The following is a 114,383-nucleotide window of genomic DNA, read 5'->3' as shown; positions in this document are numbered from 1 at the left end:
ACTAACTGACAGTCTTCTCTCTCATTCATCATATCGCATCCAATTCCTATTCCATGGTGAATTGAGTGTGGATTTAATTCTTCAATATATTTCATAGAGATTTATACTACGATTTAAATAATGTAAAAACAAAATTTGTTTCAAAATATCTATTTTTAAAACTATTCTCTTAATAAAATCTTACCTTCCTTTACAAAATCTTACTTAAAATAGCAAACAAACTGGCATAACTTTTAAAATTTTCACGTAAATATTAAGAAACATGATTGTTTGTTTAAATAGTATTTAAAAAAAATTTGCGTATCGTTTAATATATGCATTCCGCAAGAATACAAAACACGACAATTTTTGTTTCCATAAAAATACACGATAGTTGCAAGCATTTAACTTTGTTATCCTTGGTACTTTTGAGTTCTATCACGATAAATTTAAAAGATACAGTAATGAACTCGGAGAGAACTCGCTACTACAATTTATTCTAAGACTCCAAATGTTGCCTTGGAAATTGGAAAAATATGACAATCTGTAACGATGGAAAGATGTATTTCCCCCTTTAATTTGATGTGCCGTAAGATTTTCCCAATAATTGTACTTACCGTTTTAAAAGACCAATAAAAATATTACAACCCTAAAATAATTTAAATAAAAAAAGTTCAAAATACTAAAACCCCGACGACTACAAAATCAGCCTCTTAAAAGTATGAAAACAATAACAATTTTTAACCAAGGAAAAGGTGTCCTTTTTTTTATTTTTGCAGAATGTATTTTAACAAAAAGAGTTATCTAAATATTATTTATATATGCCGATTAATTTTTAGCAAATTAAGAAAAAAAATTAATCAAATTAGATTATTAATTAATTGACTGTAATAAAAAGAAAAAAATACAATAATATTATATGTATAAGTGGAACAAAGCTAATTTTAATAAAAATGTCTACAATCAAGCGAACGGGAGTTTTTTGTTATATTTTCAAATCATTTTTGAGGAAAACAACTTTTGCAAATAGAGTCACAGCTTTCGGTTGCACAGATTTGTTGACTTGAAAATGTTTTTAATTATTTTCTATTTTTATGATACGTTGTTTTTTTTTATGTGTACTATCCTAGTTAAAAATTCCGACTCAATAGGCTTTTGTCCTAAATTTGAAAAATTCGTTTTTACGTTACTTGAGTGGATATTTGATTAGTATGATCATTTTCTCAATTGCATTTACAACAAAATCCAGGTATTGAGACAACAGGCAATTGTTTGAAGCGGGATAGATATCAACAATAATTTCAAAAAATTACCACCAGAGTCGAAACTACAATAGGGGCCCCCTGACAGGGGAGTGAAATTAAACAACAAATTTAATTTGCCCCGAATTTGCCAATACATCTGATATGCGAATCTTGGATATTGATGTTGACTTACAAGTCATTAAAAAATGCTAGTCAAATATCCTATTTTTATTTTTCATTAATTTCTTGGATAATTATTATCGTAACTTTTGTAACCAAACAATGTAAAGCTTAAAAATAAGAAACAAATAAAATTTAAAATAAAACTAAAACTAATCTTGTATCAAAATTTTTGTTATAAAAGCTTTTAATTTAGATTATAACAACAATGTAATAATTTAATATTTTTGTGCTGTTTTTCATTACAGGGAATCCTTTTTATGTTGTTGTTGTCACATAATGTGTGCTTAATTTTATCAATTTGATTCAAAATAAATGTCTTTAATATTTAGTTTTGCAACAATTAGAACTTTATTTAAAATGAAAACCTTTTCCCATTAATTTATTTCTTGCAGGATACCTATTTACCAAAATAAAAGATTACTAAGTATTGGTTGAAGTGATTTAAAATAAATAAAAGGCTTTGGAAAAGGAGGTAATTAAATGAACCTAAGAAATCGACAAATTGTACATATGCAAAAGTTTTTCTAACACATTTGTATTTTATCAAATAAATAATTCATAAAATTATTTTAAAATTGGCCTTTTTCCTCTGAAGATTAAAAAAAGATTCGCTAGATGGCAACACTAGGGAGGGGGGGGGTACAAATATATCCTACCATCTAGAAGATCTTTTTTTAATCTTCAGAGAAAAAAAGGCTAATTGAAGAATTATTATTAAAATTGAAAAATATTTATATTAGTCGATTGATTAGTGAATTATATCCAGTACTTCTAATTTCAGAAAATTGAAAATTTGTTTCTCTTGAAAGACCAAACGATTCAACGATAAAACAATTCATTAATTCGTTGAGGCTCGATCCGACCTTCTAGTGAAGAATTTCGCCTTCAATAGTTAAATTTGCTAATTAAGGAAAATAAACAACAAGTTTTGGTATACCTTTATAAAAATTTATTATGTCCAAATAATTTAATTTAAAAAGAAAAAATCTAAACCATCTTTTAAACTATTTTATTTTCGATGATTAAATCTACAATAATATCCGCTTGTTACAATATTTTTGATTACTATTTGTTTTGATTTACCTCGAGAACAAAATTTAAAGAATGCATATTTTTCGTTTTTATTTTTTCAACTTGAGCTCCAAATTTTGAACTAATTCAAACGATGTCGAGCTGAATCATTTACGTCCATGTAAATGATCTTTACTTTGGTATTAAATGCCTTTTGGTTCAGAACTTTGTTATTTTGAGCTTCAAGGTATTTAAATGGGATTGAAGTATTCGTTTACGTTTACGTAAATGCATTACGTAGTAAGAATTCTAGCGTAGGTTGAAAAAAAAAAACGACATCTGGTAGATAGGATCGATGAACATTTGAAGAAATTTTCCCAAAATTCCAACATTAGTACAAAGGCAATAGCTCCATTTCCTTCGGCAATTCGCTAATAATATTAATACACAAGAGAGATACCGCAAATGAATCCCTAGAACAGGGGGCGCTCCAGTCAAGCGAAAGCGAGACGTCTCCTGGTAAGAGATGCTATTTTAAGTATGTATCTATACGTTAATGTGTCTGTAAACTCCCTAGTGGTCGCAATTTGAGTCCGATTTGAATAAAATTTGGTATCAAGAAGGGTTTTGGTATTTGAAAGGTCAAGTTTGTTAATGAAACAAAACGACCGATAAACAAGGGCATAGTTCTATTTATAGAGCAAATTGAGAAATGGGCAGCTTAATATCCAGTCTAAAGATTAGTTCAAATTAGATCAGGCAATCCATTTAAGTTTTATTTAAACTAGTTTGATGATGAATACAAAAATTTGTTTAGAAGCATCTCTTTAAATTTGGTCCCAAAAGAAAATCATGCCTGTGTTTTCTTTATATATAAAAAATGTATTATTACATGATTACATGACTATTTTTTCTCGAACAAAATATTTTTCTTTGATTTAATTGATAAAATTTAAATACTAATAAACTAACTAAAGTGAATTTTTTATAGCCTCATTTACATAATCTCTCTAAATTCATAATTTTGTTTTCTTTAAATTAGGTTCAACCTGAAACAGTTTTTTTGTCGTATAATATGGTCACATTTATTTTTAAACAATATAATATTATTGGAAGTAAAAATATATATTTTTATATTTTGAATCACATATTTTAATTTGGCCAATAATTTTTTTTTTTTTTAATATTAGAATTCATGTTTATAGTTTTATTGTAACCCCACTATATTATATTAATAACAACACAGATGTCTATATTAAATCTAGATAGCTAAATCATGTCGCAACATCAAAGAATATGAACGAACATACCGTTTATAACAATAGCGGGTAAATGTTTGATGAGCGATCTTTTATTTTTCTTCGGAGAAGAATAGTTCTTGGTAAAACAGTCACCAAATAAACTTCTTGTGACTTTCTTTCAGAAAATAAGTATTCCTGATAGATAAAATTCACATATGAAAAAAAGACTTAATAGAGACCATAATTATACCCCTTCAGTTTTTTTTCTAACCGGTTTTAACTGTACTTAAAAAGACATTTTGAAAATAGATCTCATAGCGAAACGGGAAAGGTTGATCAAACAATAAATATTTTTCCGATTTTGTTTATTTTAGAAAGTGTACGATCTGGAATGAATTAAACGTTTTAAGTGACACCATTACTTGCATTGCTTAAAGTGGTGTTCTAATGACTTAGATCTAGATTAAGTATAGACATCTATGAATAACAAGAACTAAATAAAGTAATTTACAAATAACTGCTTGTTTTTTTTAGATTATATTTGTATATATACATTGTCTATATTAAAATATACAAGTTACATTTATATATACTTTATTTTTAAATTAAACCTCATTTTTCCATACGAAATAGGCTCATTCTTTTTAAATTTAAAATATTAAATATTTATATATATTTACAGGTGATTTATTTAAAGCTACTTACACACTTTTAATCTGCCGTTAAATTGATGAAGATTTATGTTTTACAAGTGTGTAAGTGGCTTTAGGAATGGAACATTACATTACTTCTTACTTTACAGAAATTAATAAATCTAATTGCTAGTACTGTAACATCACGGCGTTTTAACATCTCGGTTTCAGAACTTTTTATTCTAGTTCAATCGACAGATAGTTTCAGATAGAAAAAGGTCGGAAGTAAATGAAACTTTGGGATGTTGTGGTACAGGTAAATTTATTTCCGGAAAAGTTCGATCGTACTAACCTGTTCAGTTTCTGTCAATAGAAACATCGAGCGTTCCCGAATCTTCACGATAATATTAATCATCGATATGCGTTCGAAAAAATATAGTGAATATTCAAGAAGGCATGGTGTTGCCAATGGTAAGCGTCTAGCAGGACCCGAATTCGAATACAAAAGAATATTCGAAGTCAGTACCTACAGAGAGATATAAATACGAAAATTTTTAACTAGATACAGTTAAAATAAATGCATTACTTAGGTTAAATTAAAAAATTTATAAATTTAGATGTTTAACGTTAGACTTTCTAATTATTTAGGCTTTTGCACTTGTTACGACTTCCAACGTATTCCACGCATTCTTGCCACTTTTTTATTTTTCCAGTATGTAGCAATAAATTACCCAAAAAAAACATTACAGCACTGTCTCTACAAAAGACTTCTGAACACAAAACACGGTCTTAACTTATTTCTGCTTTCTCTATCACGCAAAAGAAGATTTATAACATCAATACATTTGATATCGTTGCGATAAGCGATACAGTTCTGTTAAATTAAAAATTTACGCGTGATTATTTTAATAACAATGTGTGGAAAAGCTAAAAGAACTAACCCAACGGTAAACTGATCACTTATCAAAACACATCGAGTGTTGTATAGCATAGCCTTCATGTTCCGTGTGTAGAAGCCTTTAATATTCAATTAAAAAAAAAAGGCTTTCCTTCTTCGTATTATAATAATTATCCTTGTGAAATTTGTTTACTCTTACAAACTTATATTTCTATAAAAGTTTCTAATTTAAATTTTTAAGTAATATGCCTGAAGTCATTAAATTAAAGCTTAAGAACAATGCTTTGAATACGCCAATTGATTGTGAGTTTGCATTGTTAATAATTACACACTCCTCACTTCAAATAATTAATAAAATCGATATTAGCTACTCCATAGTAGTAGTTATTATCGATATTATCTTGATTGATTGATTACCAGGCTTCTGACTTCAATTAAATCGTTTGTAGCCTTTTACAACTAACTTAGATTTTCTGTTGTAACTGTATTCATATCCGTGAGTATATCCTCAGTCTGTGATAAGAGCGAACATGATTTAGTAGTGGATGCCATATTACTGAAAATCTTAGCATTTTGTTAGTAAAAGGCTCCATCGCTTGAGGTAGTGTAGCAAAACGAACACCTCAATATTTACGTTAGTTAAATAATAAGGAAATTCATATAATTTTACATTAAAAATAAAATTTATTTTAGAAAAAAAAAACAATAAAACAGAAAAAAATACATTTATATGAGTATATTCACATTTACATTTAAGATTTATTATTATTTTAAAACTGGAATTCTCAAAACACAACCTCATTTTAAATAAACCTAGCCTATATTACGTATTCCTAACCTCTCTCACTAAGTCCTCTAATTAAAGCTCCATACGTGTGAGTAATATCGTTCAGCATTTTGATGCCAATATCAAACAGATAAATGTTCGCAAATACTGTTCAGTAAAGTCTTTTTAATCGCAGTAAGCTCATGTTTTCAACTTTGTCTGATAACTTTTCGAAAAATGAAGAATTGAGTTGAAATTCTGGAAAAAGATTGTAACGACCTGGTGATTCTTATTTCTTAATGATCGTAAGCAAGATCAATGAGATCTATGGTTACCATCTCGTTTATATTTTACTTTAGTTACACAAACATTTTTTCTATTTCATAATCTAAACGGCGAACGATTTTATTCACATATATAGAATTCTACCTTCAATTTACGTTTATCACAAGGATAATTACCCGCGGATAAGAAAGAAATTTTGATATTCCACAACAAATTACAAATTTTCATTCCGTAATATTTTGATTTGAACATTCACAGAGAGTAATTACAATTTTCCATTCTTTCAAAAATTATAAATAATATAATTATGATTAGTACAAAATACCTAAAAGTTAATAAATAAAATTAAAAATTGTGTATTTTAACAAGGTTTTTCGCGGAATATTAAAAAAAAAAACTGTCCCACATTTATACCGGATGTTCAATCCTTGGTTATATTACATAATCAAATGGAGTTTGATGATTGAACTCCGTTGATAATTGAATGAAGGAAAAAACTACTATCGTGTAATGGCTCCTTTGAAGAGCGAAAATACGGCAGCAGTAATTAGACTCACCATAACGGAGTCACGAAAGTGTTCCTCTGTTAGTAATCATTTGAGAAAAATAGCCTGGGACTGTAAATTAATTCCATATTTCGATTTCTAGATTATTATAAGTTATTTAAAATTACTGATACTATTTGAACACCCGGTATATTATAAACTATATGAAGTAGATGTTCTTTTTGTTTTTTCTAACTAATGGATATTTTTTTACACACTACAACTAAATTTTTAAACTTGGCGATTTACTTACAATTACATTGATGGTGTTTCTGATTTTTTATGAATTACATTTTTTTTGTTAATATCTAATATATTATTATCCCCTCCCCCTATAATTTTCATCGCATGTAGATTTAATTTCAAATCTATGTATATAAAATACAAAAATATTTTATTCTTTTAAAAACAAAAAATGATTTTTGTTGGTGTAATTATTTAACTGCACTTTCTTTGGATTGCTTGAAAAAAAAAGAAGCATAAAAGAAAAGCCCTGGTTTAAGGTACTTGATTTCCTTTGAGATTATGTAACACTAACTGGATTTTCTGATTTGGGATTAGGAATGTTGGCAAAGAACCTGCCCGCCAATTACATCGTATACAAATCCCAGAACTATATTCTATTATTCAAATATTTTAATCTATACTGTGTGTTCGGTGATTATTATCAGATTCTCGTATCAAATACCTCTAAAAAAGAACCTATTTTCTGCATTCTAAACAATCTACTTTTAATAATTTATTTTTTTAAATTAATTAAATTTATTGAGCCTTCTATAAATTTTCTTATAGTCTGAGAAACGATATAAGGTCAACCTTCACCTTTATTTGATAAATGAGTGAAGGTCGACCTTATTCCGTCTACTGTACTATTATTAAATAGTAAAATACAATAAAGTCACTTTTTTTAATATTTTCAAAATGACGGTGTGTAACAAGTGAAAATCTTAAAATTATAATTTCTATATGATTGTGTTGTGTAAATTAAAAATGATACGCGACAAATTTCCGAAACAGATCTTTGGAGGAGTCTTTTAGCACACGTGTTTACATTTAAATCTCTTATCAATTTGTCATTTATCACTTTTATTAAGGACGTTTTCAAGAAGGACGAGCCTTGAAATTTGAGGGGATCAGTCTAGTAGTAAATCAGTCTATATTTTTTTTAAAATAGGTAAGATGAGGAAAATCATGTGTTCAATCACTGCGACATTGGTCATTTTCTTGTGAAGAGAGGTATTTCACTTCTGTATTACCGTCGTGAAACGACTCTTATTTCATTCGTAAAAATCAAAAATACATAATTTTTCGATCCCTCACTTAGTTTTCGAAATATTGTTGTTATCTAAATTTCCAATAACTTGTTAATAAATTCAGTGTCCCCTGTTATGAATCATATATTATATCCTCCTTAATTATCCATAATTATCAAAATTCAATTTCGAGTATTGATTGAACTTGAAAACTAAATGAAATATCGAAAAATTGTATTCCTTATTTCATGAGTTTAATCACGTTATCACGAACAATCGATTCCATCTTGATATTTGTAGAAAAGAAAAGAATAAATTAAAGGGATTTAATAAATATTACTTTCTCCTATAAATTTTTTTTGCTTCTTTAAAAGGGAATTACACGAATAAATAAAGCTCATCCTTAAATGAAAAGGTCCAATTGTGAATTTCTTTTCTAAACAACGAAAGAAAGAAAAGAGGAAAAAAAAAACATTAAATAGAATTATTATAAATAAAAAAAATAATAAAAACATTTTGTTAAAATTCAAATATCAACTCTAAAATTATTTATAACAAATATATAATTTTTTTTATTATTAATTATTAACTATACAGACTATTTTTATGTATTTTTAAATCGTGATTTTTTTTATATCCTTAGTACGTAATACATTTTCTTTATGATGATTGGAAAAATAAAATGCTTTTAACTACATTTTTTTTGTGTAATCTTTAATATATACACACAGCGAAAATAAACGGAAAACAAATGCAAGTCTCGTAAAAAATTGTTTTTTTTTTGTTTGTTTGTTTGTGAAGACAAAAAGTAAAGAAAATAAAAGAAGTGAAAAATTAACTGCAGTTTTTTTTTTTAATGAATGTTTCTTGTAAAATTATTATTTATATTTATATATAATTATTATGTGGATAATAGCAGCGCAAACATAAATTAACAATAATTTCTACACAACTTCAACATAATTTGCTGGATATAGGCCAACACGTCCATCTTTTCGTCCTTTACACCAGCCTTGTTCATCTTCGTCTTCTAATTTTTCAAATACGTCACCTACGAGAAATATTTTTTTAAACACTACTATTAGTACAATAAAGTTATTTTAAAAAATCATGATATTAAAGAAAGTTGTTGCATCTTTTTATAATTTGTAAAAAAAGGATTTTTTTACTCCCAAAAAAGGAGGATGTAATAGGGAATATTCATGAAATTTAAATTTGGTTCAAATATTTATTTATCTTCCGTAACTTTAATGACTGGACATTTCCAGTTTATTTGCTACAACCAAATAAACAACTTGTGCCAAATATCAAAGATGCAATACTTTTTTCCTCTCAGATATTTAATTTTATTGTACTATATATATTACTTTCTAGAGATTTACATTATTTGCTAGTAATTTTACTATAACTAAGAATAAGGAAGTTAAATAATAAATTAACATTCTTACCTTGTTTAAATGTAAGTTCATCACTTTCAGCACCTTCATAATCGTATAAAGCTTTAACAGGAACACCAGGTTCACCTGTATCGACCAGCGCATCAGATGCATCACCTTCATCCCATTCTTCTTCATCGAATGGATTCTGTTCTTTACCAGAAGCAGCTGTACCATTTCTGTTGAAAATAATTTGATTTTTAGATCTTTGAACCTATCATCTGCAGAAAGGAATGTTTTCTGATATCAAATTCTGTTAGAGTAACTGAAACTTCCAGATTTTTGACTCCCAAGATGAGCCAGAGTAAATATTCCGACTCAAACATCCCCTGTAGCCTTTCATTTTCAAGAGAAATCAAATAATAAAAAATACATACGTGATTGTTGAAGCTCGATTAGTTGGTGATTCTATTTTTTCTGAACTTGGTTTAGAATTCGAATTTGAATTCACTGATTCTGATTTATTATTTGAATTTGTTTCTGTGTTTACTCGTGCTACAGTCGTTGGTTTTGGTTTAGCTGTTTTATTATTTAGAGTTGAATAATCCTAAAAAAATTAATAATAAATTACAATCTTTAAAAAAACATTCTATAAGACTTGATTATTTTTGATAATATTTTGACTTTTTTCTCAACGTGAGGGGATATAAAATACGAGGGTCAACGTAAGCATAGATTAAATTCCTTTATAGCCTGGTAAAAATACAATATCTTGAATGAAAATTGGGATCAAGTTTATAAGAATGGCAAACTTTTTAGCAATGCCAAAATTATTGGCCATAATATACATACAAAACGGACATAAAATGGATCCTTCAAATTGTAAAAAAACGATTATATAAGAATTTTTTAAATCTCTACTGGTTGATATTGTTGAGTAAAATTAAGTATTAAATTTTGTCAAAGTTTATTTGATTTATACTAAGCTCTAAGCTAGAACGCTGAATTTGATATCTAAGAATGTGTGATTAAAATGGAACTAGGTCACATTCTAAACACGAAATTATTTGATAAACATGCATTTTCAAAATAAAATCAACAGGGCCACTTTAATACGGTTTATTCAGTCGAAATTTACGTGATAAAATAGGTCAAGTCCTAATATAAAAGGAACGTTCAATTAAAATGACCCCATGATTGATGATATAAAAAAAAAACAACAATTGTATGAATAATATTAAATTGAGATGCATACATGCAATTCCTCGCCGACTGGTCGTTGATTGATTAATGTGATACTGCCAGCTGGTAGTGATTCCTTTGATTTGCCTTTTGATATGTCTCTAAATTCTTCTGTGTAATCCTGTTTAACACACACATCATACAAGGGACATGCAACAACAACAAAAAAAAATACAATAAAACTAAGCTAAACACTTAAAATGGTACAAATTATTAATATTTAAAAAAAAAAAATTGTTTTTAAATGGAGAAATTTAAAAAATCCATGCTTGGGTTTAAATAAAAAATAAAATGTCTAAAAATAATTAATTTTTTGTATTTGAAAATGAACTTTTTTAATTGTTTCGTACCTCAAATTGTGGCCAATTCATTGCCATATTTACTCCGTGATTATTCGACCACCATTTTAAATCTTTTTCATGATCTGCGTTGTTGATTGTGTGATAAAATTCTTCGTAAATTTGAGGTAATCTAAAAAAAAAAGACTTTATTAAAAATAGTCGACACCTTTAACAGTGCTAGAGTTCTTAAAGATATTTTTTGACAGAGAGATACAAAAACCTATTTCTTGAGCGGGACAAAAATATTAAGTGTGACGTGAATTTAGAGATAATTAATAAACACTTACACTGGATCTTGGCTAATATTTAGGCACTTATGAACGCCAAAAAGTATTTCTTTAAAAAATTGTAGTCTGTGAGCTTCCATATCTTGACATTTATCAAATACATCCGTCATATCTTCCATATATTTTGGATTGTAACCATTTATTTCCTGTAAAGCCGCTTCATATTTTTCTTTACTGCGTTGCACTTCCTCTTTACTTTTTTGTACACGTTCTGCCATTTTCTTTACCTATAATAATAAAATTTATCAAATTATTTTAAAAGTTTATACAATTTTTTGTTTATTAAAGATTTAGTTAAAAAAAGAACGCTAGATGATATTACTAAATTGAACTGAAAGTAACACTAAAACCTCTCGTACACTGAAAATCACGACGCTATATGTTAACGATGATGATTATTGATTAGTTATATTATTTAGAGTCATTACGGATGAAGATATCGAATTTCAGGGTAAAACTCCTACAGAGAAATTATGAGCATATTCTTTATCATTGGAAAACTCTTGAAGCTTTTACTAAATTCTAGGATAGTTTATGAATGCTTCGAGGAATTTAATCGCTTAGCACTGAATAGCAAAGACTGATCTGGACACCAGGCCACTCTGTCGTTAAAACGAATGAAGCAGCGGACTTGTTGGCACGAGAGGGGTCGCCTTAAACGACCCTTTCATCTGAGCCTGTCATTCCTATAGCAAGATGTTTCGTAATTTACCGAATCAAGGAAATTATTATAGCCTGTTGGCAAGTTGCAGTTCCCAGTTATCAATAATATAGATATTTCTGATGATCTCATTTTTAGGGCCTGTATGGGAGGCCGATGAAATCCCCAAACATGTTATTTGCACTTGCAGGCCGTCAGGTTTAGAATGTTTGAATCCAATACATTGGATCCATCAATCTTGAGAGAAATCCCGGCAAATAAGCTGTGTGCTTTCTACATGACGTCTAGCCAGAATTCTATAGCTTCATCTGCACAAAATAGCATCTCTTACCCGTTTTGTAACTTTCAGTGAATGAGAGATACGAATGGGTTCAATCATCTTTGATTCTCATTTGATACCTTGATTGAATTTTTCAAACTACTTTAGTACAATCAATAATTTAAATTTATCAAAGATGATAAAACCAGACATAAACTGATGAAAATGCTTTAGATACTTGTGAATGAAATGAATTGTTAACAAATTAGGAAAACAAAATTATTGGCATCCCTTATTGGCTTTAAATATGAGCTAATATAAAATACGATAAACTTTGGAAACTAAACCTGTTTCGAATCAAATCTTTTTGTTAAATGTAATTACAGTGAACAGAAACTTGAATTATGTGCACAAACGATATTTTATCATGTTAAACCCGTTGCCTTTGAAATTACGGTCTTGAAAGCCCGGAATTATCTTATAAATTTATTTTTCTTAAAGTATATAAGAGCTTAATACAAAAATTTGTCGCTTTATTTCAACAAATCACAATCTTTTCATTGAGCAAAATAATGTTTCTCTATTCTATAACGGAGACTGATTTTTGGTACATACAGTAGCAGGCGCGGATTTGGCTATGAAAATAAGGTTTCTTATTTTATGGTTAAAAGTTATGATAACCGGGTGTTTATCAATGATTATGGATTATTCCAAATAAAATTTCAAACATGCTTAATGTTAAATGCGTCTTTAGACAAAATTAATAAGTACACTAGCGTTATAAAAAAGCCCATTCACACAGATTTTTAAAAAAATCAAACTTCTTACCGCTGTAATCCTCTATTCCAAAAATAAATAAAAAACATAAATCAAAATAAATTTTGTATACATATTTTTTTAATAAAAAATAATCTCTGTATAAGCAGCACCTTACTCAGTTATAAAAACACAAACTTTTAAATAGGAATTTAATTTTGAAAACGATTTGAATTTGATTGAATAGAAAGAAAGAAGCGCTGATTATACAGAATTTTTTTTTAAATTAGAATTAAATGTTTACCTGATCTGGTGAAAGTGAACTATCTCCAGATGCGTTACGTTCTTGATTAGATGCCGATCGTTCAGTTTTACATGAATTATGATAATCTGTTTTACATTTTTCTACTTTTTGTAATAATTTTGACCATGGTTTTTGAACTTTTTTGAAATGATCTTCCATTTCTTTTCGTTCTTTTATGTGAATCATTGACTGTAAATAAAAAAAAAACATTCAAATTAGAAATAAAAACGACCATTAACCAGTAGCCGAACGTTTTAAAGACGATTGTGCTTTAACCTGCACGACCACTGAGCTGTTTATATTATGATTCGGTGATATAATAATGACGACTTTCGGGAATTATTAGTTGGCAATAATTACCTTGTGATACGTTTCTTTTTGCCATGTTTTTACTTGTTGTATAACGTCGTTACATAAATTGTCGCGTACTCGTAGGTGTAAATCACATAACCGGTCTGATTCTACTAAAACTCCTTTCCAAGCAGCTTCAGTTGTTCCATATTCAGGACCTAGAAGAACAAAATATTTTAATGAGAACAAAATATTTTAAAATAGAAGAACAAACTATTAAAATTAAAATTATAAAAGAACTACAAAAATTTTCATCTCGATTTTATACTTTTTCTGAAGTAATTAGGATCGAAAAAAAGTCTGGAAAATCTAGTCCATTGATTACCAGACGAATATTTTCAAAGAAATTTCCTACAATCGATCCGAGAAATCATTCTTCGAGTTTGGGTTTTGGACAGTATTTTGAGAAATATGTATCCTAAATGACCACGGTTTTAAAATTAAAAGGGGCACCCTATATAATATAAGATTATTTATTTACCTTTTTCAATTAAGTCATTCCACTTTTTTGACCATGCTCGTAAACTTTTCGCATACGCTTTTTCAATATCAGCACGTTCTTGAACAAGTGTCATTAACTCACTACACAATCGGTAACCATCTTCAATACGTTTTGTTGTACGCTTATAATTCCCTGGCTCCCAAAATGAATCACTTGTCGCAACCAGCATATTATCATCGCTGTGATGCGACATCCTGCTACAATCTGTGTCACACCACCGACCAGCAGCGTCGATTACACCTAGAAATATATCGAAAAGAAATAAATTAAATTGTGACATTCAGATTTATGCAATTTTCATAACATTACTTTAAATTTATCATTTCTATATTTAAAAATAAAACAATCTTCATTTATTAATAAATGTGAGGTTATTTTAAAAGCCTACCGGATTTCCTAAACTGGAAACCGGTTTTTAGGTTATCTATCTGATGCTTAAAATTTTTACTAGAATTCGGTTGCATTGTATATTTGTTTCTATAGAAATCTATTCTTAAAATATTTCTAAGGAAATAAAATTACATTTTCGTTTGCGAACTTGAAAAAAACATAAAATGACAGCTTCAAATAATCTCCGGATTTGAACCGTAGTCTACAACAGTGTTGCCAACCGAACATCTGTCTAAATGACAGATATGATTTAAAAACTTGATAGTTTTCCGTAAATCTTGCTTAATAAGTTGGTAGATCTAGCTATGTCCATCGAAACATGGGACACTCTGTAGTAAGAGAACATTTGAACCGGCATGTTTTTAAAGATTTTGATGAAAGATTTTTAAACATAATGAAATTATCCCCTAATAAAAAGTATTCGGTTAGTACTCATAAACAAGAATATGCTTTATTCAAAAGAAATTATTTTCAGGGGTTGTTCCATTAATAAACGGGGAGCTACTTGTTATTGAGTTTATAGAAATGGAGAGCGGTACAATTAAAATCAAATTCAAGTTTTGTTGTGATAACTAAGATCATATATTAAAATATATTTGTGGCACATTTTAGATATTTTGAGACATAATACTTCGACATGAAAATAATTACTTCTTAGCGTCTTACAAGATTAAATAGAGATAGTATTTTCTTAACTTCAAAGATTTAAAAGTAAAATGTACCCTTTAATTTTTGCATACTCAATGCAGGTTCGTTCCAATAAAATATTTTCAATAAACTCATCAATCATGAAGTTTGTTAATTAAAAACTGATATACTGAATTCAATATTTAATGGAAATATTTTAAAATAACTACATTAAATTTTCAAATATAATTGTTTTATGGTCTCCATAGAGTAAAGTATTTTTATTATGTTCTCATAAAAACTTTGAGTCATATACATTTTAAAAAAAAAATTATTCTATTCAAACAATGTATTTTAAAAAAATTATATTTGAATTTCGAATGAATATTGAATTATTAGCTTTTAGAAAAAAGTTCAATTTATGGCGCTTTCGAACTAAGAGATACTCTAGCGGTTAAATTAAGAACTAATATTATTAATTTTTTGACATTTTCTTGACAAGAAGCACAATTTAAAAATAATATAATTTGACAGTAACAGCTTGGGTTGAGTTCAACCCAAATGTTACTTCCTTGAGAGGTAGCACACTCTAAGAGTATTAGAATATCGCAACAATTTGATAAAAATGAGAATATTTATTCTATCAAAGTTTTTTCGCACACTCGATAGATTTGCCCCAATTTAAGTCCTGTTTAAAAAAAGCTCCTGAACGTAATACTACAGGTTGCCGGTGGGTAACTCGGTAGGATATTATTATATTGACCGAGTCGTTATTTATTGGTGGATTTCCGCGCTACATGCTCTCTTAACAAAAATCAAGCACTTAAAATGCAATTAAAGCAAAAATTTTTGCGATTCTGCAAAAATTATTCATGCTTAATGATAGACTTTACCGGGTCTAATTATAGTATTTAAATAGCTCATTCAATTTCCATTTCTGTTTGAATATTCTATCTTCTGGTATCGTGACTTCTTCTAGGAATAGTCAATTAGTTATCGATTTGAACTATATTTCTAAATCAATAATGTTGAAAAAGTTAATTAAAGATAAAACAATTCCACAACCAGAATTTTTAACACACGCTTTATTTTTGAAACAATATTTTTTCAAATAAGTTTCATATCAAAAGTTGATAATGTTCAATTTTAAAAAAAAAGGTTACCACATTGCATTTTGACACGTTCAAAATTTTATAAAACCACAAGTTTTGATACGATAATCAGAAATATATTTTTGATATACGAAAAATTGTGTATATAAATAACATTAAGGTAGTTCCTCCGCGACCGTCCAGTCAAAAAGTTTTGGACTAATACTATCATTCAGTGCATTGACTGTGCTATGACTATTATACATATACCATATATTATTTTCAAAAGACTGTAGTTACTCACTATTATAAATTCTATACGTATACACACACATACTTTGACATATACCTTTACCATTAGTTTTTATATGCTTTCCACAAAAATCATCGCTAAAACGAGTTATTTATTTAAGTTTTTTATCGAAACTATATGGTAAATAATTTTTATTTTTATTTATATATTTTCTAAATATAGTATTCTACATTATATTAGTTTTTCATAGAGATGGTGGACGTCATTCATTGGTAAATAAATATAATATTTGTAAATTTGTGTATTTTTATACACTTCTCCCATGTACACGTACAAATTGCGTCACTTTTAATTGCTAATATCTCATGTATGGCATGGTAAATCATCTTCTAATTTTAACAGCAAGTGTATTATGAATTAAATATTTTATATTCTGAGTTTTGAGAAATTCTTGGAATATCACTTTCGTGTAGGTACTACCTTAAGTCATTTTATGAAAAATATTTCACGATAGACCTAACATTTGAATTAGTAAATTAGTAGCTTAAACTCAAATTTTGCTTGTTACTAGAATTGTAAGTATGTATATTCTTCCAAAAATTTGTGAGTTTTCAAAATATTTAGTTTTTCTGAAATTAAGGTTCTTTCAATTTTATGCAAACAATGGCGGGGTTGTAAAGATTTGTATTAAGGTGGTTGTCTTTGTACAATATTGTAAAAATAGTGTACTACATCATACAGCAGTGGTATGTACGTATAGATATGCTTAGCACACTCTAATAAGTATTATTTTAACATGCTTTTAACTCGACTGTCCATTTATCACGTATTCTGTATGATGATAGCATGATAATAAACATCTGTAATTCTGTATAAAATAGACATCTCTCTTACACTACTTATACTCTAAATATAATTGTTTCTGTTATACAAAAAAATTAAATAACTTTGAGTGACTATATCTCAAGAATGAAGGGGTCAATAGTTTTTGTTTTTTTTTAAACTAACATGCACAAATTCATGAATGTTCAGTTAGTTTTTTGAAAATATCTTAAATCTAGTTTTTTTTCTAGAATTAAAAAACTTGTTAAAAACACAACAAAACGAAACCTTTCCTTTGCTCTCCATGTTAATTATCTGAACTTTAATTGTATTTAACTCGAGTTAGAGATGGTCAATCGACTTCAAATTTTTTTGGTTAATGTATTATTATATTCCTAATAAGTTTACACAAATTTAGAATTTTCTGTCGATATGCCCATAGCAAGACTTAAAGAAATGCATAATTTATATAATAAAGAATATTTTTATGCAGTATAATTATTATAATAGTTTTTAGTATGGCTTCTTTTAAAATAGACCAACTTCAAGGTATTGTGTTTGCAAATTTAACATTTTGACACAAATCTATTTTAGTTGAAGTAATTTAGAACAAACTCAAAAGTGAAATGAACCTAATATCTAAAAAAAACTACCAAGTGGGTTTGCATCTCTTAATTGGGCGTAAATTATTAAACTCTGAACTTGATTAAAGCATTATTCTTTTAGGATTCCGTAACCTCAAATTTTAAATGTATATCGTTTTCTTAAAAATTACTAAACGTAGAAATTTGGCTGATACTACAGGTTATTTAGAAGCTAGTTACTAGTACTGCGTTTTGGACCTTATTCCTTACTCTTGATAACTTACGGACGGTTTAATTGTGAAGCAACTTTACATTAAGGATGTATGAGCATGACAACAATGTTTGATTTAAAGGCTCAAAATTTGTTTGTAGGTAGTCTTTTACTCAAAGAATATGTGGTTAAAATTTCAGCTTAGGTGTCCGTGCAAATTTTTAAGAAAAAAGTCATTAAAAATCGATATAAAATACATTGGCTCTTATGGAGGAATCTCAAAAAACGACATATTTTGGAAGTTTTTGATAATTTTCATTTGGAATGAATGAAAACAAATTTAAAAAAAACTTTTTAATAGAAAGTAAACATATTAGCAATGAATTAGAAAAGAAAAAAACTAAGTGTCACCGTCAATATAAGGGATGTAAGAGCAGGGTAGATTAAGGGTTGAAATTATTTTTATCTTATTTTCAATTTTGATGATGAATTTTGTTATAACTTCATGAATGTAGACGAAAAATAAGAATAAAATTTTTCGATATGTGTCTTTGTTTTCGAAATATCGAAAGCTAAATAATTAAACAAAATTTTCAATTTTCGATATTTTGAAAATTAAGCCAGATATCGAAAAATTTTATTCTTACTTTTCGTCTTATATCGTCAAGTAATAATATAAATTTATCATCAAAATTGAAAATATCTATTTTTAAATTTGTGCCCCCACTACCATGCTCATACATCCTTAACAAAAATTTATAGTCATAATAAGGTCATAACTTTTTTTCCCATCTTATAAAAATGACTGAATTTACAAAAACACAAACAATACCAGACAAAAATTGCGCACATGTCGGTTTGCTTGAATGAAAATGAATCAACTCATAACTTCACTTGTCAAATTATAAAAAGATTTTTATTTTAACCTTCAAGCACTAGCAAGCTTCAACAAAATTTGCATAATAGTACTAAAAGAGTAGTTAGTTGTAGTAGATCCCTTACTTGTAGCATGTTGCAAAGGTTTAATAACATTCATGACAGCATTTAAATCCATTGTTGTGAATGCTGACATTGCACAAAAAAGAAAATATAAATAAAATTAAATATAACAAACACACTCAAGAGAAACAATAGTAAAAAGTAAGTAAATAAATAAATAAATATAATAAACACTACAAATTAATACAGTCAAAATCAATTATAACGACATCGAAGACACCATGCAATTACGATCATTATATCCGATAGTAATCTCAGTGTCACAAAAAATGCACAGATTACATACAATACTACTAGCAAACCCGGCCACGCGTTGCTGTGGCTAAGATTCTTGTTATATTATTTTAAGGTTCTTGTTTGTATTTTTAAAATAGCGCCATCTATTTTAATACTTATTCAATCCAGTCAACAGATATCGCCATCTGTCAGAATCATTTGGAGCTAACAGATAATTGTGACTGTCAAATAATAGACAAATAATTTGACTATAAATTGAGATGTAAGTTATCCTATCTTTCAAGTTCGATCGAATTGCACACGACGTGCAAATCAAATTTAAAATCGGTTCAGCAGTTTAGGAGTCCATCATGTCAATGTCAAACAACGTGACATTATAAATTTAAATAACGATATGTAGGTACTTTTAGTTTCTATCATGATTTCATCGAGTAGAAATGACATCAAGTCGCTAAATGAGCTTTTTAATGTTCACCATAACCGATATGTCGCTTTCTTCAGTCGGTACCGTGTCGTTATAACAGAATTTGACTATAAACATATTACAAATTAAAGTTAAGTTATAAATAATAACAATTGTAGATACATTTTTACGGAATACAAATACAAAAACTCATCAAATCTAATTATGAAAAGTTTTACAAATAATAAATACAACTAAAACTATAAAACTGTATTCACCCTTATTTGCACATGTTATCATCGGAGATCGAATACAAGACAATGCTTAATATTACTGTACAATATTGTAAATTAAAGTTCAGTTATCGATTTCAATTTATGGTTTAAAATGATGATCATAGATGGGGGAGTAAAATGTCAGAATAAATTAAAATTTAAAAAAAATATATATCTTTATAAATTGTAGTTCATGTGTTATTCTGATGTATGAGCTATTTTATTGATGAGGTTGACACAACCTCATATCGACTGTATACGTAATTCAATTATTCACAATTGCGACACAAAACTGAATTGATATTAGTAGACTTTAAGATGAATTTAGTATGAAAAACTGATATAAGTTTTGAGAATTTAAACATTAAAATTGCAATTAAACAGAAAATAAAGAATATTTCGAAAATCGTGAATTTTTAGTGAGATAAAATAAAAAAGTAAGAATTCGCCTTTAAGATTTAACTGGTAATATTACGTCAATGTGACCAAGTGTGTTGCATTTTGTTTCTGATTTCAAACTTTGAAGGTAATATCACATATACACTTAATTGCATTAAATAGAATTAAACTTTGTACATGAACGATGCATATCTTTATTACATTAATATTAAACGCTTTGTCTGTTCGTTTAAAACTTTAAAACGATATGACCGATTTTAGATGCATTTCGTGAATAATTCATTAGCCTTTACATATACAGAAAATAATTAATTACGAACAGAAATTTAAAATCCTTAGGATAAAACTGGAGTGACACTTTTAATTATTTTACCCTCATTTTACGAACCTTAGTTTCTGCACTTCTATGCCGTATTCATCGCAGATATCGCTCATGGTATCGAAAATTTTCCTGAACTTTTCTCCAGCGTTTTTAATTCTTTCAATCAAGATATTTTTCGCAGTATTAGCTAGTTCAATAGCCCTGCCATGATCCAAGTTTTCTGTTGGAAGTATTCGATTCAAAGACGAAAGTCAAATAATATACCGAGCTCGAACTATGCATGGATATCTGATTCGTCGGTGGAAATGCGCCTTATAAATGAGTGCATTTACAAGACTATATTGTGGAAACATTCTTTATGGAAGGGGTTTTGACCGCCAAAATCCTTCTCTTGCACACGGACATGCTTGGAGGGCTTGTATGAAATCTCTATGAATGTTATATACAACGTTAGAAGCCTGAAGAGAAATTGTAGACTTTTTGTGCTGTCTCTGGTCTCGATAGTATATTACATTTCCATCAATACATAGTATAAAACAAAGTCGCTTTCTCTGTTCCTATGTCCCTTTGTATGCTTAAATCTTTGAAACTACGCAACGGATTTTGATGGGGGTTTTTTAATAGATAGAGTGATTCAAGAGGAAGGTTTTTATGTATAATACATCCATATTATAGTAGAGTAAGGGGTTGAAATAGTGGTTGAAAGGGATATGCTTCAAAAAATAAAAAAGTTGTGCATCGATTAAGCTCAAATATTGACACGATATACAACCAGCTTCAAAGATCTATTGTTTTTATCTACTTTTAACATTCGGAGGGTAGAAAAGTGTAGCGAGAAAGTGGGAAGGAATTATCGAATATTTACAAATATACCTAAGTGGGGTATCAAATAAAAGAGCATGACGTGTACATTACAAAACTGTTATCCCACGCAAAGAAATGTAGAGGGAGGGGTGCAAGTGGGGATGTTGCCCAGCAAAGCGGGTAGTTCACAGCTAGTTTTTTAATAAACAAAACCTTTCTTTCAGTTTTGAGAACCGTGTAAAAAAAATGTTGGGTACCTATATGCAAATTTTTACTCTTTATAAATAATAATTTCTTGTAAACTTTCATGTACTAATAAATAGTCTTCCCCCATTTTAAATTGTTTATATTAAAGTTAACAAAATAATAATAAACAAATATTAAATTTCCTTGCACGATAAGAATTTTCTATCGTTCTATGTAACCCAGATGGTAAGACCTAGTGTTCCCATAAATTCTATAGAATGTTGCTATAATGTTATTGTGTTGTATTAACAAGATCAAGTGATGATAAGCATGAAAGTAAACATGAGAACATGACAGAATATTAAAGGTAGTATGAATGAGACTATGAGCCATACATACCATACAGTCGTATTATCTCAAGAGACACTCATTCACTACACTCGATCTACTGCTCTAGTGTAGAAATGAATTCAACATCTTCAAGGAATACCTACATAATTTGAATATATAAAATAATATATAACTTTTGATTATTGATTTTTTTCTTTTAAATTACCTTCGAAAAGAAAGTGAATTCTTAGTTGTGTGCTAAGTGAAAATTTCTCATTTTTTCCACTGACTAGCATATACATAAATTAACGAAAAACATTGCTCTACAAAAAGAAGAAGAAAAACAAAAAGGAGGAGAGAAAGATGAAGAAAATGCTTTTTAGGGTCGGGTGGAATTTTGTAATTGATTTTAAACTAACTTCCCGATAAGCTAGAGATTTTAAATTTGAACAATGCATAGCTCAGAAATGGATAGACAATACACTCACATAGCCCTAAGAAGCAGAAAAAAATATAAAAAAAATTTAATATACCATGTTTTATAACGAACTAAAAAGTATAAAATAGTAAATAGTTATTAAAATAATTGTAAATTTGGAAACGAAACACATGGGGCGCATGTAGCAGACCCCATGTTTTTCGTTTCCAATCTTACTAGTATTTAAATAGCTATTTATCATTTCAAATACTTTTAAGTCCGTTATAAAAACATGATACATACTAAAATTTTTTATTTCATACTAATAAAATTAGGGCATGTATTGGAAGTTTACAGGACACCCGTTATAATTTTATATTTAGATAAATCAATATTTATTATTAATAAAGCACTTATGTTAAATAATAAAATAGTCTAAATCAGCTATCAAATAGAATCCTTTATGCATACACATATGTAAGGCCTAATTATGTAATATATGTCATGTAAATTCGATGGAGAACATCGAACTTTATATTCTTGGATCAGGAAAATTATCGCATTTAATATTACAGACTTATTCACTGACAATGAAAGTAGATATGTATTTAACATAAATAACTTGTGAAAAGAAATTCAAAGAAAGAGTTTTTTAATAAAACATGATAAACGGAACTAAAATAAAACTGTTACTGTATAACAACGATTTGCTTCCGTAAAAGATACTTTTAAAAAATAGAGCATTTTTCATTTTATATACAGTCGAATCCTTTTTTATGACGATCCTCATGCTTCCCTCATTCAATTTAATAATTAATAATAGAGAAGTTTCATGTAGTCGCATCAATGAATGTTTTTACAAGTGACATTTTGGTACGGAATCCTAACTTTTTTGAAAATAAAATCCTAAGTAAGTTTTGGTCCCTGGCTTGCTCCACGTATTCATATCTCTTGGTAGACGAATTTTACTGTTCTAAGTTGATTATCTATAATTTTATCTAGGATAAAATTAAACTTGGGTATGAATCATTCGTGTTTGATAATTTAAAACATAAGTATTTTTAATAATCAAATCGGTTTAAGTATTTTGTCACGCTTGCTTGTGTAAAGAATAAAAAATGCAAGTCGAATAGTTTATAATCGGCCATAAAATTAAATAGAAAATAAACTATATTTGAATAAATTTTGAACTAATTCTTTTTTTTAAACACAAAAGCAACAAGTTTCATAAAAATCGGTCAAGTACACAATAGACGTACATTATATTATGATCTAAATAAACAGGGAATACTAAAAATACACAGAAATACGTAAATAAATTTTATAATTTCATGTTTTTGCCTGTTTTAACTATCTTGCCTATTTTAACGATCAAAATCAGTCGATACTATTATAAAATTTGCTCGATCAGGTACGTCTTTAATAAATTGGGGGCCTTGGGTACTTTGGGGGAGTCTATGATATAGAATAACCGCGATGACTTGGTTTCAGAGCATTATAATTTTTAATTGGCGGGGACGATAAAAAAAATCGACATGAGTAATCAGACAAAAAAATTTAATTCATTTGACTATTTAATAAATATTTTTTGAAATCGATCCGAGATATCACTCTTTGGGGTTTTTGATGATATTTCAGAAACTATGCTTCCAATCATCAAATGAGTTTTATCGAAATTGCAGACAAACAATTTGTGGAACTAATGTATGACTAGCAGCGTGAACTTAATTGATATTTGTGGCATTAATGCATTCGTGTATCATACTAGTAATTAATTATATAATCAAGTCCGAGTACAATTTTATAAAATTAATCCAATAGTAGAATGGTGAATAGTTGAATGTTGAAGTGTACCCCCCAAGTCAATACACATAATTAATTATATTATTTTAATGATATATCAAGTACATTCTGTTATCAGTTTCTGAAAGCATTGAAAAATTTTTTAGTTACCTCTATCTTTTAAAGTTATTTTTGTTATATGAAAATGCCACGTTATGACGTACCCCAAAGTAAGTAATTTGGGTCTTATTTCTACGATCCTGCAAAATGCGAGAGATTTATCTATTCGCACCGAGCGCGAGTTTCGTTTCCATGACAACGATACACTACTTTAATTATAGAATTGTATGGATGCATATATAATTGTATGGATTGTATTTATGACTTACATTTCAAATTTAATATTATTGTCTCACAAATTTAAATAAATAATTATGATAATTTACATTTGAAAAATAATATTTGTGCAATTTGATTTCTTATTTCCACAATTTTTAATGCATTAAGTTTAATTAATTAGTATTTTTCAATAATTTTCACTTGAAATTTTCTATAACATTAACATGTAAAGAATTGCAAGTTAGTCATAACAGCCTTCTTAATCGTCAAAACTTTTCACTGGAAGCGCTGGCATCGATTTTATGGTGCCTACCATGACTACGCACACAACGAATATCGTACTAGGGATTTATCTATATTGTATTTTTCAATATAATAATCAGTATATAGATGTCATGAGCTCACCACACCAAATTAATATAAAACAATATTTTGAATAGTTGCTATGACCATGAAGAAAAATAACAAAAATTTTTTGAAATCATTATTCCAAATAACCAAATTATTTACATTAACTAATTTTTTTCAAAATTTTATGCTGTATTAAGTTATCGAGATAATAATGGGTATATTAACTTGTGGGACTGGGTCCATCATGGATCAGCAAAAACGTGCTATTGAAATAAAAACATTTCGTTTGATGAAAGGAATACGTGATTCAACATTACATCGATTATTACCGTTTATTAATGCCGAATATTCGACCATACCTTCGAGACAAATACGATGGTTTGTACATAAGGTCTTACGACGTGGTGTTAAATTAGGTGTGGTTCATGAAAAACGTGGTTTATATCGGCTTGCTGCATTTTCATAAACGGTTTATGTGAACAAAATAAATTTTACCAAGTTTTCCTCTTTGTTTCGAAGTATGTGTAAATTTAATTGAGTTGTTGGGGCCGAGTTGTTTTTTTATTGTGATAAAAAAAAAAATATTAAAAAAAATTTTTGATTCTTTGTATCTTTCGAAGGAAGTTTATCTTTTGTATTCCTGTTTATTTTTTCGTGTGTTTGTAAACTTAATTTTGTAATAATTAAAAACTTATTTTTTTAAATTAATTAATTGAAATTTGATTAAAGATTTATTAAAAAACATTTTTACTTGGTAATTAGATATCAGTTTTGTTTTTCGTGAATAATTTTACGGACACAATCACATGAGCAGGTTTATTGGATGCTTGAACTCACGAGATATGTTATATATTATAAAAATGATCAATAAGTTTCAAACTCTCTGTAAATTAGTAACAACAATCATCATGTAGTTAACACAACCACACATTGGCTAGACAGGAAAGGTATGTGTTCGTAGTAACCAAATCCTATATTTAAGGCAAACGAAAAGAAATTTTTTTTTTTCAGTGCAGAGATATTCAAGAAAACGTCACCAAAGAAAACAATGTTGAGATACCGCCCGCGTGAAGGTTCGCGCGGATCGTTCCAGAATCGGAAAACTCTTTTTATGTATTTTTTATTACAAAAAAAGCATATTTAACAAAAAATTATTGAATTCTTTATGAAAATCTGGTAGATTTATTCAACAATTGTCGTTATTTTTAAAAACTAAAGATAACTCATTAAACAAAATTGATGTTTTTCGACAAACCTCGTAAAGGGTATGAATACAAAATTGCGTTCTAGGCCAGGCATGGGCAAATGTGACTCAGAGAAGTCTCTCACACTTCTGTAACTAAATAACAAGCAAGAGCGCGACAACCTAACCAGTGTCAACCAATAATACGAGTAAGACAGAGAGACAACATTTTTTTTCTACCTATCTCATTACTATTAGAGAAACTGAGATAGGTAGAAGAGCCGTATACCCGTCTCGCTTCCTCCTCTATGAGCAATGCGGACTTAGATAAAGAGACACACAATAAAGTTTATGACACACAATAAAGTTATAACAATGGTGGCGTTTACTTAAAATAACTCGCCCATGCCTGTTCTAGGCTATGTTTTTTTATCAAGAATAACTTTTTTCATAAAAAAAATAATAAAAAGTTTCCATATGGTGGTGATATTAAAAGTTAAAATAATTAGTATACAGTAAATAAAGCGTTTAAAAATTATTATGTATGTTTGTATGATTGTGATGCGGTAGTAATTGAATTCTGTTTTCAATTCCAACAAATAATAATAAATGATTAAATACCTTAGCTTATTCAATGAAGCAATAAATAAATTTAAATGAATATTATAAATCTATTTTTAAAATATATACGAGTATAATACACAGGGCCGGATTAACCCTCAACGGGGCCCTAGGCAACCATCAATTTGGGGGCCCTTTTTTTTCACGTCCGTTCCCTTCTTTTTTCGATTAAAAAATACAAACTTTTATCTTTCATAAAAATTTTATTGTCCCAATGTAATAATATCAATAAAATTACTATCTACATTTTAAACATGTCGTTTTCTACATTTGTTTTCGGCAAATTCATCAATTATATCATCAGTATCGATTTTGTTCAATAAATCTGACTCAATGCAAAGTATACCTAACATCTCGAGTCGCTCTTGTCGCGTTGTAGCTCTTTCAGCAGCTTTGATTCTTTTTAATTGCGAGAAGGATCGTTCGGCAGAACAATTTGTGATCATTAATGTTAAAAAAATCCGAAGAGCTATTTCTGTGTTAGGAAATACATCGGCTAATTGATCTTCCATTAGAATCTTATACAAATGACTATGAGTTTTTTGTGCGTCAGTGTTTGGGCGAAAAGCAGCGTATTTAAACTGAAGTGTGTTTGGCGTATAACAGCGTATTTAAACTGTATTGTGTTTGGCGTATAGCAGCGTATTTAAACTGTATTGTGTTTGCTGTATAGCAGCGTATCTAAACTGTATTGAGGTTGTTGTATAGCAGCGTATCTAAACTGTATTACATGCGTTAATTTAGTATGAACACTGATGTGATTTTATTTCATGAATATTGATGAACTTTAATACGAACATTTTTCTATGTATATTAATTCTTAATTAAATTTCTAAATTATCCTGTACGTTGTTTAGTTGTGTCCTATTTGTCCCTGCGCAACCCCAAATATTACAAGTTCTGATTATATTTTTCTTTCACTCTCTAGAATTTTATGTTTGTAAGAAAATTTTAGAAGTCTTTTTCATTTTTCGGGGGCCCCCTAAAACCGGGGGCCCCAGGCAACTGCCTATTCTGCCTACTTGTTAATCCGGCCCTGATAATACACGAGTTAAGTGTTATTGTTTTGTTTTGCATACAAATATCACTAACTAGTAACTACCTACCACTGACTGCTAGAGTTAGTAATACTCCGATATCTGGTCATCACATAATTCGCAATGTGCGAGATAAATTTCAAGTATCCTTTTTTGGGTCGCTGGATCGATATTTCAAGGTTACGAACTCGAAATCTACAGAAGTATAGTTTTTTTGCTAAAGCCATTTTTATGTGCCAAATTTTGTTTTTCGCTTACACCTGGACAAATATTCATCTGGGGATAAAAGTTACTAAAATGATTTTATTTTGTTTTTAAATATCTTTCCAACATTGTGTATGGTTTCCGATTTACTTTTTCCTCATATGAATATTTTGCCAGGCGCAAAAAATCTGAATCTTGACACATAAAATAGATCAACATTGTTCTACATCATTATTTATATTTGTTCTTGTTTGTGGCCAGGTTTCTTGTCTAACATATGTATAAACCCTTAACTTAATAATGCGTTAGACAAGGACAAACATATGATATGCTTGGCCGGTCAAAAGAACTTTAAACTGAAAAAAGCAGGCAAAAGTACTTTTGACTACACAGGTTGGTCCATAGTAGTTTAGCCTGAAAATCATTGGTTAATAGTGCTTTTAGTAAATTTGCGGTCAAAAGTGATTTTGCCTTACGCTTTTAGTCAAAATATCTCGGTCATTTCAACTCCATTAAAAAAAAACCCGGTGTCAAAATAACTTTATCGACGGGTTTGCCATGCCTTCAATGGGATTGGGTTAGCACGGTTTTTTTGCTTTTTATTTAACTAAACTTCAATTGAAAGTAATTAAAGGTAAGGAAAAATCAGTTAGTCAAAACTACTTTTGACCAACTGCATTGGGCAATAATATTTTTGACTGTTATTTCAGTCAAAAGTACTATTGTCGAAAGCCTACGGTCAAAATTACTTTTGACTGATTTTGCCAGTTGAAAGTACTTTTGGTTGGTTAAGAGATTTTACCGTAACATATACAACCCACTTCGTGTTACCTTTGATTGGGGTACAAAAAACAGTTTTTTTGTAAAGTCGAGCAAGGCGAAGCGAAGACAGACACAGACATCACAAGTATTACGTCCATGTTCTCTTTCCTCTCTCGAATTCGCGATATTGTGGGGCAAGTTATAAAATTTCGATTCAGTTACCCACAAAAATACATAATGACTCAAAATAATTGTTGAGGGCCACGAACTGTACACTCTCTTATGTCACCAGATACCGGAGTGTTTAGTAAGTACTTACTTGTAATTGAACTATCGCATCGTACAAATATTATTTCACTTGCAAATAGAAACAACACAAATAAAATTAATTTCCTTCACGCCCATTTAATGATTTTAATTAATTATAATTGACATAGCACAAAATATTTGCAATTATAAAATAGTGAGAGTGACAGAAGAGAATAACGTATTTTTAGGGCAGATAAAATTACTGAAAAACAAGTGAAAACAAACAATTGACAGAGTTAATTGTTGAAATACCATGTATAAACAGAGTTGAGTACGCCTAAGTTTGTTTTTTACGTCATGTAAGTAAAGCAACATAAGCAAACAAACACATACATAATGTATGTAACGTATAAATTAAAACTCATATTTTCTGATTTTCATAATAATTCTCAATCGATTATATTCTCTTATTTTTGTAGATTTTCGCGCTTTGCGACTATTCTATTTAAAAGTATTTCCAAAAACTATGACAGCCTTTCTTGTGACACTGTGTACAAAATAAAAATTTTAGACTAGATAAATTTGTGGTAGAAAAGAAGATGATTCTTGATGACTGTTTTAAAAAAAATGATTTCTAATCGTACCATATCAGGAATGAATAAATAATACCTACACGGAATTTAGAGATAACTTGTAATAAGAAGTGGCTCACTGCACTGCACAATGAATACACACAACACATATCAATAATATAAATATGATAATTATATTAAATATAAAAATATCAAATTAAATTATAACTTTGCTATTAATCAAATTGTACTTCCTCTGCAGTCGTTTGTAAATGCAGTATTACTTCTAATTTGTATAGTTCTAAAAATTATTTAAACAAGTGAAAACAAAGAATTGACTGAGTTAATTGTTAAAATACCATGCATAGACTGTGTTGATTACACTGTCACATAACACACACATACATGTCACACATACATCCCGGGTAAACAGTGATGTTTACGAAAAAATGTTTCAAACAAAAGTTGTTTATTTTGTTATAAGGAACATTTTTTACATTTAAACTTTTTTTCTATTTCTAACGATTTACAAAATGGGTCCTACGAATCCAAGACCCACCTATGTTGCCCGTTTACGAACTCGACCTCCCTTTTTTTGTCCTGAGCACGCTGTAAAAATTTCTATTTGATATCATTTTTCGTTTTTGAGTTATCGAGTTGACGAGCGGACGGACGGACGGACAACCGGAAATTGACTAATTAGATGATTCTATGAACACCTATACCAAAATTTTTTTCGTAGCATCGATATTTTTAAGCGTAATTACATTCGTAGAATTTGAAAACACGAAATTATTGAAGATTTCTATCCCGCTGGGTCTAGAAGCATGAAATTTTACACAAACAGAAGCATAAAATTTTACACTAAGAAGGAATTTTTTAAAATTCATCCTCTAATGAAGTTTACCAGCGAAACGGGTGGGTAACTGTTAGTGGTACGTACGATAATTATATTTGTCAATAATTTTAGTTGTTTGAAAAAAAAACTAGGAGTTCCTATTTACACAGTGACAAATACATTCTTTCTTGTTTAAATAAAAAATAATAATAATAACAATTGCTTTCTTTTAATTTTGCAAATATCCGTTCATATTTCTAACATCTGTCTGCTTTTTTTGTATCGTAATATTATGTCAACGAAAAACAGTATTGGAAAATATTTTATCAAATTTGCTGCAAGAATTATGTATAAATTCCTATATTAAAACTTTAGATATGAAACCTAATATTATTTTTTCATTCATAAATTATATGATTGAGTTATGCAATATTAAAAGTGCAATATCCAACTTCCAAATTCATTTATATTTATGAATAATCCAATTATTAATAATTATTACCTAAGTAACTTTAATAATTATTCTAATTTTTGTCTGAATATTTTTAGGGTTCTGTACCTCAAAAAAAACAAACAAACGGAACCCTTATATGATTTGACAAATTACAATCTATAAAATCACTATTACAATCGGTTGGCGGCTGTACATTAGGTGCACTCGTGCAGTGAACTCCCAGATTTTAGAAGGTTAAGAAAAAGCACGAAATGTTAAATACATCTGATAATCTACCTAGTCAATAATAACGGAATTATGAAGGAACATTTTAAGTTCAATGTTAATAAGGCAGTATTCTGGTCTAGAGATTTAAAAAAATCGAATTTTTTTTGTGCCTAAGTTCGATTGAAAGAAGAATTCGAATTATTTTCGGAGATATAGCTTCTTACATCTATATCAAAAAATATGGTTTATATTATAAAAATGATCAATAAATTTATTTCAAACTTTCTGTAAATTAGTAACAACAATCTTCATGCAGTTGGCTCAATCACATATGGACTAGACATGATAGATATGCGATCATCATAACCAAATTCTCTATTTAAATCAAACGCAAAGAAATTTTCTTTTAATTCATCGATTCGCTTTATTTATACGATTATATATTCCAACTAAGTACAATTTTATTTTCCATCAATAAAATGCATGACTTTAAACTTAAAATCAATCTCTTTCATAGAAGTAATAATTTTGTTTATTTAACTTCAGTGATTTTGTATCAATGAATTCATATTTTAAATTAAATCCCATTCTATTGTAAATACAAATATTTAGCGGTACTTGATCCAATCATTAGAAAATTGTTTGAAAGTATTTTTATTTTATTTCAATATGAAACGGCCAACTTCGAAATCAGATTGTCATTTTTATAATTTTTTTTCTTAGTGTAGAATTAAAGCAAGATTGGCAGATCTCTTAATTTTGTCAAAAAAGTTAAAGTATCTTAGTTATCCCCGGATCTCGTCTCATCAAACACAATTTCAACCGAAAATGAATACCCTCGTTCAAGTATTCTTGGATCAAATTATTGATACATTTCTAAATACGTAGCTTCGATGACATAGGCTTGGCTAACTTTTAACTAACATTTGTTGATATTTGAGAAAGCTAAACACAAATACCTAGCTATAACTAAAAGTTAATAAGAAAGTACATAACTAACTCTTTTTGAAATAGTACACACGCTGCTGTATTGACAAGAAATACATTTAACAATAAGTCAAAAAAGGATTATGATGTCAGACCAGTAATAAATGGAAGAATCATCAATACACAATATATTAATAAATTTAATAAATATTTATAATCATAATTTATGGAGGTATTTATTATTTATTTTTTAATTTCATATTTTATTCATGACTGTAAGAGTAGCACTCACTCAATAACAACAACAGCACCAGAAGCAGTAGTTAATTAAAAAAATATATATGCAAAAAAATAACAAAATTTATTTTAAAATAAACGTAATTTTATAAAATCGCACCTCAATTTTTTTAAAAATTTTCCATTAAGTTTTCTTCAGGGTTATTTTCTAGGATATAACACGTACACAAATCCATGAACCTTAACTTTTTTGACCACGATGATTTTCTCTCATAGGACATATATAAGGCAGATCGGCCATTTTTAAGATAGAGAGAGGGGGTATAGAAATCTGGGAAAAAAGTGGACCCTAACCGCCTGGAAGAAACTGTCAGTCAAAGCATTCGTTTTTTATAAACCGAAAAAAAATAGAGGATGGGGTTGAAGTAAACCGGAAAAAAAATTGGATCCTAATCGAATATACTAAGTGCAATTTTCTTGTTACAACATTTACTTTCATGGAAAAATAGTGGAAGAAATATTTTTCAGTTTGTTTACAGCAGTTTTCGGGACTTCTCCACGATTCATTCAAATTACCATCATACTGCCAGTCTGCAGTGTCTGCCACTATTTTCCTGGGATTGTGAAAAAGGTTTCACTGTACATATTTTAATCATCAAATACGTATCGCCTTACGGGCTATAAAATTGCATTAAAATTACCGTGACAAATTTTTTTGAAAAGTCTTATTTATAAACAAAAATTGACCTTGAATGTTTACCGAAAATTGGCCTTAAACAATTACACATTTTTTCACTAGCTAGATAAGAAAATATACGTATTATAATTACCAGGTAATAAAAAATTAGGGCATTTAAATTTATACTTAATAAGTACAAAGTGTCCCACCCAAAAAGAAACTGAGAAGTAACGATTAACAGACAATAGCTGGCTGGTGGAGAAGGAGTGGTATAACTCATAATGCTGGATGTAAAAAAGTGTTGTTCATAACTTATTTATGTTTGCTCACTTTAAGACGATTGAAACACCTCTATTGCTCTCACTCATCCCTCTAGCTTCTCATTCGAAATAGGGTTAGAGATGGTTTTACACAGGTAAAATATATGTACAGTTTTCAATTTTTGTTAAACGTAAAATAGTCATAACTCATTGAGTATATAGCAGTATCTTGTTTACCATTTTTACAGAAATTTTTAATTTCTGATTCAAAATGATGCTCATAGATGGCACAGTGAAATGTCAGACTAAATTTAAGAGAGGGGTTAAAAATCGACAAAATCATGCTTAAGCCATGCCATAAGAAAAACTATTTTCTACTTTTTGGTAAAATGAAAGCTTGTCCCTAAAAAAGTATTTTTTATTAATAAAATTTGTTAGTTTATTTTAATTGAGGGAAGACACCTTGTTTGTTTTCAACTGTACAACTGATCAAATAGAAATGATTTCACAATTACTAATAAATACCACGTGATCGTATAACAATGAATAACATTATATAGGTACATAATTATAATGAAGCTAACAATTGTAATACAAATAATAACTCGCTTAAAAAAGCTCGGACGGCAATGTTCAATAGCCACCTTTTTAGTGTAAAAATCAGATCAATAGTAATATCGGTTTTCATGCAAAATAATTATTGCACTTGCCGTTCAATTTTCAAATAAATGGAAAAAATTTTTCCGCCTTTTTGGAATAAAATAACTTTTAAACTACATTTTCAAAAAACTTGAATAACCTGTATATGATCAAGATCGGATCATTTTCCACAGAGGTACAGGTTTCTGAAATTACGTCAATTTTTTTTATAATTTTATTGTGAAGAACACCTATACCAAAAATTTTGTGCCTAGCATCAATATTTTTAAGCGTTACAAACTTGGGACTAAACTTAGTATACCTTGCATATTACATATATGCATAGTATAAAAAGGACCCTATATATATTTGGGTATTTAAATAATTGACTATGTTAGTTGTTGCATCTCTTTTTTTTTACAATTGTTATAATTTTTATATTTAATTACACAAAAACGTAATAAATAAGTAATCATCATTCAATATGTGAAAGTTTTCATGGTAATTAATTTCTTTTTATTTATTTTTTTTGAAGTGAAAATTTAAATTTCTTATCAATTGAAATTCAATTTACAAACACATTGCATTATTGACAGAAATTAAAATGAATTGGTCTAAAGACGAACACAAGCCGGGCATACTAATAGACCCATGCAGAATAATAATGTGATATGCTTATTCAATTACTTCAAACAAATAAGACATTTGGTTACTCAAGGTAGTATGGGTCGTCAACAAACCATCTATTTTTTCAAAATTTTAAATAGTGTACAAAATTTAATACACATTACCATAATTTATCATAAAAATTAAACTGATTTTATAACAATTAATAATACATAAAATTCTATTACAAAAAAAAATAAATAAATAGTATTTTGACCATTCATTTGATTAGTTATTGTAGTTATAATTCCTATATTATCGACATATTATTCTCTAGAAATCTTCTGTATCATAATGAAAATAATAGATTTGGCAATGTTATAACGGTTTAAAGCGCCGAGTTATGGTTCGGTTTAAAATTTTCGAGTCGATTGTCTATTTTATAAAAACAATTTTTGTGACATATTAAACTTGTCAACCGATGTCAACGACATCTGTTATTGATTTTTCAAGTTATCATACTCATAATGAAACATTCGGAAATTACAATGTGAATTATACATAGGATCTGACTGACCAGTCCTGTTCTAACATTTAACTGACTGACAGTCATAACTGTTACTTATATGCAATATAAAATCTGTGTTAACAATTTTCAGCTTTAGTAAATTTATTTAAATACCACGGAAATCATAACCGTTTCGATAGCATATATCTGACCCTTGTTCTACCGTTCGCTTGACTCATCACAGTATGTGTGTGTACACAACTACTATAATCAATCTTCAAAAGATCATGTTTAGTAAATTTAACGAATATATTTTTTTTTTGACCAGGCTCTCTCATTATATTAAGGGTTATAAGTAACTCGTCGTCCTGCATAGCCTTAGGCAATATCTTTCAAAAAATGTGCAAATAATAATTAATCCTTTAATAGCAATTTTAACGCCATTCAATATTCAAAGCCAAAATATTTACATAACACATAATTTAAAATAATTAAAACAAACATCCTAGGTAATTGATTAATTTGGCATTGAAACGTTAAACATTAGATAATTTATTTATGCAAATAACAATAACTTAAAAATTGTAATAGTTATTATAATATTATTCGAAAATGGCGAGAGTTTAAACTGATATTTATTTCTAACTACCTTCATACTGGGCTTAAAAGTAAAAATCACACTGCTTTATAGCCTCTACCTATCTTGATCTCACTTATCCCCCTTACATAACACTTGAAGGGATTGTTTTACACAGCTAAAATATATTCACAGTTTTTAGTTCTTTTAAGTGTAAAATAATCATAATTCATTGAGTATATCAGAAAAGATGGCCATGAATTGTATTGCATTTACCTACTATTTTGAAATTTTACAGAAAATCTTTAATTTATGGCTAAAAGTCTGTTTTTAATAATTAATTTATCGTAAGCCGTGCAGAGAAGGCGGCGTATTAAATACTCATTATTCATTAGTTTTTTTGTAACATTCACGTTTTGGTATCGAAATACCTTAAATCAAAAACATGAACACATCATTTCGAAAGTCCAATTTATTTTTTTATAGACGACTTTTATATCATACAAATTTAAATGCCGTTAAAACAATAGATCAGTCAGAATTTTTCGATTCTAAATAACATTGGTTCATTCTACAATCGACACCCATGTGTCGAAATACATAGGTTTTTCAAATCTTGTATCATTTGATTGTTTATAAAAATAACTACCTTCAACATACTAGAGGTAAGAGATTACAGAAAAATTATAATAATTATACTAAATTATTTTCAAAAATTACAATAATTCTAGCACTATTATAAAATGGCGGGACTTATCATCCAAGAAGAAATTATTTTATTAAATTATACGAAAAATAATTATTTGAAACTAGCTCTTCAATAATAAGCTCTATAATTGATTATCACCAAATTTAAATCAATCAATGTAATTGATTATATTAAACTACATTCCACATGCTCAATTGAAACGTTTCATGAGAACAATTATTTTAATTCATGTTTGAGTTACGTTGTTGGAAAAAAAATTTATTTAATATTTACATAATTTTTAAAGTTTGTCTATAAAATAAGTAAAAAAAAAAACTATGGAAAAATTATGCAAATATTCAATAATTAATCAGATGAATAAATTAAAATACAGATTTATGAATAGATTAAATCATCCTACGTCTATATGAAATCAACAATTGGTTTAAAATTAGATGAAATAAAATTTGATGTATCATAAATTAATTTTTTTTACAGTTCTATGAAACTATTTCAGCAGGTGGATTTTTTTTTTAGATGAAAATTTAACCTTTAATATCTCGTAAGTACTCTGTAATACATGTAAACGTCAGCTTACCTTTTTTTTATGACTAGATAATATGCACTGAACACTGAAAAACTAATGTTTGATAGAATTTTCTCAATTTTGTTGCACAATCGATATACGGAAACTGAACAAAAATTAATTATCACAAATATTTTATTTCTGATATGTAACTTAAATCACTTTCCATTTAAAATTATATTTGTAACAAGTTGGAACTTTTTGGTATAATAACAAGATTGCTTTTGCATCCGTCAATTTTCGGGTGGGGTTAATTTGTAGAACAGTTACGTACACTGATACTGATACTCAGATACTGGATTGTAGATTATACTTGATACTAGTAACTAGTATTCATTTATAAAACATTTGACTGTATGGTACTAAACGATAGGTGTGAATAGAGCTACATATTGTGTGCATTTAATATAAACTTATTTTGTTTTTTGGTTCATATCTATGATAATAATAAGCGTTTTTATCTATAGCTCGTCGTACATTTACAGAAAAACGTCACATATCGCGTAAAATATACTCAATAAAATAATATTTTTAAGTATCATCCACTTTAATAATTGTCTCTACATTCCATAATAATAAAAATAACGTTAAAAGAAGAATGGCTTATTTCACATTAATGTCAAAATTGCAGACCTACCATAGACGTTAGAGTTATATAGACTGAGTGTCAAACGATTTTAAGCTTACCAACATCTGAGGTAATTGCTTAGGTCCAACCAGGGTAGATTCGTAAGAATAATGTAAAGTGATACGTGATAAGTATTTTTTTTAAGTCAAAAAGCGAAAAAGTTCAGTGAAATCACGATGTTTTATGTAAACTTTTTGTGATTTAAAATTTGACATTCAATGTATGTGTTTTTGATAATGCCCCTGTATTATTTTTATTAATTTTTTTTATAAATATCCCTTACTGACCGAAGCAATTACCTCAGACGTTGGCACGTTTCTTACTGTACAGCACTGTAGGCGAAACTTAGTCTATATAAAACTATTACGTTAATGAGACTTACCTTACCGACCAAAATCTTGTTTACGTAGTTGAGTATGAATCTTAGACCATATATTTTACTAGATAGGCTCAACGTATACGAAGGATGTACAGCTGCCTCAATAGTTACTTTTTGTGTAATTAATTCTGTATAAACAGGGGAACTCACTGGGAGTCTTCTCTCTCATTCATCATATAGCATCCAATTACAGGCTACCAGATCCCTCAAGTACTCTATGTATATAAACTCTTTGGTTTAGCCACAAGGTGTCCATTTCGTGATTGGTTGACCTTAGATCATATATTTTACTAGAAGGGCCCAACGTATACCAAATATGTACATTTTTATTTCACAGAAAATATTAACAAAGACAATAATACAATATTCAAACAACTGACAGAGAAAGTAGTATTTATTGTAAAGACTGTGCTCTAGGAGTATGATTACTAATATGATATTAAATTCACCGATTATTATGGATTACACGGATATCAAGGTATTAGTAGTTTGTAGGTATTTTTAACAGCTTTTTCTCCGAAACTATTGGGTCTTCGGTGACGAGTATCTTCTAGTCTCTTATTGTAGCTTATTTAGTCTACTTTAAAAATATCTTAAAAAGTTACTTCAAAAACTACCTCTTTAGCGTTACAATCGCCAAAATCTGAAACTTTCACGGTTTTTTTTTTTTCGATTTTTGACAAAGTTGCGTTCGTTGCTGGTGGTCACAAACTTAGATTATTCATTGGGACATCATAAACTTAGTCTGCTCTAATATCTGAAATACAGGATTTGATGCAGACTGTAATGTATAAAGTTACTGTAAAACAAGTTGCATGAAAAAATTCGACGGCTGCTTTCGCGAGTACCATTTAAAAGTTTTTATACACATGTAACGTCAAAGGTTAGGAGAAACAAAAAGCATGGTCAGGATCTTCGAAATAAATAAGATTATCTTAAAATATTTCATAACCAATTTTTATTTATATATATTTTTTTTTTTTTTGGATATGAGTTTATTATTGTTTGATTTTCAATACACATTTTTTGTTTTGCATTTTCCAAAAACATTTGATACTTGATAAAATATACTAAGCTTTGATTTTCCTCATCGATTTTGGTTTTTTTTTTTCTAAAATTAATTAAAATAGAAAAAAAGAAATGAACAAAAGAAAAAGGAAAATAAAGTAAAAACGTCTTAACAATCATATTTAAAGCATATTTTCAAAATTACTATTTTATTTAAATAAAAACTCTTTTTATTGTTTGTTGGGTAGCACTGTTGATAAATGACAAATATACAATTTATTTTTTTAAATTTTATTTGCTGTTTTTTTCATTATTACTAAAATCTTTTTTTTTTTATTAAGTTTTTTAATTCTTTTTTTAATTTAAAATACTTTCGATGCATTATGGACAATTGTATTTCTCAACTAGGTACTACGCGATAAGTATCAACGTTTGATGGATTAGTATTTTAGATATCTAATAAAATCAGTCCTTGGTTATTTTAAACTGATGACGCGTCACGTAGTAAAAGTTTATATATTAAGGATTCTGGATCTATAATAAATTTTATGTCATACAAACACACATTCAAATAGAACTTACTCGATGACGGTAGGAATCATTTATACGCGCTATCCTTCTTCTGCGCTTGATTAAATTTTATTGGAATGATTATTATAGTTTAGAAAAAGTATAGAGTGATGAATTTGGGGTTTATACATTTATAATTTGCAATAAAACAAAATGATATGAGAAATCATTATGAAGAAGTGGTCGCAAAATATCCAGGTCGTCTGTTATTTTGATGAAATCTGCCAGGTATGATGGAATTCATGTTGTAAGCAATAAGCGCCATGATTGCGGAAAAAAAAGCATTCTATAGATGAAAGAATTTTTAAAATCGGTTAAGTAGTGAACTCAAAAATGACGGTTTCAATTTTTAATGGATTTTTACTTTTGTTGTGGATCCTTAATTTTTGAAAATAAAATACAGCCCATTTTATTTGCTGATAATGTAGCATTCTATAGATGAAAGAACTTTTAAAATCGGTTAAGTAATTTCATTATATATATTTTCATACAAACTTTCATCCCCTGTTTCACCCTTTTAGGATGAAGGATGAATTTCGAAAAATCCTTTCTTATATGGCACCTACAGTATACAATCAATATCTTCTCGAAATTCCAAACTTCTATCATTAACGATTCAGGCTGGGCGTCGATATATCAGTCGCGACATTGCCTATAAAAAAAATTTCATGATCCATTGTATAAAATTTAAATAAAATCATGATATCCCATACTGTTTTGTTTTATTCCAGTTTTATTACTCTTGATTTACTATGAGCACGCGTTAGTATGACATCCAATTTATTAGTACACCATTGAACCATTTTTTTTGTTCCTTCTACTGACAATATAATAATAACAAATATAGAAGCAATATGAATAGTTTTTTTTAATTATTAATTTAATATATACATACTACCGAAAAAAATTTAACACAAATTCTTTGAAGGCTTTTTTTTGTTATTAATTTGTGCAAATTTTCAAACGTGATAAAATCACCTCTATAACTTCTCTTTCTCGCTCGCTCGCTCGCTCACCCTTGGACACACAAATGTCTATACCACAGCATAGAAAGGCGAAAAACGGTAATTGAACTTGTTCAGTGCGGTTTTTTTTCTATATACAAGCATAGAGAAAGATTTATAAATTATTTGCTTCTCTTTCCATCTTATATACATAAATGACTTAAAAGCACCACACAAAATGGCGGAAAAGAAAATATTTTTAAGTTCATTTTACTGTTTATTTCTCTATACTGTGTTTTGCAATAAACCTAGATCTTAAAATCTCTTCTTGTACCTACAAAAGATGAAATTATTTTCAAATAATTAAATTAGCCATTTAATGGCAGGCATCTAGGTTTAGTATAGACATCTATGCTTGGACATTATTATACAAAATGAAAAAAAAAAACACTTATTAACCCCGAGAAATAGCGGTATAAATTTTTAAATTATAAGTATTGTAGTAGTTTTTTGTAGTTATTCAGTTTGATTCCAATAAATTCAGAAAAACAAGGTTTTCTTTTTACTCTAGAGTGCCCATGAAGATGAGGGAAAAGGTTATTCTGGAATTTGAATAAGAATCTTCAACGGCTTCAGGCTCTTATGCTTATAACGCATTTATATGTAATACCTTCTGATAATTCTCAGCTGATAAACATAAAACTTACAATTACTTTCTGAGCATAAAATTTTTTGTTTTTAAATCACAGAGAGATTTGGTGAATATGGTTGTTGTAAGGGCGGTAAAATTGGACTAAAAAAAATTTATTTTATGAAAATTAATTTTTATTAAACGAATAAAATTTTTTTTGTATATTGCCTTATCCCAGTTTCTCATATTTTTTTTTTTAAGAGTTACACAAAATTCGGTGGCAACTAAATTTCAGTAAGTTTCAGATCTCTGAATAGACAGAAAAATCATTTATAAGATGTTCTTTTAAATATATACGAAAAATTTCAAGAAATGTATTAATTTTTCGAGTTTCCTTTCGTATGGAAACAAAACGATCATTAAGATATCTTGTCGATTTTCTAAAAGTGTATTTTCCGTACAATTTTTACAACACGTTATAGAAATTTTTCGTATGTATTTAAAAATAAAAAAAAAACACCTTCAATAATTATATCAATATTTTTTTTGTACACAATCTTACATCGTTTTTCATTATTGAAATTTCCTTATTTTCCTAAATTTGTACACAGTACCAGCTGGCTGTAAATGTAAACACTTAACAATAACTTTCTTGACGTGATTTTTTTTTTATAAGTTTCGCGTGGTAATCTTATTTTATCTAGAATTACATCTATCTTAATCGATTTATTAATCAATTTTCAATTGCTATCTAAATCAATTAATTACAGATTTCAAAATCTAGTAATTTATAAGAATAGTCACTCGATTGTCGCATGATGTAAGATATTTGGAAAAAAAACATTGTGATAATTATATTCAAAATTTTAGTAGCAAAAAAAAATCGTGACCAAAGAGCATTTATAATTGCGTCGAGAATGAAAACGTGTATATATTTGTGTTTCAGATTGATCTTACAATCAGGTTGTGTTATTCTATGTGTTATTTGGACGGCATCTCCGTGCCTCAGGTTTGCATTACCTATCACTGTTTTCATTTCTGGCGAAATTAAAATATTCTTTGTATGACAAATAATCAAAAATAGGCCAAGAGAACAATAATTAACAGAAAAAAAAAAATTGAAAAGAAAATTAACAAATTGTAAATAAAGAAAAAAAAACAACATTGAAATTAATCTTTTTTGTAAGATGATGTTCTATTGTTTTTTTTCGAAATTTTTGTTTAAATATATATAATTTTAAAAGTGGATGGACTTTGTATTATTAGGCCTGCACAGCTCATCCCTTTTCTTAATAATTTCGAGATAACACATTTTTCATAAAAATACATTTCATTTTATTTATTGAGCCTTATTCAAAAATCGCAAATTTGGAACCTCGTTTTTATCTTAAAATTTTAATTCGTTCGAATCAAAACTATGATACATTTAACATAACCGTTAGCATAAGCTTTCCGAAAAAAATAACAGGCTAAAAATCTGGTAACAAATTTGTCCAGTTTCCTAGCCTGTTTAGTAAATTCTCCCTGTATCTAAAAATCGTAACTATTATATTACTACTTTCTGTGATTTCTAAAATACGTTTTACGCTTCAAATACCGGAAATGATCGAACTAGAAGCGAAGAGTGTTATTACTTCAAAAGCATTTTCAAAATCGACAGTACGTGTGTAGTATTAATTTTTTCTATATACATAACCCTCCAACAGTTTTTCCGAATTAATTAACGCTTGAAACAATAATGGCCAGCGCTACCAAATTTAAAAATTCCTTTCTTTGTTTCAGTCTTTAGAAAACTTCGCGAAAAATATTTTAATAATAACTATTTTAAAATTCCGTACAATTACACAAAAGCCTACTTCCTACGTAAATTAATCGTAAATTTTTTAAGCATTTTACACAAATTCGTGTGCATGAAGTTTTTCTTCTTCAACTTTTCCTAACACACTTGGCTCTTTCTAAAAGTATTTCTGTTGAAATAAGTAACAAAATATAATACATGTGATGCCATCTATTATTACTTATTGGTTCTATTATCAATAGTATGGTAATACATATGACGTAATTTTGTAAGATAGAATGTTCTTATATAGATATGTATGTACCAACAGAATAAAATATAGTTCGTTACAAAACATAGTTGTGTTCACTTCTAAGAGGTTATGGGCCTCACGTGTTCAAGTACTGCGTTATATAAAAAGTAATCCACATGTTCATAATTAAAAGAAATCTTAAAATATTTCATACATCTTCCAGTAAAATATTTTTAAATAGTGTTAATTCATTTTAAATTTTCTAAATAAATCCATTTGTGTTAAAATTTTGGCTAAAATTTTGTTGGAAAATTTCAAAGTGAAAACATGTCGGGAAACGTGATAACAAGTATTACGAAACTCAAAGGAAGAGAAAATTATGAAGAATGGGCGTTTGCAGTTGAAAACTTTCTCGTTCTAGAAGGCATGGAAAAATGTTTGAGACAAAATGATGAGGCAACCGATGCCAAAGCACGTGCAAAAATTATTCTTACAATAGAACCAGGTTTATACGTGCATATTAAAAATGAAACAACGGCATCAGGACTATGGGCGAAGCTACGAAAAATGTTTGATGATAACGGTTTTACTAGAAGAATTGGATTATTGCGAAATCTGATTTCAATACGACGTGAAAATTGCGTGTCCATGGCACAATATGTGACCGCAATAGTGGAAACAAGCCAGCGATTGAATAATACTGGTTTCACAATAAATGAAGAGTGGGTTGGGTCGCTACTTTTAGCAGGATTACCCGAGAAATTCTCACCGATGATCATGGCCATTGAACATTCCGGTATAGATATAACGGCTGATTCAATCAAGTCGAAGCTTATAGATATGGATGATTCAAATGAAATCAACAGCGGAAGTACCCAGAGCGCATTTGCTGGTAAAAAATGGCAGCCCAAGAAATATGAAGGAAACCGAATGAATAGAAATGCAAACATAGCTAACGTCAGTACGCCAGAAACGTCAAAATCAAACATTAAATGCTATAGATGTAAAAAGGAAGGGCATTACAAAAATCAGTGTAAATTTACAGAAAAGAAAAATCAATCAAATGCATTTAGCGCTATTTTTCTAAGCAGTAAATTTAAAACTACAGATTGGTACATTGATTCAGGCGCCAGCATGCATATGACAGCAAGAAAACAATGGCTTAAAAATGTGTCAAATCAGCCACTTGTTGACGAGATTGTCATTGCTGACAAATCAATGATTTCTGTGAATTGTTGTGGTGATACACAAATAACAACAATAGTTAACAACACAGAATATGATATACCTGTCACAGAAGTGTTATACGTGCCAAACCTTGCTACAAACTTACTTTCAGTGAGTCAACTTATTAAGAAGAGAAATAAGGTAATTTTTAATGACAATCGTTGCCTGATTTATAACCAAAGAAACGAACTGATCGCAACAGCAGACTGTATGGATGGTGTTTACAAGTTAAATGTAAAACAAGTAGACTGTTTGTTTACACCAGTATCCGGACGTATATGGCATCGTAGATTTGCGCATTTAAATAGCACCGATCTTGAAAAAATGAGAGATGGTGCAGTAACAGGAATGTCATATACAGATAAATCCCAAGTAAACAAAACAAACTGTGTAGTATGTTGCGAAGGAAAACAATCAAGATTACCATTTACACATATTGGTAACAGAAGTGAAGAGTTTCTTCAGACTGTACATGCAGATATTTGTGGTCCCATGGAAACTGAATCAATTGGAAAATCTAAATATTTTCTATTGTTTGTGGACGATAAAAGCAAAATGATCTTTGTTTATTTTTTAAAAACAAAAGATGAAGTACTAAATAATTTTAAAGCATTTAAAAATATGGCAGAGAATCAAACAGGTAAAAAAATAAAAATTTTTAGGACTGATAATGGGTCGGAATTTTGCAATAAGCAATTTGACAATTTTTTAAAAGAAGCAGGAATATTGCACCAAAAGACAAACCCATATACTCCTGAACAAAATGGAATGAGTGAACGGCTAAATCGTACAATCGTAGAAAAGGCCAAATGTCTATTGTTCGATGCATGTTTAACCAAACGTTTTTGGGCAGAGGCAGTGAATACTGCAGTGTATTTAAGAAACAGGTCAATAGCATCAGGTCTAGGCAATAGAACACCATTTGAAGTGTGGACAGGAAATAAGCCAGATGTTAGTCATTTACGCATATTCGGCAGTAAAATAATGGTCCACATACCGAAAGAGAAGAGACTTAAGTGGGATAAAAAAGCAACCCAATGTATCTTAGTCGGCTATTCAGATAATGTAAAAGGCTATAGAGTATACAATCCCAACAATAACTCTATAACAACTAGTAGAGATATCGTCGTGATTGAGGAGGGGAATGGTTCCACAGCTACAGAAATGCCTATAAACATAACCGAATCTCAGCAAGATTTTGTTATGAAAACAGAAATATCAGAAGCAGTGGGAAACCACGATGATGCATCAAAGGTGGAGGTAAAACCAGAATCTCAATCTTCTACTACAGTTACAGAGCAGCAAGAGCAACAGAATCTTCCAGAACAGCATGAGCAGCAAGTGAATCTTCCAGTACAACAAGAGCAACAAGTGAATCTTCCTATAGTGTCTAGAGTACGCCGTGTGCATAAAAAACCGAAACGATACTGTTTTACTAGTGCAAGTAGTGAAATTGAATGTGGTGATATAACTCTTGAAGATGCTATAAATGGACCAGAAAGTGCTCAGTGGATACAGGCTATGAACGATGAATTAAATTCATTTGAAGAAAATGAAGCCTGGGAAGTTGTGGACTCACCAGTGAATAATACAGTTGTGCCATGCAAATGGGTGTTCAAACGCAAGATAGATAGTGATAATAATATAACACATCGTGCGAGGTTAGTTGCAAAAGGCTTTCTTCAAAAGCCAGGTATTGACTTTGATGAAACTTTTTCACCTGTGTTAAGACATTCATCATTAAGATTATTTTTAGCTTTGGCGGCTCAGATGAATCTTGATGTAACTCATCTAGACGTGAAGACTGCTTTCTTAAATGGCTTTTTAAAAGAAACAGTTTATATGAAAATGCCAATAGGTTTTGAATGTAATGATAATAATAAAGTACTTAAATTAAAAAAGGCCATCTATGGTTTAAAGCAATCTTCAAGAGCCTGGTACCAAAGAGTAGATAGTTTTTTAGAATCAGTAGGTTTTAAAAGGTCTCAAGTTGAACCATGTTTATATATTAAAATAAATAATTCAATTAAAATATTTATTGCTCTATATGTTGACGATTTCTTAATTTTCTCAAATAATGTATCAGAAACTGACAAAATTAAGAAAGATTTGTCGTCTATATTTAAAATAAAAGATTTAGGTAGTGTTAAACAATGTTTAGGCATGAGAATTCATGTAGATAAAGAAAATGGTAGTGTAACTTTGGATCAAGAACAATATATTGAAAAATTGTCACAAAAATTCAATATTCAGAATTGTAAAGTTACACATACACCTATTGAAGCTAAGTTGAATTTAAATAAAAGTGAACACTGTAACACTCAATTACCTTATCAACAGTTGATTGGTTGTTTGATGTATTTGGCAGTACTTACCAGGCCAGATATAGTTTTTGCGGTTAATTATTTAAGTCAATTTAACAATTGTTACAGTAATGAACATTGGGCTTATGCTAAAAGAATTTTAAAATATTTAAATTCAACTAAAAGTTTCTGCCTCAGATATACTGCTAATGGTAATTCTAAAATACAAGCCTATGTTGATGCCGATTGGGCTAGCAATGTATTAGATAGACGTTCATATACAGGTTTTTTCTTTACCTTATGTGGAGGAGCTGTATCATGGGAAACTAGGAAGCAGGTTACTGTCGCTTTATCAAGCACAGAGGCAGAATACATGAGTATAGCTGATAGTTGTAAAGAGGCCATATATTTAAGAAATTTACAATATGAAATAACTAAAGAATATTATGTAATAACTATTTTTAATGATAATCAGTCAGCACAGAAATTGGCAAATAATAGCTGTTTACATAAAAGATCAAAACACATTGATATTCGTTTTCATTTTTTTAGACAACATATAAATAATAATATTATTCGTTTGGAATATTTGCCAACGTCAGAAATGCCAGCTGATTTATTTACAAAAGGATTAAGTGCAGTCAAGCACTATAAATTTATTGAAATGTTAGGTTTAAGTAAATAGAACCAAAAAGTCAATGCAAAGTTTTTGCAGATAATTAATAATAGTTTTATTTTGTTAAGTGGGAATGTTGAAATAAGTAACAAAATATAATACATGTGATGCCATCTATTATTACTTATTGGTTCTATTATCAATAGTATGGTAATACATATGACGTAATTTTGTAAGATAGAATGTTCTTATATAGATATGTATGTACCAACAGAATAAAATATAGTTCGTTACAAAACATAGTTGTGTTCACTTCTAAGAATTTCCCATTCATCAAGACATTTACTTTTATTTAAAAGAAAAAAAAATGTGAAAAAGGTCTATTCCTTCATTTCGCACATTTTGAGAATTTCATGAGAAAACTTAACTTTTCTAAAAAAATTATCAAGTAAATTAAAATTTCGGTATTTTCTCAATCGATTCATAGAAATTAACGTGTTTTTGAATATATATTGAAATGAATTAACTCGAACTTACCAAGTATGTATATTCTTCTGACATGAGAAGTGGGATGAGTGTTTTGTTGCAGACATTTGCACATAGATCGATTGATAAACATTCTGGTCTGGATTTGTGTTTGTCTTTGTGGTTGACGAAGTAGAGAATCATTTATTTTGAATAAGGTAGCACACCAAACTACTACTCAATAATAAACTATATACTTAATTATTAACTATGTAGTTATAAGAGTAGTTATAATTAATTAATTGAATATAATAAAAATAAAAATAATATAATAAATCATGCACATCCACGCGACAACAACAACAAAAAAAACGAACAACTTTTTTATTATTTTAAATTGGTTTTTTGTTTTTTTTTTTAATTAATTAATTAATCAAATAATTTGCTAAACTAAGAAATAAAAGCCACTTTCATTGTAAGGACTGAAAAGAGGAAGGTTTTCTTTTTATATATATATATATTCATATATTTTTTATATATATGTGTAATATATACATATATATTAATTAATATAAGTTAAATGAATTATTTAAAAAATATTAATTAATATATTTATATATAATTAATAATTATTATTATTAAATATTAATAAAATTGTTGAGTCTATATTCAATTATTTTTTAGCTCATATATAATAATCATTTTTTTTAAACAAATATTAATATTTTTTTTTATATTTCGCCAGAGACACGTCACTTTCAAAAATGGCACTGTATAATTTTTCAAAACAAAAAATTAAAAATTGTTTATTGTTGTGTGTCCAGTCAGCTGCCGTAGTACAAAATTGTATTATTAAAATTGTGCTGGGTTGATTTGATTTGAATAAGATTACGTTCAAGTTGAAATTGTTGTTTCTGATGATGATAGTTTAGATAATAATGCAAGTGGCTGGCGATCATATTACTACAATTACTACTTCATATCTTTTGAATTTTCTCACCCACAACAACAGGATTATTACGTCGAATTTCTTGTGCACCCATCTCTCGATAATTAAATGAACAATCGTGTTTGTCACTGTATCGATGTACTGCACAATATAAACCGCCGCATCGACATTGGAATCCTGTAAAAATTTAAGTATTAATAATCATAGTAAAACAGAAGAAGGGTACAGGAAATGAGTACCTAGCATCCAGATCAAGAGGTCTTCTGTGTCCTAATTGAGAACAACCTATCATCCGAAGGCTTGATTATACAAATGACATCTCTGACCTGAAGACATCTTCGGGTAAGAGATGCTATTTTAAGGAAATGAATCTCTAGGAGGGTGAATTTTTGTTTCTTGAATAACTTGTTTATTTTCAATTTTACATGAAAAATGATCATTACCAAAGTTGTTCAATTTTTCCTAGGATCGATCTTTTTCGATTTATACCCGAAAAGAGGTGGTCTTAAGTAAACGGTAAATTACAGAACATTTTGTTATGGGAATGGCAGGCTCAGATGAAAGGAACGTTTGGGACGACTCCTTTAATGCCAAACAGCCCGCTGCATCATTCCTTTTAAAGCCACAGTGGCATGGTACCCAGGTCAGACCTTGAAAGCCCGAAAAATAGCCTGACTATCTAAGAAGATGCTGATATGTACCTGACTGCAAATTTTCGTGTTACAGATCTGGGCACATCTGTTTGAAAAACCGTCCCATATTAACCAAGAAGAATCGAGGTAAATTGACAGTGGAATGGTATAGATGGAAAATTATTTTTGAAGAAGGGAAATATCTAATAAAATGTTTATTTACCTGTTAATCCAACCTTCTTACGACAAGTAGCGCATCGATTTTTTTTCTTTTTAGTATCTTTATCGTCTTTACCATCAAAGCTATCGTCTTGATCATTTGAACTTACTGAACTAGCTATACTTCCACCAGCGCTTGCTCCACCATCTTCGTTTATCTACATTCAAACAATTGTAATAAATTATTAATCAATTGTGTACACTTATCACACAAAATGCCTATATCAAAATTTTTACAATTTTAAATATTATCTCACATATATTTTCAAAGAATCTATAAAAATATTACCTTGAAGAATTGGAAAATCAAATAGATTTTGAGAAAATTCAACTTTTTGAAATAATTAAAAATACTATTCAATTAGCTAATTATAGGGGGGGGGGGTGGAAGAGAAACGGGGCTTAGTATTAGTTAAATACTTTCGAGAGCTTACATTTCGTGAAATATTAACCCAAGAAGTCAAGTTATTTAAAACATTTTTTTTACAGACTCATTCAACGACTTATTACGATATTACTTCTTGGTGAAAAATCCGATATAATGTATCTTAGTTGTTTCTCTCATAGGTTGTATGAAGGAACACTTTTATACGTGTACTCGACCTATTTTCTTAAAAGGTTAATGTTCTTTCAAAATCTGTAGATTTCAAAAATCTATTTTGAGAGAAAAAGTAGTAAACGAATTTACCCGTAACGAATTGTTCGTTACTTTTTAACTCCAGTTAATGTGATTAAAAGTTCACCTCGTTAGTCTTCATTGTTTTTGAGTTTAACATGTTAACGGACAGACAGACAGGTGGAATACTTTTAAAAGTAATATTTTTTATAAGCCAAAAACCTCTAGATAAAAAAAAAGACAAAGAATTGTAACTTTAATTATTGTAATAATTTTTTTGAAACCGAGATTTTAGTTCAAAGTAAAAAAATCGTAAATACTTTGAATTTCTTTTTAGTTTTTGATGGCGATGGAAGATCAGTTAAAACTGATTCAACCGTATCTAATTTTCGTTTAGCATCACTAGTCGTCTTAGCACTTCGATTTGATCGAATCGATGTCGTCTCACTCGGTTTAATTGTTGGTACTTTACTCTTCGATGATGTAGTTTTCGATGTTACATTCGTTACTAAAACATTACTCCTTTGATGATCCACTGTCTCACTGGAAGTAGTGGTAGGTGGTGACTCACGTATTGATGCTTTTGATGATTGTTGGCTACTTTTCGTGTTCTTTGTTTTTTTATCATCATTTGACATACTTAAAAATTTGTTTGGGTTTTGTTTGTTTGTGTTTTTTTCTCAATAATCATAAATTCATATTAACATAAATTTTTGATTAACAACCCACTTGTTAATATAACACCGTATTATGATCCAAACATTTTTAAATTTGGAAACGAAATTTTTTACTTAAAATATATCCCATTTTTTGACATGTTTATTTTGGAAATTATTTAGAAGCGTTTCCATGCATTCGGTGGTTTATTTGTAAATGTGTCAAAATTTTAAAATTTAAGCGCGTATTTATTAGAATCTAATTAAAGTAGTAGTGTAATAATAACCGCCTTCTCCCAAGGTGTCATCTTTTTCTAAATATTTATTCGGTAATTTTTTCTTAACAAGAATTTCTTCGTTTATCCCAGATCTTGTGGCATTAAGCGATTAAACATTTGAAGCCATTTATCTAGAAACGATTGAGCCACCACTCTTCATACGAGCAAGAAGATTCTCGAACATTAAAGAAATGAAGATCCATTAAATTGACCGCCAATAGTGTGTCAAAGCCGAGAGTCGATAATTTATACTTTTCATTTTCGATTTGTTTTACTTTGTTTAACAATATTCCATCGTCAAACTGTGGCACCAAAACAGATATCGTAATTTCCATTTCTTAGATTGCGTCTAAACTAACTGCGAGTTTAAATTTATTTACTGTAGTTTGATAGTGTTTCCTAGGTCATGATCGATCAACTGAATGCTCCAAGCGAAATTTATGAATGCAATTATCTTGGAGTCTGGTATTTTATACCTTTGCATGATTGCAAAGTTTTGCCATAAATGAAATAGAATGCATTTTTCTCGAATTTGATTTGTTAAAAAACTTGTAAATATGATTAGACCTCCAAACAATGTGATTCTATTCTTGCATCGACTATCGAAGCATATTTTTAATTAATTTATAGTTATTTTATTTATTTTAATAAATAAAATGTCTGTATAAATACAAACTGATTTCATCTTTATGAATGATCTCTTCGTAAATCAAGGTAAAATTTATTTAATATATGTTTGAAAATAATTAACTTCAAGGCGATAATTTTTATTTATTTTTTAAACATCATGTTTAAATATCAAAATTGATTTCTTTTAAGATAGATACATATTATTTTATAAATGAGTGGGTTAGTATTTATTTAACAAAAATAGTTATTCCGCTAACGAGCTTAATAGTCACAATGATCATGTTAATTACCTCGCTAGCATCGTTAATATTTATCTCGCTGGCGGAATTAATTATATGTCTCACTAGTGGGTTAAATTCTTCTGCTAGCGAGGTACTTAAATGTTTAGTCCGCTAGCGATAAAAACCACTCTTTCTATCTCGCTAGAGGGATAAATCATTGATGTACATTATGCCCCACTAGCGAGATACATAAGTTACAGCCCCACTGATTCTTATTTTAACATTGTTTCGATATCTTGCTAGCAAGCTTACAACAATATTAGGTTCTGAGAGCTTGTGTTGTACATTTATAAATTTTGTATTGTACCGTGCTCATTAATTAAAGTTAATTTACATTGGTCGATTCTTGGAATGAATTGATACAATCATGCCACTCGTGTTAACAGTTAATCGATCGGAGTGGATGGTGACTCTTTTATTATTTTCACCCGTTCATAGACTATTACTAAATAACTACAATAGAACGTCTTCTGTTTAACCAGGCTGGTGAAATATTTATAGAGTGCATATTGCAAACGATCTTGCTACGTGCTACGGGCACAAGGACAATTTTGGATAAAAGAGAGAAATAGCACTAGGCCACTTCACTTAAAATAATTCTTCTCCGAAAGAAAATGGAAGCCCAGTTTTCAAAGACTAGCTCGAATTAAAGGCTGGATCGAGGGAATACCAACCCGGCCACTCCTCTGAATTATTCGACCAATATAAATCAAACTTTAGTTTAAATCATGCTTATAGCAAATAAAAGGTAAAATACTTACGTCTTTAGCAATATCTGAGGGCGTAATACATATGGGTACAGTTGGTTGTGCTGTGGCTGTATCTCTAAGACTGACAAGCGATGCAGTTGGTGAGAAACTGGAACTAGATGCTGTATTTACGCTATTTGTTGGACTTGGTGTAGGTTGTGGTGGCTGTTGTTTCTTTTTTAATGCTTCCTATATTAACAAAAACAAAATTCTATTTTAGATATCAAATTACATTTATTACTCAGCATATAGGCGAAATTATCATCGGTTTGTTCATGATCACTTTTTAGCGCTGTGATCTCTGTTAAGTATTTCGCCTATTTACAGTAAGCTCCAAAAGTTAGTTGGAATTAACTTTGAAGTATCAGAAAATTTCAGTGAATTTTAAAATATGGGTCGATTTATAAGAAAAGTATTTGAGTGGTTTAAAGCACTTTAGCGTTTTATTCTATGGATATTTGTTTAGGAGCTTTGAGAAATTAAAGCTGTTATGCGTTAGAAAAATTTTAATGAATTTTAACTAATTTTTGGATCCCACTGTACAATTTATGCTTTTTAGTGATATGCTGCTGTGAACTGATGATAAACATGAGTGATTTTTTATAATCGTACAGCCTGAAAATTCCTATCGTCAATTATGATTTCCACAGATGCTTGTAGATCTTGGAGATTATGTTCCATACACTTGGAAAATGGATATGAAAAATAAGCATATAAAATAAGTATACATTTTCAAAAGGACAGAGGATTCCAAGAAATTTTGTTTTATAATCTTAAAAATAAATAATTGTTTTGTTCGTCGCGTCGTCTGTCCTATAAACATAATTTTATTTTCTTCTTAGAAATAAAAAGTAAATACATTGGATATACTTCGTTCATGGAAAGAACGATTTCAAATTCATTTAAAATATAGTATAGAAATCATTTTATAATAAGGACTATTTTCTTTCAATGAATAGAGTATACAGTTCTTTTAAATGTTGTAAATTTAATGACGTCAATTAAATTTCCCATTCGGAAGGAAACTGGTTTGAGGTTATTTTGAAATTTTAATATAAAAAATAGATATATCCTTATCAGCTATAAAGACACATAAAACTTATTCACTTTACAGGGTAAATTATTTGGAATAATTTTATTTAGGTGGTGCAAAATCAATTTTAACGAGGGTCAATTTTAATTTTCTACACACTGGCTAAAAAGTCATATATAATCATTCTTCGGGTGAGATACTAGGTATTATCTTGTTTCCTATTCCTGTGAGAGTTTAATTATATCATCTCTGAAGTAGAAGCGAGGAACGACGATCTTTCGGCGAACAAAGTATAGTAAGTAATATTCTTCAAAATATGTTTATGTAAGAATAGTAATTATTTTATTTTCATTTAACTATTATTAATAATAAGATTAAAAAAATATTGCACGATTAATAACACACAAAATAAAATTGTTTTGATGTCATGCTAATGCAATATCTTCCATTGTTTTTAAAAACAAAAATTTTAACGATGAATCTTTTTTGCTAATTTCTAAACCAAATAAATATTAATAAAATCAACCTTAAAAACTTTTTGTACATTTTGAAAGCTACTTGCTTTCAACATCAACAAGTACCTACTGTTAACATTATGCTGTGTCTAGTCACACGGCAGTTTCAAAATAATTTTTTTGTTCACGTAAACAAAATGGATTTAGGAAAAATAGACAGAAAATTTTTTTTCTAATAGTAAGGGCTATAAACTTTAGAACTCAACCAAATTCTTCAACAAGTGAAAATATAATTAAAAAAAATAGAGAGCAGACACCCTACCGACTGCGCCAAATAACGTTATCACCCCAATTCCCAAAATTTTCTCCCTCTTCCGCTTAACTCCCCTATCCTGTTTTTGTTGAAAAATTCACTACAACCATGTGTTTGTGTCGAGATTTTTAACACCCGAACTGAAAAAAAGGGGTGTAATAAGTTTGACCGCTATGTGTCTGTGAGTTCGTCTGTCTGTGGCATCATAGCGCCTAAGCGGATGAACCGATTTTAATTTTTTTGGTTTCGTTCGAAAGGTAATTTAACGGAGAGTGTTCTAAGCTATCAAGTGGGAGTTAAGGATTCCGTACCCGAAAAATTTGTCGGGGTTGTTTTAAATTTTGTAAATTTCACTTGTGTACAAACAGGTATTTAGTACAATTTTGACCCGAAAAATACGAAAATAGGGTTCATCTAACGTTTATCGTCACGGTAACGACTAATCGTAAATTATGTAAACATTTTCGGGCGTATTTCGAAATCTGCTCATCTAATCATCATCAAATGAATTGGATTCTTATTAAAACAAATGATAGTATGATAGCTATCGTGTGAATAGCGATATAATTTGAATTGAATTTAAAAACAATTGCAATGTGTTAAAATTTGCTGATGTTTGTTAATAAAACACTACTTTTGTATGATTATGAAAGCATCTATCGTGTGTTGAAACAATATTTAAACAATAAAAATTTACGTGAATATATTTATTTATGTTTAAAGAATTTTTTTAATTTGTTTTCATTTTTATTACTGAATTTTTTTGCACGTTTCTTTGTTTTTGAAAAATTTGATAAATACATGTGCATGATTCTTTCGTTTGATAATTAAATGATAAATATAGTTTGAATCCGGGGAAAACTTTAAAGTACATAGTCATAATTATTTGTTATCGTGATGTTTTAAAAAGCTATTAAAAATAAAATTTGAAGGTTGTTGAGAAAAACGCATAGACAGCTCACCAAGCTCATTTGACGAAAATAACAACTTCATTTGAGGTCAATTGGTGAAAATCGTATTTTTCTAGCATGCATAGAACTAAAAACGTAATTTGGAGGGGGCTTTGAACGGGCGTTTCGATATTCCAGGGGTTTGTAATGAAAAAGTTGAAATTTTTCGATTTTTCCTATATAGTCGGTGGGACTATGTAGTATTTTAGATAAACGGGACATTTTTATTTTTTGGGTCAAAATTATCTTGTATACTGAGTTTTTCCGAAATTGGAAACGAAAAATTATTCTTGATTTTTTGTCATTTATTTTAAAAAGTGTTTTTAAGATAATTTTGACCTAATGTCTAACGGTTTACAAGATGGATCCTACGGACTCAAGGCAAAAAAAATTTCCTAATATTATTAAGGAATTTCCTATATAATTACCGGATTTATCTTCTATCTCTAATAATGAATTCTTTTATTTTTATCTTAGTAATTTGCATCCCGTTGAGTTTGACACGTGTGCGCACACATATAAAGTGATTATAACAGTTAATTATTCAAAAAAAAAATAAAAAATGATAATTCAGGAAGAGACGTAATGTGTAGGAAGTGTAAAGCAAATGATAATAATCACATTGTGAGTTGAGTGAATAGAGGCAAACATTCAAGGTAATATTACAACATTACTAACTCTAACAACAAGGTAAAGTGCATTTACACCGGGTGTTCACCATAAATTGTACATCTTTTGAATTTGAGGAATTTATGAATTACGTAAGCTTTAGCCACCTAGGTCTTTTAGAGTTCCTAGGTCCAAGTAAATGAAGGTGTCGTAAAGTGGGTTTTTTTGCACACGAATAAGGTTAATATTTCGACACAAATATTTTGTACCCAGATGAAGAATTCTCACTGCACGGACAGAAAATTTAAGATGGTTTTTGAACTTTTGGTTTTGTAGTAATATTTTCTTACGAAATTGTATTTATGTTTTTCCAGCAATGTTAAAATATAAATATGGGTAAGAACTAAGCGATACACCCGGTATTATGTTTGTACTGAATCTGTACAACATACTTGAATAAAAAAATCATAAATCTAGGTGATTAAGGTCACTACTTTAATGTAGTCTTTGAATGTCGATTATTTTTTTAAATATATTCAATCCATTTTTGGTTTAAAGAAAAAGGATTTTAATTTAATTCTTATTTATAGATTTTTTGAATTTATTTTACATTTTATTTCCTGTCGATGTTTTCAATCATATTCCAAGGGTAACAAGCCTTTAGAATACTCCGACATATCACAGAGTAAATCTACATTTTACACCTTAAGTTTTTTTCGCTATTAGCCGTTATGGGGTTTCATGAAGGGAGCTCAAAGTTGAGCATCCATATAATTTCCTAGCTTTCAATTCCTATAGGATCTCTTAAAATATTTATGGATAGAGTCAATTAAAAAGTCTCGATCACTGACGAAATTTGGGAATCCTGTGTGCGTTCTAAATTTTTCGAGCGTTGTCCAACTCGATTCCATTTAGAATATATCCGAAAAATGATATAGTATTTTAGTTTCTTAGCTCGTTTGATATTTCGAAATGCTCCTTCGTTCCTCAGTTTCCCGGAATACTTTTTTCAATATCACAAAATAACACCCGAAAGCTGAAGAATGGTGGGAGCTGCTATCCCAAAATGAGCTAAATGATTGTATATGAAAATGCATTTGTATCCTATTTAAAATTGTAAAATTGGCGTATAGAGACTTTTGAACCAACCTATATATATTTTCTTAACCTTAATTTAGACTGAAAACCTGATTTCATACTTTTCTTCGAGAGAATGAAAAATCTAATTTTGTTTTTGGGATTAAGAAGTAATTCTTAGCCAAAAAATTATTTTCAAAAGGTGGGTTTCCGTTGCTTTGGTCTTGAAACAATTTTTACACGCGATATTTGAAAAATAATCTTTCGTTATAAATCAAAAATTTAAAATTATAATTTTGGAATTACATTTTAAAATTTATATTGGAATTTCATTTTTAAAATCGTTTGCGTATAAAACGCGATTATTATTTATGAATATTTAAAAAAAACCTTCAACATTAATTCCTTGAAATATTTTTTTAAAAGGTACACAAATTTTTGTTAAGTAGTACGAATACGAAATTGCAGCGATTAAGAGCAAATAAATAAAAATTTAATCTGCGTGTACAAGGTACAACGCTTATACCTATAGTTGTAAAAAATTCGACTTTTCTCCAATTTCAAATGTTTCGTCATGTGTACGATAAAATGAATCATACGAACTTGTAATCTTTAGATGAGTCATCCAATTTTATAATGAATTATTATTCTGAAATTTTATCTCATCAAATTATAAAGGATGCCTCAAAATTAATGTAAGAAATAATTCTGATTGAAAACACAGTTTCTTAATTAAAAGTAGTAAATTTTTTATTAATTTATAAAGTTTGCAGTATGGGGTTATGTATAGAATAGCATTTCCGGTAAAATTTAATAGCATATCACGTAAAATTTCAAGGTCTTGATGGAACATAGATTTTGATAACTCTTTTCTGGTGGAAATCCCATTTGATAATACACCACGAAAAAATAAAAATCCATTACTTTTTTTCGTTAAAAAACACACAATATTTGCAGGCATGTAATTTTCTTATAATTTTTGCCCGATTTAGTGCGTGCAAATGTTAAGGGAAACCCAACCACATAAATTCAGTATAGAACTCAGACTGTACATCGAAATTTAATTTTGAAACTTCATGCGTACTAAGTTCAATTGACTCAAGAGCTGAACCTCATCTAATTGGAAAACAGACCTCATCTTATTGGATATCAAAGTTTTGCATGCATGCAAATTTTGTGAATTTTTAACGAAACCTAAAGTGACGCGTTTAATTGACTCAAGAGCTGAACCTCATCTAATTGGAAAACAGACCTCATCTTATTGGATATCAAAGTTTTGCATGCATGCAAATTTTGTGAATTTTTAACGAAACCTAAAGTGACGCGTTTTTATTTTTGCGGAGCGAAAATGAATATAGTCTAATACACTCACATTTTTGACTTCTTGCTTCCTCTTATCCCCCGATAATTATTAAAATGGGTCGTAATTAGCCGTAAAGTTTTCGTAAAAGAATTTTTATTTAAAAACTAGAGTTCAATTTTTTTCGCTTACAATACCTTTTAAATTGTATAAATCGCATACTAGAGAAAGATGTCCAGCATACCTGTTTTTTGACAAATACAATTTTGACTAATTTCTGGATAAATCATGTATCACAAAATAAAGAAAATTGTTTGAAAATTAACACTTTTCATCAACCTTTCTGCAGTAAGCGATTCATGTAAGCTCAGAATAAAATAAATGCTAATGACATCCTTAAAATCTAAATGAGTAAATAAAAAGAGATAAAAAAATTCACCTTATAACACAATGAACAAAGACCGTCTGTTGCTGGATTTCCATAGAAGCCGCAGCCAGATCTACAAAGTGCTTGCATTGGATTTGATTCCCGCTCCATATTTGAATCGTATTTCCAAAATAACTAATATCAACCAATGTTGTAATATTCAAAACAATTGAATGTAATTTTTCTTGCTTCAATTAATTAATAATAATAAATCTAGTCGAATTCTTCTCAATAATAAAACAAAACGATATTTTGTGACTCACGTGTCAAACAATTGAAGACACGAGTCTATACCTTGTCATGAATGAAGTTTTCTTAACTGTAACAAAGAAAATTGTATAATTAATTATTTGAAAATTAAAAACATACATATTTACTTTAAAAACAAGTGAAAACAAACAATTAAGTAGGTTAATTGTTGAAACACCATGTATAGACAGTGTTGATTACACTGTCACATTTCCACATACATACATGTCACACATACATAACTGATATTCCCATATAATACATACTATACAATTTGCGACCTCACGGGTAAGCAGTGATGTTTACGAAAAAAATGTTTCAAACAAAAGTTGTTTATTTTTTTATAAGGAACATTTTTTACATTTCAACTTTTGTTCTACCTCTAACGGTTTACAAGATGGGTCCTATGGACCCAAGACTTTACCTATGTTGCTCATTTACGAACTCGACCACACTTAATATCATTTTAGAAGTGCTTGAATTGATTTAATCATTTAATAAAGCGATTGGGTCACTTATTATTGTCACTTTTTTTTATATCGAAGACCTTGAAAGTATTGAAATTTTTCCAGGAATTCAAATTCAAAGATTTTCCAGGAATGCTTCGAAAGAACAGATTCGACAATTGACTGAGTTAATTATTGAAATACCCCGTATAGAAAGTGTCAGGGACACTAGTTGAAGCTACACGCAAATTTTCAACTCCCTATCCTTATTAAAAAGGGCACCAAAGTTGTGTTCTAATTTGCGCCCTCACGGGTAAAGTAATGTTTAGAAAAGTTTCAAACAAAAGTTGATTATATTTTTAAAGGGAGCATATTTTATATTTAAACTTTGAAAAGGTAACAGTTGAGGTTAAAACTGACTGAAAAGTTTTACCCAAAATTGTTTTTTCTTATGTTTTCTGTGGGATCTAGACACTCTTCGAAAAAATGCATACAGGCAATAAGCCAACATTAAGAACGTCCCTCCGAAAATGATAGATAGTCTACTTGAGAAAGCTTAGAGGTTTTGGGAGATTGAATTCGCAAATGATGACAAAATAACAAACCAGCTTTAGAGTTCTGGAATCTGGTATGCATAAACGCCTTATAAAAACGGTTTCAGAATCTTACGGCTACTGATCTTAAGATTTTAATGGACATACAATTTTCTACGGATTGCGATTCGGTTGCTGTAAAATCACTATAAGTTTATTAACGTCGAACAAAATAGAAAATCATTTACTATACAAAGAAAAAGATTTTTTATCCGGAAATTAAAGCTTTGTCATTCCCAATAAAAGTATGCTACGGTGATATTTTGCCAAATAAAACAATTTTTGGCAACAAAACGATTGTGTCACATTTCTGGTTATGATCATCGCCAAATTAATAATTTTTTTTTTATTTTAGTATAACGATTCAAGCTAATTCAATCAAGGTATTATATAATTATGAAATTTGGTGTCATCGAAAATTTTGATAAAGAAAAATTACCATATAACGTTTTTAACGATATTTATCTTTAAAATAGTATTAAACTTAAAATAAAACCTTCAGAAATGAGTAAAATTAAAGTAATAAAAAAACAAAAGGTCGCCCAAAATATTTAAAAAAATATAAATTATACAGTTTTTTAATTTAAAAATATTGTCTTCCGTCATGATGCTTAAAATTGGCAACATTTACTGTAAAAATTTTTCGTGGTCACTGCCATTAATTTTTGTTATTTCCTTAAAAAAGTGTTTCTAAAATAAACCTTTTGGAACACTTTTTTAGATACATGAGTGTAAGTAATATTTCAAATAACCTCTTGTTTGTTTTTGTATTTCTGCTAGATACCTCCAAAAGTTGTTTGTCTACTCCGATAGTTGTCAATCAAATTACTTTGAAAAATAACGATTTAATGATTGTTTTTTGTTACGCAAATCGGATCTTGACGCCGCCCGCGCCGTTTATAAGTACTATCGCTAAAGATGCAAAACTTAAACAAGACATCATGATTTATGATCAGAGAAATTTCTCGAACTCCTCCCCCTTAGGGCCTCGAGTTTACAGATAAACACGTATGCATGTAGTTATACATATCTGTATATGTATTTGCCTATACACACATAGGCATATATTATACAAATAAGTACATTTTCCAACTTTAATTTAGCTAAAACATGAAATCCTGTCATTTTCAAGACTTGTGACCATGGGAACTTTTCTTTAGAATGATTTAAACTATCATTTCCCAAAATTTGAAAAAGTTTGACCGAAATACAGATTACATCTAATTTGTGCGAGGTCCTTAAATAAATAATTAATCAAAATTAATATTATGCCTGTATGCATAAATTCTAATGAATTTATTTTCCTAGAAAAATGTTTGTCAAATTCTGGCAATTTTGAATACTTGAAATTTGATTAAGGCGAAGAGAGAAGTGGGGTAGTCGGTGGGTTGTTATGTTAACAATAATACAAAATTATTGATGATTGTAAAATATGCGCTGATTGAATATTGAATTGAATACTGAAATATTACAATGCATATAATTAGACAAATAGAGGTCAGCAGAAATAGTTACAATTTTCACAAAATTATTTCTAATAACGAATCAAATATGCAAATAACTTGATATACAAAATATAAACAAATACACAACGATATCAATGAGTCATCAATATTATGTGAGTAATGTATTTTTGGATTTAAGGAGATCCCTGCTTGTCTAAAAATGTATGTAAATATTTGAAACTGTTTGTCCATTTAGACTTAGGTTGCGGGTTCAAATCCAGGCAGCGGCAATGTGAACAATTTATGATTAATGGGAGTGCAGAATTGATCACATTGTCGTCGCTTGGATAAGAACGAAGTAACCGACTCCACCCACATCAAAATGTAATTGTAAATATGTTTGTAATTAAATAAATAAAGATTAACAAATAATAATGTGGGTGGGCTCTGTTATAGGCGTTATTTCAGAGAAACGGAGGTTAAAACCCCATTATTATTTTTATTATTATTTGAAATTCAATCCAGCAATTTCTGCCAGCATGCTAAATTGAATTCAAAATGGGCTATAATGAAAGGTCCCGGCTAAAATTTTCTTTAATTATTCAGCTTTCGATAATTCGAAAATCAAGGCAGGTATCATAAATTTTGTTTTTATTATTCGAATTATTTTTTCTTCTATAAGAAAAATAAGAGATTTTTGATTTTATACTTAACAAATTTAATTAAATTCTTGTTATTTATATATAAATTAAAAGTTGTATTTTAAAATGAATTAATTAAATTATTTTTAATCGCTTGTCAATGTTATTCTCAAATATTGGCAACGTAACATCTCCCTTTTGTTAAAAATTTTTAAATTTTTCACATGAATAAATTTTTATTTTTAATTTAACAAAATCATAAAATTCAAAATATAATTTCTTATAAAAATTAATAAATCAATTTCTGTAGAAAATTAATGCTCCTTCAAGTGTTAACAGTATTCAGTCACGCTTTTTTCATTGAAACACGCAATTATTTTTATTTACGATCATATCAATTAAAATTTTAAAAATATCAAAATTCAGAGAAATTGATAATTAAGTGAAAGCAATTAGTTCGCAAAATGAAAAAAAATTCAACTAATATTAACTAAGATATTCTCAAAATTACAACCAATTATTAACTAAACACTAATAAAATTCGAAGTACCTTATTTTACCTCTGGCGTAGTCATAGTAGGGACAATAAAATCAATGCCAGCGATAAAGGACGCTGTTATGACTAATTTGCAATTCTTAACATGTTAATGTTATAGAAAATGTCAAATTAAAATTATTGAAAAATACTAAGTAATTAAACTTAATGCATTAAATATTGTAAAAATAAGAAATCAACTTGCACAAATATTATTTTTCAAATGTAAATTATCATAATTATTTATTTAAATTTGTGAGTCAATAATATTAAATTTTCAATGTAAGTCATAAATGCAATCCATACAATTATATATGCATCCATACAATTCTATAATTAAAGTAGTGTATTGTTGTCATGGAAACGAAACTCGCGCACGGTACGAATATGTGAGAATGAAGAAGACTTCTGTATCTTGAGAAACTGAAAGAATAAAAAAATTGAGGTCCCTTGAGCTTTCGCTTATCCAGGTTCGATTGTTCTCATGTTTATTCTATAACAATAAATTCATTTTTCAACAGGTTGGCGTATATTAATTTTCAGTATAATTACATTTTCTATAAATGGCAACTATATTTTATAATAAAATAAAAATATTATTACGTAACATAAAATTTAATTTTAAGATTCACATTCACACAATAAATGTATTAACATTATACTTTATTAAATTGCTTGCCTGTCTGACTTACTCTACTGATTACACTTCTCCAAATCAATTACGGAGTGACGTTGTAAATAACACATCTATATACATGCACATGTATGGTGACGTCATCATTTATATACATTCCGTTTCACATTTAAAATATGAAACTATGTACATCATGATTATTCATCATTTTTTTACTCATAAATGAATTTAAATTACTGAGAATTTTTATTAAATATTGTATTATTGTTATCAATTTTAATTTAATTTTAGATTTTATTTCATTTTTATAAAAATAACCCATAGTTACCTAAAAAATTTTTTACACAATGCTTTGGAATTTTCTGGTACAAAAAGCTTCGTTCTAGATATAGTTGTGGTCAAAATAAAAAATTTGAAGTTACCAAGGAAAGAAAGACAAATTAACGAAACAAAATTCATAAGAACTATCATAATTAATTGTCTAAAGACCCGATATTTATTGAAACCTATTGAGATTGCATAAATTTTCTTAGATACTCCACACACGTAGTAGAGGACATGCAAGAAACTGGTGATTGTTTTTCCAAAATGAAATTCCCTATTTTTCCAAGTTTTCCAGTTGGATAATTTTTTTTTATTTAGTTTAAAATTTAAAATTTAATTCGTTGTATTTAGTTTAAGCTTGTTTCCATTAAAAAGTAATGTTTACTAGTTTACATTAGTTTTACATCACGATAACGCCATATATAATCGAGTTCCTGTTATTTTCTTGAAAATTACGTGTCTTCAAATAAATATTAAACCAAAATTTTATCAGAGGAAAGATTAGATAATTCTTATTTCAAAAAATTCAAAATAAAAAAATATCGATAAAAATGTTTTTATATGTTTGATGACGTCATCTTTACTATACTGTTATCTTTACAAATCCCCACTATACACATGTTCATACATTAGGCAATAAATTTTTTTGTTATCACTCTCATTCCCCCTCTCTCATCACCAAGAAAATGTTACTATGCACTCACTTAAAATAAAGTTTTCTTGAAAATATTAAATTTCACGTATTTGAGACTTCTCTGTTAACATTCTGACAAAACATTAGCCACGTTCAAGAACATATTCAAAATTGAAATCCTTCAAAAACAAAATTAGCATTATAAACAAATATTTACAAGAAAAGAAGTTATTTATTATCAATAATATAATTGATTTGTTAAAGGACAACAACAATCTGATTCGGATGGCTTTGACGTACTCTAACTAGCAATTATATTAATAGTTATTAGTCCAGGTCTTATGTTCGCATCCATTAGAAAAATTGTTCATACTCTTATACATTCAAAATGACGTCTTAAAAACCAATCTGCATGTTACCAGGTCAAAAAGATCGGAGAGATCCTGACGGACAAGCTGTGGGCTTTCTGTGTGGCGTCTGGCCTCGACAGAATCATTTAGGCTCATTTGATTTTAATAGCGCTTCCTACCCGAAGACGCCTCGTCTTCGGGTGGCAGGTCGTTCTCAAGGAGGGCACAAAGAACTCTTGGTCTAGGTGCTAGGAACCCATCTGCGGTACCCCAACTAACCTTAAAAAAAATTTTCCGGGATATAATAAACAATTTTTGGAATTTGTTTTAAAGAAAATTGTTTTTAAATTTTTCTTTCACTTTTTCGACCTGGTAACAAGCATATTTGTTTTAAAGAAATCAGGTATGAAAGATTTTTAATTAACAGATGCGCAGATACGACCTGGACTATATACAAGATACATAGTTATACTATGAATCTAAAACTGCATATATTACAAATATAACACATCAACTAACACGAGTCTAACACTGGCCTGACTGACTGACGTAAATTTGGTTCAAGTACAAATAATAATACATTTTTATATAAGTAGTATAATTATTTAAAAAGTGTGTCTTAAAACGGTTTATATTGTTTTTTTATTTCGCCACATTTTTTAGCTTTTTTTAAAGGCTGTAATTTTACAGTCATGCTCATTAAAAATGTACACTAAATGGCTTTAAATGCATTAAGAAATGTACGCTGAATGGTTTTTTTTTTTTTTTCTTCAAAACTAGATAAAATTTCGAACGTTAGCTGGACAAAATTGATCTAAACTATTCTAGAACATTCTAAATCATCCGGGCATATTCCAGAAGCTTTACTAATCTTTTGGAACAATTAAAACGAAACAATGACACGCAGCACAATATTTTGGGCATGCCTTCGATCACAAAGTTCTCTATGAAGTATTATATTAACCACTCGTTTGTGATTATAGTTACATCGTGGACTACAATTGTCATTTTAAAACTAATCAAATCAAATTTAATTTCAAGTGCAATGAAAGACAGAAATAAATAGTCGCGAGCGCGGCAAGTTACTTAGCAGCAAATATCATTGGTCGACATGGCAAACCTTATCAAGAAGGAGAAGCTTGATTAGCATGCGCGCCATTACAAAAAATAATTCAGCGTATCAAAAATACTCCTCTACTAGAAGCACAATAAAAGAAAGAATCTTAAAACTGGCCAGAAATGTAACGTAAGTAATTATAGTATATACCCATGGTAATACCATACAAAATATAAATAATTAAGTCAACAAGTCTGACAAGCCACATACTATGACGTTACGTCCGTTTTAAAATTTGAATTTCTCTCACTAAATTTGTACTTTTATTAATTAATTTTAAGTAATTAAAAAGATTATTAATTACTAAAATAATAGTTTAGTTCATATGTCCAGCCAATAATATTTGAACCAAATTTAAATTTCTTGAATATTCCTTATTCAGTCCAGAATATTTTGCTAACCAAAAATGAATAAATAAAGAGTGAGCGTTAAATATCATTAATTGTGCAAGGCCAGATGAAAATACTTGACAAAATTAACGCGAATAACAATGATAAACAATTATTCTTACAACTATTTTTTTCATAACAACTAAAAATAATTACACTATGAAGGTTTTTAAGTATGACGTCATACCCATTCATTCAAGATTGACGGTCATAGGTATGATGTATGTTCTGTTCTCATGAATGAATTTCAGATGAACGCAACCGTCACAGATTACCTACAAAATAACCATACCGTCATAAAGGGTTCTAAAAACTTTTATAAGAATTCCAGCTATTTAAAGCCATATTTGCAAATTCTAAAAGGTTATTAAATTCATGCTTAATTAATTCCTTAATCGAACAGAAGGTTGCGTTATTATAAAACAGATGTTTTAACGATAAATAAATTTAAAAAATGCGCTGATTCACTATAAGTGCTCTACTTTCTTCCCTTCCATTTAAAACAAAAATTGGTTAACAATTCCAATAATTCATTTTGAAATTAACAAAATTAATTGCTTTAAAACAAATTCACTAATTTTTTCACTCAAAAATTTTCCAGTATTGCTTTGTTTTTCATCAATATTAATTTTCAAAAATATTTCCATTCATGGAAGAAAATAAAACGAGTTATTCAAATTTTTATTTATATGAGGAAACAGTTATGTAAGACTATTGTTTCCCTTTGAATTAAATCGATTGTGAGAAAATCGTGAAAATCGATTGTCTAAAGTAGTTGGAAAAAACCATCATTATTTAACGATTCGATTTATTCGATTATTTTTTGATAATCAAATTTTTGAGGAAAACGAAATTTTTCTAAAGATGAAAAAATATTTTCATCCAGATGGAATTACGATTTAAACTTTTCCAATCCGAACGAGAATCACATCAATCACCGATTTTCGGACACTCTTTCAAAATTTTGAAAAACGTTTCTATTATTAGTAATTACTTTTGCTTGCTATAAAACTGATAAAAAAAATTCATCAGTAAATCAGAAAATTGAAAAAAAAAAAAAGTATTTTTTCAATCAACTTTCTGATATTTGGAAAATTCTCGATAATCCACGAAAGTTTTTATTGCTAGACACACCTTGTAATCGTCATCAAAGAGTAAATATGTTTTGAATGATGAAATTTTAACAATATTCTAGAAAATATTATCAAAATTTTCATGTTTCACTTGAATTCAATAATTTTTAAATCCTTATCACATAAATTCTCGGAAAATTTCAAGTCAATTCAAGTGGAAACAGTCATAAAACTGTTTTATTCTCAAAAAGTTGTTCAGAGTTTATAAACTTAATAAAATTTTTCTACTTAGTACGAAATTAAAAGAATTGTTGCTAAAAATCTACCTAGAAATATGTTCGCCTATAAATAGTAGCACTTTTGTTTTATTCTAGAAAACTTTTTCGAATTTTTCATTTGAACTCAAGTGCTCTCATAAAACCCTTTCAATTATCACAAAAGAATGATTCACAGTCAAAAAACAAATAAAAATATCAAAAAATTTCGCTTTATCAAAGAATTAAAAACACTTATTTTTGTATAATCTCACCTTTTTTTTTCAATGCTTGTTTATCTCAAAAATAAATTAAATACAAATTAAAAAAACAAGGCCACGTCGTTTTTTTTGTTTTATTTATCACATAACCAATCCTAAATATATTTTAAACGCAAAAACATTCACAAACAAAAAAAAAATCCACACACAGAACGAACAAATAACACCTCACCACCAGTTTTTTACAAAATTCACAAATATTTCTGCATTACTGCGAAAAAAATTGAGCAAAATCCATAGACTCAAAAAAATAATAATGAAAACAAAGACTACAATGACACTGATTGAGTAGAAATAATATTAAAATGACTTAGGTGTCCTAAAATATGATCAACTCCTGTCAAAGTCTATTTGTATACTGATGTTCAAATATTGAATGTTCAGTTGCTCGGGTAGTAAGTCTCGCACAACGACTCGATGCTAACTAATACGCACACACAAATATACAGCTGTGTACCTAGGACGTATGTTCGAATCCATAAGGTCAATTCCATTCTATGATAATTATGCTAATCAAAATTATAATAATAACATTGTCAATAAATTTACTGAAAGTAGAATATCCAAGGTAACTAGTTTTTAAATTGATAACAATCGTATAAATGGTAACTTGTGAAGCTGCTCTAGTGGACAAAATTCAAGTGATTACTTTCTTTGCGTTTCTTTTTCAAGTTTAAATAGAAAGATAAAGAGGTTTGCGTGACTCATTTTCTCGCTTCAGTCTCAAAAAGTTACGTTTTTTATTTTCCAGCGAGCCTTAATCTAAATAGGCCAGTCGGAGGGCTTATACAAATATTATTTATGAATTTTACATTAGCAACTTTAGTGTGTGCTAAAATGCAGAAAAAATTTTCCAACATGAAAGCACTTGTCGACAGATTTGGCATATTTTTTTCAGACTCAGAATCATACTCGGTTATGAGATTCCAAAGTAGCAGAATTTTTAGTCGATTTGATTGCTAAATCAACAGCTGCAAAATTTTGCGATTTTCCCATTCAAAGAATATAATTATCTCGTTAAATTCTGTCGAAAAAATTTAACCATAACTTTAGTATAATAATTGCAAATAACATGCTAGAAATACTTTAGGTTAGGTATGAGTGGCTGACCTGGGGTGGGACACATTTAGACCATAGGATCCGTTGTGATACCGAAAAGGGGTTGGCTCATCCCCGGCCACTACTCCATGAACCATTTGGAGCTATTTAAGAACAGCAGGAGAGCTTTGACGTCGACGGACTTTAGGTCGGAGAGATCGTCAAAGAGAGGCTGGCTCAAGTAAGTCCATCTCCTCATGGCAAGAACTGGGCAGTGGCAGAGAAGATGAGACATTGTCTCCTCATCACCACTGTGACAGCTCCTGCAGTAGTCGTGATACACTGCCAAGCTCAGGCGTTCAGCAAGCCTGCCGCCCAACCAGTGTTCTGTAGTAGCCGCAACTTTGCGAACAGAGGCCCTTGGAAGTGATATAAAATCTTCTCTAGAAATACCTTAAAGAACAGTCAAATTGAAATAAATGCAATCAGTTTTATAAAATATTAAAATTTTTTTGGTAAAATTATAATTTAGCTAGTATGATTATAACATGAATAAATTGAAATATAAGTTAGACAACGTATGCTTATGCATCATATCTGTGTACATACATGTGAAGTATGAAACAAAGGCTGAAAGCCACGTGGTGTATTCATGGTCCATATGACTCGCAAATATAACACACAAAGAGTATTTTATTTTTATTAAAAATGTTAAGTACCCCCACCATTAATTCTGCGACGTATTCAACATACAACATACACAGGTTATTAAAATTATAATAATTTTATATTTTAAATGTTTATTATTTACTTTTTAATAATAATAAATATACACACACAAACAACATGGATTCAAATGTTTTGATGTAAAGTCAACACCGCCGTCTACGTGGTCGCCATCTTGTTTAATTGCATTTTTTGTTGTGAACTTTAAAATATAAAAGGGTTTTTTTTTTATTAAATTGATCGTAAAAATATTGAAAAATATTTTGAGCACGCTTTTAATTTTTTTTTAAGATGTCTTAGAAGGTCACAGTTCGAGAGAACACGCACTGGATAACAAAGACCTCCTACTTGCGTGTAATTTTTTTACAGCTGGTACACGATATGTGGTTTTTTACTATAATTATTAATAGTTTCTTCGAAGTTTTATAGAAAATTAGGTCAGATACCAGGGAGAATTTTATTATAGACTAAGCGAATAATTATATTGCAATATTAAATACTAGCTTCTACTCGCGGCTTCGCCTTTGCCCTTAAATAACTGTGGAAAGATCATTAAAAAGTCAATAAAATAATATGGAACAAACAGGGTGAAGGAGATACAATTTACGGACATGTGTTTAACCAAGATTATCAGATATACTTTAAAAAAATTAATTTGGTTAGAAACATATTGCTTAAAAAATGGAAATGAAGAGAAAATTGGAAAATAACCGTCGACTTTAAGAGGGATAGAATCCCTGGGAATGGGAAATCTTTCGGAAACGGCTTCGTTATTCGTGTTTTCAGGAAAAACTGATACAAACTGTAAAATGCGACTCTTACTAGCCACCTATTGGCGAATAAAAATACTATTTATTTAATTGGGAGAAACTAACTGCCTTACCGACACTGAAGCACAAAAGCTAGGTTTCGGTAGATGGCGTTGTTAAGTATCACACGTTTAATATGCAGGGGTTTTAGAGGCAAAAAAAATCTAGATTTCATTTTAAGAAAACGTCGTTTTCTCTCGAAAACTTTAATCTCGGAAAGAGCCCAAAGATTTTCATGAAATTTAGTATGCAGGGGGGTTTCGGATGCGAAAAATCGATCGAGCTAGGTTTTATTTAAAATAAATAACGAGCAAAGCTCGGTCATCCAGGTACTATACAATTAATATGACAATGTCAAATATTTATTAAGCAGATGACGACCAATAAACAGCTTACTCCTTTCTTTTCAAAGGTAAGGATGCTGATGCACTGCACTCCCTGATCCAATGATAGCTACGCCACTGCGCGATATCCCTAACATCAAAATATTTTGTTGATGTTTGGGAACATATTGTAAAACTTATTTACTCTTTCAGTGATTTTGAAATCGTGTTAGACCTAATTAAATGCAAAATTATGAACTGCAAAGCTCATGTGCTAAAAATTGGATAAACAAGACAATTTTTCTTGAACAAATATTTAAAATAAAAATTAGCAAATCATCGAAAAATAATGACAGGTCATTATTCTGATAAAACAAGGTTCATTGGTAACATATATCAACATAAATGCTTTACATACTCGTAATAAATGCAATTTACTACGCATATTCTCGAGACATAGAAAACAAAAGATTTTAACATACAAACCAATATGGCGGTGTAAGCTTCACATACAAACATTTATGAAAAGTAGTTTTATACGCATTTTAATAACGCCTGTTTAGTTTACTTTTTAGTTCGTATTTTCCATTTCGTCTAAAATTGTTCACCTTTTTTTTTTATTTTCACAAAATAAGTTTTTTTTTGTTGTGAATACAAGAAAGGTGAATGATTTTATAAAATCTACCCAATATATAACTCATACTTGAACGTACAGCTGTTAAAATACACAACGTCTTTGTCTGTCTGGATGCCCCTGTCTGATTGTAAGTAAGTCTGTGTTTGTGTAAAGGATATTATTTTTAGTTTTAACAAAAAACCACTGTTTGAATTTTTCTGTTTCGAATTTTTAGATCTTTTTTATATTGATTGTACTTTGTTGCAGGATAATAATAAATTCATTTTTAGTCAAGTCATTGGCGTATACGGGAGTTTAGGTGGGTTCTTCCTAAAATGTTCAATGAGGCCATCGAACTTAAGAGGAATGAACTTAATTTGCAATATTAATATTAATCAGAACGTTTTAAAACTTTTTTTTTGTTGTGCTTTTTAATTTAAAGTAAATAGACAATTTCTTCAGTAGACAATTTCTTAAAAAAATTATTTTTCACAGATTTTTTGATATTTAATTTTTATACCATGCATATATAAAATACTAGGAGATACTCGCCCGTTTTTCTAGGCAAGATCTACTTTATAAACAAAGACTACCGTGTTATTGCCCTCTCTTTCTTTGCTCTCACTTATCCGCCCTTTTGATCACAATTTTATGGATTTTAATTTTTTGATGGGGAACTCTAACTTTTTGGAAAATGAAATTTTGCCTATGATACTTGCTGATCAGGTAATTTTCTATAGGGAAATAATTTTTAAAATCGGGTAGTTAATTCAAAAATGAGGACTTTTCATACAAACTATCATCCACTTTACACCACGAAAACTACGGAGTTTCATATAAACTTTCATCTTCAAAATTGTACAAGTTTTATACAAACTTCCAACACTCATTTTAACTCCTTAAGGGATCAACCGAAACCTTAAGGAACGTTTGTACAAAATTCATGCTTCAAGGTCGAGTCCGAGTCGGTCAGTCAATCAGTTTCTTCTTTTATATATAATAGATAGCAGTTATCCAACCGCTTCGCTGGGCAATTGCAATTTTAAATACAAAGACTATTTCGTTATAAACTTCACTTCATTTGCCATCACTTATTCCCACTTTCGTTGGTTTTAATTTTTGGTGCGGTACCTTTGAACGTCTTTTATAAATTTCTGAATTTATTTCTAAGCGGCCTAGATTCAGCAGAAGGCATACAAAAAAATAATTTTTGGGGAAAGCTTTTCAGTCCCCGTTTTTGTCTAAGCTGTATGGATTACAGGGTTGTATTGTATGTAAAGGTTTAAACTTAGGTCAAGTTTAGCGTAAGATATGCGCAACAATTTTATCGATAAAACTTTTTTTTCGTGTTTCAAGCATATGTCAACTTAAAAAAAGGGCACCTGTATATAAATTTTTATAAATTATTTAAGACCTTCTGTGTTTTAACTCCCTTGACTGGCCCAGAATTTTTACCCTGACATTACCAGGATTTCCAGATGAGTGAACCATCATAATATCAATCTATCAACATAAATTCTGTTACTAAGGACATAAACCTTCAGTCTTTAGGTTATAAATGCAGAAAATTATTCACAATGAATTGCAAATTTTGCGTGCAAAATATTTAACTTGCAAAAAAAAAAAATATAAATGATGAAACATTAAATGTTTGTTTATAATAAAAAAAAAATTCTTTGTTTGATAAATAAAAATAGACATTGTCTGAGCTAATTTTAACAAATTTATCTAGGAAGTCGTATATGTTTTGTTTTTCAAGTACACATAATACGCGCAAGTTCATAATATGTTGTCATTAAAAGTCATTATTTGTCTTAAATAATGCGTAAATTCTGTTTCATGAGTGCCTGGTCTGTTAATGATAAAGCAATATCATTTTTATAATTTTATTCAATGTCCTCTGCGCGATATCTCCGATTCAAAGTTTTACATTGAAAATAAAAATTTTAAATTATTTTTCGTAAACATATTACGACAGTTTTGATGATCATGTTTTTGGATACTAATTTTATGATCGTGTTTTGGGTGCTAATTAGCCTTAATTTAAATTTTTATTGTTGAAAATTTTGCGTGTTTAATTGCATCCGATTTTTTATGATTTAATCAGTAAACTTAAAAAAGTGTATGGTTTTTAGATTTTCTTAGTAATTTCGGCCCTAAAATCACGAAAAACCAGTTCTTTTGGATATAAGCCTAACATTTGTTGAGATATTGTTTGAAATTGGTCCTAGAAATCGCTCTTCGTGTAAAGTTTTGAGCGATATTTCAAAAACTATGCATCAATCCAAAAATGGACCCGAGTTTTGTACTTTTTGGGTTAAAATGACTTTACGTGAGTTTAATAGTAACTGGAAACGAAAACTTGTTCTCGATTTTTCTACTATTTTCTTAACCCTCTTTGGAAAAATTTGAAAACTCAAGTCATTTAGAAATTGTGAGAATTTCTTTCATCACAAGAGCAAAAGTGTAAGCAAAAAAATATTGACTTAAGAAATATTCGGGTCTATTCGTGTATCTTTGTTAGTTTAATATAAGTCGTACTTAGTAAATTGTGCAGAATGCATGAGAAAATCTATCATCACGCGAGTGCTTACGATACCACTTTGTAATACCATTGATTTTGCATAGAGTTCCACAAAGTATTCTATAAAAATAATAAAAGATAATTTGTTTCTTTTTTTCTTTTGTATTATTCATAAATTTATTGACCTAAAATGACATTTTATGATGATATGTCCTTGACCAAATACAATTCTCCTCTAAGCCCCCCCCTCTTCTCTATCAGTGATATTCAGCTATATATATATGCATATAAAAAGTGCATACCTAACTAATTACGCACTATTATTAATTCATTGTTGCCTGATTTTTGATAAGAATGTTATCAGAATTTTAAAAAATAAATGTATTCACGATAACTATTTGCCGAAAGTATTTTTATAATGAAAAAAAATTGTTCTGAATGGAGCTGAGTAGGGCTTTTCATTTTAAAATCACGATTCACATTTGTTTCGTACTAAATGATTTATAACCAATGTGATAAAATGAATAACAAATATCTTCTATCTTAGTCCTACTTATTGCTGTTAGTACGAAAAAATAAACTCTGCTCTTGCGCTTATGACATGATGAAAAGGCCTGTTGGAGCTCTTTGACGTTCCAAGAAGGAAGAAAACGTCACTATAAGTCATAGGACAATGTCACATACGGAAAAAGACTTCCACTTGGCGTTTAAATCTTTAAAAATTAATAACAAAAAATAATAATAATGTAATTTTTGTTTAATCACATTTTACGGAAAGCACAAAGGTCTTTTGAATAAAATTTGTTTGACACATTTGTTTTATACTCATAATTTGAGTGTATGACCCTGGTACTACCACTTATTAGTGGTAGTGTAAGTGTAATTTCACTGCTCTATGTGTTAGTCAACTCTGGCAAACGAACGAAGACTGATCACTGATCACTGATCCAACCACATACAAACAGGTACTCACTATCTCTATCTCTGAGTACGTACGTACGATTTTGTGAATCAATTTTAACAAAATGAATTTACAATTTAAATTTAAAACGTAGTCATTTTACTTAGTCCAGGAGATAGTGGCGAATTTGTTTTTATTTGCGATGTTTGTATGGCAATGCATGGTAAGCTAAGTGACGTCATTCCTAATCCAATATGACGGACTAGTTATTTTTTGCCAATTCCATGATATTGAGTATCAAATGAAAGTATTTGCTGAGAAAAATACAAATAATATATGTAAATCGAATGTCCTAATTTTTTCAGCGCTACCACAATATTTAATATATATAAATACTTTTTAAGTTTTAAATTAAAAATTTAAATAAACAAAATTGACTGAGTTAATTGTTGAAATACAATATGTATAGAGAATGTTAATTACGCAATTGTTTGTTTTTATACGTCATGTAAATAAAGAATGATATTCACTCTTACACACAAAGTAAGAAGAGTATTTTTCTTCTCACTTCCTCAGTACATATTGTATATACTATAAACAAACAAATACATAAATAATATCCTAATTTCTAACCTAATTTGCACTGAAAAAATGTTTCAAACAAAAGTTGTTTATTACTTTATATGGAACATTTTTTACATTTAAATTTTTGTTCTATCTCTAACGGTTTACAAGATAGATCCTACAGACTCAGAAAAAATTGACCTATGTTGCTCGAACTCAATTTTTACAACCTACGGACCCATTTTGTAAACCGTTAGAGATAGAACAAAAGTTTAAATGATGTAAAAAATGTTCCTTATAAAAAAATAAACAACTTTTGTTTGAAACATTTTTTCGAAACATCAGTGTTTACCTGTGAGAGCGCAAATTATATAATATGTATTATATGGGAATATCAGTTATGTATCTGTGACGTGTACGTATGCGTAATGTGATAGAGTAATCAACATTGTTTATACATGGTATTTCAGCAATTAACTCAGTCAATTGTTTGTTTTCACATGTTTTATTTATTTATTTTTATTTTTTTCGGTCGATACGTGCTGGACTAATTATTTGGCATGTTTTGTTGTTATTTGTGAAGGAGCGCAACGCAACGCAGTCCAGCATATACAACACAACAGAACAGCGTAAATATTTTTTATTTTATTCTGTGCAATATACAAATTATAAAGTAGAAATTTATTTTATGTTTTTGTTTATATTTTGTCTGCTTTGGAATATCTCCAACGTTATACGCTATGCATTATACACAAGTCATACGTGAGTGTGTGTGTGTGTTCACTGCTTAGTGTTCGTTAGTTCTGTTGTTTATAACGGTAACGGTTAAAACATTTACTGGACGTGTTCGAATGTTGTCCAGTGTGACTTTTTGTATGTACCTATGTGGGTATCTATTGGAACTAAATGCGGGCGATTGCATTTATATTGTAAAACATAATTCGTACAATGCGTAAAACCCACACCTCAAACCATCGAAAAAAGACTAGCTATTTCTAAAGTTAATTTGTTGAATGAAATGATCAGATATCAAAAACTAGTTTTTAAGGATGTATGAGCATGACAACAATATTTGATTTAAAAGCTCAAAATTTGTTTGTAGGTAGTCTTTTACTCAAAGAATATGTGGTTAAAATTTCAGCTTAGGTATCCGTGCAAATTTTTAAGAAAAAAGTCATTAAAAATCGATAAAAAATATATTGGCTCTTATGGAGGAATCTCAAAAAACGACATATTTTGGAAGTTTTTGATAATTTTCATTTGGAATGAATGAAAACAAATTCAAAAAAAACTTTTTAATAGTAAGTAAACATATTAGCAATGAATTAGAAAAGAAAAAAACTAAGTGTCACCGTCCATATAAGGGATGTAAGAGCAGGGTAGATTAAGGGTTGAAATTATTTTAATTTTATTTTCAACTTTGATGATGAATTTTGTTATAACTTCATGAATGTAGACGAAAAATGAGAATAAAATTTTTCGATATGTGTCTTGGTTTTTGAAATATCGAAAGCTTAATAATTAAACAAAATTTTCAATTTTCGATATTTTGAAAATTAAGCCAGATATCGTAAAATTTTATTCTTACTTTTCGTCTTATATCGTCAAGTAATAATATAAATTTATCATCTAAATTGAAAATATCTATTTTTAAATTTGTGCCCCCACTACCATGCTCATACATCCTTAAGAGTTAAATTTCCAAAAATCTGTTCTTAATTAGCATCTACATCGCAAAAAGAAGTAACTCTGCTTAAGTTCAAGTCAATTGAATGCATAGTTTTAGACACCTCGTGATGAATCAGTGAGTCAGCGGTACTTCGCTTATATATTATATATGTAGATTATATTTTACTTTTTAGTATAATAAAAGCTTTTTCTTTAAAAAGTATGTTTTATTTAAATTTTCTTTCACGCATATCTTTTTCTATAATCATACCATTCAGCGACGATGCGTAAATAGTGAAAGAAATTGCGTGTCTTTAAATAATTACTACGCCACTGATTTACAATCGTGAAAAAATGTAGATCTAACAAGAAATTTAAAAAAAATAATAATAATTTTAATAAGTAATGTCTTATTTGAGATTTAAAAAAACACATGACGTATTATCCACCATATTGAGTTGTGACGTCATTTATCGTTAACGGAATAGCTTTAAATCTCTAAATGATTTGAATGTGTCATGAATGATTCATGCTTCAGTAAACACAATAAGGAAAAAGAAAAAATGCGTTAATTATATTCGATATACAAAAAAAAAACATTAATTCGTGGTTACAGCTGTGTTTTAAGTTAAATTACACCTCAATAATCGACTTTAGACGCGGGTTCATTATAAAAATAAATGCATTAAAAGTTTATTCAACTAAACGTATTAATACAAAACTTAAATTATTACAAAATTGTGAAATAATTCTTCAAAAATAATTTTTTAAATACAGTCAAACCTGTTTAAGGTGATTGTTTTCCTACAGTATTGTAAAAAAGTTTTGGTTTACTTCACGGTACATACATATAAACCAAATATGTACATACTTTGTAGCCAAATAATGTGTTATTTTTAGCTGTACAATATCACGCAACTACAAAAATATATAATGTATTGTGTGCAAGTGATGCTTATGAGTTTGATAATATAGATATCTCTTTTCAATCATTAATACTCTAACTATAGTCGTCTCTGTTCATCAAATGATGGATCTTCGATGAACACATAATTAAATTAAAATTTTGTTATTATATCATGCGCAATGAGGAATGTCATTCATTCCTCACTATAAATTTAACGAGATAATAAAAAAAATTTGAAACTTACCATGCCTGCTTTTTTCAAATTTTAAGACAGTTGTTAATTGTTGATATAATTGACTAAAATTCAATATGTTTTAAATTTTACTGGGATGTCATTAATGGAAACCATTCAATCGATTGAAAATCCACATTGATGTGAACTGCAAGCAAAAATTTTTTATTAGAAATTTCATTCATAGAACTAAGAAAATTATTTATAGAATAGATAAATCAGTGTGAGAAAAAGTTTCTTAACACCACAATTAAGGTAGAACTGGCCCTTGTCCTAAAATAACTAATTAAAATTAGTTTTCAAATTAATCCTATGGAAGTTATTCTTGTTACAGAAAACGTCCTTTTAGAAAAACTCCAATATAAGGTTTTTATGTTAAATGTAAACTTAAACAGCTTAAAGCTATAAACTAAGCACCGTAAGAGATATTAAAATTTTTTATCTGCTTATAAAGGGTATTAAATGTGAATGTATATACATTATTTAAAAATAATCCCAAAAAACGTGGTTTTTTTTTACCTTTCTTGGGAACGGTCCTTAAGGAGGTTACTAAGGGGTGTAAAACCTTTTTATCAAATTTTTTTTGTTTCTTTAATTACGATAATTGTACGATTTTGAGTGTAAAATTAATAATGATTATATAGTTTTCGAAATCGAAAAAAAATTAACTTTCTATAGTTAAATTTCTGAAACTGTAAAAGTATACTAAGTATAGTGCCAAGTTTGTAACGCTTAAAAATATTGATACTGTGAACAAAATTTTGGTGTAAGTCACCTAATAAATCCATTTTCGGTTCTATTTCTGTCTGTCGTCTGCCTGTCCGTCTGTCATCAAGATTATTCAAAAACGAAAAGAGATATATATAAAGCTGAAATTTGTATAGCGTGCTGAGGACGTAAAAAGTGAGGTCCAGTTCGTAAATGAGCAACATATGTCAATTGGGTCTTGGGTCCTTAACACCAATCTTGTAAATCGTTAGAGATAGAACAAAAGTTTAAATGTAAAAAATGTTCCTTATAAAAAAATAAACAACTTTTGTTTGAAACATTTTTTCGTAAACATCACTGTTTACCCACGAGAGCGCAAATTGTATAGCATGTATTACATAGAAATATCAGTTATATATGTATGTGTAATGTGACATAGTAATCAACACTATCTATACATGGTATTTTATCAATTAAATCAGTCAATTGTTTGTTTTCCCTTGTTTATATACTGGACTTTGTAATTAAATATGTAAAATACAGACTAATTTTTATTAACAGGTAAAATATTTAAAGTCTCGTCGATAGTTAAGCACTTAAGTAATTAAAATATAATTAAGCTTCTTAATATAATGACTATTTTTTCCAAATATTAACCCTAAGCAATTAAAAAGCATTTTATAACAAAAATACATTTTAAATAATTTTTCGTAAATTTTAGATAGATTTCGCAGAATATAATTTTGAAGAAATTTGTCAAATTTTAGGCGATTATTACCAACTGCCTTTAAGCTATTGATTTTTGAATGCACATGCATGATAAAAAATAGCCAAAACAAGCCTTTGAAAATATTGCAACAAAATTAAGTAAAAATAAATTGCGAAATCTACCTTTCTGACTGGTGATGCCATCGAGGAATTTTGAACAAATGCTTGATTTAGGATAGGATTATATTGTATATATTTTTTGGATACAAAGATGGCATCTAATTTTTCATTATAGCAATCTGTAATTCAAAAATAAAACAAAATTATTGTCTATTTATTGAAAAACAAAATAAGGATTTGTGAAACTCCAAGTCATATGCATAAAGTTTTCCAAGTGGAAATCTTCGTTCTGTTGAAATGCGCCCAAAGTAAGGATGGGGATAGATATTATATGTTTGAATCCGAAATTTTACGACACATATGTCACGAAAGCATAAGCAAAAAATATTTGGACTTCAGGCACTAAAATTCTGAAGCTCTACTTGCCTTCTCGAAAGATAGGTTTCACTTGGGCACAGAAGACTAAAAATGAAAAATCCTTTTTTATATTTTTATTGTTAATCTGATTCTATAATTGCTACAATTTCATCATTTCCGTTAATCAAAACTTATTTTTGAGGTTATTTTAAAGCTAGATAAGAGTTTTTTATCAATTTTAAACATTATCTTATCATATATATTATCTTATAACTTTATCTGACATGCAACTAATTCTTGTTTGTTTTGGAAAGGTTAGTAATACAAATAAAATTAATTTTAAATAATCAAAATATAGGCGAGTAAAATCCTACTCGTCGTTACATTTAAACAAAAAATGCGTTAAAATCAATCAATGGTTGTCCGACCTTAGCCTAAATATTGTATGAGTATTTGCAGACTATAATTATTAAATAATTATTTTCAAGAAATTTGATATAAAAATTCATTTTCATAATTGATAAATATTGATATTGATTTACATCAATTAAAGTCGTACAATTGTATCGTTTTAATATTTCAATTCAAATGAAAAATAAAATAACAATCCATTATTAAATCTGTTTTAAATCATTTTAAATATAAATGCCTTTAATTTATAATAATAATACATTAAATTCAACATTGTTATTTTAAAATTCATTACTAAATATAGTCAAAATCACCGACTACGACATTGTAGACATGTACAATTCTGGTCCTTATTACAAAGTTATTACCCGACTGAGCAACGCAAAGGAGTGGTAATGTGTTTATCAGTCTATGTCTGTTCCTATGTAGCACACTTGAGACCAAACGCGTGGACCGATTTTGATGATTCTGGCGTCAATCGATTAGTATTAACCTTGCGAGTGCAATTTGACAGTAATGACAATTCAATATGGCGACCACCAGACGCCTGAAGCAGTAGACACGTTGGTAAAAGGGGGGTCGTTTCAAATACTCCTTTTGTCTGAGCCTGCCATTCCCATAGCAAGATGCTCTATAACATACCAAATCAAAGAATGGCTGCGAAAAGTCCATCTTGGTCTATCGATTGAACTATCACCTTCATAACATGGGGATCTCTAAGGCTTCCGCACGTAGAGCCTGTATGAAAGATGAGGAAACCTCCATACATGTTATTTGCACCTGCAGAAATCTGCAGGGCGTTATATTCGGGTCTGAAATCTTGGATCCATCAATCCTAAGGGAAATCCCGACGGAGAAGCAATGGGATTCCTACGTGGCGTCTGGCCTCGTCAAAATTCTTTAGCTTCATCCGATTTTAATAGCGCCTCCTACCTAAAGACATCTCGTCTGCTGGTGGCCGGTCGTTCTCAAGCTGGGTACAGAGAAAATCCCGTCACTCGGAGCCGAAGCGTCTTCGAATGGAAGCTATTTCAATTAGATGAAGCTACGTGATTCTATCGGGATCAGAGGTGGCGCAGAGTGCATTCTCCTCCGCCGGTGTTGCTTCCAGGAATAATGATTGGATAAATGTTTCAGACCGAAAATTCTATATATTATGACAACTTGATTTCTACAGGTGCAAATAACATGCATGGAAGTTTCATCGTCCTCGATACAAGCCCTGTCATTTGTCACAGGACACAGTCATTGGTCTAGTTATGGTTACGCACAGCTTAGTCTTATCCAGTAATCAAGGTGGGTTTACATTACCACCCATTTCTTGTTTTGATAAATTACGGAACATCTTACTATGGAAATTACAAGCTCAGGTGAAAGAGGCGTTTGTCGAAGTACATATTCACACGTATATCTCTATTTCGATTCAAAAAGGGTCTTATCAATTCGTCGGAATAACCGAATTTGACTGTACGTATTAAATTGATCATTGTTATTTTAAAACTCATTACTAAATACGCAACGCATTTCAATTAAATCAATTTTATAACAACAAAAAATATATAATTATATTCCAATTCAAATTAATTCAAGTAACCAACTGATTCATTCTGTACCTATTGGTTTTATTATGAAATTTATTGTATTGTTATATTGTTAAGTTAACTCAAAAAATATGTAGGGTTGTCTGAAAGCTTTTGTCTATACATTCAATAACATTCTTTGAATTGATTTTACTTAAAATCAATATGAAGGATTTTGATAAAAATTTTGATAACTTATTTGTTTTAAATCTCATGATTGCAAGGTATTACGGGTAAGGGACAGCTAACTACTCGAGACAGCTAAGTCACTCTCTGATTCGAGACACTGCCAAGCTTCCTGGGAGAACTACATACTTCGATAAGAGTGTTCATATTATCCTAGTTTTAAATTATCCTTATGTTATGTGATACGAAATTACCTATTCTCATGGATCGTAGGTCTACGTAGGGTTAACAAAAATTTGGATTAATAAATGATGGTCAAAGGATGCAATCAAAATTTATGGAAAATATGCTTTTGGGGGTGCTATTTTCACGGAGCTAAAAGAAATTAAAAAATCATAGAATTTTCGATTAATTATGGGCTCACGGTCATTAAACGATTGCATCATCTTTTCATAAACACTTTGTACATATTAAAAAACAAACATTTTTAAAATTGAACTATTCTAACTTAACATTGTTACTTAAACTCTAAATTATTTTTTACAAATATCGAGAACAAAACGTAATTAATTTAACTAAAAACGTTCTACAAACATAAAAGAACACCTTCACTCGACCTACCATAAATGGACTCAAAACCGATTTTATAATATCCATTACAACTTTTGTTTACAACAAATTGACAAATACTTAATTAGTAATATGTTTTTTTTACGTAATAATTGTAAAAAAAAAAAAATAAAAAACAAGAGTATTTATTATTACGCACTGAATGTAGAAATTTCAACAATTTCTTCTTAATCAAGCGCATGCGTATTTAATACAATATGGGGTGTGAAAGAAAAATATCATGTTTTCGTCTGAGTAAAACAAATAACAAAAAAATTTCCAAATTACACGAAAAACACTACATAATTATTTTTAAATATATTAAATTTATACTAATTCAACCCCAGTAGATTTCAATGGAAATACCCTTTTTAAAGTAGGGTACAAAAATTGACTTGACTTGAGTTCTGTTTTGGTATTGACTCGATTTTTTTTTTCATTGATTTCAATAAAAAATTAAGAACAAAGTAATGACGTCAGGCAATTACAATTATATTAAAATAGAATACGAAAATATAATAAAACAACACTCGAAATTCGAATAAATTTCGAAATTTGTACATAAAAATATCCTAGATTGCATAATTTTATTAAAATAAATTTACACACCATATGTTCAAGCGAAATAATTTGTCAGTATTTTAAATCACTAAGCATTCAGCACAAATTTTTCATAAATTTTTAAAGAAACTACGTTGAAATATACCAATTTTTTATTAAAAAAACTACACTAACAAAATTACTTTTCGATTTCTCTAATGCAGTTTGATTGCTTAACAAGAAAATGGCGACATTAATACAAATGTTGAGTATATATAGACACAAATATTTTAGACACAATGAATACCTTAAAAAAACACTACGTTCACACTTTAAATTACATAACATTTATATGAAAATAATTCAGAACTAACGACATATGATTTTTTTAATTCTAATTATTGTAATTTTGTGGGGTACTTACACAAAATGTGGAATTTTAAAACAAAAATTTCCAAAAAACACAGTGATGACAAGGCACTATGCGCAACTTACACCAAACTAACTTCTTGATAAATTTAATGGTCATGTGATCAAAAATATTCAACGCCATTGGAGTTTTTCAAACGTTTTCAGTTTTTTGTTGGATATGTTCTGGGTAATTCTTTATTTACTAAACAGTAATGAATATTATAATGCTGTTTCTTTTTATTCTTACTTTTTAGAATGAGATGCGTGTATTTTTATTTTTATAATACACTTTTATTAGTGATCCATTCAGAATAGTGCAGTTGAATCAGGGGATTGGGATCAACATTCAAAAAACAATACTTTTAATCTGTCACAATCACAAATTGTTTGTTAATCTACCTAATTGAACACGTCCAGAAAGCTTTTCTTAAAGTATTTTAAATTGCAATTAGAAATTGTCTCAGCAATTTGTTTGCTTAAGCCATTGTTTATACAGTTTCATTTTCATTGGAAACGTAGCAAAAGATGGGGTCACTACGAATATGAACTAAATGAACCACAATTTTTAATTATCGAATCTATTCCAATACTTTCCCCATAAAAATTATTTCGAAAATGATCAATGATAAAAGATAGATCGATAATGATTGCGCTTAACATCCCAATTATATTACAAATGTGAAAGTAAGGTTGTTTGTTTGTTTGTTTATTACGCTTTCACACAAAAACTACTGAATGGATTTGAATGAAACTGTACAATAAGAGCTTATACATCAGATAAACACATGAACTATAATATTAAAAAATATGTCATTTCGCTACACCATCTATGAGCACCATTTTGAACCATAAATTAAAAGTTCCTGATAAGGGAGAGCAAGAGTGGTGGAGGCTATAATTCGGTGGTCTATACTTTTAAGTGAATTCGGAATGCAGACTTTCGAAAATTTAAGTAATTCACTAAAAAATTTAATCGTAGGGATTTTTGGGGTCGCCGATTACAAATTTTAACTCAAATTTGCAGAAATTTATCCCCTATCGACCACACTTTCCTTCATTGTGAACGACCCGAAATACAAACAAATGATATGTGCTTCGCTTTATCTGATCTGGGGACTTTCCAGAAGAGACCCGCATGTAAAACCCCGTACATTGTCTAATAGAAATATAGGATCCCTTATTTGACACTTAATTATACCGTACTAATAATCATAGACATATTGTAAATAGAATATTGCTTTTATGGAAAAAAATAGACTTAAATCACTTAAATATCCTATTGTTTTGAACCATAGAGCAATCAAGATATCAAAAAATGACAATATTTTGAAAAACTGATGCAATACATTATACATTTGCATTTTAAAATCGTTAACTACTTATAATTAAACGCCTTTATGTCATTTACATGCAAATTATTTTTGATAAAATTTTATATAATTTTACAATAAAAAATTGATGAACTGGTTTTAAAAACAGATAAAATAAGAGGTCAAAATTTTATTTTGTGATCGCATTGTTGAGAGACGTGCAAGTAAGCTGATCTGACAAAAAGTAGTTGGTATATAGGCGAGCAACATTCTACAATTCAGTGACGCAGTGACGTCATATGTATATAACTAAATCCTAAAAAACTCTTACTGGCAGTGGCATGTTCACATTACAGAAAATTTTATCAAATATACAACACTGTATGCGTTCAAAAACTTCTGATGAAGTGAGCCTGGAAGCAGAGAAGTCTCTTGATAGAAGGTGCTATTACCAGCAAATGATTCTAAAATATTCTCTTGAAATCTGAGGCAAGCAAGATAAACTTGCTTCAAACTTTCGCCGCCAGAATTGCTCTTAGGTTCAATAGATCCAAAGTTTCAGCTCCTCGGAACATAATTGCCAGACAGTCGTCAAGTCCCCCTTTCATCTGAGCATGTCATTCCCTTAGCAAGTTATTTACCAAATCAAAGAATGGTTAGGACAAGCCCATCTTGATTACTAGGACTTTACGCTGGGCATGCGACAGGCCAAACTGTGTATAACCCTAGCTGAGCCATTCGACTGTAGACCATCAGAATGGCGAAACCTCCATACATGTTATTTGCACCTGCAGAAATCCGGTCCAAAACTTTGGATCCATCAACCCTGGTAGGGATTCCGCTGGAAACGCTGTGGGCTTTCTGCGTGGCGTCTGACTTTGACTATACCTTTACCTGATTTTAATAGTATCTCTTACCCGAACACGTCTCGTCTTCGGGTGACAGGTTTTCTCAAGGAGGGCACAGAAAACTCCTTTATCTGGGTACTAGGATCTCACTTGCGGTACCCCTCTTAAATTACTCGACCTCGACTGCTGAATTTTTCTAGATGTTGTGATTTATTCCATTCTCTAACTTGGGTGACGGTCCTTTTGGCCTAGCATCATTTGGCCTAGAATTACAAGCAAAAAAGCCCACGCTTGTCAATGTAATGATGAACAAAGTTTTTGTGAAACTGAGTAAAATAATTTTTAAGTGAACAACCTGTATTTTGAATACTCTGACATTACCCACTTCGGTACGAGTGGTTATAAAATAAATTTTATTAATAAGACAAGACTAGGCGAGACGAAATTCAATCGATATTTTAGAAAAACCTCATTCCCCAAAAAAAAAAACAAATGTATTTACAAAAAAATTTGACCAATATTTTCGAAGAATAAAAATGGAACAAATGATTACACAAATTTTTATGTACATAAATACAAATATTTGTACTTGTTGAGATTACCTTTACATTTTAAATGAGGATATTTGCTTTAGGCAAGGCAATAAGATAATACCCCACCATTCTGATTACTTGCATGTTACATACGCTTTTACTTTATTGGACTAAATATTTTTATAAGAAATAAATTAATTGAAAGAAGCAATTTAACAAACGTGCGATTCTAAGATACGATACTTGAAAATTAATGAGCCTAAATAACTTCTTCAATACGGATATAATTGTGTCTGAAATTATTTCAAATAATTTATTTGCAGCTGTCTACACCTGTTTCCTTACTTTATAAAACAAGATTTTGCTTCCTAGGTACTATGTAAGATATACAAAATTTGCTAAGTTCTGTTATAGACTATTTTCTGAAAATCGCGAAGGAAATCAGAGTGTGCATAAAAGTTCAATTTCTAAAAACGTCGGTAATTAAATTAATGAGTCTCAATTTTCGGGATTCGATTCCCGATATCGCGTTAAACTACACGACCGTCTACGATCAAAACAAGATAAATCAAATTAAAGTAATAGTCTTAACAACGATTAGAAATTAGAATCAAAGAAACTTAAGTTTTTAAATGAAAAAAATTTAGAAATTAAAGTTTTAAGGATGAAAACTTTGTAAAAATCTCCTTGACCCAACCTTGTCCTAAATTTGAATGATAACGGGAATTTTGATTTTATAAAATCAAAAATGCCTTTGTAAAACTAATAAATAAAAGAAAAAAAACCCATGTATGTATCGCCTGTGGGCTGACACAGATTACCATTACCAAGAAAAATTTAATGACCAAAATCACAAAAGGTTGCGTTCGCTAAGAATAATTTAATGAAATAATTGAATCTGGTTGGTTCACAATTCAACAAGTGACGTCATCAATATTCGGATAATCGGATATAAAGCTCGGTTCACACGGTTAATAATGAATCGAATAAACTAGCATTATATAATTTTATCCAATTTTTTTTAGAGACTGATTATTGTATAATCCTTAAAATATATTCTAAATTTTTCAATATTCATTTATAAATGGATAATTAATTTTCTGTCTCAATAAAACTCATAATAAATGAGCATGTATGCAAATATCCAAAAGCACTGAATCTTCATTTCTTTGTTTACCAAAAATTTTTCATAAATAATTACACAAACTTTTTAAGTCAGATTAATTTAAGTTTTTTTTTGATTTTTTGGAACGTAACCCAATTCAAACCAAATGTTATAACCTATATCCTATGATTTCAATGATCGTTTTAATTGAAAGTAATGTTAAATTGAATATTTAAATAGTATATAATTTAATATAATCATTACAACATAATTAAAAATGCAGAAAGAAGGTGTTTTTTTTTAATTAACAAAATTTTTCAAAAAGAAAATATAACCTAAAATATGTTTTTTAGGTATTGATACCTTTTTTGGGAGTATTTTAAAAGAGGAACCTGATGTTTCTGCAGGTGTAGCTGCGATTAGAACATTATTAAAAGTTTTAGAAGATGATAAATGTATGTACAAAGTTTCAACTTTGGAAAAAAGCCCTAAAAATTAAGTTTTTTTTTTATATTTTTTTATTTAGCTGAAACCGTACAAGAGTTGGATTCGAATTTACGATTGGCTGTTGAAACGATGCGAAATACGAATTATCCAGTCACAGCTGTTTCCTCTGGGTGTGAATTATTTCTTCGGTTCATAACTTTGGCTAAATTAGATACAAATGTACGTTTTAAAGCAGTTTAAGCTCTATTCAATAAAAATTATGAGCAATGTAATCGATTTATTACAAATTTAGATCTATTTTCCATTTTTTTAGACCTTTGATGAATGTAAGTCTATAATGGTACAACGGGGTAAAATGTTCTTAATCAAATTGGAAGAAGCTCGAGGGAAAGTGGCCCGTTTGGCAACACAATTCATTATTGATGGCTGTGTAAGGATTAATTTAAAAATATATCAAAGTTTTAATCATTAACCAAAAGATCTCGTAGATTAAATTTAAAAATATAATTTAACTTTTTTTTAGAAAATTTTAACACATTCTAAATCTCGAGTTGTGTTGGAGACAATGCAATTAGCAGCCAAAAATAAACATTTTCATGTATATATTACAGAATCTGCGCCTGATTCCAGTGGGTATGTTAAAATTATGTTTTCCTGTCTGAGTCACAAAAGCACATTTTTCTTTTAAAATATTAAAATTAAAAATTGTAATTTTTAAAATTGTATATCACGTGACCTAAAACGCGGATAAACCTTGCTGTGATGTCATATCGGTATGAGTCATAGACCATCAATTAGTTCAGTGTAGACAGCTGGGTATAATATATACATAGATAATAAGTATTTATATTTATTATAATCAGATGTCTATGAATATATCTGTCAAACTTATTTGTGTTATTTCATATAGTGATACCCATATTACGTCATCAAATTGGATGCCCGCGTTTTAGACAGTTTAAAAAAGGTTTAAAATTGTTTTAAGTTTTTGGCAAGAAAGCGTGTGTATTTTTCCGAAATAAATTTTTAGCAAAATCAACATTTTGAAATTCGTTTTCAAAAATAGTGAAATACCCTATTGTTTAATGATTTTTTTGAATTTGATGATGCCACCGAGTATAATGATTTCATTACATTTTTTTTAGAATTATCATGGCAAAAGAATTAGAAGCAGTAGGAATTCCATGCACAATTATTTTAGATTCAGCTGTTGCATATATTATGGAACAGATAGATATGGTCATGGTAGGCGCTGAAGGTGTTGTAGAAAGTGGGGGTATTATAAATAAAGTAAGTATTTTTCTAAGGAAAGTAAATATTTGAACTTGATAATGAATTTTAAATCAATTGTCATTTTTTTTTGGTAGATTGGTAGTTATACTATAGCGTTATGTGCTAGGGAAATGAAGAAACCATTTTATGTGTTAACGGAAAGTTTTAAATTTGCTCGTGTTTATCCATTAAGTCAACAAGATGTTCCAAATGAATTTAAGGTAAATTATTGGATGCTTATCATCTAGTTTGTGTCGTGGACGATGAGAGAAGGTTTAGGGTATATAGACTGTTAGAATCGGAAACAAAGGACGATTTTACAGGTTCTTAAAAATGAAGAACTAAAAACTACGTGCGAAAAATTTTTATTCCGCTTCTAATCGGAAGATAAGTCTGAAATCTAAAGATTAAAATGTTTCGTATTTTGTACATGCACAAAATAGATGAAAAGCTTCTTTTTGTTCTTCGAATATTTCCATATGTTTATCCCTTATTTTTATTACAGTATATCGCAGCTACAAGAGGTAAAGATACGAGTAAAGAACATCCTCTCGTGGATTATACACCCCCAGCGTATATCTCATTATTATTTACAGACTTAGGTATTTTAACACCATCTGCTGTGAGCGATGAACTAATAAAATTGTATTTATAGTTAATTTCAATCATCAATATAATATTTTTTATATAAATCTTAATTCTTTACCTTAATCTCTTTATTTTTGCTACAGTGTCTCCACCCATGGGCGTTGAAAAGGGGAGGGAGTAGGTAGGGGTAGCTGCCTCCATAGACTTATAAAAATAGTTCAAAGCACCCACTTGCTTTAAAAAAGTAAAATTCTACTGAATTGATCTGCTATACGCTTTGAAAAACTAATGAATTACACGAAAACTTACCAGTATTAAATAATAAAATTATATTCCTAAATCTTCCCAAACAATTTCCAATAGGGTATTATCGTTAGTCAAAAATAAATTTGAAAAAAGTTATGTAAAAATATACTTAAATATTCTGATTTCGAGTCATAAAAACACATTTTTCTTTTAAAATATTAAAATTAAAAATCGTAATTTTTAAACTGTATATCACGTGACCTAAAACGCGGGTAAGCCTTGCTGTGATGTCATATCGGTATGAGTCATAGACCATTCGTTAGTTCAGTGTAGACAGCTGGGTATAATATATACATAGATAATAAGTATTTATATTTATTATAATCAGATGTCTATGAATATATCTGTCAAACTTATTTGTGTTATTTCGTATAATGATACCGATATTACGTAATCAAATTGGGTGCCCGCGTTTTTGACAGTTTAAAATTTAAGTTTTTGGCAAGAAAGCGTGTGTATTTTTCCGAAATAAATTTTTGGTGGCTTTTTATTAGCAAAATCAACATTTTGAGGTACTTTTTCAAAAATAGTAGAATACTTTTTTGAATAATAATAGCTTTAATGAAAAATAGCACTTAACATTTACATAAATTAAAAAATAAAATATTTAGTAACATTTGAATATTGGCGCCATACTGCCATTTGACAATTAATGGTTCAGGTGTACGGTTAATTAACATAACCTATAAATCAACTTAAAAAATAGGTGTAATTAATTAATTATACATTCCCAAACTCTAAAACCGTCTTTATCGTAATTCCCAAATGATTTCCTTTCCAATTATATAAAAATTAAGTGGATTTAATTTTCTACCTGCTAATTCGCTGATGAACAATTAATTACAGGAAAACTAATAATTCCCAAATTCTAAAATTATATTCCCAAATCCTCCCAAACGATTCCCAAATGAATGGAAGTAGTTTGAGTGAAAAATAACAATTTTATCTGCTAAGTATACGGAGCTTTTAAGTTCTGCTTCTCATTAAGAAGTGTGTTGATCAGTAATCACAATAAAATTGTGATTTTTAACAAGAACGTTTTTATTCTGTAATCTGTTGATACCGTGCATCGATATCTAAATTTAATAGTAGCATTAATTTTTCGAAAAAAATGACAAAGACATTTTCATGTAAAATTTGTGATTTAACATTTACATCGAAACTACATCGAACTAAACATATACGAATCCATACTATTTGTAAACCGTTTTCATGTGATGTATGTGATAAAAAATTTACCCTCAAAGATGGATTAGTTAAACATAAAAAAATCCATACCGGTGAAAAACCATTTGCATGTGATGTTTGTGATAAAAAATTTCGTCAAAAACACAGCTTAAATGAACATAAACGACTCCATACCGGAGAAAAACCGTTTACATGTGAAATTTGTGAAAAAAAGTTTTCTCATCAAAGTGTTTTTTCGATTCATCAAAAAATTCATAGTGGAGAGACACCTTATTTATGCGGTGTCTGTAAGAAAACATTTCTCGGACGACACGAATTCGAAAATCATAAACGTACTCATTCGGGTGAAAAACGATTTTCATGTAATAGTTGTGATCGAAAATTTACACGAAAGAACAGTTTAAATAGTCATAAAAAACAATTTCATGGAAATATTCTTCAGTCTAATATAGTTTCTGAAAAAGTGATACATCCAGATAATAACTAATTGAGTTAATTGTTTCAACACCATGCACATGCTGGAGTGCTAATGTTTGAATTATTTATTATTATTAAATTGTTAATATACACGAAATATATGCTTAAATATAAATAAAATCATATTCGTTGTGTGGGTAGTCATGGTAGGGACAATAAAATCGATGCCAGCGCTTCCAGTGAAAAATTTTGGCGATAAAAGACGCTGTTATGACTCATTTGCAATTCTTTACATGTTAATGTTATAGAAAATGTCAAATTAAAATTATTGAAAAACACTAATTAATTAAACTTAATGCATTAAAAATTGTGAAAAAAAAATCAAATTGCATAAATATGTATTATTTTTCAAATGTAAATTATCATAATTATTTATTTAAATTTGTAAGACAATGATATTAAATTTTCAATGTAAGTCATAAATGCAATCCATACAATTATATATGCATCCATACAACTTTATAATTAAAGTAGAGTATCGTTACCATGGAAACGCCTCCAATAAAACTCACACACGATGCGAATAAACATACGATGCTGCTGTTGCCACTCGTCACGGATATCCGTGTCTTTAATTAACCCGTGGATCACTGGAATAAGTGAATACCACCACAGGATGAACGCAGAAGAACAAAAAATCCACAGACTCGTGCCAACTCGATCCCCACAGGATGAGACCATGCGAGAGAAAATTCTCAATCCATGACTCTTAACTGTATCCACAAATATCTGAAATTCTAGGCACGGATATCTTAACTTTCAAAGGAAATTATGTTTGATCAATATCTAAATGACCGAGCTTTGCTTGTTATATAAATTTAGTATGCTCAAAACCCCTAGTATACTAAATTTCAAGAAAATCGTTGGAGCCGTTGAGGAGATTAAAGTTTCTGAGAGAAAACGACGTTTTTTAAAAGTGAAACATAGCTAGATCAATTTTTCGCCCCAAAAAACCCTAAATATATAAGGTGAAAGATAATTATTGCAGGTACCAAAATTTTTTTCCATTTCTAACTAAAATAATTAAAAATTCAAGAATTAATAAAAATGATGAATTTATTGTTAGATAATTGACAAAATATAATTATATTGGCAATTTATAAATTGTAAATATATGACAATAATTATAGTTATCTTAAGGCATTATATAAAATTTCAACAACACTATAGATTTCTGCAAAATGTGGTCGACCTTCTGGCTGATATTCCCAACATCGTAACATTAATCGATACATTTCTTCTGGAGTTCCATCAGGTGCTGGCATACGATATCCTATATAAACAAAAATTCATTTAACAACCTGTTTAGATTAATTAGTCGAATGCAAGTAGTCATTATAAATGAAAAATGACGGATCCCAGCTATAGTGAATGTTTTTTTTGGACATGCAGTTGTATTTTTGTTTACTTACCTGCGTCAATTCGTTCTCTAGCAGTAGAATTACTTAAGCCTGGATAAGGTGTACAACCTTTTGAAAATATTTCCCATGCTAAAATACCATAGCTCCAAACATCACAAAGTGATGTATATTTACCTAAAATATAAATTCAAATTACTCGACTTCTTTCAATCAGTTAAAAAAATAATATATTACCAAAATTTAAAGCTTCTGGTGCGGTCCATTTAATTGGAATTTGTTTCATTCCATCAGACACAATATACTCTTTTTCTTCTCTCGACATTCCAAAGTCAGATATTTTTACCATATCATTAGTTCCTGAAAATCACCAAATGTAGCTATAATGTAAGTTCTTAGGTAGATCTGGCCCTACCCAAGGGCGAGAAGTACGCAATTTGCAATAGTTAACAAGAATAAAGTTTAAATTAAAACATCAACTTGAAAAAAGCTGATTTCAAACGGCTAAAAAGGGTCCAAGATTTGCATTGGCTAGGTACCCAAACATGGATAATATGGGTCTGTTTTTATATAAAATGGAGATCCAAAAAAAATACTTACCAACTAAACAATTTCGAGTAGCTAAATCTCTATGTATACAATTTTTGGATTCTAAATAACACATACCAGCTGCCACATCTTTACACATTCCTAATAATTTATGTTGTTGCAGACTGTCAGAGCGATTTCGTAAAAATGTTAGCAAAGAACCACCTGAAAAAAAATAGAATAAAAAATCAAAGCTTTAGAAAAATACATCAATTTTAGTTCGATGCGAAATCGATTCAAGTTCTAACAAAATCAACGTTCAAAATTTGAAACATAAGTCTCAAATATTATCATACACTAATTTTTTGGAAACGTTCTTAAGAGAAAAAAATGTCAATTACCTGAAACTAACTCCATGACTATCATAATAGGCTGCTTTTGAACACAAATTCCTATTAATTTTACAATATTTGGATGATCGTATTGTTTTAATATACGTCCCTCCTGTAAGAATTTCTTCTTCTGTTCTTCGGGTAATGTTGTTCGACATATTTTTACAGCTACCTCTTGATTTGTATCCTTCAATTGTGCTTTGTAAACATCCCCAAAATTTCCCTATTTTTCATCGAAAAAATATTTCAATAAATATTGTTAATAATTCAGTACCAAAATATACTTACTCGTCCTATTTTGTCTAACAATTGAACATCGTCATTATTTAATTCCCATCTCTCTCTCGATATTGGTTGACGTAATATTGCACCCGATCGACTCGTTACTGGAATTCCACTTGAATACTGATATAATATTAATTCACGTATTGTAGGAAATGAAGGTCCTTCAAATCGATAAAGACCCTACGAAGATAGTAATACTTTTAAAAATCAATTCAAATGTAGAGAGCCTAACTTTTAATTATACCTCGGACGTAGTTTGAACAATAAAATGTTTATGGCCACCATTCCAACATACTGATACCACTGTTTGACATTCATCATTTCGTAATGTTTCTCTCACAAGAAAATCGCCTTCTTGTGTTAATAAACGTACAACTTCATCTCGTGGTAAAACACCATGAAACCATTCTTCAGTGCCCAAAGACCGTATACCATTTTCACTTTTCTGAAAGTTAGATTGCAGAATTAGCTACAGAATTTATATTAATTTTAGTTGTTAGTTTATCGCCGATAATCTTCAGCTAATATCAATTGCAGGGTAAGCAGATAGTTCAAATACCAAAATAGTTTCCTCAAAATCGAATGGCCATTTGTACTTATCGAATTTACTGCTAACTCGGTAAGAGTTAATCCATTTTGATATCTAATCCATTGAAGAGTTTCGTTGGAGTTTGGACCACGAACAGTTTTTAGAAATTCTGCATAATTTGCAGCGTTTGAACAAATCGAGAACCTATGGATTGTTTGAAAAAAGGTTCTCAGGAGAGTAAGGTGTCACAATTTCTTTGTGAATTTAATAACGTATGCCTTTTATTGCTTTTGCCTTCTCTCATTTCACAAGAGGTTAAGGGTTGTAAAAGTGAGGTAAGTACAAACATTATACCGTTTTTTTTTTTTTGGTATCTAAATTTGGAAATATAACATCTTTATGCATTTTTGGATGTATTAATTTTTGGGAAAAGATTTGCATGCACATACTGAAGTATTTAGAGGAAATAATAAAAGCTTGAGGGGGTAATATCATGAACAAATTTACAAACGGGTAGAAATTTAGTTACGGAAATGAAAAAAAGTTCGTAGCATTTCTGGGATCCAGTATTTCGCAGATGATTCCCAGCGGACGTATATGTTTGCCATATATTTTTTTACGTAATTTGATATTTAAGTATTTCTTAAAATTAATTTTAAAACAGACAATTTTAGAAGCAGATTCTTCTAAGTTCTTTTTACCAAACTATTTTTAACATGCGGTTACTCAAATCACTAGCAAGGACATGAACCTTTTGACCCGAAGAATCGATTTTTGCTTTTGGATAAAACAGACAGCCCAAAAATGTTGAGAAATTCAGAGTTATTCAGAGTTCCTAAGAATTATTAAGGTTTATTCTTTCTTCAAATATTTTTCCATAAGGAATGTCTGAAGATCAGCTAAACTGTTTAGCCTCGCTTACTATACATAGCGATGTAGAGGTCGATGTGCCCCTTGAATAATTCCTGCGTACAGACTTGCCAGAAAACGATATGAAACTCTTGTTAATCTCTTCTTGTCCTTACTAGTGACTGAAGTAACTGAACATTAAAAAAATAGTATGCTTTTTACAAAATTTATAAAATGTTAGTACTTAATACACAACAAAAAACCAAGCTTTTAAACAATTTTAGGCTGAAATTGAAGTTAAAAGTTAATAACATTAGTACTTAGAACAGAGCACACACTTAATATTCAAAATGTTGGAACATCAAACGACCAAACAAGGAATATTTTCTTGTTTTTGCTTAAAAATGCAATTAGAAAAGGTTTCGAGAAATTTTTCGTTCGACATTATTAAAACAAGACACACATGCACATAATATTCGAGCATAAAGTTTTGAATATTAAAACATACGACTTTATCATCATTATTCTCATTTATAATTTGTGGAACAGAATCGGCTCGATTTACATTACGTGCCGTTGCCACTGGAGAAGATGGAACAGATTTCCATTTAAATGGTCTATGTTTATTGAATATACTGTGTAGATGTTGATTAAAAGTTAACAATTTTTGTGATAAAGAAGAACCATTTTCCTGAAAAATATTTCGAGTTCATTTAATATAAATTAAACATTGAATAATTTTGTAACTCGATAGAATTGGTAGATTTTATTTTCGAAACAAAACAATTTTATTTTAATGGGTAGAAAAAATCGAAGAAAAGTACCAATACGCCTAAAACGTTTTGAAATCTGGAATAAACCTCAAACTCATTTGTGTATTGATTATAGTGTGCTTGTACGATGTTTCCAGGTTGAAAATTATAAGGTTGGGTCGAATTTTGTTGAACGAGAGTAATTCTTATCTTAGTTAATTATCTTCTTGAAGTTTATTTTCTACGTTTAAGAGATTTATTGTAGTATCTTACAATTTGGCGCCCGACGTGGGGTTCAAATTTGCGACCTTTAGTTTTAGAGTCCCAGAAAAAATTCAGTCAAATTAAATATGAAAAGGACGTGAACGGTTGCATCAAATCAGTTTTTTTTAACCCCGAACTAAAAAAAAGGGGTGTTATAAGTTTGTCTCTACATTACAAACAACATAGCAAAAAAAAGCCTGATTTGAGGCAGAATTCATTGTTTAATATGACTGAATTAGAGTATACTCCAAGCTCGAGAAAAAAAAATCGGGTAATGAATGAAAACAATTATTGCAACCAACAAAATTACCATCTTTGATACCATCCATAACCTGCATTTTGATTAAAACTTTACCTTAGCTATAAAGCATTTAAGTTAGTTGATTAGTTAATTATTCAGCAAAAAAAAAAATTATTTTGAGCACCATGATATTTTCCAATTGTAAAAATCCATTTTAATGTTCTCTTATTTTTTCGATCTTTTATGAAATTGTGTGTATGCATACCTCATAATAAGAATGCCACTATTTTTATCAGAATATCTTTAAAGCTATAAGTTTGAAAACTTTATTAATAATCTTTCTATAATCTAATATCGACAAAAATGAATCCCCAGCCATTCGACAGAAGTGAAGTTTTAAAATAGCCCTGATCCACCCTTCCGCGGAGTATCCTCGGCAAGGTAAACCGAATTTAAGCCTACTACATGGACCTAGAATAAAGGAATCGATTATTCTTGACCAATATGCGACGATTTTTCAATCAGAAATCTTTGCCATGTTGAAGATGCCCAAATCAGTAACACAAAAGATTACAGTGAGGTACATATCAGCATCTTCTCAGATAATAGGGCCTTTAAGGCGCTAATATTACCATCGAGGATTGTCTATGAATGCTTTGGGGAACTGAACTGGCACTGAACAACACAGTCAGACAAATCTGAGTACCGCCACTCTGGCATTAAAGGGAATGAAGATGCCCAAAGGCATTTAAAGATTCATTGGGCATCTCATTTGGGCATCTAAAGATTCATGACCTTTCTCTCAATTAAGTTTTGCTGAATAGATTTGGATTTTGTGGCTAGAAATAAAACGAACAGGTATGCATTCAAACAAATAAAAATCAATTTTGAAATAAGAGAAAATTAAAATAATTTGAATAAAATATGATTAGTTTGACATTAGTTGTGAAATATTTTAAAATTCATATAAAAATGAGAATATGTTTACTTGATTATCATTTGGTTCCTCAATACACAACGGATGTTCTACTGGTATATCACAGCCGGCCGGTGCCTCTTCACATCCCAATTCATTTAGGGCAATCTTTATTAATTCAACTTGTCGTACAAGTTTACGTTCATGACATCGCAGTTCATTTAGTTCTCGTCTAGGTGGTTCATCAACCAAACAATTACTGAGAAATGTGCGTAAAAATTTTCGTCAAAAAATATATGTTGAGGATAAACAGAAAAAATATATATATAAATATTTAAAACATGCTTTAGATATTTTAAAATTGTAATTTATACCTTCCCGCTCTTGAGGATGTTTCGGGGATTCCAATTGTTTTTCCATCTATACTTTCTGCTGTTGTGGCTTGAATTACACTTTGTTTATCTTGTACTTCCTTAATTCGAGTATCTAATTCTTGCATTTTATTACGTAACCAATCAACAGTTAAATTATCGACTGTTAATTGATTTGCTAATAGTTGACCAGAATCTTCGACTAATGTTACATCAAAATCAAAATTAACGGGTGATATTGGTGTCACTCTGAAAATATACAAAAGAAACTTACTTAAAATATACAAGTCATGCGATTAGGGAAATAGTTCCTTCACGTGAAGAATGGGATCGAGATGTACCTTTCCTACCTAATCACATCCCGGGCCATATTTTTATACATATGGGTTAAGGGCTGCAGATCTATCTGGTGTTGGGGGTTGATTGATCTAGAATAAGGGGGTAGATTCTTGTCGGAAATTATGCAGAGCTGAATAATCAAAGAACAAAGCGAATTGTAAACTAAGAAAGTGTGACCACAAAGTCTTACAGAAGGAGGAGAACAAGCAAATATCGTAGGTCAGAAAAGCTAAACCACTTGGATTACTTACTTATTTTTTTCATAATAACTTTTATATTCTTCGGAAGGTTTAATTATGACTAAACTATTATTTATACGTTGTTGAATTTCTTTAAATTGTGTAGCTGTTAAATCCGTATATTTGGCAATTTCTTGTAAAATTTCTTTCCTAAAAAAAAAAGAAAACATTCAATTAATTTTATCGAAAATATCGAACATGTACCTGAATGAACAGAAAACTGATAGCCAAGGGTCTTCAAAACATTGTCATTCCGATTTAAATTTATTTGAAAATACAGCTTAACTGAATAAGTCTGAATTAGACAACCCATAAACGTTTAGAAATTCAGAGCTATTCAGAGTTCCTAAGACATTTTCAGAGTTTCTAAGTCTTTTTAAGAGTTTTTAAGAATTATTCTTTCTTCAAATTTTTTTTGCACCAGGGTAGATAATCAGTGATCCTTCGTCTTACAATTTGGAGATAATTATTTGTCTTTTGGGCTCAAATAAATGAGCTATGACCTTTATTTCGTTGTTTTGGATATGGTTCATTTCCACTGAACGTTTTACGGCGAAAAATACAGGCCCTTTTAACTTCTGGACACTCCCCTTCAAGACCCTCCCCTTTAAGACTAGACCTGCTTTCAATTTTTATTGATTATACTTACCAAGTTTGTACAAAAGTCTCTTGTATATTTTGTTGATGTTCGAATAAATCTGGTAATAATACTGTTCGATAATCTTTTTCGCATTCCGCTGCCTCACATATTAACAATACGTATTCGTTATGAGTTAAATGTAATTTTCGACATGCTTTTTGATATTTTTCTCGAACGTCATCGACTTTTCTACCAGCTCGTCCAGCTAAATTATAAGAGACATTATTTTAATATCTTATTTTAGCTACGACATGAGAATTGTAAACTAACCTTTTACATAAATTTCTTCGAATCTAGTTCTCATCATTTTATAATGTTCTAAATATTTACGATATTCGGTTTTTTTCCGTGTGACTTCTTCGGATATCTGAAAATTAAAGAAAAAAGGATTACACAAAATTATTAATAGAAGATTGAGCTAAGGATTAATTATCAAAATGGAATAGACAACTTAGGTTGGAGAAGGCAGTTTGCAAGTTAGAAGATAAATTCATATCTCTTTCTAACTAGAAACATAATTGTACTCCTCTCAAAGAACATATTGTCAAATATAATTCAAACGGGTCGTTCGAATAACCAAGCAGCTTCGAAAACTCTTAAGTTCTTAAAATTAGTCTGGAAGTATCTAATCAAACTCAATGACTCAGGCGAGAAAAATAACCCATAATAGTGTAGAGGAAATTGATGCAGTGTATGTCCTAAGAAATGAAAGGGGATTTATCCCCCACCAACCGGGAGGGAAAAAAATGGCCCACAATGCAAAAAAATCGTTATAGCTTAAACTTGGTGTCATTTAACATTGATGAAAATATATTTCCCTAGTCATATTAAGTGATTTCACGAATCGAACTACCTTTTTAAAGTGAAATACATAAAATTTTTGTAGCCTGTTATCATTTTTAGTAGCTATCATAAAATACTATTCAAATGATGACAAATTTTGATAAAACTGATATATTTACATGCATTTTTTTAAATATTTTTATCAATTTAAAAAAATAATTGTTTCCTTATATGAAGTCATTTTTAAAATATTAATTTCGATCCAGAAATGCAATTTTTTAACAGATTATAATTTTATTTTATCTTTGAAATATTTTGTAATTAATAGTTTTATACCAAAAAAAGACCAGTATCTAATTTCCGTAATTTCGACTATGAATCGATGGTGGAAAAATTTTAATGAGTTTCATTTCTAAAACTTTGCTAAATAGTTCAAAGTGCTATAATATCATATTTAAAAAAATTAGTATTTAAATTTGGCACGCTATCTTCAAAAAAATGAATCAAAACATCCTCATCAAAATACGTGGTGCTTGTGGAAATAGCACTGCCTATAAATAGTTAATTAGAAAAAAAGACATTTTTTTAACGTTAAATATGTAAATGTGGTTTGAAATGATTATGATTGATTGGAGTCAATATGACTCATATTTTCGTTATTTATAGGAATATCGATTTGAAATTTTTAACAGTTTTGGTGATGGGTCATATTTTTTACAATAATTAGTTTTTCGAAATATTCAGAGGGACATTTTTTGCCATTGCGCTTTATGTTAATCTGACCCTACTTGTTAGGCAGAGTAAACTCTTAATAAAAACATCAGAAACAGTTGATTGAAAATGAGTAAACACAATTTTTCCTGGAAAGAGTTAACAAAACCTGCTGTGGTTTAGTAAAAGTTGATTCACTAGGAAATTCGACAGAGACATAGTGATTGTGCGTTTGTTTTGATTGATATCTTGTTTGTCTGTTGTAATGCAATATATCCTAAGAGCTGAGTGGCTTTTTTTGAGTACATATTTGAGGCATAAAAAATTCTCTAAACCTGAACAAAAAGGTACAACCATGTGCGGTCGTTCTGGTATATGCTATACAGAAAATAACAAAAATTCTTCTACATAAATTCTACGATATGCCTATTAAATAAATTATTTTTAAAAATTTATTTATTGTTTGTATACTAAATATCAATAAATTAATTTATTTAAAAAATTTATTTATAAAAAAAAAAACTAAATATTTATAATATAGAAATACATTTATATTAATCGCATCGAATATTATTTTAACTTAAGATACTCATTTGTATATTCTAAAATATAATTTATTTAATTCAAACAAAATTCTATTTATAAAAATCAAAAGTTTTAGTGAATGAAAAAGATGGGATATTTTTTTTCACTACATCTAAATAATTATTTCGCTATCCTTTATATTTTAAAATATATACACATGTCTGTCCATTATTGGATATTAGATTAATGTAGGTCATAGGCGATGTTGAGTATGCAAAAATCAATGAAAACATTTTTTGTCGTTAATATGAACGTGTGAAAAAATTTCGTCGACTATCTAAATTCCATGATGATTCCTAAATATCCAGTATAACTGATGCTAAATGTGTAGTCACTCGAGCGTCGTCGAGACTTATTGGAATTTGATCAGATGATTTTAAGAAAAAAAGGTCCTATAAATTTCTTCAATTTGGCGTTGGGAGGAGGACTTACAGGCCTTAGAAAATGTAAAAAAACAGATTTATGGCGTAACTGGAGCGCGTCAGATATTAAAACTGTAATCCTGCCAAATATCTCTGATAACGAAAATATATTAATTTGACGGTTTGGACGGTCAAAAGGGTTAAAAATGTAAGAAAAAAAGTAACTCGAGCGCGTCTGATTTTGGAAGGGGTCGTTAAGTGGACCCCAACAAAGCTCTCATATCTTAGACTGACGATTTGGAGGTGACGTAAGTTCATGGTGGATTTTTGAAAATGCAAAGCAAATTTGACATATGTAGAAACTAGAGCGCATCAGATTTACATTCTGGAGGTTCAACTTGATGCTCCTATATTAAAAAAGTAAGTTTAAGCACCGTGGCGTCACTTTTATGAGGCACAAGAAATAGTATGTGGAGCTTACTATTTTGGAGGGATTTGCTACGGTATGTCTAGAACTACTCATCTTCTAAAAAAAACATAAAAACTTGAGTCGATTAATCGAGTCGAGTAGACGTTTCTGACCCTCAAAAAATACCGTCTTTTAATACATGTTCAGTCTAATGAGTGTCGAACGAGTGTCGTGTGTGGAAATAATGCAGATAAGAGCCCGCATCTAAGTATAGTGAATGTTTTAAAAACAAAACAGCACATTCAAAAAAATAAAAAAACGTTAAAACACACAAGACACATACAAACACCTGAAATGCAAAATATAATGTTTGCATATATTAGACAAAGATATCAATAATATAAAATTCAAACATAAGAAATCACGCCCAACATAACTTTTAAATGAAATAAATTACAAAAAATAATAAAAAAGTAAACCAGTGGCTGCTATTCAACAAATATGTATTTCAAAAAAATGTTTTTGAATAAATAAAAAAATCATATAAGTTATCTTTTTCAATTGGATATTTCTATATCAAAAAATCTAGAGAGTGTGATAATAAACTATCTAAAATATTTAAACAATCTTATAGTTTATAATAATACCATAAAAATTAAAAAGATTGTCGTTGATATAACAACAAAATTTTAATTCAATTATGAGTTCATCGAAGATCCATCATTTGATGAACAGAGACGACTATAGTTTAGAGTATTGATGATTGAAGAGAGATATCTATATTATCAAATTTATAAGCAACACTTGCACACAATATATCATATATTTTTGTAGTTGCGTGGTATTGTAAAGCTAAAAATAACCCATTATTTGACTATAAACCCACTATTTGGTTTATATGTATGTACCGTGAAATTAACCAAAACTTTTTTACAATACTGTAGGGAAACAATCACCATAATATGAAACAGGATGTCTTCCTAAAACAGTCTTTGAACCGTGCGTAAACTAGCAATTTAGATTTAAGTAGTACAATCATCTAATTGTTTTTTTATACATAAGTGATGTCTCTGATGTCCATTTTTTTTTTATTGATTCTTTGTAAGTATTACATATTATACCGTTTTTATTTGAGTTTTAATATAAGTAGTTAAAACCGTTAATTATTATTAATCGCATCACAATAAGTAACAAACCATTTCAATTAGTGAATTGATCAGTCTGTCTCCATTATTAGTTTTTATAATTATCAATGTGCTTTACAGTTTACAACTCCTCAATCCTCTTCTCTACACAGATGAGACAAAATCATGTTTGATGATGTCTGAACACTGCTGACTGAACCAATAGACTCACCAGTTCAGCACTGACACTGAAAATAGCATAGAGATGATTCTCCTCAAACAACCCAAAAGATTTCATTTTAAAAAGAAAAAACTGAAGATGTTTTGTTTTGTCAAAATAGTACAGTGGAAATAACATTTTTGTTTTGAAAATTAGAGATTGTATCCTTTTTAAAATGTATATGAAATATACCAAGGGCTATACAAAGTTTAGTTCCAAGTTTGTAACGCTTTAAAAATATTGATGCTATAAACCAAATTTTGATTAATTAGTCCATTTACGGTTATCTGTCTGTCTGTCTGTCATCACGATTACTAAAAAACGAAAAGAGATATCAAGCTGAAATTTTTATAGCGTGCTGAGGACGTAAAAAATGACGTCAAGTTCGTAAATGAGCAACATAGGTCAATTGGGTCTTCGTAGGATCCATTTTGTAAACCATTAGAGATAGAACAAAAGTTTAAATGTAAAAAATGTTCCTTATAAAAAAATAAACAACTTTTGTTTGAAACATTTTTTCGTAAATATCATTCTTTACCCCTGAGAGCGCAATCTTTATTAATCCTTTTTTTTTTTCAATACATACATCGTGTCAGAACATGTCATAATAATAGGATATTAATATTCAAATAATAATATTTATACTAGTGCTCCCTGTTAATGACGTATTAATATATGATCTGTCTGTTGAAATGACAGCTCAATGTATTGTTATTAAAGGTGTAATATCCACGTATGTAGTAATTATAGTATATATCTATGGTAATATCATACAAAATATAACTAACTTTACCATACTGCGACCCCGATAATTGAGAACTATAACTGAAACCTTTATAATCGAGACTGTCTCTTATTCAATGTCTGCATAGCCTTAATAATTCTATAACTGAGACCTCCTCTCGCAAGATTGCTCTACAATCTATCACCTTAATCGCCCTAAAATTGGGACCTTCATAATTTAAATTGTGTCTCCCAAAATATTGTAACTTTGTTTTGAAATCAGGTCCATGTCAAAGAATCGATTTTAGAAATAGTGACCTGAGGCTAACAAGGGCAATTCAAAAATAAGATTTTCCAGAGCGATAATCGTTATGTTTTTTAATTTATTTCTTATTAAAAGAAGGTAAAAATCGAAAATTACTTCTAGACACCTAATATAGTCCATTCTTTACTATTAAATGTGTCTCTTTCGAAAAGTATTGACTTTGGAAGTATTTTCAAAATAAGCACCTTATTAAACTAGACTATTTTAACTGGATTAAAAGTTTTTTTATGTTGTTTTTTTTTTTGCAAAACTCTTTTTACCTGACTAAATTGTTGTGTAATACGATTATATTCCTCTTGAAATTGTTTACGCACTTTACGTTTTTCCACAATCATATTTGTTAATCGCTCTAAACTTTTTGTTTCAATAAAATCCGCATTCTGTTTAATAACTTGTCCAGTTGTTTCAAATTCATCTAACATTGTACGCCATGCGGATGCAATTAAACTACCTGATAATTCTTCATTACGTTCAATTTTAATACCTTGCGATACAATCGATGTTAACGATGTTGCATATTCACGATCACATTTTAATTTATTTGATAAACAACGTTTCATATTCTCTAATAAACGTAATTCAGCATCTTGACGAAATAATAAATTTTCATAGGCAGCCCTACCTTGACAAAATACCGAAAAACACATTTTTTATTTTTTGTCACAGCACAGTAAAAGAAATATTATTTAAAAAAAAAAATTAATAAATATTTTTAACAAAGAATAATTTCTAATTTTACCACCACAAAGATAAAATTAATTAAAATAAACTGAAATGTATTCATAGTTTGTTTTAAAAGGAAATTTAATGGAACTTTAAAAAACTTTTTCTTTTAAAAACTAATTTACATCATCACTCTAAATTCACTTGTAGTTAAATCATTCCTATTAATTAACTAATAGTTTTCTTTTAATAAACAGAATATGTTTTATTAGTGCAAGTGTTTGATATTTTTTAAGTGCAAATAATAAATATAGAACTTGAGTGTAGTGCTAGTGTAGTGTAGTGTTGTAAAGTGTATTGTTTGCACTATAGTACGTACACACCACACTAGTCGCGTGTGTTGTGTATACTACTCACTACTGTGAACTGAATAAGTGAATATTATTATGTCTTTAAAGAATCGTGGAGTTTATTGTGAATATTGGTGTAGTATAGTGTTTTTACCTCTATACAGATCAAGCAGAGGTGTTCTTACCCGATCTATAATAACAACAACAACAACAATAGGCGCTACAGTGGGCCTTGGCCTCCTCCACAATACGCTTCCAGACGTTGCGATCCTGGATCTTGGTTCCCCATCCAGTGACTCGCATTGTCCTCAAATCATCCAGCACCTGGTCCATCCATCTGAGTCTTGGTCTTTCTCTCTTCCTGGTAGCATAGATCTTGACGTTAAGTATCTTCTTCGGCATCCTGGCGTCTTCCATTCTCTGGACGTGCCCAAACCAACAGAGTCCGTTGGATTTTAACTTAACAATATCTTCACCATCCAGGATTTCTAATATCTCGCTGTTGTTCCGGATACGCCATTCTGTCTCATTGATTTGTACCGCTCGCTCCATAGATTCTTCTGATATATTTTCCGTTCGAACCTTCTTATCTTCTCCTGATCTTCTACCGTGAGTGTCCAGTTTTCACTCCCATAGGTTATTACTGGTCGAACCAAAGTCTTGTATATTTTCAACTTTGTCCTTCTTGTAATCAGCTTGCTTTTCAAGAGCTTCACATTTGCAAAATATGCTCGATTGCTTCTCTGGAGTCTTTCTTTTATCGCTGTGCTAGTTTTTCTTCGTTATTTACCTGCTCTCCGAGATAGGTGCATGAAGAGACTCCTTTAAATATCACATTTTCAATCTGAAGGTCTTGGACTTTCCTCCGATCGGGTGAGGCTGACATATACATGTAAACAGTTTTCTTTTCGTTGACACTCAGTCCTAGCTCTTTACCGTTCTTTTCTATTTCCTTGAACACGTTAATCAGACGGTCCTTAGTTCTCGCTATTATGGCAATATCGTCCGCTTATGCGTATATTTGGGAGGTCTTGTTGAAGATGGTTCCTCTCTGGTCAATGGGTTATATTGCTTTATGCAGTGCTATGATGAACAGTGTAGTGGACATAATATCTATAATAAGCTACGAAGATATATAATAAGCCCAATCGATAACAAAGCCCAGATTGCCAATTGTCTCGTAAACGGCTTAATTTTGGTAAAAACCCCATTAAAGAAATTTATTTTTAGTTACTATGTTTCTGTCTACAAATTTTTAGATCAATCAACAAGGCAATGTTCTTGAAACGTTTCAGATCCCGTTCTAATAAATAAACTATCATTCCATTCAGCACCTGTATATGGAGGTGTATGTGGCGTACACATTAGTTTTGTGTTTAGTTGAAAACACACACATATTATAACTATAGGTATTCACCTCAGAATCAGACATATAGGCTAATGTTCAGTTAATACAAAAAAAATAACTGTATTCTGTAATATTTATATTTGTAGTTTGTAGTTTGTACGACTTCCAATTACTTCATCGAATATTATATTTTTATTGTAGATACCTACTAGGATAGTTTAACCATTACCTCACTGCTACAACCAGAACCAACCGTTATTACCTCAAAAATGTAAATACAATATGTATATGTATATACATTTATTTATTTTACACAGTAAGAAAATTGAATAATTCATTAAATTGGAATATGGAAGTCTTCCTTTAAAAGTTTTTTAAACGCTAACGTTTTACTAGCTAACGTTTTGTTTACACTTAAAAACAAAATACCAAATAAATTTCTAAACATCAATTCAATTTGTATGAAGTTTGATTTCAGTTTATAGGTATTTTTAGCTCTCATTAGCATATACAGAGTGTTTCGGAAAAATAATGTGCAAAACTCATAAACAACTAAGGGAATGTTTATATGGATTGATGGCTATATTTTACTTAAATAGTAGCAGAAACAAAAAACTAAAAACGGTTAAAGTTCGAAAAATTTAAACAGAAGTCGGATTTGAATGCAGTTTTTGGCATTTGATTCGTTAGAGCGTCAGGAAATTTTGTGACCTAAATTGATTTATAAGAAATTATAAATTAGGCAATTTGCATTATAAATTAACCGTAAATACCTATACTAAATTCACAATCCGGTTAATATTGATGAAAATGATTCTAAATTTGTTACTCGAGGGTTTTTGGGATCACTGGTCTCCGAGGTACCTGTTGCTCCGGATAGCCGGTACCTCGTGCCTTGGACACCATGTACCTTAGGGATCTGGTACCAAATTTTGACCCCAAGGCTTCCGAATTATAAATACGGTCCTGTCAACGATGGTGTTATCACAGTGATGATATTGGTTTATATGATTTCGAAACGCAAGCAAACATTATCAATAATGACGTCATACTACTGTAATTTAGGTACGTAACCTAAAGATTTTTAAAAGAATGTTTCTAAATGCCTGCACTATAATGCATTAATAAACAAGAAAACCAGTTACACACAAGTGCTGTTAAGTGTGATCTTATGGCTTTACAAACAAAAGAATAACTAATAAAAATATATACGTAATAAATTAAATGAAATTATATTTAATTAAATCTTTATTCATAATTATTTTTAAAGACTATACAGAGAGTTTTTTACATGCATATTATTAAACTGCATATGCTTGCTAATATTTATACATATTTAAAAATGATCCAGATTTGATCACGAGAGACTCCAGAAATCGTGTAGTTTCTCCCGATATCAATATATCTACTCGAAAGTTCAGTCAATAAATCGATTCTTTGATAATTGTTTTCATGTTCAGGTATTTGAGAAGGATATTTATTAAAATTTTTAATTATGGAAAAGGTGGGTACACAAAACATCAAAAATATCATACAGTATTATGATTGGGTGATATATAATTACATTAATGTCACTACCTCCCGACTTCGCGGAACTTTGAGGTGGCAACCCTAAAATGACAATATTGGACAATATTCACTCACTCACTCAATTGTTCCTTATCTTAAAAATGGTTACCTTAGATCATTAAGTACATAGACTGAGCGTCAAGGAATTTAAAGTGTGCCAACATCTGAGGTAATTGCTTGAGTCAAAGGTATCATGGCGGCGGTATGGAAATGTCAAAACAAAGTGTTGTTGTCATACTTCTTGTCATTGTAGATTCGTGAAAACAAAATGTAAAGTGACATGCGATCAGTATTTTTTAAGTCAAAAAGTGAAAAAGTTCATTTTGTGGTTTGATTTGACATTTAAGGTATGTTTTGATAAATACCCCTATTTTAAATGACTATTTTTTTAAAATTATGTCCCTTTATTCTTTTAATAAATATCTTTACCTACCTCAAGCAATCACCTCAGATATTGGCACACCTGTCACTGTACGGAAAGACAGGCGATGCTCAGTCTATATACTTAATGGTCTAAGAGCAAAACATATTGCACTAATGCAATGTAAAAAAATGCTGTCCATAGACCTTTTCATTTTAAAAAGTGATGTGATAAAATGAATAACAAATATCTTGTCCAACTTATTATTGTCTGTCCAAAACAATAATGAATCGTAATTGAAATGAAAAGGTCTTTTGGCTTAATAATTGTAATATGGTTTGGGTACCATACCTTTAGGGTTGCTACCTGCTCAATGACGGGCTTAGGTTTTGTCGGGCCAGCGCGTGGCCATTGTCGAAAAAGCAAAAATTAGCATTATGATTGCTGAATCGCCACCGCGATGGATTTGACTTCAGCAACTAGAGTAGAGAGAATTTATTTTGTTCATGATTTTAGTGTTTATAGGATTTTTCAGCTTATTTAGCTGGTATCACGATAAGAAGTCAGTTGTAAATCTTTTATATTCGTTCTATATTTGAGTCACATTCGTGCAGAATTTTCATGTTTGTTCGTTTTGTTCACTGTCTATACATGGTATTTCAATAATTAACTCAGTCAATTGTTTGTTTGGATTAAATTTTTAGGAAAATAAAAACTTAATTAAAAATATATTTCTAATTAATTGCTACTTATATTATTTCTTTGTTTTTTTCACATTACATTTATTTTCTTAAATATTGTTTCCCCCATAATTAGGTACTTTATTTACACAAAGTTATGTCGTCCATTATACGATATCAACTGTTTATTTATTTATTTATTTTTTTATACAAAAATGATTTTCACTTTTAAATATTGTGTGCACAATTACTTATTTTAATTATTATATAATATATATAATAAGACTGTTATGAACAATTACAATTATATTATACAAATGAAAATTGGAAAAACAAAAAAAGAAAACTTATTTCTAAGATGCATATACAATTTTATAGCGATGAACTTACATATAATACGCCTCTGGTGGTTAAATTATGTAACTAAATAGATGAGTCTGAATCCAGTCACAAAAAAAAAAATCTTTACAAGTTAATTGTCTGGGATTTACAGTGAAAGGACGTAGATAGTCCATTCTCTACAGTTCGAGTTAATAAGTAAAAATAATTGCGCTGAGTCGGTCAAAATTTAATGAGATTTTGTTATAATATCAAATTTACTCGTAATATTCAAGGGTGTAAGGTGGGAAATTTCCTCCAACGGTATCGATTAGCATTACAATTATGTTTCTGGATACTTTTCTACTTTTTATAATATAACAAATTGAAGCTCTGTAGACGAGGTCGTTAATTATTAGTTTCCAGTTCGCATTACTGCAGAATATTATAAATCAAAAACTTGAATAGACAGTCCAAAAATTAATTTTTAAAAATTTAAGTCTGGGCTTACATGTAACGGTATACCAGATAGGTTTACCTAAACAAGTCACCTATAAAGGAGCGTGTGTGTTAGTCGCTTCAGGTAAACCGGTGCAGGTATAGCGACTTGCGTAGGCAACCGGAGAAGAATCGAAACTCGATTCTTACTACCAGCACAGGCATAAAGTCAACTGTGGCGAGTTGCCAGACAACTAGCCATAAGCAGAGATCCAGTCGTTTATGTATTTTTTCACCTGTCCTGCACAAGTATACAGTTACGTGTATACCCAGCCTTAGTTATCGCAAAATTAACGCAAGGTTTGAATCTACACAATTTTTGAGGTAATATGACAATGAAAAAACAAAGACAGCGTGACAGCCGACAGTTTATGGTTTAAAAAAAACCATTTTTACAAATGAAGAGCGTTTTCTTGTCCAGTAAGTTTTTAAAATTAACGAAGGTACAACAAGAAGTTTTATGTCAGTAAAGCCTTGGTGTATTAACCCGATATGCTATAAATTTAACCGGATTTGCCATTTCATACTACAAAACGAACTATTAGCCATAATAGATTAAAATAGTCCACCCTGTATACTTCATGAATCAATAAAAAATGTACAACTTGCAATTAAAAATGTTCGTTGTTTTTCAAATTTACTTCTTATATGAATTTTGACTCTTTTGACAATTTTTTTTACTAGAACACCCGAATTTGTACTGCTTTTTTAAATATGTAAACATCCTGAAATAAAACTATGATATTGACAATGATCATAGATATAATAATATTAAATACAACCACACATATTAGTTTGAATTATTTCCACAGTGGCGCTGTAATCGCAAAGCATGTCGCCAATATATATAATTTAATAAAACTGATAACTATAAATTAATTTAATAAAAATGTTTTAATAATAAAAAGTCTTTTCTTTGTTTTTGTTTGATATTAAAATAAATATGCAGTACAAAAAACAACACACTTTGAAAATTTTTTGTTTAATTTATCCATATTTTTTTAGGTTCCATATATAAATTCTCATATGACTTGCTTTTCGCTCAAAAAACACACGACGATAAATAATGATTGGTTATTTTCTAGGTCGTCGATGATAATGTTTTGTTTTTGTTTTGATGTTTGATGGTGTAGATTCAGTTGAATGTCGTTTTCGTGGCCGTACATTACGTACTGTTGCTTCGTTTACAGGATTTGGTACGTTTGTTGTACCCGCTTCACGCGCAGCTTCAGCATCTAAGGTTTCCTGTAATTAGATAAATTTGAAAAGTATTTATGTGTGTTTAAAGCATCATATTTGATAGACATCATTCTCCCATTAAATAACCAGATGATACATCATATTTGTTACATCCCGAATTAAAAAAAATTGGTGTTATAAGTTTGACCACTATGTGTGTTTGTCTGTCTGTGGCATCGTAGCGCCTAAATGGATGAACCGATTTTAATTTTTTTGGTTTCATTTAAAAGGTAATTTAACTGAGGGTGTTCTTAGCAATGTTTCAAGTGCGAGCTTAGAGTCCTGTTATCGGAAAAACTAAAAAATTGGTGATAATCTTCAAAATTGATTCAGTTTGGAAAAAGCATGACGTATAATTTTAACATGTAAATAATTTTGGTTCACTCATCATCTCGTTATCAGATGAGTGATGTTCGACCTTATACCGCCTCTTGTACTATTAAGAGAGGCTAGAAAGAACCCCGCACATTTATTATTAGATTTGGGTTTTTGCTTGCTGATCAAAAGTCCAAAGATGAAACCCTTTGAAATCTTTAGTTTCGGAATTACAGTTTACGTTTAAAAATTTTGAATGATAATTACTTTTTTCTTTTGTAGCACCTGCTTCTGTAATAACTTCTGTTGTTTTCTGGCGTAATTAATTCTTTGAACTAATTTATGTTGTTCTTCTAATCGAGCAATACATTTCCAACAAACAGTTTTTGGTAAAGGATCTGTTACGGATACCTGAAACAACCAAAATAATTATTATATATATATATACTTTTTTTGGAAACAAAACGTTTCAAATTGCTGTGATTTTTATGTAAGTGAAAGTCCGTAATACATTTAATAAGCCGGAAAATGTAGAAAAGTGGTGGAACAGCTCCGATTTAAAAAAAATTTTGTGTACGTGTTCCTTAGAACTTCAGGAACATTCAGTCGCATTACACCTCGGCATTACAAAGAAAACTGAGCAAATTAGAGTAGTTTTCCCATCCCCAAAGCATTCCAAATAGTAACAGTGAAAACAAATCAAAATTTCACCGCGAAAATCGTCTGCCGAGGGTTAAAACATAAAACACTCACAAACTTACTAAAGTTTGAAAAATATAACCGAAAAACGGATTTTTCCCTTTTGTTTTCACCTAGTATATTAGAGAAATTTTGAATTCGTATTCAGTATCCCATTGGGTATATTTACTCCCCAATTGAGTGTAAAGGTGTAATTATTAATGTAATTGAGACAAATAAATTTGGTGTAGTTTCATAAGCATCAGATATGGCTCAGGAAATGACTGTGGATGAAAATGCCAATAAACCTGAATTAGCTGAAACTGTGAATGAAAATTTAGAAGAAAATTAAACACTTCGTAGATCAACACGGATACCAAAACTGAAAGCTATGCCAGATTACGTATATCAGGCATTGTGCTCCAATCACGTAGATCCTGAATCGGTTTCCGATGCCTTAAATAGTGCTGATGCAGATTCATGGCGTGATGCTATGAAACAAGAGTATGATTCTCTCATAGAAAACAATACATGGTCTATGTGTGATTTGCCGGAAAAAAAATCATTAAAATGTAAATGGGTATTTAAAAGAAAAGTGTCCCCGAATCAAATACGGTACAAGGCAAGATTGGTAATCAAAGAATGCGCTCAAGAATATGGCATCGACTATCAAGAAACATATGCTCCCGTAGTCAGATACACCTCCATCCAGATATCTTATGTCGTTGGCAGTAAAATACAATTTAGATATACATCAAATGGATGCAGTTATAGCATTTCTGCAGGATGATCTGGAAGAAGAAATTTACATAAACTCCCAGAAGGTTTTGAAGATGGTACTAAGGTATGTCGATTAAATAAAGCCATTTATGGGTTAAAGCAGGCCAGTAGAGCTTGGAATCAAAAGCTCAATAAGGTTCTTCTAAAATTGGGCTTTAAACGTTCGTTGAGCGAACTAGTAAACTAGTTTTAGTAAACTAGATTCTTTTTATATGAAATATCAGTGATTCTAAATATCACAACATCATGGACATCAAATTTCAATGAAATAAACAATAATAAAATGAACGGGAATACTTACTTTTACTGGTAAATGTTCATGGATCCTCTCAGATAATTTAAGTTTTAATCCTAAATCACTATAAATATGTATTACAACTTTGTTCATTTCTGAACACAAACGGCATATGAAACCCGTTTTGATCGCTTTTTCCATACTCCCCATTGTGAATTGTTTTTTATAATTTAAGAATTATATAAATAATTAATTATTAAAAAAAAACTGTATTCCATACAATATTTTTATACCAAAAATTGTTTGTTTACACGTCAAAACATTTGATAAATAAAACGTCAGAAGCACAAGGCCATTATTTGTAACAAATTTGAGATTAAACAAAAAAAAAAAATAACACAAAACAAAATAGAGTTTATTTACTGTATAAGAATTTTTCAAAATTAATTAGTTATTAATTAGAAAATTCTGCATTTTGTATCTTTAATAATAATCCTCAATTGAATTGAACGATTTTACTTAATTTATAAAAATATAATTATCCCCCAAAACACGAGCAAAAAATATACAGATGACAGATCATAGAGACATGTATTTGCCTGATTATTTGTGCGTTCCACTAAGCAATCCCAAGACAATCACGACCGCTGTTTTCCCGTACCCACTTTCTTGTGAACGTTGTAATAATAATCTCAAGTGGATGGAGCGTTTTGAGCGTTGACGTAGACATTACAAATGA

At 29.5% G+C, this 114,383-nt stretch overlaps 5 protein-coding genes across 9 annotated transcripts; 1 reads left to right on the top strand and 4 right to left on the bottom strand.

Moving 5' to 3' along the window:
- Positions 1 to 8,948: 8,948 nt before the first annotated feature.
- Positions 8,949 to 37,058, bottom strand: LOC123291607 (protein kinase C and casein kinase substrate in neurons protein 1). Of its 2 annotated transcripts, XM_044871950.1 has the most exons (11): positions 36,786 to 37,058; positions 14,096 to 14,356; positions 13,624 to 13,772; positions 13,264 to 13,452; positions 13,032 to 13,043; positions 11,284 to 11,510; positions 11,006 to 11,126; positions 10,669 to 10,776; positions 9,851 to 10,020; positions 9,486 to 9,652; positions 8,949 to 9,088 (listed from the first exon to the last, which is right to left on the bottom strand). In XM_044871950.1, the coding sequence occupies exons 2-11, from the start codon at positions 14,307 to 14,309 to the stop codon at positions 8,982 to 8,984; spliced, it is 1,464 nt and encodes a 487-aa protein (XP_044727885.1). In that variant the 5' UTR covers positions 14,310 to 14,356; positions 36,786 to 37,058; the 3' UTR covers positions 8,949 to 8,981. The 2 variants fall into 2 exon arrangements, with proteins under 2 accessions (XP_044727885.1, XP_044727886.1); XM_044871951.1 differs by lacking the exon at positions 13,032 to 13,043.
- An 11,205-nt stretch (positions 37,059 to 48,263) lies between these two features.
- LOC123293257 (AN1-type zinc finger protein 6) lies at positions 48,264 to 78,169 on the bottom strand. The gene is made up of 5 exons (XM_044874017.1): positions 78,034 to 78,169; positions 58,761 to 59,067; positions 52,597 to 52,773; positions 49,379 to 49,532; positions 48,264 to 48,700 (listed from the first exon to the last, which is right to left on the bottom strand). The coding sequence occupies exons 2-5, from the start codon at positions 58,857 to 58,859 to the stop codon at positions 48,552 to 48,554; spliced, it is 579 nt and encodes a 192-aa protein (XP_044729952.1). The 5' UTR covers positions 58,860 to 59,067; positions 78,034 to 78,169; the 3' UTR covers positions 48,264 to 48,551.
- A 9,369-nt stretch (positions 78,170 to 87,538) lies between these two features.
- On the top strand, positions 87,539 to 89,764 carry LOC123293212 (translation initiation factor eIF-2B subunit alpha). Its single transcript, XM_044873953.1, has 8 exons — positions 87,539 to 87,677; positions 87,741 to 87,842; positions 87,914 to 88,053; positions 88,148 to 88,264; positions 88,358 to 88,467; positions 88,980 to 89,124; positions 89,202 to 89,327; positions 89,612 to 89,764. The coding sequence occupies exons 1-8, from the start codon at positions 87,665 to 87,667 to the stop codon at positions 89,759 to 89,761; spliced, it is 903 nt and encodes a 300-aa protein (XP_044729888.1). The 5' UTR covers positions 87,539 to 87,664; the 3' UTR covers positions 89,762 to 89,764.
- A 2,998-nt stretch (positions 89,765 to 92,762) lies between these two features.
- Positions 92,763 to 105,257, bottom strand: LOC123294296 (tyrosine-protein kinase Fer). 4 transcript variants are annotated; one of them, XM_044875428.1, is made up of 14 exons: positions 104,871 to 105,257; positions 99,639 to 99,735; positions 99,378 to 99,573; positions 98,741 to 98,878; positions 98,154 to 98,399; positions 97,852 to 98,038; positions 96,115 to 96,297; positions 94,473 to 94,673; positions 94,232 to 94,408; positions 93,953 to 94,166; positions 93,624 to 93,776; positions 93,261 to 93,383; positions 93,078 to 93,200; positions 92,763 to 92,938 (listed from the first exon to the last, which is right to left on the bottom strand). In XM_044875428.1, the coding sequence occupies exons 1-14, from the start codon at positions 105,255 to 105,257 to the stop codon at positions 92,796 to 92,798; spliced, it is 2,568 nt and encodes an 855-aa protein (XP_044731363.1). In that variant the 3' UTR covers positions 92,763 to 92,795. The 4 variants fall into 4 exon arrangements, with proteins under 4 accessions (XP_044731363.1, XP_044731366.1, XP_044731364.1 ...); XM_044875431.1 differs by lacking the exon at positions 104,871 to 105,257 and adding an exon at positions 100,030 to 100,144; XM_044875429.1 differs by lacking the exon at positions 96,115 to 96,297.
- A 4,687-nt stretch (positions 105,258 to 109,944) lies between these two features.
- On the bottom strand, positions 109,945 to 113,899 carry LOC123292111. The gene is made up of 3 exons (XM_044872663.1): positions 113,711 to 113,899; positions 112,219 to 112,362; positions 109,945 to 111,642 (listed from the first exon to the last, which is right to left on the bottom strand). Exons 1-3 carry the CDS (start codon positions 113,852 to 113,854, stop codon positions 111,472 to 111,474), a joined length of 459 nt encoding a protein of 152 aa, XP_044728598.1. The 5' UTR covers positions 113,855 to 113,899; the 3' UTR covers positions 109,945 to 111,471.
- Between the last annotated feature and the right edge of the window lie 484 nt (positions 113,900 to 114,383).

The sequence above is a fragment of the Chrysoperla carnea genome, chromosome 2 (genome assembly GCF_905475395.1).
Source record: "Chrysoperla carnea chromosome 2, inChrCarn1.1, whole genome shotgun sequence".
Taxonomy (NCBI): Eukaryota; Metazoa; Arthropoda; class Insecta; order Neuroptera; family Chrysopidae; genus Chrysoperla; species Chrysoperla carnea.
The sequence above is the reverse complement of the archived record's forward strand: the minus strand, read 5'-3'. Positions and strand labels throughout refer to the sequence as shown.

Coding starts and splice junctions, on each gene's coding strand:
- LOC123291607 (XM_044871950.1), bottom strand. CDS start 14,309: ATGTCGCATCACAGCGATGATAATATGCTGGTTGCGACAAGTGATTCA. Junction 10,777..11,005: donor TGAATTGGCCACAATTTGAG/GTACGAAACAAT, acceptor TGTGTTAAACAG/GATTACACAGAAGAATTTAG. Junction 9,653..9,850: donor AATCGAGCTTCAACAATCAC/GTATGTATTTTT, acceptor TATTTTCAACAG/AAATGGTACAGCTGCTTCTG.
- LOC123293257 (XM_044874017.1), bottom strand. CDS start 58,859: ATGGAGCGGGAATCAAATCCAATGCAAGCACTTTGTAGATCTGGCTGC. Junction 52,774..58,760: donor TTTGTTCATTGTGTTATAAG/GTGAATTTTTTT, acceptor TTGTTAATATAG/GAAGCATTAAAAAAGAAACA. Junction 48,701..49,378: donor TAAGAAGGTTGGATTAACAG/GTAAATAAACAT, acceptor AAATTTTTACAG/GATTCCAATGTCGATGCGGC.
- LOC123293212 (XM_044873953.1), top strand. Junction 88,265..88,357: donor AATTCATTATTGATGGCTGT/GTAAGGATTAAT, acceptor ACTTTTTTTTAG/AAAATTTTAACACATTCTAA. Junction 88,468..88,979: donor TCTGCGCCTGATTCCAGTGG/GTATGTTAAAAT, acceptor CATTTTTTTTAG/AATTATCATGGCAAAAGAAT.
- LOC123294296 (XM_044875428.1), bottom strand. CDS start 105,257: ATGTGTTTTTCGGTATTTTGTCAAGGTAGGGCTGCCTATGAAAATTTA. Junction 98,039..98,153: donor ACATCCTCAAGAGCGGGAAG/GTATAAATTACA, acceptor CACATTTCTCAG/TAATTGTTTGGTTGATGAAC. Junction 94,167..94,231: donor TGTTAGACAAAATAGGACGA/GTAAGTATATTT, acceptor GATGAAAAATAG/GGAAATTTTGGGGATGTTTA.
- LOC123292111 (XM_044872663.1), bottom strand. CDS start 113,854: ATGGGGAGTATGGAAAAAGCGATCAAAACGGGTTTCATATGCCGTTTG. Junction 112,363..113,710: donor ATGAACATTTACCAGTAAAA/GTAAGTATTCCC, acceptor TGGTTGTTTCAG/GTATCCGTAACAGATCCTTT. Junction 111,643..112,218: donor AGGTGCTACAAAAGAAAAAA/GTAATTATCATT, acceptor ATCTAATTACAG/GAAACCTTAGATGCTGAAGC.